This window comes from Eumetopias jubatus, unplaced genomic scaffold, assembly GCF_037043125.1.
Source record: "Eumetopias jubatus isolate StellerSeaLion01/CBP00866 unplaced genomic scaffold, mEumJub1_p1.0 scaffold_13, whole genome shotgun sequence".
NCBI lineage: Eukaryota > Metazoa > Chordata > Mammalia > Carnivora > Otariidae > Eumetopias > Eumetopias jubatus.
This window is the reverse complement of record NW_028274819.1, coordinates 44,470,159-44,614,337: the sequence shown is the minus strand read 5'-3', so window position 1 is coordinate 44,614,337 and position 144,179 is coordinate 44,470,159. Positions and strand designations below refer to the sequence as shown.

General features: G+C 43.1%; 1 long non-coding RNA gene across 1 annotated transcript; it reads left to right on the top strand.

Annotated features, from left to right (window-relative positions):
- The first annotated feature begins 36,743 nt into the window (after positions 1-36,743).
- Positions 36,744-135,608, top strand: LOC114219245 (uncharacterized). The gene is made up of 11 exons (XR_003611351.2): positions 36,744-36,801; positions 59,069-59,348; positions 60,456-60,684; positions 63,187-63,260; positions 64,863-64,978; positions 70,092-70,294; positions 80,807-80,935; positions 114,253-114,359; positions 118,360-118,486; positions 120,769-121,047; positions 135,043-135,608. It is a non-coding gene; the product is annotated as an uncharacterized LOC114219245 (long non-coding RNA).
- The last annotated feature ends 8,571 nt before the right edge of the window (positions 135,609-144,179 follow it).

Genomic DNA, 144,179 nt, shown 5'->3' with positions numbered 1-144,179 from the left:
CAATGACAATCATTCATGCCATGAATATTTACTGAGCACTGAACAATAGTAGTTGCTTGGGGCACCTGGATGGCTCAGTCAGTTAAGCATCTGCCTTCAGCTCAGGTCATGATCCTGGGGTTCTGGGATCGAGCCCCACGTCGGGCTCTCTGTTCAGTGGAGGCTTTGCTTCTCCCTCTGCCTCTGCCCCTCCGTACACATGCACACACTCTCTCTCTCAGAAAAACCCAAAAAATCTTTAAAAAAAATAGTAGTTGCTATTATCACTATGCTAGACTTTATTATTTGGATTAACGATTATTCTAATAAATAACTGGTGGTAACACTATCAACTATGATTAATTATGAGGTTAATGTTGAAGACTCTAATTTAGGTAATCAGAGATCTCTGTGATATGCAAAATAAATCCAGCTCGAAGCAGCAAAAATGAAAAAAGTGGAGTGGATCATGTAAGTTAGAAATTTAGAAGTTATTGACCTCACAAACTGTTTAATACAGAAACTGAGACAATATTTTTTCATCTTTTAGATTTTCCCCCCTGCTTTTCTTTGAGTGAGAAATCACAAGCTCTCTTGCTAGAAATAGCTTCTTCTGCCAAGCTAGGGAAGATGATGTCCAGTGATCCAAACTTATGTCTTTCCAGCAGTGTAACCAAAGGCAAGAGAGCATTGTTCTCACTAGTTTTGGCAGTAATGTTACTAGGACTCTGGTCTGAGTGACTCAGGTGCCCACCCTTTGGAGTTGGGGATTAGGGGAAGATAGGTGTGGCAAAATTGACTATATTCAAAACACAAAGATTGGGGGCAAGTTCCTTTGAGAATATTGGCAGAAATGGGATGGAGAAGCATGCCAAGAAGATGAAACCACAGTTACCACCATCCACTCACAGAAGAGGGTGTGACCAGTATTTCTTCCTTAAGGAATTCCTAACAACCTTTGTCAAATACCTCACTCAAGTCCAGATACGTTATGTATATTTAATTTTCCTAATAATCTTGGCTAGATATCTCTTATTTGCCCCTCCAGATATGCTCTCCACCCTGCCCTCCACCTGCTCTGTGCTCTAGGAGGCTGACTTATCTGGACTATATCAAGAGTTCCTTCGTCCTCTAGTTGGATTTCCGGTTGCAGTTGGCTAACGGAGACAGGAAAGCGGAGGGAAAGAGAAAGATGAGTTGCGATATTTACTTTCCAAACTCCCTTAATGCAAGATTACTTCAGGCTGCCCAGATCTCTCCACCAAAGGTGGTGTGGCTCTGCATACAGTAGCTCTGTCTTCAGGTTTCCACTCGCCTTCGGGCTCGGGTGGTGACATCCCCACTCTTCTAGCCCAGAGTACTGTACTTGTCCTTTAGTCTTCCTACTTCCTGCACATCTTTGTGCATAGTTCCTTTATTAAATTTTTCTTTTAAAGTCATTCTAATTTAAGTACACTGTTACCTGACATAAAACCTCTCTGCGAGGTAAATGAAATTAATTGGTTGTGATTGTCTTAAAGCCACATTGACTCCTTATGGTCTCTGCTTTCTTTTCTAAGCATTCACAGGTCTTTCTCTTTACCTATTCCTTCTAGACTCTAGTAGGGAGTAAATGTCAGGTTTGGCAGGCTGTAGTTTTGGGAACACTCTCGAAAAAATGTAGCTGCATTTGCTGGTGTCAGTTTTTTAATACCCTACCCTATGCTTTAACGTGCTCTAGAGATTTGGCCGCTTCACCCTTTTAGTTTTTCAGTAGGAATAACCCGGCCCACGGGGCACCTGGGTGGCTCAGTTGGTTAAGCGTCCGACTCTTGATTTTGACTCCGGTCATGATCTCAGAGTCTTGAGACTGAGCCCTGCATCGGGCCCCACCCTGGGCATGGAGCCTGTTTAAGATTCTCTCTCTCTGGGAACCCTCCTACACTGTTGGTGGGAATGCGAGCTGGTGTAGCCACTCTGGAAAACAGTATGGAGATTCCTCAAAAAGTTGAAATTAGAGCTACCCTACGACCCAGCAATTGCGCTACTGCATATTTACCCCAAAGACACAAATGTAGGGATCCAAAGGGGTATGTGCACCCCAATGTTTATAGCAGCAATGTCCACAATAACCAAACTGTGGAAAGAGCCAAGATGTCCATCAACAGATGAATGGATAAAGAAGATGTGGTATATATGTATATACAATGGAATATTATGCAGCCATCAAAAAACACGAAATCTTGCCATTTGCAACGATGTGGATGGAACTAGAGGGTGTTATGCTGAGTGAAATAAGTCAATCAGAGAAAGACAAGAATCATATGATCTCACTGATATGAGGAATTCTTAATCTCAGGAAACAAACAGGGTTGCTGGAGTGGTGGGGGGTGGGAGGGATGGGGTGGCTGGGTGATAGACACTAGGGAGGGTATGTGCTATGGTGAGCGCTGTGAATTGTGTAAGACTGTTGAACCACAGACCTGTACCTCTGAAACAAATAATACATTATATGTTTTTTTAAAAAAAGAAGATAGTAGGAAGGGAAAATGAAGGAGGGAAAATCAGAGGGGGAGACGAACCATGAGAGACAATGGACTCTGAAAAACAAACTGAGGGTTCTGGAGGGGAGGAGGGTGGGAGGATGGGTTAGCCTGGTGATGAGTATTAAGGAGGGCACGTATTGAATGGAGCACTGGGTGTTATACGCAAACAATGAATCATGGAACCCTACATCAAAAACTAATGATGGAATGTCTGGTGACTAACATAACATAATAAAATTAAATTAAATTAAACAAAAAAAGATTCTCTCTCTTCCTCTACCCCGCTCCCCCAGCTTATGCTCTGGTGTTCATTCTCTAAAAAAAAAAATAATAATAACCCGGGTCATGCTGTGGTAACAACCTCCAACACTGAGTGGCTTAAGATAAAAACAGGTTGATTTCTTGTTCCTGCCAAGTGTCCATCATGAGTTGACAGAGGACTCTGCTCATAGTGAACACTCAGGGACCCAAAATGACACCAACAGACGGTGTTGGTCATTGTGCCAGAGGGAAAAAGAGTTCTGGAGCATCTTGCACGGACAATTAAATGTTTGGCCTGAAACTGACACCAAACTTGTCACAAGGCCCCATACCTCCACATGCCTCCAAAGGGGCCAGGAAGGCTGTCCTACTGATTGCCCGGGAGGTGCCTGATTTCAGGGGTATCTCTTTATCTGTCCAACCGGGGTATAAAACCTCTTGGGACAGAGTTGTTTTTGCATGGCTTCTTTCTAGCCTATGTCTGGACCAAGATCATGCTCAGTAATACCCACCTGAGAGGCGGCTTGTCCAACCGTGATTTTAAGAGTGAATGAAATTTGAAAACAAAAAGGTGTGCTAGATATTATGATATTTCGTCAGCAGTTGCTAAGGGGTGTGTGTGTGTTTTAATGTCAATGGAAAATACGTGTTCTTCCAATAGTAAAATCTCATATGAAAAGTAAAAAACCATATAGAAGGGAAAGTGTATCTTCTAGATGTGCCCGTTTTGCCATTAGGTTTATTTCAAAGTAAGTATACAATTTGGTTTGGAACCCACAGGATACATGGCACATATGAAGCTAATTTTTGTGGAATGAGTGAATGCGTATCATCATCTCCACATATTTACCTCGCCTCCTGTACCGGCTTTTTCTCATGTTGCCAGGCAACAGAGAACATATGTTCACTTTAAGCATAGTGTAACATGGAGGAGCTGAGCTATGCACAATGCCAATAAGGTGAAATACTGTGGGTTCTTACTCTAGCACAAAAACAGTAGATTCTGGGCTAGACAGCCTTTTATTGTCAGAGGACAAAGGCATGGGTGGAGACGGGCCATATCCACTATCTGCTGGTCACTCTGACCTCACCTGTATAACCTCATATCTCCCTGGCTTCGCCAACCTGAGAGGGTAAGATATGCTTGAATTAACATCGAATCTCACATCTTGATTGCTGTGAGTCCCATCTGCTTACAAAAGAGCTCCTGGTGGTCTCAAAGTCACCCCCAGGTATTTCTGCTTACCTGGACTCAGGCTGATTCCATTCATGCTTTTCCATTCCTTGATGCAGATTGGTGCCTGCAAACCATTCTGTCTCTGCTAATGGTGCCCTTGGTTTGTGTATTACACAGCTCTGTCAGGCACAGCTGTCCTCTGTTGGTGGTGTCCTAAGCCCTCAGTGGGGAGTCAGGGGTGGTGTGACCACCCCCGCCAACTCTGAGTCACATTGGATCATCTGGCTCCTGAAACAGCACACAGGTCCTTCAAGAACAGAGTGTCCTCAGCTTCTGACTCTGTCTTCTTCCCTCTCCACCCTCACCCTGCTCCCCACCCTAAGCTGACTCTATTCCCCACTTCCCCATCCCTACCATTTCCTGTCCTCCATTCTCTACCCCTGGTGGGGGATTACTCAAAACTTGTCCCTCAAACTGGGCCAGGGATCTGTCAACATTTCCTTCCCCTCACCTTGGTCCTCATCATGGTCAAATAAGTAGTGGGTGGTAGAGCCAGGTTTTAAATCCTTACCCACCCTTGCACTCACTTTCCCCTAAAAGCATACACTGAGACCCTGAGATAAAAATGAGATACAGAAATTATCTGTTTCAAGTCAAAACTCTTTAGTTCTCCTCCTTTCCCCAAATTTGCCCCTCTCCATGCATTCATTGTTTTAGTAAATGGCATCACACCTCATCCAGCCTGCTCATGCTCCATCCTGCCCAGAAATCCTACCAGCGCTACTTACAACATGGAACTCAGATCCATCCAGTCACCACATTGCCACTGTCCTCACCCTGGTCCAAATCATTGTTATCCCTCTCCTGGTCGACCATCAAAGACCTCCTACCTGGTCCCATCACTTCCAGGCTTAGCCCACTTCATTCTCCCTAAAACGATTCCACTCAATTCTCCATGAAACAGATCCCTCATCATGGGATCTCCTATACCATGCTAGCTTCCTTTGTGTTTGTTGATCACAGTTCAAAACACTCATGTGCATATTTCTCCCCACTCCATCCTGCGCTCACTGACTTCCTTGACTTCCCCTGAAAGGCAGATAGAAGCCCCCTACTGTGGCACTGGGGACCAAAACCTGCAGATATTTAACCATAAGCAAAGAAGAAAATGTTGCTTTCTAAGCAGAAGACTGAATATTCCAGTGCAAACTTGCAGGGTGAGTGTTCTTTTTCTTCCCGGGTAGACGATGAGGGGCAGGAACAGATTAAGAAACCTGTCATCCCCTGTGGGCATGCCCCCTTTCTATGGCTCAGCACCCTCAGTAATGCCTAGAATGGAAGGTGAGGGGGTCTTGGTGACTTGAGGGATGCAGGAGGCAAGGAGCGAACCCTTTCCCTATCCACTGGAGAGCTGGATGGAACCAATCTGTGATTGCCACTGAACTCGGGCAGCAGCGAAACACAGCTCCACCGTCACGCTTGTGAGATTGTTTGATTAACATTTGTCTTCCCGGCGAGACTACAAGCTCTGTGGTGACAGGCGGGGACTAGTTTTTGCTCTTCGACCCAGTGGTGTCAGACACACGGTAGGTGCTCCGTACATACCTGTTGAATGAATACACGAACAAATTACAGGTGGATGTGCAGGTGGGTATTTACAAACATACGTGCAACATGTATGTGTATATGTACATGTGCACATGCTGATATGCACAGCACTGAGGCTGCAGATGGTCAGTGTCCTCACTTGTTTTTCAAGTGTAACAGTCAGTAGAATTTTATTAAAGTACGGAAAGGGCTTTAAAAAGGTGTTAAAACCCATAAAACCTCTGTGAAGTCCTTACTTCTTTACCCTGGCTGGGAGATGCTTCAAAGCAGTGCTTTTCCAGAGTTGGGGGAAGCATGTGCCCTCCTCCCAACCCTCTGGTTCAAAACTTTTTGGGGAAGCGCTTGTGAGCTAAAAGTATCATTGCTTCGATTTGATTTTTCATCAAAGTATTTGGTTTATAATTTCAAAGTACCCTAGAATAAGAAGGGATGGGATTTTTGCATTTAGCGAAAGAGGACAGAGGCTAAAAATGGTAAAAAATTCCTGTTTTAAAGCAAAGAAACCAGCATGTGCCACAGTGAAGGACTTGTCATATGCATTTTTCTTGTCTTTTTTTTTTTTTTTACTAGAGATAGATAGTGTTGGCTAGGGGGCCAATTCTCACTAAAATAAATGAAGATGCTTTTTGAAGGGCTGTAACTATCTCCTTTGTGCAGATTAGGATTAGAATGTGATTCACCAGGGCTGCGTGGTACACAGCTTTAAGACCCACTGTGGCCAGTGAGGTGTGGTGCCTGATGACAAAGGGGCCCAGGCCAAGGTTGACTTAGAGCAGATGAAAGAAGTAAGAGGAGAGTGGGGTGGAATACAGTTGTGCTCACTCAGAAACTGCAGGAAAGAGATCAGAGACAAAAAGTTTATATGATAAAAATGAATCTACCATGCTTTTTAGAAACCTCACAGTCCAAAAAATTTGGCTTAGTCCTTTGCCTGCCAGAATTAATAGGAAAGGCCAAGTCTATCATTGCATGTGCCTATATGTGTGTGTGTGTATGCCTGCATGCACACCTTTCCTGCCTAGTAATTGTGCAAGAGCCCTGGGGGCTTATGGGTAACCCCCAGTGAAGGCTCTTTGCAGGTGGATGCAGCTCTTGGTTCTTCTTACCTGTGTCCTGTTGGATCCATTCGGAAGCAGTGACCCCCTTGCATTTTATAACAAGCTTGAAACACAGAGATCTTTGCTAAGATTCCTAAGCCCTAGTGCCTGGTGGCCAGTGTTCTTCGCCATTTCTGTCTCAAGTATCTAGTAGCTTTTTGCTACTCAGCATCCATCCCCTGCTTCCTCTAGCTCTAGTACCCAATTTTCTAAGTTCCAGGGAGGAAGCATGTGACCAGCCAGTTAGAATGCTGTGTCTCATGGATTTAGTGATTGGCTCAGTAATTGGCATATATTCTAGTGAAAAGCCAATATGATTTTTTTAGAGACAGCTGCTGGGGAACATTACGTAGATCCTGCCAATGAAATCAACAGAGAGGGAAATGCAATATTGAGATGGAAAGAAACAATCCTCATGATATATTTTCCTGGATCAAGCCGTACCTGAAGTTAGTTACCCATGCACTATTTAGTAACCAACCAATAAATAACCCAACTTCCTTTATCTCCCCCTGCCCCCCGCCTTAAGCCTGGTTTGCCTCTGTTTCCCATCATTTGCAGTAGAAGGTTTCCTAATGAGATATTGAGTCCTCCTCCTGGGAACTTTAAGTGAAGCAAAGGTCATGGCTGTTTATGAATCCAGCATCTCTGCTCTATCCTCCAGATCTCCAAGAATATCATTCTTTTCTGGTTTGGGTGTTTTCTCTATTTTCAGCCCTTGGAAGATTTTCCATTCTGGAACAATCCAGCTCGAGGTTCTATTTGTGACGAGGCCCTTGAACAGAAAAAAGCCTGTTAATTCTCTCACAAGGCAAAAGGTACTTAGATCTCCTGAACACAAATGCTTCCTAATCTTCCAGAAATGGGGGTGAATGGTGGGGAATTTACCTTTTCATTTGCCTATAGGTGGGGGAACAAACTAGAATAGGTATCTCAATAAATTACCTGCTAGTTAACTTTAAAGGTATAATGCTAAGGCAGCAAAGTCCTAGTAATAGAGCACCTGACCACTGACTCACTTTCAGGTAGGTTTGAAATACCACAAGGATAAGACTACAGAGCAAGACACAAGGCACCTGACCCAGTGCTTCCTGACCAACTGCCATTGGAGAGGCTGGGTGGCCAGAGTTATACTCACACAGCTGACTGCAAATTCAATTCAGATGCCTCCTGGGGCCAGGTGGGTAACAAAACTAGTGACCTGGGGGAAGATGGAGCTGCACAGGCAGCAGTGGGGACCCTCCGGAACGGGAGAAGACTGTTCAAGAAACAGGCCGCCAATACTCAGCTCAGCCTATTGTCCCTATGTGGGGAGATAGGCACAGTGTGGCTCGAGTTTAAGAGAAGCCCTAAATTTTGTGAGTTCTAAATGTTTGCAGCTAATTATATTTTAAAAAAGCAAACAGAACTGTTCAGCCAAACAAAATACACAAGCTGGCAAGATACATCTTCTTCTGTTCCTTTGTTTAAGTCCAAGATAAATAGTGGGTCTCAGCATGTTCATCAGAAACCAGATTCTCCAAATGTTACAAGCTACTAGATGGGTGCCTGGCTTTGACCGCCAGGGGAGATGGGTGTCTGGGTTGACCTGTTCCCCCTTTGCAGGTACTGGGCCTGCCTCTCCCTCGGGGACTTCTGTCCCTCGATTCCACGTGGTTTGGGTGAGGCTGACTCAGTCCCTGAATGTGCGGGTCAGCCCACAAACCTGGCCCGGCCAGGGGCCTCAGCCTGGTTTTGGATTTCTTTTTCAAAAACTATTGGGAAAGAGAAGCTCTGCTTCCTCTGACATTGCTAGCTAGCTACAGGATTATGGATCTAGAGGGTTCCTGTGCCATCAATGGGGGAGGCCGGGAAAAGAACTGCACTATCACCGAGGAAAGCAGGACACGGGGAGGGCGAGGGTGGGAAAGAGAGAGAGAGATAGGGACCAAATGTGAGCTCCTGGCTCCAGCTGTACCTGAAGCCATACCTACATCTGGACTTTGAGGAGGTTAGCAAAATGTTCTCCTTTTCTTAACATAGTTTTAGTTTGCATTCTCTCACTAGTCACCAAAATACTTGTCAAGTATATAGTGTGTTACTGACTACCTGATAGCACCTCAAACCTATCTGAAGCCTGGGAGCCCAGAGCCTCGACAGGGGCCCTGTGGCTGGGAGATGGGGACATCTGTGAATCCAGCATTGAGGCTGTAGGGAGAAGGCCAGAAGAAGAAGCAGGGCTGACAGATCCACCCTTCCTGCAGGGGTTAGTGTCAAATGTGTGCTCGGGAAGCATCCCACGTTCAGCCTGTTTTGCTATCACAGTTATGCGCTGCGAGTGATTTCAACATAAAAAAATAGCTTAGATGCGGTTGATAAATGGGGGGATGATGTCAGGGGAATGTGGAAGTTGCATTCGTTCCCATAGGATGCTCCCAGGCTGCTGGAAGCTGAAGCCCAAGGGCAGGAACACACCTGATGACGGTGAGGTCCTCCTTTGCCTCCTGTCGCCTGAGTTGAGCCACAGTCTCCGTCTTCCCCGATCTTGGGCATGTTTCCTTATCTCCCTGACTCAGAAGACTACAGCTTCTCTTACATTGCCTTCTGCCAACTGACCCTTTCCTCCTTTTTCTCCTTTCCAAGTCAAAGTCCTTTGTTTTCTGCAGAAATTTTTTTTAATGTATTAAGAGTTGAGCATTCTTTTTTAGACTTTGCTGGTATTTTTTATTAAGATTGTTATTGCTTTGGTTAGTGCTCTGGTCACAAACTTGTGTATGTGTTGAATTGTCTGCCTCAATCCTATTTTCCCACAAGTCTTATTATTTTTAGTGTGCAATTTTACAGAAAGTATTTTCTCCCTCCCTCAGGAAAGCACAGATCTCATTATTGCAGAAACACCTGCACTTTTTTTTAAAAAAAGAGCAGAATGATAGATAGCCATAGATGTGCTGACCTTGAGCCATGTTCCTTCACTTCTCCTTCATTTGCTTGCTTTTATATGGTATTATCAAAGTTCAACCTGTCTTTTAATCATTTTGTTTGTTTAGTATTGAACTATAAAAAGACTTACACCTGAATCTCGGGTCCTAATAGGGTGAACCTGGAAGGCTTTCTGGATCCCTGAATTTAATTTTCAAACCTGGAAGACCTCGCTGTGCCCCTCAGCATCCAGGAGGGGCCTTTAAGCAAAACCATGTGCGCCAGCAATGCAGCATAAGCAGATGCTACACACTGTAAAGGACGTGAGATGCAGGCAACTGGAAAATTGTGCTACAAAAATAAACACCCACTTTCTGCAAATTGGGCAACTCTCATTAGCCCTGGGAAGCTCATTTTCATGGTTAAGTAGTTAAGCTGTTGATTAAAGGCACAGACCATTTAAGGCACCTGCTTCTTCTTTCATTTTCCTTCTGTTTTAAATTTTGGCCAGGAGATGGCGCTCTTGAATGTAATTTGGCTGAGGATCCCTAGGTGTTGGGTGCTGCAAGACCCACTCAGCACCTGCAAATACTTCCTTCTTAAACTGAGAAAATGGGATTTTCCGCTGGGGAGAGGACTGCAATTTTAAATCCAGCTAGAAGCCTGAGTGGCTAAGAACATAATAACACCAGCTGTCATGTTTTCATTTGGATCTAAAAATTCAATTAATGCTGATTAATGTTTGTGTGTGTGGGGGGGCAGGTGTACCCCCAGTGCTGTGATGTTAAACAAGGAAGTAATAATACTTTGTAGAAAAAAATAAGGCACTTGAGGAAGGACTAGTATTTGATCTTACCACATTAGATAAAGACAACTTGGTACACTGAGGTGTGCCAGACCTGACTTTATATCTTGGGCACAAATACTACATATAATGGCTTATAGCTTCCAAACCTACCTTTGCAACCCACCAGAGGCCTTCAAAGCCATTATTCCCAGGGCTGAGTAAAACAGGAGGTTTTGGAGCCAAAGAATTTATGTATCTTCAAACATTGCTTTTTAGGCAGCATATATATATATATATATATATATATATATATATATATATAGTTTTAAAGATTTTATTTAAAAGAGAGAGAGAGCATGTGAGCAGGGGGAAAGAACAGAGGGAGAAGGAGAGAATCATCAAGTAGACTCTCACTGAGCATGGAGCTGGACGCGGGGCTCGATCTCATGACCTGAGCTGAAAACAAGAGTCAGATGCTTAACCAAATGAACGACCCAGGTGCCCTGGCTTCCACCTATATTTGAAGAGCAAGTTCTAGAATGTGGCAGCTGGAGGTCTGATTGAATCTTACATTGAGATGTGGGTCCAAGAGATGTGCTGTCCTAAAAGAGAATCATAATGTGACTTGCCGGGTACGGGGTGCCCTGTGTGGGGGGCTCTGAAGGCAGTATCTCTTTTAATCCTTACAACATCAAGAGGTGGTGACTCTTATTATCCTCATTTACAGATGAGGAAACAGGGGCTTACGTAAGTGAAATAACTTGCCCAAGGTTAAACAGGTAGCAAGGATTACAGCTAGGAAATTATTCAGCTGGTTCCAGAATCCACACTCATTACTCTGCTGTTAATCTCCTCCCCCAAAACCCCCGAACTTCTACAGTCTCTTTCCTACTTCAGACTTTCTGAGGGTTTTCACGGTGCACAGAATGGACGCCAGATCCTCTAGCCTGACACTCACGGGTCTTTTATGAATCACTTTCAAGCAAGAGCAGGTTAGAGAAATGGCAGGGATATTATCTAAGGCCATGTCTAAAATAGCGACCACTGTTTGCACACACTTACTCTACATGAATATTTACTCGTAAATTACAGATTTTCTTGTCAATGCGTGCATTAAATATTAGACCTTTATTTCCAATTTTAAAGAAATTCTAAGTAATGTCTCATAGTTCCTTCCCACACTCCGATGGAAGGTCTTGTTCATCACTTGTTGTGCACACCCCCTGTACACTCAGGAAACCACCAGCTTCAAGTGAGGCCAGCCGGGGCTGGCTCTGCTCTGAGACAGAAATTCTCTCCTGTGCGTGTTCAAGAGAGCTCAGGCCTTCAGAGGTATTAGGGCTGGAGTACGTGTGCTGAACAGTCAGCCCGCCCTTTCCCTGGGATGGGGAGGAAAGGAGTATCAAAATTATCTCTAACTTGGTGAAGTTGGAAACAGAACTGAGGCAAATACAGGGACTGAACGATGCTCATGGCAGGATGTGCAAAGCCCATATCCCATGGCATTGTCTCCCCTAAAGAGTGCTTGGGTGGTGTATCCATTTGTCAGGGCTGCCATAACAAAGGACCATAGGTTGGGTGGCTTAGACATGAGAAATGTGTTCTCTCATGGTTCCGGAGGCTAGATGTCTACTCAAGGTATTGGCAGTGTTGGCTCTTGGTGAGGGCTTGAGAGAGATCTTGTTCCGTGCCTCTTCTCTAAGCTCCTGGTGGTTTGCTGCCAATCTTCGGTGTACCTTGGCTTGTAGAGGCTTCACTGGGAGCTGCCTTCATCTTCACTGGGCAGTGCATGCCTCTTCCACTGGTGTTCTTCTTATAAGGACGCCAGTCATGTGGGCTTGGGGCCCGTTCTAACTCCAGTATGACTTCATCTGAACTCATTACATCTGCAACCACTCTATTCCCACATAAGATCATATTCTGAGCTATTGGGGGTTTGGATTGCAACATATCTTCTTGGGGGAGACACAATTCAACCATAGCGGATGATCTGGGCTGAAGCTGGCTTCTCTAATCCCCCTTTTCTAAGCTTATCTATGGCTGACCGTTCCCCCGCCCACCAGTGTGTACGTGCCTTACGCCAGGGCTTCTGAACTTCCGGGCACTGTTGACATTCTGGACCAGATAATTCTTTGTTGTTCGGAGGCTGTCTTGTGCAGCGTCTCTAGCTGCCGGGAGCATTCCGCCCCGCTGAGTGGTTGCGGTCAAACACGTCTCCAGACATTGCCAAATGTCCCCTAGGGGGGCAGATTCCACTGCTAGAGAACCACTGCTGTGGGGATGGCAACAGGTTGCCATGAGCCCCACCCCCGCGCCGGGGGCTCCCCTTGGTACTGCGGCTGCTTCTGCCTCCGAGGGGGTGGCTCAGCGGCCCGTTCTTCCTCTTCAGTTCTCCCCACTTCCGTGGGGTCTGGTGCGGATCCCGCAGGCCAGAGTGGGGGGCTCGGGGGAGCAGAGGAGAAACCAGTGGCTTGTGTAAACTGACACAGAGAGTGTGAAGCGGTGACCTCCAGTGCTAGCGTGGGGAAAGTCACACGGGGCAGGAAGGCCCGAGGCCATCTTCAGCGACAGGTGCAGGTCTGCAGGGAATTCAGGCCCGGAGGTGTCCGCAGCGTCCCTGAACTGGTTTTAAGGTTATGCAATAGCATTCGATGCTGCCATGCTCAGTGCTACGCAATTTCAGACCGAATCTCATGTCATCCTCATGATAACTACAAGCAGTCGCTGCAATTAAGATCCTCATTCTAGACACGAGAAAATGACTCAGAGAGGTGAAGTAACTTGCCCCAGGTCACACAGCTATTGAGTAGCAGAGTCAGGATTTGGGCCGCAGCAGCCTGTTCTCCATTCCATGTCTTCTCAAACGCCCACCTGAAGCCCACAGAGAAAGTGCAAGTTCCCAGAGGCAGGTGGCGGAGCTAGGCTGCCTGAAGGGACCCTTGGGTGGGGACAGTTTCCCTGCCTGGATTGATAAAATACATTAAGAGAGACGAGGCAAGACCTTTGATCTGCTTCAGAGAGCCAAGTGTTTCCAAGCAGCCTCCCTCGTTCTCAGGACACTCCTGAAAGAGTTCCTCATTCATCACAAACCTGATCTCTTCATTGAAGCAGGTCCCTTGGGACCTGTGCTGTGGGTTCAGCTTACATCTAGTTGGCGGCCAATGTTTGCTCAAAAGTGTATTCTTTTCTTAATTTTACTTGAACTGTGTATGTATGTGCCTGTGTATGTGTGTGCACACGTGTGTGTGTGTGTGTGTGTGTGTGTGTGTGGCACTGGAATTGGCAAGGATGAGCGTGCAGGTGAGCAGAGGTTGGAGGAAGCGCAAGGCCCCTCACCTGTGGATAGGGCGGCAGCCTCCAGGTGTGTAGAAGGGAACTCCCTACAGCAATCCTGTGAGTGCAATGCCATCTCCATCTTCCCCTCAAAGGCCTTCTGCCCACAGTCACCCACTCCTCAACTCTCAAGTCGGCTTCAGTGTCAGAGACAGACAACGTGATAATAGAAGAGCAAGGGACTAGGAATCAGAAGGCGTGGAGGTGAATCCCAGCGCTGCCACCGAGTGATCTCGGAGAAGTGGCTTAATCTCTCTGAGCCTCAGTGCTCTGAACTAGGTCCTGAAAGGACAGTGTCTGGCATGTAGGAGGCACTTAATAAGTGGGTGAGATAGCAGATACAATGTCTACAACCTGTTTATCATAGGCACTGACATTCACAGCATATCCTTGCCGCATTCACCTGCTTATCAGCCTGGGCTGAAAGAAGAGACACCTGCTGGGTTGGGCGAGAGGACCTCCAGTGAGTAGAAAATGCAGTGACTTAGGCCTTACGAAGCTTCTGAGAGAAGCCAAAGGTGGGCTCTGCAAGGCGGGGATGCCTGGAGTCGGGTATTGTTCTGGAAATATAATTAGTAGGCCACGCACCCGTGCATCATTTCTTGGTCCAGACTCGGTGTTAGGCCCTGGGAGATGTGGAAGTGAGTGAGGTCAGCTTCCTCTGTCAAAGGGCTCACAGGCCAGTGGGGGAGGGGAGGAAGAGAGAGCATTAACCCGCTGGGTGATTAGAGCTCTAACAGGCCATTAGCAAAGAGTTGCAGAGAGTTTTACTGCTTCTTCTGGAATCTCCTTCTCAGACATGACATGTGAGTCGGGTGGCTATGTGTTTTCCAGACAGATAAGTGTCATTAAGAAACACTCCAGACAGGAGTGGCACTATGATGTTTGGATGCTATCAGGCAGACATACCAACCTCCACTGTCATATGGGTGTGATCCATGGCTCCCAGGCCGCACAACTCGGGGAGTCGGGATATGGACAACAGTTGCAAGTCACCTTTGCCTGCGTGCAGCGGCCCAGGCAGGCCCCTACCGGTGGACACACGCAGTGCTTGCGCTGCTGGGCTGGCCCCTTGCTCCTCAGTGCGCCCCGGGAACAATGGGCAGGAAGGCATGCGGGACATTTCAGCTTTTATTGCCCTTGCATGGTAGCACGTTGGCCTTAGGATTCAGGATGAGTCCGTTGGGACGAGGGGCCATCCACGCAACAGATCCCATGTTCGGCTTAGATGTGGGCTCATGTTTCCCCTTGGCTCACCGACTCAAACCTGCGCTCTTTCCCTCTAGGGCGAATTCCTTCTCAGAAGATTCCTGGGCTTCTCATGAAAATAGGTTCTCAGTAGACATACCTAGCCATACCTAGTTCCTAGGTTTGACTCCTAGAGCTCCTAGACTGACCACAGCTTGGCCTCCAGCCAGGCCCTTCCAGCTAGGTTTGTCTCTGTGTCTGGGTATGCCCTCTGAGAAATGGGTTCATTTCTCACATTGAGTGCATTTTCCATCGTTATTGTGAAGACTGATTCGATTTACTGTATGAATCATCTTTATTGTGTGAATCATCTTAAGGCCATGCATTCTCAACAGGGGCAATATCAGGTGAAAATTTGTTCTTGGGTATATAGAAAGCACTGACATACATAAGCAGATATACAGCATATCTGTGGCAATAAAGTTTCACTGGAGGGCATAAGTGGAAAAAATGCCTACAAGGCTACTTGGGGACGATAGGGAACAAAAGGTAGAGAAATACTCTTAAGACCCTAAGATGGGGGTCTAAAGATAAAAGGAATATTTATATCAATTACAAATACACTTTCTATGTGATTATCTTTCCGTCCATGCTTATTAATACATTTCTGTGTAACAAACATTAGTAAAACAAAACTAATGTTGAAGACTCTGGTAAAGACCATTTCAGAATGTGTCTACAGATGTGTCTACAGAATTATCGACAAACATTTCGAGGAAGCCCCTTATGTAGGCTAGGCTATATTTGGCATATTCCCTGTATTTGGAACTCTGTGTCCTTTTTAAATAAAAACATTGAAATTCCCCAAATGGTTTTATTGGCACTGGTTACCATCATGGAATTTGGGCCAAAAGCCCTTTAGACATCTGCGATCAATTAGTTTTTGATTATTGGCTAATTAAATGCATTTAAAATATATCCAAGAGACAGATATTACAGTTAAGTATCATAATTAAACTAATATTATGATTGAACATATTTTAATCTCTCATCAGTCCAGGGCACTCATGGAAGGAATATTTATTATTTAATTTTATATGTACAATTTACAAAGTTTTCATGTAAGCTCCATTTCCTGGTTGTGTACCTCATCTGACACTCCCAAGAGCCCTGTGAAGTAGGGATTATAATTATTTTTCTATTTTATCTTAGAGATAAGGAAAACGAGGCTCAGTCAGCTTAAATAATTTCTTCAAGAGATTTAGCTGCCGATGGTGTGTATGAGCCAACTCAGGCTGCCATAATAAGATACCATAGACTGGGTGGTGTAGGGAGAAAGAATTCTATTTCCTACTACCCTCTTAAGTTCTTTGATTGGGGCCTTGTAAATTGGGCCGACAAAAGGCAGATGCACAAGCAAAAAACAGAGATTTATTAGCATGTGCCTCACCCTTATACATGGGAGAACTCAGAAATGAGTAACTCAAAGGGTTCATTAGGATTTGGGCTCATAGAGCATCATAGCAGAAGAACGATACATTATTAGTGTCAAGACAAAGGAGAAGGACCTTGGGTCTCTAGGGGCAGCAAACTAGTGGTAGATAAAGGCTGGTTAGTAGGTTCCTCTCCATTGCCAGGCTATTCCTCTCCATTGCCGGCCAATAAAGTTGTATCCAGTGACTGACTTTTGTTTTTACTGGTAGAGAGGGGAGGAGATTTATATCCTATTTTTAGGCTTTTCTTGTATCTACTTCTTCTAAATTGCCTTCAGCTCAAAACAATCCTATGCCTAAGTGGCATATTTTGGGGTGGCATATTCTGTCCCCCTGCAGTGGCTTAAACAACAGGGATTTATATTCTCAGCTCTGGAGACATAAGTCAGGGAGCAAGGTGCCAGGAGGGTTTGTGTCTGGTGAGGCCGCTCGACCTGGTTTACAGATGGCCACCTTCTTGCTGTGACCTCATAGGGACTTTGTTTTATGCGTGTGAAGGGAGAGAAAAACGTCTCTGGTGGCTCTTCCCCTCCTTATAAGCTCAACAACTTCTCAATTAGGGTCCCACCCTTATGACCTCATTTAAGCTTAATTACCTCATTAAAGGTCCTTTCTCCAAATAGAGTCACATTGGGTATTAGGCGTCAGCACATAATTTGGTGGGGTGGGCGGGGGCACGATTTGGTCCATAACATGGTGGCATTGGGGTTGGATTATTCTCCTCTGACTCCCAAACCTGTCTCCTGGCCCAATCGCGTGATCCCTCCACGTGCTAGAATCTATGTCCTGAGCCAGACCATGGCAGCAAGCCTTGGGCAAGCAGGAAGCTGCTGACCCTGGTGAGAGCTAGAGGTCGGAGGAAGGCCTGCATCCTTGGCATCAGGGAGAGAAAACACAGGCAAAAAGGCAAGCTTCCTCTCGCTGTGGTCATTGCCCATCATTCAGGTGTTCTTTATCTCTTGCCTTGACTGTTGGAAGAGTCCCCTGTTTACCTTTTCTGCCTCCAGCCTTGGCCCACTCTATTCTACCCCCGCAACAGACAAGAGTCCTTTTCCTAAAATGCAACTCCTTACTGTGCTTAAAACTGTTCAGGGTTCGGGCACCTGGCTGGCTTAGATGGTAGAGCATGCAACTCTTGATCTCGGGGTTGTGAGTTTGAACCCCACCATTGAGTACAGAGATTACTTAAAAATTAAATCTTTAAAAATGTTCAGCGTTTCTCCATATCTAAAGTCTGATCCTTAACTCTGCGTTTAAGAGCTGTCCTGACCTTGGCCGGATCCACAGCTCTGACATTATCTCCTGCCACGGCTCTCCTCAAATTGAATATTCCAGCTACACAGAACTCCCTTGTGTTCTCTCCAATACACTGTTCGAGAAAATGTCTATTCTTATTTCAAAACTCAGCTCACAGAGCATCTCTTCTAGGAATGTTCCCCAGAAATCTTTCCTAAAGGAACCTGGCCATGCTTTTCTTCCTGAAGTATGATAATTTGGTTATAAGAAGCAGTTACCTTCCATGGGAATTGTCCCCATTTTGATCCGCCTTAATGGAATGTGGGCCTCACATAGAACAGGCTTCAGTGAGTACTTGCAGAACAAACAAGTGTTTCTGGTGGCAGGTCCCTCACCCAAGTGGGTCTCTTCATCTTCGTCATTCCCCAGCACCGAGAGAGCCAGCTTGTTCTCATGTGGACCTCCAGCCCTGGCTATTCTCTGATGGACAATCTCAAGGAACAAATTGACCCTTATGGATTTTCTGCAGTAATAGAAAATATCACCAGAAAAATGGGATTTCTCTTTAATCTTAGTAACCAGCACTTTATCCCCTCCCCTTTTTGGAAAATTTCCTATGCCCAATATGGCAGCCCAACTCCATGTCATTGCTAGAACTCTGGGGGTCTCTGAGGCTTATAAGAAATCAGTTCTCCAAGCTTTCCTACAGCAAGCCAAGGCTCCTAGAAGGTCAAACACCAAGCCCTGGCAAAATTCCTTCAGTCAGAGTCCAGACTTGGCTCTTAACTTACCACCTGCGGCCAATTGTCTCTTGAACTAATTGGTTGGCTACCTGTTAGGGCTTTTTTTCACTGACCAGCTGTTTAACTCAGTGGTTTATCACTTCCCTACTTGAGATATAGAGAATCTCCCACAGAAGACTTCTCTGTCTGACTCAGATTCTACCCTTCATTCTCTCTCCTTCCCCTTCTCCTGGAGCACAACCACCTTCAGTGCCAACCCAAGGAGAGAAAGAACTCAGAGTAACCTTAAAACTCTGCTGCTTGTTATAGAAGGGGAGAATTAAAGTCACAAAATTGTCTAATTCAGTCAAACACACATAAAATCCTGAAGATGATTAGGAGGGCTCTTCATTTTAGGATCAAGAGATCTATTCCAGCCTTTACAGAGTCCACAGGGGTGAAGGTTCATGCATGGCTTCTCAATCCTAACTCGCCCCGATCATTTCTTGTTGGCATGATGCCTTTATAAGATTCTCAGAATGCTCCATGTGCTCATCCCTGTGGTAACAAACAGTAACACTGCCGAAACTTTTTTCCTGTTCTCGTTTCTACACTCTCCTCTACATTTTATATCCTGATTTTATTCCACTTACTATCACACCACATTTTTCATGTTTGTTTTACATGATCATTGCAACTGTTATAATTTAATATTTCACCCAGTGCGTATAAATACATTTTAAATTATTCTCGTTTTGTTTACTAATTATATAATGTTATTTTTCACTCTTGCATGTAACACTTTGATGGATATCTTCACAAATACACATTTAAAAAAATTCTTTCAACTTACTTCCTTAGGGTTACTTTTCAGTAATGGAATGACTGGGTTGAATGGGATGCATATCATTATGACTCTTTTAAGCTATTATTCTCTCGCTTTATATACACTGTGACAACTTTGTGGAGGTATCAATTTTAGAGCAGGATCACCCACACTGAGGGCTATGATTTTCAATTTATCTTTAGTAATTAAATAAGTATAAGATATTATTTTCAGTTCCATTTCAATTTCCATTTAAGTCATGGCCAGTGCGTAAAGTACAACTCCTTAGTAAGGCATGGTCAACGTGGACTTTTTAAGCACCACTAACTAAACTGCGATTTCCAGGTTCTTTTAAATCCTATTCATTTTGACTTCGGTTCAAGGCTTCACTGACATCTGGAAATGTGACTTCCTGCACCTGCTTCCTGGGTGCCCTTCCCTGGCTCCCCTCACCTTCTTCCCATCCTGACCTGCACTGCTGTCTACCCAGGTCGGCATCTCTCTAAATTGTGCATCCGTTCTACCATGTGAGTTATGTCTAACTGCATTTCTTTCTCTAGAAACATGTTTTGACTCTTTGTTCCAAATGCTCAGGATTACTGTTCTATTCCAACAGTGCTGTCAGAGCCCAAAATAGTTTGGAAAATTTTCTTTGGAAATTGTTCTCAAAGCCATTGACATGTTCTTTTAAATATCCTTATTAGTGGCAAAACTTGGTATTTAGAAGGTAGATTTTTCAATTTGTTTTGGAAGGAAACTAGTATCTTTTACATAACTTTCCGTATCAGACGGGTCCTGTCAGAAGCCAAAACCACGCCATTATTTCAGCAGAGAGATATTAAGAGAAAGAAACTATTTCCCAGAGAGAAGAGAGCTGGGCAGGCAAAAGGGGAACACTGGGGTATCACAAAGGTAGTAGTTGGAGGAAGCAACTGTCTCGCTTAGAGATGGGAGAACAGAGGGAAAATGTTGGGATTACTAAAGCTGAGAAATTTCTAAAAGGAGCCTCAGAGCTGGGACTTGGTCCTCTATGGAGGAGGCATGCTCAAATGGAACTCGGTGCTCGGAACTTGGAGTCTGGAGAAGAGGCTCCTTGGAGCTGGGATACGGACCCTGCAGGAGGCAGTGCCAGGGGCTGGGGCTGGATTTCACAGAGGGCTCAATGTGCTTGGTTCTGGGTGTGGGACAACCACAAACTAGAGCCACCTGCACTGCTGAAACCAGTTGCCGCTGCAGGGGCGTGAAGAAATGTTGCTGGGCCAACACTGATAGGAACGGGAAGCAAACAAAGGAGAAAGTCTCCATCTTCCTCCAACCCTCACACTCCCTGTGGCATCCCTGACAGGCAGAGCCTAACCAGAAGCCAGCTGGAAAAGGAGAACATTGTGTGCAGAGGCTCAGCCCCAGTATCAGAAGTAGACTGTGGAGGAGGGGAGGAATGGGGCCGAGAGCAGTGGCTCAGTCACCAGCGAGCCACCAGGTACCAGGCTCTGTAAGTATTGTCAGCTACGAGACTTCCTTTAGTTCGTCTGGCAGTCTGGTTTCCCGGGACTTCCTGCCCATGGGTGGATGGGGGCCCGGAGGCCTGGAGAGAGGAGGTAATAGTGACACTAGCATGAGAACATACACTTGTCACTTTGTGTTCACTGCTTGGTCCGCTGCCTCTGCAGGTAAGCTTTCTTGGGGATAACAAGGGGGGCTGTGACAGGGAAGATGGGAGGAAAGAAAGGAAGGAGCCAGGGGCATGGCATAAGGCTATAGGATTCTTCCCTGTGACCCACGCTCTACATCTCTAGAAATTTCTACCCAACTCATGAAACTTTTGGAGTAAGTGGGTTCTTATGGAAACGGTGGAACGGTCTGAACTTTGCACTGTGAGAGACTCGCAGATGAACAAGGACAACACCTGCAGATACAGCACAGGACTTAGCAGAAATCTTACTGGTGGCAGAAATCTCAGGAAGCTTTATGACTTCACTAGGCTGTATAATTGGTCTGTATCTTAAGACTTGGGAGGCTCTAACTGACATTTAAGTTATACCCATTTTATAGGCAGAGAATTTGAGGCTGAGAAAGGTTAGGTAACATGACCAAGATCACATAGTTATTAAATTGTAAAATCTGGATTTGAACTCAGTTCTGATTCCCAAGAAATGGGAAATGGACAAAAGAAGCCGCATGGTACTATTACCTGCCATTTCCTCAACATAGAGCACATACCTGAAAACATGTTAAGTGCTTATTTTGTTTAATCCTTATAATTTCATGAGGTAGATACATTATGCCTATTTCACAGATAGAAAAACTGAGGCCGACAGACTAAGTAATATGCCTATTCACAGCCAGCAGTAAGTGGAGCTGAAACGTCCACTAGACTCCAAATTTTGGGCTCCCAACCAGTGCTCGTTAGACTCTAAAGCGCCTGAGAATCACCTGGGGGTCATGTTAAATGCAGATTCCTATTCAGTAGCTCCGGGGTGGGGCCCAAAATGGGGCATTTCTAATAAGCGTCCCAGTGATATTGATGCTACTGGTTCATGAACTTCACGTTGATTAGCAAGACTCCTAGCAATGGCATCATACTGCTTCCCTATCCTGCCAAAACTATCTCACTGTTTTCACTGTTGGTCTGCCACCAAGACCGCAGGAGGCCTCTTGGTCAAACTCAGCTGTGATATGACACACACAGCTCGTCCTTCTTTCCTTTTCCTTCCTCTGAAATTTTTCATAGTAAAGTAAGTAACCAAACAAATCCATCATCTGGCAGGTCATTAAGGAAAACATGATTTTTGCCCCCATGTGATTCCATTCAATTAATGAAGCTGTCATTAAAGTCCGTGAATGTGTCAAGAAAATTAGTTTCAGGTGTTAGATTGTTTGGTTCTTGAATAATTTCTATAGTTTTAATGAGGAATATTTGAAACATCGTCACCCTTTTTCCCATCAGGGGCTTACAGCTCAGGAAACCTAAGAAGTCTGCCATATTGGGGGTCAGCGGGATGTTTACAGGAAGCAATTCACAGCAGCTCATTGTTGTCTCCTTCTATTACCCTGAGATCTGCCCGTTGAGAGTTGAGAATGTTTTCAGAGCCTTAGCACTTCTTTAGGGATAGAGAAGCAAATGTAGCTTATGAAAAGTGCTGACAACTTCGTAAAGGGACCCAAAGAAGGCTAGCCAGGGATCTCCCACTGATGTTGTCTGCCCAGAAAATGGAAAACCTTCAGGAAGAGTCATTTCGCCTCTCTAACATAGAATATTTATATAGTAAACTCTGGGTTTAAAAAAACAAACACTATTCCAAGAGGCATGTGGGGTGGGTTAATATTTAAAAATAATGGACATGTTTTCCCCTCGCAGTCCCACATTTCCTAACATAGTTGATTAAACCTCAACATTTTCAGCAATTAGTGTTGAGTTGTAGCCAAAAGAATGATAATGAAAAGTATATCAATACATATATATATATATATGTATATATATATATGTTTTTGGCTTTGGAGCTTAAAAGCTGAGTCTGGACTGTAGCAAAAATATGGTAAGTTTGCTTCGCCTTCACACCAGGGAGCTAAGCTAGGAATATGTGAGCTGGAGCACTGAGGAAGCAATCAGGAAAGAGACAGTTAATTGCTGGTGGGGGTGTCTGAGAAGGAGTCCTGTTTTGTTCCCATCCATGGGCTTGACATCCTAGATAGGACAGGGAAACAATAGAAACTAAGATAATGGTCCTGCTTGGCATTCAGTGTATTCCTTCCTCTGAGAGCCTTCTGGGGACTTCTTTATCTTTTCTTTTCTTTTTTTTTTTTCTGCCTATATTTATTTTTATTATTTTTTAAAAATATTTTTTACTCAAATTCAATTAATTAACATATAATGTATTATTGGTTTCAGAGGTACAGGTCAGTGATTCATCAGTCTTATATAGCACCCAGTGCTCATTACATCACATGCCCTCCTTAATGTCCATCACCCAGTTACCCCATCCCTCTACCTCCCTCCCTCCAGCAACCCTCAGTTCTTTTCCTATGATTAAGAGTCTCTTATGATTTGTCTTCCTCTCTGGTTTCATCTTGTTTTATTTTTTCTCTCTTCCCCTATGATCCTCTGTTTTATTTCTTAAATTCCACATATCAGTGAGATCACATAATTGTCTTTCTCTGATTGACTCATTTCACTTCTATGTCTTTTCAAATATCACCTATTTTCCATGTTTTGTGTCAGTAGTTCAGTTTTTTTATTATGTTAATCACCATACATTACACCATTAGTTTTTGATGTAGTGTTCCATGATAGTAGTTCAGTTTTTTTTAAGTCATTTCTATTGTTGAATAACATGCTATGGTATGAATATGCCATAATATGTTTGTTCACTTGTCAATGGACCTTTGGGTTATTTCCACTTTTTGCTAATATGAATGAAACTGATAGGAATATTTACATACAGCTCTTTTTAAAATACACTTTTCTTTTTAGAATAATTTTAGATTTACAGAAAAGTTGCACAGCTAATGGAGAGTTCCTATATATCAATATCCAGTTTCTCCTATTATTAACTGCTTATATTAGAATCATGCACTTGTCACATTTAATGAACCAATATTGACATAGCATTATCAACCAAAGTCCATCCTTTATTTAGATTTCCTTCATTTGTGCCTAGTGTCCTTTTACTTTTCAGCATCCCATCCAGGAGACCGTGTCCATTAAGTCATCATGTCTCCTTAAGCTCCTCCTGGCTGTGACAGTCTCTGAGACTTAACCTTGTTCTTTAGGACTGACAGTTTTCAGGAGTACTGGTCAGACATTTTGTGAAATGTATCTCAATTAGGATGTGTCTGATATTTGTCTCATATTTAGACCAGGGTAGGGGTTTGGGAGATGAAGATCCTAGAGATAAAGTGCTGTCTCATCACATCATATCAAAATGTACATACTACCAACATGTGTTCGATTTTTCAATATATTTTCTGCATCTTTTGAGATTATCATAATTTTCCCCATATATTTTGTTAACATGGTGGCTTACATTAATCAAGTTTCAAATGTTGAATCAACCTTGAATTCCTGGGACAAACTGTACTTAGTCATAATGTATTATCCTTTTTCTGTGTTCCTGGATACAATTTGCTAATAATTAGTTGAAGATTTTGTGTCTGTGTTCATGAGTTTTATTGTCTTATTTTTCTTACAGTATTCTTTTGTTTTTGTTTGTTGGTTTTGTATCAGAGCAATGCTGTCCACATAAAATAAGTTGAAAATTGTTCTCTTCCATTTTCTGGAAAAATTTGTGTGAGGTTGATATCACATCTTCCTGAACCTTTGATAGGATTCACCAGTAAAGGCTCTGAGCTTAGAATTTTCCATGTTAGAAGCCTTTTAATTACAGATTCTATTTCATTAATAGATATATGATCATTCATTTCTTTTTCTTCTTGAGTCAGTTTAAGTATGTTGTGTTTTATAAGTAATTTGTCCATTTCTTCTAAGCTATCAAATTTATTGGCATAAATATGTTCATAATATTTCCTTATTATATTTTGAATGTCAGTAAGCTGTCTACTGATATCCCCACCTCCTATATTGGCAATTTGAATTCTCTCTCTTTCTCTTTCTTTCTTACCAGAGATTGATTAATTTTGATAATATTTCAAAGAATCAGCTTTCGGCTTTGTTAATTTTTCCTAATGTTTGTTCTCTATTTCATTTATTTCTGCTTTTATTATTTCTTCCCTTCTTTTCCTTTGGGTTTATTTTTTTTCTCTAGTTTCTTTAAGTAAAAATTCTGATTTTTTCAAATTTTAAGCCATTTTTTTCTACTTTAGCCATGAAAGCTATAAATTTCACTCTTAGTACTACTTTTGCTGCATCGTACACATTTTAATATGTTGTGTTTCCATTATTATTCATTTGAAACAATTTCCTAATTTCTCATGATTTCTTCTTTGACCAATGGATTATTTACAAATTTACAAATTTGTTGTTTAATTTCTAAATATTTAGGGGGATTTTCTAGATACTTTATTGTTAATGATTTCTACTTGGTTTTGTTGTCTCATGTGGCTACAGCCCATATGTTGTAAGATTCCAATCTCTTAAAGTTTATTGCAAGTTATGTTATGTTCTTGCCATGTGACCTTGCCATTTTTCCTGCAAAAGGGGTAGCCTTTGACTTTCAAGTTGACTGTGTGACTTGCTTCAGACAATGTAACAAGGAAGAAGTAATGGCATGCTAGTTCCAAGCCTAGGCAAAAGAGGCCTTGTGTATTTCCCATTGCCTTCGGGAAGTTTTACCATCTCCATGTAAAGAACATGCCAGGGCTAGCCTGCTGGCTCAAGAGGAGGATGAGAGACACCAGCAGTAGAGCCTGGTTTTAATCAGCCAAAGAAGTCAACCTCCAGATCTATGATCAAAAATAAATAATTGTCACTTTAAGCCACTGAGAGTTTTGAATGATTTGTTATATAAAAAGAGCTAACTGATGTAGCCATTCTCCATGACAGGTGATTAAAGGGATGCTCAAGGCCTAGCCAGCTGGTCTGTATCCATTCCAATAGGCTTCCCTGCTCATTTGGGCTAAAGCACTACCAGGCCTATGTTCCTTTCCTTCTAGCTGCTGCCATTACTTTTCTTCCCTTGGAACAATGACAGTGAACATCAGTTAGGGCATCAGCCTGATGAGTTTGCTCATAGAGTTGTCCCGACACAACCCCTATTGAAAAAGCTCAGGCATCCTGGGAGCACATCTGGGCCAGAGGGGCAGCATGAATGGGGTGTTGGGACAGAAACTGACCAGTCTCAGTTTTCTCCACCACCCGGGGGAATGTGGAATAGAGAGCACAATTAAAAACCTCTACTGGTCTGCAGCACCTCTATATTGGCTCCCAACATTCACCCATGCTTTTGGACTCCGCTAACTTCAAGATGTCATTCCCTTCCTCTGTTAAAACGTGACTACCTTCAATCTGGTAAGAATTAGGCTTCTGGGACTGGCTCTGCATTTGGTCTGTTTCCCTATATTTATTCTGGCAACTCTAGTTTGGTAGGGAGAAGGGGGGCCAGCGGCACCCGTTAAGTGTTCCATCTTGCCTAAAATTGGAAGCTCCAACTTTTCCTTTCTGCTAGTGTGTATGTATTTGTGAGTGTGCGCAATGTACAAATATTTGTGTGCTTATGTACCCCACAGGTTTATATTCTTTTTGCCTGACAGACAAATACACACATAAATAACTGCATACAACAGGTATATATACATATATATGCCTCATAGATATATTCCACTAATATATTTTCATGCTATATTTATTAGTCTGCTATTGTTTTGCACCTGCGCTAAGTCTGGAAGAGGTGGGCTGGCTCACTCTTTGTGGGGCCTGAGGCAAGAGTAAAAATAAAGGCTTACTTATCCTATGTCTGAATATTTAAAAGCTATAAGACGAGCTAATACATTGTTAAACAGACTATGTCCTATCCTCCTACCTTGACAGTTACATCTTCATAAGAACCTGGGAAGACCAGGTTCAAATTTAGAACTCTTGGATCCCTCAGAGTTCTATATCAGAAGTAATGGTATGGAAAAGCTATTCCCTGACCTATGTGCTCCCCCTTTATCTACCCCAGAGTGGGGTAAACACTGGTTCATGCACTCAAGCATCATTTACCCCCCTGCAAAAAGCCACCCCTTGGCTGCGCTTTGGGCATAGGCATTGCCATTCTAACAGCACAGATCATCCTTGGGAGAATTGACAGGGAAGAGGCCTGTGCAGGCCAGTTAAGTGGCTTTAGAGACATTTTGGCAGGGAGACCCAGGGTCTGATACACCCAGATTGTCATCTATAAAGAGTGGGGGCAAGACTCCAAGAAGGGACGCCTTGCTGGCCCTACAAACATTGCAACTGGTAGGGAAAAGCCTAGCCAGCAGAGGACAATAAATATACATTGTAACAATACTGTAATGCTAATAGTGCTTCACTGAGGAATAAATTCTCCTTGAACATGTGTATTATTGTTTAAAATACCAGCTGCAAATATTTTCTTTAGAATTTCTGCATATTTATTTTTAAGCAAGGTTGACTTTTTTGGTATGTTATTTATTAAGTTTTGGTATTAAGCTTATGCTAGACTTACAAAGTGATTTGGGAAACTTTCCACTTACTCTGAAACAGTTTCAGTCATTTAGGTGGTTTTATATTTTCCTTGATGGTTAGGTTAGTTAGATCTTGCCTGTAGAACACGCAGGGTCTAATGTTCTTATTTATTTTTACTTTTTAAAGTGGTGGATTTATGAGAAACCTTGCTAGTGTATTGTGTGGTTGTTAATGTGTTCAGATAATCTATGTTTTCTTGAATAAATTTTTGGTCATTTCTATTGTGCTGGAAAAATCAGCCGTTTCATCTAGATTTGAAAATTTATTGACAATATTTTCTATGATATTTTATAATGATTTTTACTATTTTTTGCAACTATGGTTTTATCTTCTTTCTCATTCCTGATGTACTTATTTGTCTTGCACTTTTTCTTCCTAGAGTATTGGGCTTATCGATCATTTCTGCTGACATTTGTTTTGAGATTCATTATTTTCAGCATTTTATCTTTATTAATTCCCTCATATTTCTTTTACTTTGTTTTGTTCTAATCTTCTCACTTGAATACTTGGCTCATTTATGTTCAAATTTTCAAATGCAAATCCCAAGGAAAGAGCAGGTGCAGGATTGTGAATAGGTAATGAAGCCAAGGGTCAGAAGGAGGACAGGACATGAGGTAGAGGGGGAAGAGCCACACGAGGAGGAGTTATGACAAGCAGCATAGAATGTGTGAGGCTTGGTTGTCAGGGTGACATGTTATAAAACACCGCCATCCGGACACCCTGCCTCCGCAGGCTCTGCATCCAACTCCTGTCTCCATTTTGGCCATGAGCACATCATGAAGAGCTTGCCAAATACCCAACAGAAATCCAGAGCCACAATGTCTACTGCATTTGTGATCCAAGACTTTTAGTTTCAGAGTCCAATAAGTGAAAAAGAAGAGCCAGTAGGGAGAAACATAGGGGTACTAAATTTTATTTTGTCATGGAAGGATATTAAACATACATATACACCATTTTTTATTTTTTATTTTTTATTTTTTTAAAGATTTTATTTATTTATTTGACAGAGGGAGAGACAGCGAGAGAGGGAACACAAGCAGGGGGAGTGGGAGAGGGAGAAGCAGGCTTCCCGCAGAGCAGGGAGCCCAATGCGAGGCTCGATCCCAGGACTCTGGGATCATGACCTGAGCCAAAGGCCAACGCTTAAAGACTGAGCCACCCAGGTGCCCCCAAAATGAGCTTTCTAATATGCATATGGGATGGGACCACTTGGCAGGTTACTCTTTCTTTTTTTTTCTTTAAATTTTTTTATTATTATGTTAATCACCATACATTACATCATTAGTTTTTTGATGTAGTGTTCCATGAGTCATTGTTTCATATACACCATTTTTTAAAAGATTTTTTTTATTTATTACTTATTTGATAGAGAGAGACAGCGAGAGAAGGAACACAAGCAGGGGGAGCGGGAGAGGGAGAAGCAGGCGTCCCGCGGAGCCCGGATCCTGGGATCATGACCTGAGCCGAAGGCAGACACTTAACGACTGAGCCACCCAGGCGCCCCACATATACAACATTTGTTATTAGCACAGTGATTATAATCAGATTTGGGATACTTTTACATATAAAAGTAATTAGCTCAAAATCACAGAATAACAGTTTTATTCAATTTGCAATGTGGTTCTTCACAGAATTCCAGCCCTAGCATCACAAAGCAGAGTATAGAAGGGTGGGTTTGAAGCTGAGTAGCAATAGCTTAATAACCAGCTCGTTTGTCGGGCATGGGGGAAACTTGGTGAGCCCTACTTGTTTTAGGTTTAGGTCCTTAAATTTTGGACCCTAGGAGTAAGTATGAAATGGAGTTTGAAGACTTATCACAGGGACTGTAACTCAGCTTTGTTGTATCCCAATCCTTAACGATTATCCTGCCAAACACCAGCAGTGGCAAATGTCAATCCTATCAGAAAGAAGATAGGATCAGGTAGGTCACAGTTTATTTCCACAAACAATTTTATAAAGACAGCATCCTGGACTGGATAAAAACTAGCCGGAAACACAAGGAGACAAACCAATAAGAATGAAAACCATCAGAGGCAGAACCAATAGGGCTTAATATGTTGGAATGATCAGATATAGACTTTAAAGTAGTGGAGATTACAGTATTCAAGGGGATAAAATACAACGTCTAGAATTTGAGAGAACTGAAAGCTGTTTTTTTTAAAGATTTTATTTATTTATTTGACAGAGAGACACAGCGAGAGAGGGAACACAAGCAGGGGGAGTGGGAGAGAAGCAGGCTCCTGACTGAGCAGGGAGCCCGATGCGGGGCTCGATCCCACGACTCTGGGACCATGACCTGAGCCGAAGGCAGACACTTAACAACTGAGCCACCCAGACGCCCCTGAAAGCTGTTTTTTAAAAAGAATCAAATGAATATCCTAGATATCAAACCAAAAGTGAGGACACAATTAATGGGTTTAACAGTTAATGAGAGAATTAATACATTAGAAGACAGAGTGAAAGAAAGCACCCAGACCGAAACACAGAGAGGCAGAGGTAGGAAAAACACAGAGTAGAAGAGACATAAGGAATATCCTAGATCAATTTAATTTTTGTATTAACATTCCAGTAAGCAGAGGATGGGGGGGGAGGGAAGAGAGAGAGTGATGGAGGGAGAGAGGGAGGGTGTGAGGGAGGGAGGGAAGGAGGGAGAGAGGAACAGAGAGAGAAAGACAGAAGGAATGGGGAGGAAGTCATACTTGAAGAGAGAGTGGCTAAGAATTTTCAAAACGGATAAGCAATGTGAATCTAGTCTTTTAAGACTAACTTCAAATGTCTTGCAGGACAAATAAAAAGAATTTCATCATCTTTACTATATCCATCAAAAACATCCTCAAGAATAAATAGGAAACAAAGACATTTTCAGATGAATCTAAATGGAGATAATTCATAACCAGTAGACTGAACTACAGGGAGTCCTCAAGGGCAGAAGGAAATGATACCAGTTGGTCATGTAGGAAGGAATAAAGAGTAATAAAAATAAGTAAGTATAGGTAATATTTACTGTATAAAACCATTTAAAATATTTACCATTTAAGTGTTTAAATTAAATTTATAAATAAATTATAAGATGAAGAACACATAAATCAGAGTTGAAATGTTGTAAGAGTTTTACATTGTCCAAGAAGGTAAAAAGTACCAATTAATATTGGATTGGATAAATTCATAAACCATGATGTAATCTCTAAGGCAGCCACTAAAAGAATTATAAAACAGCATTTGGCTTCCTAGCTAATAGAAAAGAAAAATTGAGCAATTAAAAATATTTCAGGAGAAAGTAGGAAAGGAGAACAAAGGGAGATAGAACATGTGGGACAAAGAGAAAATAAATAATAAAATGGTAAATTAAAACACCCTCCTATCGGTAATAAGAAAACAAAGGGACTAAGCCCTCTGATTAAAAATCAAAGATTACTAGAGTTGATTAAAAACTCAATTTCATGCTTTAGATGAGAGGTTCATAAAACGTAAGGGTACAGAAAACAAGAAAGGATTGAGGTCACATTTGCAGGTACCAGGGCTTAGGATTTCAGTATGTGTTTATGGGGGAGACAGTTCAACCCACAACAACAGCCAACAGAAAGACATGCACATTGTGTACCTTAAGACGTGTAAGAATTAGGTAAGAGTGGTATTTGTCGGAACCCCAAACTGTAGTGCTCTATTATCAATAAATTGCAGTGGTATAGTAATATAATAAGATACTATATGATAATGTTTTAAAAAAATTTTATTTATTAGAAAGAGAGTGAGCACAAGCAGCAGGGGGGTTGGGGCAGAGCGAGAGGGGGGAATCAGACTCCCTGCTGAGCAGGGAGCCTGTCATGGGGCTGATCCCAGGATTCCAGGGTCATGACCTGAGCCAGAAGACATCCTTAACTGACTGAGCCACATGGGCAACCCTTAATGCTATATGATAATTAAAATGTATAAGTTATAGCTATATACAACAATTTGTATCTCGCAAATATACCATTACGTTAAAGAAGCTAGATGTAGAGAATATATACTATATGGAATCCATTCACTGAAAGTTAAAAACAAGCATAACTACTTTACTATTTGGGTGATGTGTGTTAGATGATTGAACCAAAAAAAATTCAAGAAAGTAATTACCATAAAAGTCAGGATGGTGGTTATCTTTGGAGGTAGGGAAGTGGTTGCAATGGGGAAGGGGCATGAGCAAGGCTCTTGGGTGTTGGCAGTGTTCTGTTTCTTGAGGATGCTGGTTACAAAGTGTTGACTTTGTGATAAATCATTTGGTCATATACACTTATTTCATTTACTTTTCGGTGTGTGTGTGTGTGTGTGTGTGTGTGTGTGTGTGTGTGTGTGTTTTTAAAGACTTTATTTATTTATTTGACAGAGAGAGACACAGCGAGAGAGGGAACACAAGCAGGGGGAGCGGGAGAGGGAGAAGCAGGCTTCCCGCAGAGCAAGGAGCCCGATGTGGGGTTCGATCCCAGGACCCTGGGATCATGACCTGAGCCAAAGGCAGATGCTTAACGACTGAGACACCCAGGTGCCCCTGGGTATGTGTGTTTTATTTCTCATGTTTACACACACACACACACACACACACACACACACACATTTATAAAGAGAAAGAAAGAAAGAAAGAAAGAAAGAAAGAAAGAAAGAAAGAAAGAAAGAAAGAAAGAAAGAAAGAAAGAAAGAAAGAGAAAGAAAGAGAATCCAGAAGTTTAGTCAATTTGAGGCCATCTGGGTTACATTTACAATCAAATGAGCCAAACCAAAGAAGTATAATTAGGTTTATTAGAAACAATACATTGTCCTCAATTCTGCTTACTAACCTGGATAGGTGTGTCGCCCTGCCTGCAATATCTCCTGAATATGAAATTGTTAATTGAAATAATTGAAAATGTTAATTTATGCAATAATATGTTTTTGAGAACCCACAGTGTGCGGGACACTGATGTGCTTTCCCTCTGAGTTGAATTTTATGGAGTTCTGAGGAAATATGGACAATTTTGGTTTGAATAGCTGCTAGTCTCAGATTTCTTCACAGTGAGAATCTCTTCCCTCACACCACCCCCACCTTTGCCCACGCTCTAGTTGCAATGACTAAAACTTGTGAAATACTATGTATTAAAGCAGACAGGATGCACATATTCAAAAAATATCATGGCCATCTGAGATCAGGGTGAGAAAGTCTGTTGCAAATCTGTGGCAGCCTGAGTTGGGGAGTTGATGTGCATGTTCTCTGAATATTTAAGTTAGGTAAAGATTCTAAATCTCATTGCTTGAAAGTGATCCAAAACTCAAAGTGCCAGCCCCACTGGCCCCTCCTTTAGGAATACAGATGTCATTGAATCTCAATAATGACAGCTATTAAGACAGCACATGAGACTGAAAAGAAATTTAAGAAGACTTTTATTGTTTCTTAAACTTTTAGTGTCTTCCATGCCTGGCTTGAAATTCATTGCATATGATGTTGCTGTCTTGCTTAATCGTGTGTTTAAGAGTAATGGGCCTATAGAATATGCCCGAAGTGAATTTCCAGGAGCCTGGCTTGCCCAGTCATCAGTAAACCATGTTCAGGTAGTGATGTGCCAAGACTCCAATCAGCTCGTCTTCATAGCCTTCTCTCTTTCCAGAAGCCATGAGCTTCAGGAGGGCAGGGACGATGTTTCTGTCCCTTACCAATGTGTACTCAATATCTAGTACAGTATTAGGCGTGCAGCAAACACCAAATACTTATTGATTGACTTGCTGATTGAGAAAACAAATGAGCAAATACTTGACAAAACACATGTTTCCCTAAAAGGAGCAATGATATTCCAGAATGGTTCCATTTACGTTGTATTTAACGCCCCTAACCCACCAAAAAGGGCCTGACTTTGGGACTTTTATGTATTCAATCAACTAATTTTTATTGCATTCTTAGGTAGACCTTAGGGTACATAGTACTTTTGATGGTAGGAGATAGGGGGAAATTTTTTTAAGTGGTAGGAAGTATTGGGGGCTGATTTTAAATAGAGTGATCAAGGAAGGTCTCACTGAGTTGATGTTTGAGTAAGATCTGAAGGAAGTGAGGAAGTAAGAGGTGAAGCAAGAGGAAAGAAGAAGAAAAGGAGGTGAGAGCTAAGGGTACATCTCCCAGAACAGCATTTTAGGCAAAGAAAATAGCATGTACAATAGCCCTGAGGCAGAGAATCCTGGGAGAATTCAGGGAAAGCAAGAAGCTGTGTAGCTTGAGCAAAGCAAAAGGGGGAGAACAATGGGAGGTAAGGTCAGACGGATTCCTGGTCCAGACTCTGTAGGGTTGTATAAACTATTGGTTTTTACTAACAGTGAGATAGAATCCATTGGATTATCTTGAGCAGGGGATTGACATGGCCTGACTTGCTTTTTAACAAGATCACTTTGACGGTTCTATTGGAAAAAGACATAAAGACCAAGAGAAGAAACATATGGAGTCAGAGCTAGTCTATGGAAAATTCTAACCATCAGATAGATACAATTGTAAGCAGAGAATTTGTTTTTTACCAAGACCAAGTCAAAATAGTTCTCTCCTTTCAGGAATATATTTGATGATAGAGTGGATACTATAATTACACAATAGATGTTTTCTTCTTTTTTGATGAAAATATATATTTGGTAATACATGAATATGCTACTGTCATTGCAATTTAGAAAGAGGTTTTAGAATGTTTAAACAAAATGAGTGAGGAATTGTAGATTACTGTTTTGAATGTTTTTGAAGGGTACCATTTGGCATCTTTTAAGGTATTTTTTAAAAGAACTGACAGGAGAGTTAGATTAAAATTAATGGAATATGAAGCAAAAACAATAAAGATGAACAGTGAAATCAATAGAAGTTATTTTGATACTGAGAAGTGAATTGTAATATAATTTTCAGATAATACTGAAAGCAGCAATTCATTAAAAGGAAGAGATAAATTTAAAATAAGTTATAGGGGCACCTTGGTGGCTCAGTGGGTTGAGTATCTAACTCTTGGTTTTCCGTTCAGGTCATAATATCAGGGTCATGGGATCAAGCCTGTGTGGGGCTCCTTGATCAGTGGGGAGTCTGCTTGGGATTCATTCCCTCCCCTTCTGCTCCTCACTCTTGTGCACGTGCGCTCTCTCTCAAATAAATAAATAAATAAATAAATAAATAAATAAATAAATAAATATATAAATAAAATCTTTAAAAAAATAAAATAGAAGTTATAAAGTTGATCATCCCATAAATTTAAAAATCCAATAATGAGGAGAAGTGATTAAATAAGCACATTGCTAATTTGGCAAAAACCAAAACCAGTGACGTTAATGAAGATAACAGAAAAGTCAAGATATGCCAACACAATAAGATACCAATGAAAACTGGTTAAAGAGTATTGTCGATTCAAAAAAGTATTGGAAAGAAAAGCTTGAAATATTCTGAAATCTTACAGCTCATATCTGAAGGAAACTGGATGGAGATTTTCCCAAATTTGAAAACAACCCTGAAAACTTACATGACATTACCAATAACAAGTTGTAAAGCTGAAACTTTCTAAAATATCAGTATTAAAAATCTACTTTCACCAACCATGTTAGAGGAAAAACCTAATTGTCTTTTTACTCTTGGTGTAGATAAAAGAGTTGACCAAAGAGTCTACACCTCCAAAATTGTAGGAGAAAGTATGATAAAGGTGTGTCAGGTAGTTAATTAATCAAGATATTGTTTCTGGATATTGCTTCTGGAGTCACAGGTTTTGTTGACTTTTTAAAATTTGGATCTAGTTGTGATTTTTTGTCTCACTCTTGTTAAATTAATTAAACAAGGAAGCCATTAGACTGAAGTAGCTCTCATGAGGTGGCAGCCTACATAGCAACCCAAAATCTAAGCCTGTGTATATAAAATGCCTCAAAGTTATGAAATTGAAACCTAAGGATAATCGATCAAAAATGGCCAGCTAAGCTTTAAGCTATAGCCAGTCAAATAATTTCCTTTCTATGCTTCCACCTCTTCTCTATATATCGTTCTCCCAGCTCCTGTCAGTGGGGTGCCTCTAACTTCTGGTTTGGCATTGCCCGATTAAATTGATTTTTGCTCAAATAATCTCTTAAAATTTTTAATATGCCTCAGTTACCTTTTAATATGTTAAGTAAATATTTATGTTCTGCCTAAATCCTTAATGCATTTTTTAAGAGGGACCCCCAGGTGATAGAAGCTTCAGGCTCCCAAAATCTGGATTCACTCTGATCAATAGGTTGGTTTGTGTATTTTAAGATTGCAAAAAAAATAAAAAATAAAAATTAGATGTCCACAAAGAGAGACAGATATACAAATTTGGAGTTCAGGATAGAGGTTCAAGTTGGAGAAGTACATTTGTGAGTGGAATGTTGTCCATAGTCCAGTGGGTGACTCCTTACCATACCACTAATAATTAACTTGATTCTCTGCAGATGCTGACTGGGTGTCCCACAAATTTAGCTCAAGTGTGACACTACCTGGAAATAGTGTCAGATTCCACAGGTTAATGGCTCAGTCCCATAAGACTGCCCCCCCTTCTCACTTCAGATGCCAAGCTCAAATCCAGATGGTTGCCTGGGCTTCTGACCACCTTGCTGTAAATCAGAGGTTCCCACAACTGCCTCCTCAGGTTCCATTGATTTGCTAGAGTGGCTCACAGAACTCAAGAAACTAGTTTACTTACTAGATTACTGGTTTATTGCAAAGGATATTAAAGGATACAAATGAACAACTAGATGAAGAGATACATAGGAAGAGGTCCCAAACACAGGAGCTTCTGTCCTGTGGAGTTTGGTCCTTGGAGCATGGATGCATTCTGTTTCACCAACATGGAAGCTCTCTGAACACAGTTTTTGTGGAGGCTTCATGACTTAGACATGATTGATCAAGTCATCAGCCATTGACCATTGATTCAACCTCTAGTCCCTCTCCCCGCCCTGGAGGTAGAGGGGTAGGACTAGAAGTTCCAATCTTCTAATAATTAGGTTTGTTCCCTTGCCAACCAGCCTCATTAACATAACAGAGATATCTCTACAGCTCTTATTACTTAGGAAATTCCAAGTGTCCGGCCAGAAAGAGAACAAAGACCAAATATAGGCATACCTCATTTTATTGCATTTGGCTTTATTGTGATTCACAGATGTTGTAGTTTTTTTTTTTTACAAATTGAAGGCTTGAGGCAACCCTGCTTAAAGCACGTCTGTCAGGGCCATTTTTCCAACAGCATTTGCTCACTTCATGTCTCTGTGTCACAGTTGGGTCGTTTTCACAAAATTTTAAACTTTTTCATTATTATTGTATTTGTTGTGGTGATCTGTAATCAGTGATTAAAACTCTTTTACTGTAAAAGCTCAGATGATGGTAATTTTTAATTAAGTTATGTACATTGTTTTAGGCATAATGCTATCACACACTTAATAGACTATGGTATAGTGTCAAAATAACTTTTATATGCAGTAGAAACCAAAAAATTTATTTGACTTGTTTATTCTGATATTTGTTTTATTGCAGTGGTCTGGAACCCAACCTGAAATATCTCTACGGTAGGCCCATATATATTTCTTATTATAAAATCACAATATCACACATATCTAAATGGTATTTAAAAACTTAAGACTCAGGGCCATGTTATGACTTTTGTGGGCTCTAGGCAATTTTGCCTTTGTGAGCCTCTTCCTCCATTAAAAAAACATATAATTATATAAAATTATATAATTATTAATAATATAATAGTCAATATAATCACTAATTAACTAATATACTAATTAACATAACAACAACATACTAATTAACTAATTAACATAATAATCACATTATTGTATATTTATATATTATTGTTGTCGAAAACCGACCTCTGTGCTTCAGAGCCAAAACATAACACAAACACAGAGTTTGGGATTAAAAAAGAACAATAGCTTTATTGCTTTGCTGGGCAAAGGAGGCTGCAGTGGGTTATGGCCTTCAAAAAACTGCAAGCCTGGGGCGTCTGGGTGACTCAGTCGCTAAGCTCTGCCTTCGGCTCAGGTCATGATCCCAGGGTCCTGGGATCGAGCCCCGCATCGGGCTCCCTGCTCAGCGGGAAGCCTGCTTCTCCCTCTCCCACTCCGCCTGCTTGTGTTCCCTCTCTCGCTCTGTCTCTCTCTCTGTCAAATAAATAAATAAAATCTTAAAAAAAAAAAAAAACCCAAAAACAAAAACAAAACTGCAAGCCTGCCTGGAGGAAGGGGTTGGGGGGTTTTATAGGGAAGTCCAGGTTCTAGCTGGTTTGACAGGAATTGTGTACTTGCTGCCAGCCTCCATTGTCTTGTCTTGAGGGTGGTACCGGGTTCCTGAAACAAAAAGTTAAGAAGGGAGGAAAAAGGTTACTTTAAAATCAAACTTCACTGGAGCATTAGTACAGCTATTTTGATTTTTGTTCAACCTTATGCTTTTAAGAGGTTTCATTATGATTATATGTTGTGTATTATAAATATATAGTAGCAGCATATATTAAGATGACTAATATCTAGGCTGAATATATTATCGTATTTACTTTTTCTTCTAATTTTAAAATAAATTAAAATATTTTCATGGGCCCTGGAAAGTATCGCATAATTGTTAAATTAACCACATTAGACCCAAGACGGAGTCATCTTGTTAAACCCTATATCAGCAAACCAAAACGTTACTGAATTTCTATGTGGGCTATCCCAGGGAGGCCCAGGTCAACCCATCAGCAAATGCCTGCTCAGCACAAGTTACCTGACTTGGCTCCAAATAAGGAAAGTAATCAGCAAATGCCACTATAACTTCCGTGTTCCAGCTCACTTTGGTCTATAAAAATCTCTTGCCTTGTACAGCTTTTTGGAGATCCTTTCTAGCTGTTGGATTGATGCTGCCTGATTCATGAATGACGGCAAAAAAGTCTGCTAGAACAATAAATTGTCTGTGGAAAATTTTCTTTTAACACAGCCAATTTTGCATATCCTCTCCAGATCAGTCACACATGATGGCCCACTTCTGGTTAGCCTGCCTCCAGCTTCCCCACCAATGACCCCCATCAGGGCATACCTGAAGCCTTCCTTTCTTTTCATTGTAAAGATTTCTTGCTCCCCTGCCTGCCTGTGACTCACTTGCTGACTCCTTGAGTGACTCCCTTGCTCTATACTGAGTTCAAGCTTTGGTTCATTTCCACAAGGACAAGACCATTACAGGGGAGGAGGTCAACAAACTGGAGGTCAGGGTAGTAGAAGGATCAAATATGTGGAGGTTAAAATCATCTAGCATTATGACAGGAGGAGGGTTGGAGGGATAGACATTGATGGACGTTGGTCATGTGAGAGACGACCCCAAATAGAAGAAATAGTGGGAGTCACCCAGGGTTCACAGATGATGGCAACAGTGAAGTATGGTGGGTGATAAAGTCCGATGACCTGGGAGTCAGAGCTATGACTCTTACAGAGGTTAAGAGGAGATAATGGCAAGGGAGCAACAACGAGGAGTTGGAAGGACCCCTCTCCATCAGCTCCAGTGAAAGGAGGGATGTTGGAGCTCCTGCAATGGGAGCAGTGCCCTCAGGGAAGAGCCAGGTTTCAGTTAGAAGGTGAAGGTAACCCAGGCTTGAGTGTTTAGGGAACCTTGCTTATTATGACCATGAATTCCAGATAGTTGACTGTTTTAGAAGTTGGAGAGGGTTATGAGATGGGGTCAGAACATACAGAACATTTTGGAGATCTTGGGGATGAGGGATGAACTGGGGGATGTGAGCTTCCTGCAGTGACTAATAAAAATGGAGACAAAGATCTACAGATGGATGGTGAAGTTGTGGGTGTTGAGAGGGAAGGGATGGTTGGGGATCTTGTCAAGGAGGATTCTGAGCTCTGGTGCTTCTTTCAGACCTCATTGGGGTATGGGAGGCCTGTGGAAGATCAGTTGTCCAGTGAGCGTGTGGAGCTTTGTTTAGACCCCAAGGATGGAGGTGTAGAGGGTGTGAAAGGGAGTCTTACAAGTGGGAACGGTTTCCCATGTCGGCATAAAAATGTCTCTGTAAAGACTGCCTCAGCTGCTTCAAAAGTCCTGCCAAGCCCTCAACATGAGCTGGATACACAGGCACTGAAATATTTGTTGAATGAATGAATGAATGAATGAATGAATGAATGGATTTCCTTTAGTAACTGGAATATTTAACATCCACACCCTAAAGCATCTGCATTAGAATCACTTTCTGGGTAGATACCTACCAGACTTCTATACAATTAAAAGAAAAACAAAACAGGATAGGGTCTGCCTGCCCTAAGACCAAATTCCAGCCCCAGAATGGAGAAAATTCATATACTTTCTAAAATTACGGTTTTCTAGATCTAATCATTTAAAGATACAGATCGCATAGGCAAAGAATGGGTAATTACAGAATATGGGAAAGGAAAAAAGGAGCTAAACTTTATTGGTGATGTTGGGGGTGGTCAAAGAAAGAATATGATGAGTTTTGAACGTCAATTTGAAGAAGGGCAAGTATAATAGGTATTTCTTCTAAGTCATAAGAGCCTGGGGTGAAGTCAGGATTACTGGCCCCCAAATACTAAAAATAAAAGAAAATTAGTTATTTCACTTTTCTTCATTAGCCACCTTGCAGGATCACCCAGCATTTCCTAGGTCTCTCCTTGCACTAGCCATCAGGAGCCATTTCCTTGGACATGGGTGACGACCCCGGGAGAATGCCTCTTGGCTTCTGGTTCTAGGCTTGCTCCAGGTGCCTTCTCTGCAGCAGCTTCTAGAAGAATTCATATTCTGCTTCCCAGTTATAGACCCCTAAAGACCACACTCATAAAGTAACAGATTAAAGAGACCTTAAGGTATTTTTAGTCTAATTTGCTACCTGATTGCAGGGACTCTTCAGAAAATGGCATTCAACTTCAAAGTGACACAGCATTTACCACCCCAGAGGCAGCCCATTCCATTTTGGTCCTTTTCAATAAATAGAATGTTCAGGCTCATTGAACTGAAATCCCCATAGCTTCTTTAGCAGTATTCCTGCCAAGATTTTGTAATCAGTTTAATAAGATCAGTGGCCATAGGATTATATGCCATAGGTTGTCTTTCTGGTAGCCAGAATTCAGTCTCTGTAATGGAAACAGCGGATTCAACCCTGGTGCAGTCTTATTAATCAATTTCCTTTTCTGTATGCATTATTTATCAATGTTCTTCTAATGTCATCCTCTGATTACATTATTGATTAATTCTTTATTTTATGCAATCTAACAAGCATTAAATTAATTAAAGAATGCCTACTGTGTGTCAGGCACAGAGGTTATAGCCACATTGGTAAGTGAGTCAGATAAGATTCCACTCTCCAAGACTTTATTTGCTATAGGGATATAGAGCCAAGGAAACAGGCTTTAATTCAAAAGTGAGCTAAGTGCTATGTTATGGGAGTTATTAGAATATGTTGGGAGTTCACACTGGGCCACCTAATCTACTTTGAATTATAATGCCAGAAATCAAGTGGTTGGTTTTTTAAAGTACATGCTAGCCCTGAATGTAAACTCCACTCACCTTGGATAAATTTGTGTATGTCCCATGTTTCATCAAGCATTCATATGCAGACCATTCCCAGTGGTGAAGCCTATGGATAGGACAAACCCAGGGTTAAGCAGTCATGGGTGGGAAAAGTGGCTGGCAGGGGTGGAAGAGCGGGGAGGTGGGTCTTGGCCCTGGGTGCCTTTAATGGCTCTCAAATTCCAGACTCCCCAGTCTTTCCCTAGTGGGCAAGGTTACTTCTCAGAATGACACAAGTTCCTGGGCCTCTGATGATACAACGGGAGCACATTTTGTCCGTTGATTATTCAATGGAGCAAGGTCAGAAGCATTAAGCAAAAATATTCAAAAAAAATATATAGATATACAGGGATTCATCAGGTTCCTAATTGTGTGGGTATGTGTATGCGCACACACGCAGGTCCAATATGCCTAGGTGAAGATGGAAACCGTTGGGAAGAAGACATTTTGTTAGGACACTGTTACGTACTTGAGGACAAAAGTGGTCACTAAATATTTTCCCCAGACGTCAAATCACGTAAGTTAAGAGCTTCATTTCACTGATAGCATTCCTAGCCTCAGACTATCTTCATAATTTTTACATTTTCTTCAACTTAATGAAATCTGCTCTGATTAGAAAACAAGATCTCCATAATTATGCTCCAAATTATGGCAGAGGGGAGCAGATGGGTCTAATACAGAAATCTGGTGGGGAGGAGTGTAGGCCGGACTTTAATCCCAGATCCTCTCCCTCTCCTCCTGTGATTTCCAGCAAGTTCCTGAACCATTCCACAAATATACGTGCAAAACGTCCCCATGCCATGGGACTGGTGTGAGCCAACCATTCATTCACTTGACAGATGTTTATGAGCACCTGCTCCTGAGGTTCCAAATCCTCAGGACTGGGATACAGCTGTGAAAAATACGTGCAAAGAGCCCTGCTCTTGTGGAATGCATGTGGCACAGGGGATGATGGTAGACAATGAGTATAATTCACAAATGAATTATATAGAAGATGATAAGTTTTAGAAAAAATGAAAATATGGTAGAGCAAGGTGGGCTTGGGAGGGCAGGATGGGGCTGCACAGGTCCCATGGTTAAATGGAGTGGTGCAGTTGGGCCTTGCTGAGGAGGTGAGGTATAAGCTGAGACCTGGAGATGGTAGAGGAATTACCTAACTGGATGGCCAGGAGAAGACCCTCACAGGCAGAAGGGACAGCCAGTGCAAAGGCCCCAAGGTAGGAAGTTTCCTGGCATGTTTGAGGGTAAAGGAGGCCAGTTTGTCTAAAACAGAGTAAAAAAAAAAAAAGGGCGGGTGTGTTGGGGAATAGGGAGAAGTGGAGGTCTGGGATGTCACAGGATCACATAACACCTTGTAGGTTGTTATAAGGATCTAGGGTTTTATTCTGAGCAAAATGGAGATTTTGAACATTTGTTTTGAGCATACAAGGGTTTCCTGGACACTCTGTTGAAAGTAAATGTCTAGGAAGCCAGGGAAACTGGCTAGGAGGCAGTGATGGAGGTGAGAGATGATTATGACCCAGGGGTAATGGAAAGTGGTAAGAAGTGATGGGATTGAAGATAAATTCTGGAGGAGGGCCAGCATGATTTCTACTGGATTGGATATGTATGGATCATGAGCATGTTTGTGGAGGCGAATCAGGATCTCAGTTTGGATATGTTTAATCTGAGATGTCTATTAGCCGCCAACATAGACATGTCAAGAGGCAGTTGGGTATGACTCTGGAGTTTGAGAAGGGGTTCTGGCATAGAGATATAGATTTGGGAGTGTTTAGAAAGACTCAGTCCCTCTCCTGTTTCTTCCTTACTCTCCAGCACTGCTACACTTAGCATACTTCTGACACTAGAGGTAGGTGGGTTCTCTCACAACAAGCAATTCTCCACAACTCCAGCTGGGTGTCCTACAACTGAACCCAATTCTGCTACCATGTACCTGGACATAGCCTCAGATCCCACAAGTTAAGTGTTCAGTCCTATAAGACTGCCCCTGCCCCCATGCAATTCAGATGCTAATCATAAGCCTGGGTTGTCACCTGTGCTTCTGGTTGATCAGCTATAAATTGGAGGTTCTCATGATCCCCTCTTCAGGTTCCATTAATTTGCTAGAGTGGCTCACAGAACTCGGGAAAACAGTTTACTTACTGTTTATTATAAAAGGATATGATAAAGGACACAGATAAACAAACATCCAGATGGAAGAGATGGGTAGGACAAGGTATGTGGGAAGGGGCAAGGAGCTTCCATGCCCTCTGCAGGCACGTCTCTCTCCCTGCACCTCCATGTGTTTGCCCACCTGGAAGCTCTCCAAACCCCATACTTCTAGGATTTGTATGGAGGCTTCATCATGTAGGTGTGATCCATCATTACCTCTGTCTCCAGCCCCTGTCCCTTCTCTGGAGAGTGGGGTGTGGGATTGAACATTCCAAGCTTCTAATCATGGCTTGGTCTTTCTGGTGACCAGAGCCCATCCAGGAGCCCACCCAGAGTTGCCTCATTAGAACAAAAGACACTGCTATCACCGGGGAAATTCCAAAGGATTTAGGAACTCTGTGTCAGGAACTGGGGTCAAAGACCAAGTTTTAGAACAAAAAAATGTTCTTAGCACTGTAGTCACTTAGGCAATTACAAGAGTTTTAGGAGTTTCATGTCAGGAACTGGGGGCAGAGACCAATATATATATATTTTTTTTCTGTTATCTTACAGGGAGCCATCAGAGACCCACTAAAGTATGTGCCATGTTAATTCAGTGGGAGATGGTAATTTGTATTTTGCTGTCATTGTATTTCCCCTCCACACCCCCAATCCTGTGACAAAAGGGGAAGCCAGGCTTTTGTTTCCTTTTGTCTCCAGGGAAGTTTGTTTGGCAATAGAAATGTCTGTTGCAGGAAGGCAACCCCTTGTTGTTGCTTTTGTTTTCAAAAGCTTAGAGTTTCTGGAAGGGGCCTCCCAAAGAGATGTGTGTAGCAGGCAACTTTTTGGGAGTGGCTTGGCTGGGTGGTTCTGGTTCTCAGGGTCTTTTACGAGGTTGCAGTCAAGATGTCAGATGGGGCTGCACTCATCTGAAGGCTTGTCTGGAGCTGGAGGAGCTGATTCTAAGATGGTCCGTTCACAAAGACAGCAGGTTTGTGATTGCTGTAGTAGGACCCTCTTGTAGGGCTGCCTAAGTGTCCTACAACATGGTAACTGACTTCCTCCAGAGTAAGGAAACTTTAACTCCTTTTATAGTCTCAAAAGTCCCACACCAAAACTTCTGCCACATTCTACTCATTAGAAGCAAGCCACTAAGTCCAGTACACACTGAATGGGAGGGGAATGGGTCTTTACTTTTTGAAAAGAGAAGCATCAAAAAATACGTAGTCATATTTTAAGATCACCACACATGGTGCTAGAGATCTTATAACCATACCTGAAGACTTTCCTACCAGTAAATAAGCCAAAACTTCCCTTTATTTTTAAAGCCAAGTTGAGTTGAGATTTTTTTTTTATTACTTATAGTCAAAAGTACTGTAATTAATGCAGAGGGTATAAATTGAAGTAGCTGATCTGGGAGAGAATAGCAGTTCCCAAAGCTGAGGGGGGAGATAGTTTCTTGGGAGGTGATAGGCTCTCCAAAAGGTAAGGGAAATGGCAGCTCCCAGGGAGACTGGATCTTCCACACTGGAACTCCCAGTCGGTCCAAAAGTCCATGGGCCTTGCATAAACATCCTGGCACTGCATTACCCAGGTCTTTTATTTTCTGTATTCTGATACTTTGACATCTGGGGCTCTGCTCACTCTGGAGGGACTGTTCCTCCCATGGTTAGCCAATTCCTAGAGACAGTAGATAGCTCACCTTTGAGAGTATTTTTCAAATGCAAACTAACCAATCCAGAGCCCACACACCAACTACATCCTTTATCTGACTCTCATCCTCTGAACCACTATCCACCTGCACCAATCACCCTAGGGCCAGGTCCCAGACAACCAGGGACAATCTCTATGCTCTAGACCCCACAGAAATAATTCAAATTAGCCAATCCCAAACCTGTTTACCATGCCTTGTCTGTTCCTTTCTGAAGAAAACAGAATAAAGACTCTTGCACATAGCTCTGCCCCTATCCCTGTGCCTTCTAACCAACCCTGGTGCTTCTCTGTGTGGCCCCTGCCTGGCATGGCAGGACCTCCCTTTTTGGGAACTGTGAGTTACAAACTATCTATTCAATGGTAATCATCTCTTGATCTGTTGGCCTTACTAAACCTCAAATTTTCTACTAATACACTATATTTTAAATCAGGCACACAATACATAAAACTTTCTACCTTCAAAAGACCATGTGGGTATAGATAAGTGGTATAACAGCTATGACAAGTAGTGTTCCTTCCTGAATATTCGGGAATATGTAAGACTCTAGGGGAAAATGGGGAACAGGAACTGGCCAGTCAGAGGCTGGGTAGAGTCAGATTTAATATAATTTTAAGAAAATGCCAAGAAAATAGATAATGTAATGCTTCTTAACCTGAGCATGATGATTACAAATTAAGACCTCCTATATTTAAGTTTTGGTTTTTGAAGAATCTGTGATAGTTCTCATAAGCAGTTATTACTATTCATATGTTGATTTTAATTTTCAAAGTAACTTATAAAGATTTATTTTTAAAAATTTCTAGCCCCTACCATCTCCCTCTTTTGACCTCACGACACATTTAAACATCGGGATGTGTGAAAGCATTTGGTGACAATTTTTGTTACACAGATGGTGCATGCCTCACCTCGTCTACGAAAGTTGCTGAGTATGTTTACTTGAAAAAAAAAGTACAATTATTTTTATAAATTTAATCATGGAGTTACTTCATGGTCATTTCAATTTGGACTTTCTGGCAAATTATGGAATTTCTCTCGAATTCAAATCTCAGCCATTTCCAGTAGGTAAAAAGCTTTCATTTTTAAAATTTGTATCTTTTTATTTCTTCCTGGATAGAAAGGTGATCCTCCTTCTGAGAAGCTTCTATCAACAGCCTTTGCCTAAGACTGACATTCCTGTAATGTTTTCTCCTTTGTAGTCATTCTTTTTTTTTTTTTGTAATACCTGTCCCAACCCTTTTTCTGTGTCCCTATCTCAAATCTGTCCCATCATTGTCCTCAATATATGACTATACGTCCTTCATCACTGACGAGATGGAAGCTGTAAAGGGAAAACTCAGTTTAGGGAAAAACCCAGTTCTTCCCTACTAGGTGTTTCTTCCCTGTGTGTCTCATTTACTTTCACAGAGAACACTTCACTTTTTCTTTAAAAGATTTTATTATTTGAGAGAGAGAAAGCATGAGCAAGGTGAAGGGAAAAGGAGAAGCAGACTCCCCACTGAGCGAGGAGCCTAACGTGGGGCTTGATTCCAGGACTCCAGGATCATGACCTGAGCCAAAGGCAGATGCTTAATGACTGAGTCACCCAGACGCCCCGGGAACACTTCACTTCTGACACTTCTGATCACCAGATGTGTGGAGGTTTATCCCTATACCTAGTAATTCTACAGACACCAGTGGGGTGTTCTGCGATTTAACTCAATTCTAAAAGTATCTGCCCAGGTTAAGGACTCAGCCCCACAAGACTGTTCCACCCCACTTCAGGTGCCTATCACAACTAATAGATCCCTAGGTTACTCACAACTTCTGTCTGACTTGGCTACAAATTAAAGGTTCCCAGACCCCCTTCTCAGGTTCAGTTAATTTGCTAGAGTGGCTCACAAAACTCAAAGAAATATTTTCTTACATTTACCAGTTTATTAAAGGATATGATATGATAAAGTCTATAGATGAACATCCCCATGAAGAAATACATAGGGTGAGGTCTGGTAGGGTTCTGAGCACAGAAGCTTCTGTCCCTGTGGAGTTGGGGTGTGTCACCCTCCTGGTATGGATATGTTTGCCAGCCTGGAAGCTCCCTGAACCTCATTCTATTGGAATTTTATGGAGGCTTCTTCACATAGACATGATCAATTGTTAACTCCAGGGGCGCCTGGGTGACTCAGTCGTTAAGCGTCCGCCTTTGGCTCAGGTCATGATCCCAGGGTCCTGGAATCAAGCCCCTCATCGGGCTCCCTCCTTAGCGGGGAAGCCTGCTTCTCCCTCTCCCAATCCCCCTGCTTGCGTTCCCTCTCTCACTGTGTCTCTCTCTGTCAAATTAAAAAAAAAAAAAGATTTAAAAAAATTATTAACTCCATTTTAGTCCCTCTCCCCTCTCTAGAGAACGGGAGGGGTGGGGCTGAAAACTCCAAGCTTCTAATCATGGCTTGGTCTTTCTGGTGACCAGCCCCCATCCAGAAGACATCCAGAAGCCCACCCAGAGCTGCTTTGATAGAACAAAAGATGCTTCTAGTGCTCTTATCACTTAGGAAATCACAGGGATTTCAGGAACCATGTGAAAGTAACTGGAGGCAGAGACCAATATATATTTTCTATTACCTCATAGAAGCTGACTGATATGAAGCAGTTTCCTCATTCATCCTCAGATTCTAAATTCTCTGTATTTCTGTGTTAAATTCTCTCATTTTCCTTCAAATGTCAGAGGAAGGGGCTGTGGGAAAGTATTCTTCTCTTAAGCTAGATTAATACTTTTGGCTTCTTGAAGAAAAAGGGCCCCTGTATTTATCACCTCCCATGTATCCATCCATCTAGCCAGTCATCCACCCAACAACTAATTATTGAGCATCTGCTATTTGGGGGAATCAGAGATGCTTAAGACACTGTCCTCGTCTTTAAGGACTCTAAGAGAAGACTAACCAATTAGAAATCCAACAATTACAAAAGTGTGTACAAAAATACCTAGATGGCACAGAGGCGATGATGACTTACTGTGGCGTAGGGTGGTGGTTTAGTTTTTTATTACTGTGTAACAAGCCTCACCAAAATTTTGTGCTTAAAACAGTGTATGACTTCTCATGATTCTATAATCTCAGCTTGGCTTGGCTGCGACACTGTCCTACTTTATGTGTTGTCTGCTGGAGCAGAAAGTCCATGATGAATCCTTTACTTGCATGTCTATTTATTTATCTGAAAGGACTGGAACAGCTGGCTGCAGGCCACGCATCTCTCACCTTCCAAGTGGCATCTCCACCTGGCTTGTTTGAACTTACTCATAGCAGGGTAGTTGGCCTTCTTTTGGCAGATAGCTTCTAGGAGGGGTCATAGAAGCTGCTGGTTCTCTCCAGGTTTGGGCTTGGAAGTCCTAGAATGTCACTTTCACTATATTGTATTGTCAAAACAGGTCACAAGTCCAGACCAGATTCAAGAGGAGGAGACATAGATTTCACTTCTTGAAGAGTGGAACCATGCATGTACATGGTGGGAAGACATCTGTGGTAGCCATCTTTGGAAATTACAAAGGAGAAAGGGTCAGGGAAAGCATCATAAAAAAGTGATTAAATTGGCCAAGGAAAAATTGCATAAACTCCTTATTCTTTTGGCTTCTGTGAATAAGGACTTCTTTTTTTTTATTTTTTATTGTTATGTAAATCACCATACATTACATCATTAGTTTTTGATGTAGTGTTCCATGATTCATTGTTTGTGCATAACACCCAGTGCTCCACGCAGAATGTGCCCTCCTTAATACCCATCACCAGGCTAACCCATCCCCCCACCCCCCTCCCCTCTAGAACCCTCAGCTTGTTTTTCAGAGTCCATCGTCTCTCATGCTTTTTCTCCCCCTCCGACTTACTCCCCTTCATTCTTCCCTTCCTGCTATCTTCTTCTTTTTTTTTCTTAACATATATTGCATTATTTGTTTCAGAAATACAGATCTGTGATTCAACAGTCTTGCACAATTTACAGCGCTCACCATAGCACATACCCTCCCCAATGTCTATCACCCAGCCACCCCATCCCTCCCACCCCCCACCACTCCAGCAACCCTCAGTTTGTTTCCTGAGATTAAGAATTCCTCATATCAGTGAGGTCATATGATACATGTCTTTCTCTGATTGACTTATTTCACTCAGCATAACACCCTCCAGTTCCATCCACGTCGTTGCAAATGGCAAGATCTCATTCCTTTGGATGGCTGCATAATATTCCATTGTGTATATATACTACCTCTTCTTTATCCATTCATCTGTCGATGGACATCTTGGCTCTTTCCACAGTTTGGCTATTGTGGACATTGCTGCTATAGACATTGGGGTGCACGTATCCCTTCGGATCCCTACATTTGTATCTTTGGGGTAAATACCCAGTAGTGCAATTGCTGGATCATGTGGTAGCTCTATTTTCAACTGTTTGAGGAACCTCCATACTGTTTTCCAGAGTAGTTGCACCAGCTTGCATTCCCACCAACAGTGTCGGAGGGTTCCCCTTTCTCCACATCCCCGCCAACATCTGTCGTTTCCTGACTTGTGAATTTTAGCCATTCTGACTGGTGAGAGGTGGTATCTCACTGAGGTTTTGATTTGGATTTCCCTGATGCCGAGCGATGTTGAGCACTTTTTCATGTGTCTGTTGGCCATTTGGATGTCTTCTTTGGAAAAATGTCTGTTCCTGTCTTCTGCCCATTTCTTGATTGGATTATTTGTTCTTTGGGTGTTGAGTTTGATAAGTTCTTTATAGATTTTGGATACTAGCCCTTTATCTGATATGTCATTTGCAAATATTTTCTCCCATTCTGTTGGTTGTCTTTTGGTTTTGGGGACTGTTTCTTTTGCTGTGCAAAAGCTTTTTATCTTGATGAAATCCCAATAGTTCATTTTTGCCCTGGCTTCCCTTGCCTTTGACGATGTTTCTAGGAAGAAGTTGCTGCGGCTGAGGTCGAAGAGGTTGCTACCTGTGTTCTCCTTTAGGATTTTGATGGACTCCTGTCTCACGTTTAGGTCTTTCAACCATTTGGAGTCTATTTTTGTGTGTGGTGTAAGGAAATGGTCCAATTTCATTCTTCTGCATGTGGCTGTCCAATTTTCCCAACACCATTTGTTGAAGAGACTGTCTTTTTTCCATTGGACATTCTTTCCTGCTTTGTCAAAGACGAGTTGACCATAGAGTTGAGGGTCCATTTCTGGGCTCTCTATTCTGTTCCATTGATCTATGTGTCTGTTTTTGTGCCAGTACCATACTGTCTTGATGACAGCTTTGTAATAGAGCTGGAAGTCCGGAATTGTGATGCCGCCAGCTTTGCTTTTCTTTTTCAACACTCTTCTGGCTATTCGGGGTCTCTTCTGGTTCCATAGAAATTTTAGGATCATTTGTTCCATTTCTTTGAAAAAAGTGGATGATATTTTGATGGGGATTGCATTGAATGTGTAGATTGCTTTAGGTAGCATTGACACCTTCACAATGTTTGTTCTTCCAATCCATGAGCATGGAACGTTTTTCCATTTCTTTGTGTCTTCCTCAATTTGTTTCATGAGTATTTTATAGTTTTCTGAGTACAGATCCTTTGCCTCTTTGGTTAAATTTATTCCTAGGTATCTTATGGTTTTGGGTGCAATTGTAAATGGGATTGACTCCTTGATTTGTCTCTCTTCTGTCTTGTTGTTGGTGTATAGGAATGCCACTGATTTCTGTGCATTGATTTTATATCCTGCTATTTTACTGAATTCCTGTATGAGTTCTAGCAGTTTTGGGGTGGAGTCTTTTGGGTTTTCCACATAAAGTATCATATCATCTGCAAATAGTGAGAGTTTGACTTCCTCTTTGCTGATTTGGATGCCTTTGATTTCTTTTTGTTGTCTGATTGCTGTGGCTAGGACTTCTAATACTATGTTGAATAGCAGTGGTGATAGTGGACATCCCTGCCGCGTTCCTGACCTCAGGGGAAAAGCTCTCAGCTTTTCCCCATTGAGAATGATATTTGCTGTAGGTTTTTCATAGATGGCTTTTATGATATTGAGGTATGTACCCTCTATCCCTATACTCTGAAGAGTTTTGATCAAGAAAGGATGCTGTACTTTGTCAAATGCTTTTTCTGCATCTATTGAGAGGATCATATGATTCTTGTTCTTTCTTTTGTTAATATATTGTATCACGTTGATTGATTTGCGGATATTGAACCAATCTTGCAGCCCAGGGATAAATCCCACTTGGTCGTGGTGAATAATCCTTTTAATGGACTGTTGGATCCTATTGGCTAGTGGTTTGGTGAGAAATTTGGCATCCATGTTCATCAAGGATATTGGTCTGTAATTCTCCTTTTTGATGGGGTCTTTGTCTGGTTTTGGGATCAAGGTAATGGTGGCTTCATAAAATGAGTTTGGAAGTTTTCCTTCCATTTCTATTTTTTGGAAGTTTCAGGAGAATAGGTATTAATTCTTCTTTAAATGTTTGGTAGAATTCCCCTGGGAAGCCATCTGGCCCTGGGCTTTGGTTTGTTGGGAGAGTTTTGATGACTGCTTCAATTTCCTTAGTGGTTATAGGTCTGTTCAGGTTTTCTCTTTCTTCCTGGCTCAATTTTGGTAGTTGATACATCTCTAGGAATGCACCCATTTCTTCCAGGTTATCTAATTTGCTGGCATAGAGTTGCTCATAATATGTTCTTATAATTGTTTGTATTTCTTTGGTGTTGGTTGTGATCTCTCCTCTTTCATTCATGATTTTGTTGATTTGGGTCATTTCTCTTCTCTTTTTGATAAGTGTGGCCAGGGGTTTATCAATCTTGTTAACTCCTTCAAAGAACCAGCTCCTAGTTTCGTTGATCTGTTCTACTGTTCTTTTGGTTTCTAGTTCATTGATTTCTGCTCTGATCTTTATGATTTCTCTTCTCCTGCTGGGTTTAGGCTTTATTTGCTGTTCTTCCTCCAGCTCCTGTAGGTGTAGGGTTAGGTTGTGTATTTGAGACCTTTCTTGTTTCTTGAGAAAGGCTTGTATTGCTGTATACTTTCCTCTCAGGACTGCCTTTGCTGTATCCCAAAGATTTTGGACAGTTGTGTTTTCATTTTCATTGGTTTCCATGAATTTTTTTTAATTCTTCTTTAATTTCCTGGTTGACTCATTCATTCTTTAGTAGGATGCTCTTTAGCCTCCATGTATTTGAGTTCTTTCTGACTTTCCTCTTGTGATTGAGTTCTAGTTTCAAAGCACTGTGGTCTGAAAATATGCAGGGAATAATCCCAATCTTTTGGTACCGGTTGAGACCTGATTTGTGACCTAGGATGTGATCTATTCTGGAGAATGTTCCATGGGCACTAGAGAAGAATGTGTATTCTGTTGCTTTGGGATGGAATGTTCTGAATGTCTGTGAAGTCCATTTGGTCCAGTGTTTCATTTAAAGTCTTTATTTCCTTGTTGATCTTTTGCTTAGATGATCTGTCCATTTCAGTCAGGGGGTGTTAAAGTCCCCCACTATTACCATATTGTTGTCAATGTGTTTCTTTTCTTTTGTTATTAATTGCCTTATATAATTGGCTGCTCCCATGTTAGGGGCATAGATATTTACAGTTGTTAGATCTTCTTGTTGGATAGACCCTTTAAGCAGGATATAGTGTCCTTCTTCATCTCTTATTACAGTCTTTGTTTTAAAATCTAATTTGTCTGATATAAGGATTGCCACCCCAGCTTTCTTTTGGTGTCCATTAGCATGGTAAATGGTTTTCCACCCCCTCACTTTCAATGTGGGGGTGTCTTTGAGTCTAAAATGGGTCTCTTGCAGACAGCATATGGATGGGTCTTGTTTTTTAATCCAATCTGATAGCCTGTGTCTTTTGATTGGGGCATTGAGCCCATTTACATTCAGGGTAACTATTGAAAGGTATGAATTTAGTGCCATTGTATTGCCTGTAAGGTGACTGTTACTGTATATTGTCTGTGTTCCTTTCTGATCTATGCTGCTTTAGGCTCTCTCTTTGCTTAGAGGACCCCTTTCAATATTTCTTGGAGGGCTGGTTTCGTGTTTGCAAATTCCTTTAGTTTTTGTTTGTCCTGGAAGCTTTTTATCTCTCCTTCTATTTTCAGTGACAGTCTAGCTGGATATAGTATTCTTGGCTGCATATTTTCCTCGTTTAGTGTTCTGAGGATATCATGCCAGTCCTTTCTGGCCTGCCAGGTCTCTGTGGATAGGTCTGTTGCCAGTCTAATGTTTCTACCATTGTAGGTTACATATCTCTTCTCCCGAGCTGCTTTCAGGATTTTCTCTTTGTCTCTGAGACTCGTAAGTTTTACTATTAGATGTCAGGGTGTTGACCTATTTTTGTTGATTTTGAAAGGGGTTCTCTGTGCCTCCTGGATTTTGATGCCTGTTTCCTTCCCCACATTAGGGAAGTTCTCTGCTATAATTTGCTCCAGTATACCTTCTGCCCCTCTCTCTCTTTCTTCTTCTTCTGGAATCCCAATTATTCTAATGTTGTTTCGTCTTTTCGTATCGCTTATCTCTCAAATTCTGCCCTTGTGATCCTGTAGTTGTTTCTCCCTCTTTTTCTCAGCCTCTTTATTTTCCATCATTTGGTCTTCTATATTGCTGATTCTTTCTTCTGCCTCATTTATCCTAGCAGTTAGTGCCCCCATTTTTTATTGCACCTCATTAATAGCCTTTTTGATTTCGACTTGGTTAGATTTTAGTTCTTTTATTTCTCCAGAAAGGGTTTCTCTAATAACTTCCACGCTTTTTTCAAGTGCAGCTAGTATCTTTAAAGTCATGATTCTGAACTCTAGGTCCGACATCGTACTAATGTCCATATTGAGTAGGTCCCTGGCAGAAGGTACTATGTCTTGTTCTTTTTGCTGAGGTGATTTTTTTTGTCTTGTCATTTTGTCCAGAGAAAAGATGAATGAGAGAACAAAATGCTAACAGGTTAACAACATCCCCAGCAAATATACTCTATACAAATCAGAAAAGACCTGAAACCAGGGGAAAAGAAAGGGAAAGAAAGAAAAAAGAAAGAGAAAAAAAAAAAAAGAAAAAGAAAGAGATAAAAACAAACAAAAACAGATCAAAACAAAAAAAACAGAATATGATCAAATATGATCAGGCTAGTGCATAGATCAGTGCCACACACTAGATTTTGGGCGTATTTTGGTCTGTTAGAAGAAAGTGCCTCCTAAAATTTTAAAGGAAGAAAGACTTATATATGTACAAAATAAGGATTGATACAATGAAGGGATGGAAGATGACTGTAAAGATGAAAATTATAAAAGATTTTATAAAAGGAATTGATAAGATAAGTTGTTTGAAAAAAGAAAGAAGATTAAAAAAAAAAGAAAAAAAAAGGGAGAGAATGTGATCAGGCAGGAGACTAGAACAAAGCCATACACTAGTGATTTAGGGTATATTTTTATCTGTTAGAAGAAACTGTATCTCAAAATTTTAAGGAGAGAACAACTTATATATATATGCCAAAAATGAGGGTAACTACTATGAAGGGATAAAATATGACTCTAAAAATGAAAAATAAAAAATGTTTTTTTTAAAAAAAGGGACTCATAAGATGTTGGTTAAAAAAGGGAAAAAGAAAAATTAAAAAAAAAACAGTTAAAAAAATTAACTTTGAAAAACTAATGAATCATGGTAAAAAAGCCACGAATTCTATGTGCAGTATTCTCCCAGCGCTGGAGTTCTCCGGTTCTCCTTGATCGGTAAACTTGGTCTTGGCTTGCTGGCTGTTCGTGCTGATCTTCTGGGGGAGGGGCCTGTTGCCGTGGTTCCCAAATGTCTTTGCTGGAGGCGGAATTGCCCCACCCTTTTCAGTCCGGGCTAAGCAAACTGCTCGGGTTTGCTCTCAGGGAGCTTTTGTTCCCTGCAAGCTCTCGGCACAGCTTTGGAGGACCAGGGTGTAAATGGTGGCCTCCCAATCTCCGCCTGGAGGAGCTGAGAACTTGGGGCCCCGCTCCTCAGTGCGCCCCCAGAGAAAAGCAGTCACTCCCGTGTCCCCGGTCTCCGGCCGCACTCTGTGTTCACCCGGCCTGTGACCGAGCATTTCTATCTCTGGCACACGACCCCGTGTGGAGTCTCCAAACCCAGCAGATCCCTGCGGTGTGCTCCCGCGCCGCTCCTCCCGGGGGAGGAAGGGGAGTCTCCCCGGCTCTGCCGCTTGTTGGGTCCCTGCTGGAGGAGCAGTGGCACGACTGGGCCGCGGATCACAGTTTATAGCAACCCCGAGCTGAGAGCCCGCGCCTCGGCTCCGTCTCTGCAGCTGGCTTCCCTGCTCCAATACCTGGGAGCTCTGGCGCACTCAGGCACCCCCGGTCTTTCTGTGACCCCGAGGGTCCTGAGACCACACTGTCCCACGAGGTTTCCACCTCCCGCTTAGCCACTGGAGCGACGTCCCTCAGCGGAGCCGGCTTCTAAAAGTTCCAATTTTGGGCTCCGCGGCTCTATCACTTGCCAGAAGCGGCCGACGGAGGCCCCTCCCCCGCTGTCTATCCTCCCAAATATCGCCTCGGATTCACGTCTCCGCATGTCCTACCTTCCAGTAAGTGGTCGCTTTTCTCTTCAGAGAATTGTTGCTATTCTTTTCTTCGATCTCCTGTTGAGTTCGTAGGTGTTCAGAATGGTTTGATCCCTATTCAGCTGAATTCCTGAGACCAGACGACATCCAGGTCTCCTACCCCTCTGCCATCTTGCTCCACCCCCTGGGCTTTAAGGGTTTCAATGCAGATCTCTACAAGGACACGGGGGGGGGGGGGGGTGACAGAAATAAGAGCTCTGTAGACACTTTGCACTCCTGGCCTCAGGTATAGGGTACGTGACCCTTTTGTGAGATAGATAAGGAAGGCTTAGTGATCATCTAAACATCCGTTTTTATTTCAGGAAGTGGAGCCCACTAGCCCCCCTCTCTTCCCACTCTCCCCCAGCTTAGGGATGAAAATGCTTCTGTCCCTTAGGAAGCTTCTCTCCAGCCAAAAGACTGCAGCTTGGCTAGCCACTGGAGATTTCCTGGGCAGTTTGCCTCTCTGGAGTCTTCCGGACTGGGAATCACTCAATTTCCTGGCTCTGCCATTCCCAACTTTTCCTCTGGGGGCACTGTCTTTGTGACTTGGCCCCAGTCCTTTGAGGTCTCAAGAACCCTGATTAAGTGAATGGTCAGTGGCCCCTGGGAAATTTAGATACTGGTGTCAGAAGGCATCACAGGACACCGAAGTTTGAAGAAGTTGGTCCCATCCAGCCAGGTCACCAAGAGACTACATATTTTCTCAAAATTTAAAGCATTCAATTTCTTCCTGCCTAAGAAAAATCTCACAAGGGAGTCTGAGTCATGAACAAAGACGGGAACTGCTGTGGATTTGTTTTCCTTTTTCTTTCTTTTCAGTGGAGAGATGATACAATTAGGTTGGAATAGAATAGGTGATTGTCTCACCAGGTGATTCTTAGGGGAAAGCAGAGATGATGTAGCTTGAAAATAGTCTAGTATCAGCCACAGCTGTGGAGTGGGAGGGACAGTCAGCATTCTCAGCGGGCAATGAAAATCAGTTATTCATTACCACCAACACTTGACAGTACAGTGAACACACGGCATTATATTTATGCTACATAAAATAATGTGATACAATTTTTACGATCCAATTTAATGCAGTAGAGAGTATCGGTTTAATAAAGACAAGGACAATAGAATTAAAATTATCTATAGATCTACATAACAAAGGCTAGTAAAAAGCGAGAGCTGTGCTAATTTGACAGGAAATAGATAGCACTGTCATAAAATCTGTAAAATGGAGGAAAAGTGCTTCACTTTGAATTTGTGTGAGTTAAGTTGACAGGTGCTGACCTGGAAGAGGAAAAAAGCAAAAACCACACAGCCATCTCTTCTGAATTCCCAGGCTGAGCACAAGCTCCTTTCATTTATTCCTTCCTCTGACAGCAAAACAGACTATCTGCTGTGAAAAGCTTTAATGTTTTAACAACTATCTGACAAACAAGCAAACTTTCCTATGGTTGAGGAAGATTTTTTCAAAGTTGAATTTCACTCCACTTTGGTACCTTGCCTACCTTCTAGATACCCATGGCACCTGGCTGGAAATGGCTAATATAAATATAGAAATATCAGCACCAGTTGTTCCCTGGACCCATGGAGAGTCATGGGCTCAGAGATGAGGGTGATTTCTAAGGACAAAAAAAATGCATGTGGTGTGTGGGTGGATTTCAATTTTATACCACCCACCACATGTTTATGGAGCTTCCTCTGAGATTCCATGTCATGGCTGGGTTTGGTGGAGAGGCACAAAAGTCTATGACCTGGTCCATGCCCTCAAATAGCTCATAGTCTGTAGGAGATGCAAGTTACTCTGATATGTCGGCTTTCTTTTAAGGGTTGAGAGTAAATCCTAATGCTCTTTGTTCATTCTGCTTAAAGGTTTTTCTTAACCGTGTTCCTAGGACCAAGTTCATGGTGGTGTTGGCTCCTCATGGCTCTTTTTCCTTTGTCCATCAGTCAATTCCCTTGAACTAGCCCCCTTCCTTTCCAGGATAGGAGCAAACCAACCACAGGCTCCCGTTACTCCTCACGGCTACAGGAGTGGATTTGGGGGCATCAAATATCTAACCCATGTCAGGTCATTGTCAAATCCTGAGCACTCTGTAGAGTGGCACTCATTCTCTGCCTCTCAGAATTCTAGGGTCCCCCTAAGGTTTTTTGGAGTGAGCTGCAGGGAGGAGAGAGGAAGAAGGGAGGCTGAGAGGCTGGGCCAAGACTGGAACTATGCTGCCAGCATTCTGCAGATGGCAAGTTATGGGACTTTTCAGTCTCTCTAATCACATGAGCCAATTCCTTATAATAATTCTCTTTCTTCCTCTCTTTATATGTCCTATTGATTCTATTGCCCTGGAGAACCTTGACTGATACATGGACTTAGGTCAGTTTCAGAAGAGGGGAGGGTGCAGAAGCCAGGCTGAAATGAGTTGATGGGAAGTAAGGAAGTGGAGGTGGAAAGTATGAACTTATTTTTTCTGGAATGGATATAAGGAAGTACCTCGGGGGGAGGGGAGGAAAGGTTTTGAGAGAATTTGCTTTGAGAATTCATGACCTCGAGGGTAGAGAGGAAGCTGTCCACAAGTTGAGAAGGAGACACAAGAAGTATGTGTGGGAAGGGCAACTGGTGGCTTGTCATTCACAGGAAGTGGGTGGGGAAGGAGCCAAGCCACCACTGGGCTGTGTGAACTCAGACAAGTCATTTATCTTCTGGAGCCTCCGTGCCTCGACCAATAACTTGGACATCAAAGTGGCCACTCCACTGGCTTGTAAGGAAGAAATGAGATGGATTGTATGAAGGCAGGTAGGACAGGGCCTGGTACATAGGGGGCAGTCACTCCTCTCTCTCCTCCTCTCTCAGCTTCCTGACACCACCCGCTGTCTTCTGATTGCCACATCTCTGTCTGCACCTGTGGGCGGAGTCAGGTAGATCAAGGTTTAAACCATGACTATACCATGTACTGGCTGTTTGGGCAGGTTATACCATCTACCCAAGCCTCAGTATTGACATGTGGGAAATGGGAATAACATTTTTACTTCAGGGTTATTTGTGAAGGTTAAATGAGGCAGTATATATAAAGCACCTAACAAAGTGCCTAACTTACACAAGATATGGTGGAGAAAAACATAGTTTAAGTGACTCAGTAGAGGCTAAAGGCTTTATTCAGCTGATGTGCCTCAGGGAGCCCCTGACAATCAGATGACCCTCCAAGTCAAAGCAGGTTTTATGGGGTGAAGAGAAGAGAGGTGTGTGCGTCCTTGTGCCTTGGTGCAGGTAGTCCCTTTCATCACTTAGTTCTGGGAAGCCTATCCTTGGAACTCTGCCTCCGGTTCAGGGTCCTTCGTGCAACCCTGGGACAGTTCTCTCAAGCAGTTTTTTAAACCTTGCACCTTGTCTGCTAGTCAAGATTCGGGTGGGGAGGAGGTAGCAGAAAAAAAAAAAAAAAAAAGAGGAAAGAGGAAAGGAGCTAAGGCTGAAGCCAGGAAACCGTCATGTCTGTTTTAATTCCTTTATAACATTAAGTAAATGTATTGAAGGAATGAAAAATAAATGCATGTCTGGCCTAGGAGTTATCTTAGTGCTTTTAATGGGGACATGGAGTTATCCAAATGAAAATTCCTCTTACCCATGCTTGTTTTAAAAACTATACAAGACCATGTATATATATCTCTCAGGTTTCCCCCAAACTTTCTGTCCTACAGAATCACCCTTTAAACCAAAATTGGTCAAGATTCCCTCCTTGGTGATTGCAGGAATTCTGGTCTTCCATGGGGTTTTTCTCAAGAAGATCCCACCCACCCCCCAGTATTTTTGAGTTTTCTCCAAGAATGTTTGTGTGAGCCAGAAATGTGTCCTGATCATTGCTTGTCACCTCTGGCCTCTGGGTCACCCTTTGCCACCTTATAACCTTTCTGCAGGTTCTCCCTCCTCTTTCTCTAGGACACAGCTAAGCTCAAGTCATACATTTCAACAAAACTTAACAGTTTGATGGAAACAACTTCAACATACAGAAAAAAATCTCAGTCCCTAAGCCACCAAAAGACATGGCTCCCAAACGGAGGTCAGCCCTCTCCTTGGCTTCCTGCTGCCACCTGTTGCAGGCCTCAGTGGTGATCACCCCATGTAAAGAGAAATGCTCATGGTCATCCCCTGTGTCCAGATTCAGGCCTCCAACATCCTTTGGGTCCCGCCAGGAAGGTGAGTGAGAAAACCTGTACCTGCCCCACCTCCACTGTCTTCCCTTTCCTCATCAATAGCCCCTCCCTGCACATAAACAGCTATTACTAAACAATATACATTGACTATCTTAAAGTTCTGGAGGTCAGAAATCTGAGTCTCACTGGGCTAAAATTAAGATGTCAGCAGGGCTGCATTCCTTTTGGAGGCTTTAGGGCAGAATCTGTCTTCTTGCCTTTTCCAGCTTCTAGAGACCTCCAGCATTCATTCCTTGGCTTGATGTCTCCTTCCATCCTCAAAGCCAGCAAAGGCCATTTGGGTCTTCCCCACCTCTGACACTGACTTCCTTTTCTGACACGTCTCTTTTTTCCTTGCAAGATCTCTTGTGATTACATGGGCCCACCCAGACTATCTTGGGAAGGTCTCCCATTTCAAGATTTTTTAGCACACCTGCAGAGTCGCTTTTGCCACGTAAGGTCACATATGCTCAGGCTCTGGGGACTAGCCTGTGGACATCTTTGCTGGGGCTAGAGGATGGTGGAACATTAGCATGCCTGTCACAGATGAGTTCTCCTTTACTACTTGAGAAACGGAGACTACCTTTTGGTAACCTTAAAATAGTGATTTGTTCTGAGTACATGTATAAATAACTCGCAATAACATGGAGACATTTTTGTTGCTGAAATTCTTCATGGGAAGAGAGTTATATTTGTTTGGAAGAAATAGAGCAATAAGGAGTGAGGAGGCCTGAGAGTGTGGCGGGCACGGAAAGCAGGTCAGGGTTGGGTAGAGAAGCAAGACTCATAAGACATTACAAGTAACAAAAGAGAGTTACTATAGTGTGTTCTTTTTTGTTTTTTTTTGTTTTAAGATTTTATTTATTTATTGGAGAGAGAGAGTGAAAGAGAGAGCCAGAGAGGGGAGAGGAGAATCAGAGGGAGACACAGACTCCCCACTGAGCAGGAAGCCCGATGTGGGGCTCGATCCCAGGGCTCAATCCCGGGACTCCAGGATCATGACCTGAGCCGAAGGCAAGGCAGATGCTTAACCGACTGAGCCACCCAGATGCCCCACTATAGTGTGTTCTAAGAAGTAGAGCCTATTAACCTGAGGACACTTTGCTTCCAGGACGGGGTAGTGGAGTCAGCATGTCAACTGGAGAGCAGGAATGGAGCACAGCTTCGTAGTAGAAGAGACAGAAAATTGAGATCCTCCAAGGGAAACTGAAGATGAAAGGGCTACAGGAATCGCGTACTGGTGGAAAAGGGAGAGAGCAGGAAAGAAAACAAGCAAACAAACTAAACAAAAGAAACAAAAGACCAAACTGTGGCCAGAATGGACAATGGACCTGTGGGATGTGAGAGCCACCTCTTTCTTTTTGGGGATCTCCATTCAAGTCCTCCTTGCTCGCTGATGCCTTGGGGGAGCAGGAGGTGCAAGGAGACAAGAAAAGATGCTGAGTTCTACACCAGGGGTGATTCGTGGTAAAGGCAGGATATCAGGACAAGACAACCAAGGGGCCTGAAGGACTGGGGACGAGGGGGCAGCTACAAGTTATGGGACTTTTCAGTCTCTCTAATCACATGAGCCAATTCCTTATAATAATTCTCTTTCTTCCTCTCTTTATATGTCCTATTGATTCTATTGCCCTGGAGAACCTTGACTGATACATGGACTTAGGTCAGCCTGTCCTGGCCCCAGCGAGCTTCGAGCTTCCCTCCACATTGCCAGTCACCCAACCAAAGTTCTTGCGCTTCTCTCTCACAGAAGCTCTGGCAGGGATACCGGCCTTTCGATGCAACTCCAGCTCAAGATATATTCTTTGTTCTTCCACATCCTTCGTGTTTCCGAAAAGCAAAACTCTAGCCTTAAGTGCAGACCCAGAGGAGGGAAACTGTTTTCTAAAAGAAGACATACATTTGGCATGAAAAAAAAAATGTCTGGGCAAAGGAAGTATAGAAAATCTGGGTGTGGAAGTAGCTGGACTTTCTGTGAGAAGACACAGAGAGAGTCCTCTTTTATTTTTAGTTCTTAACTTGATAAAAAGGTTGAGGCTTGTGCTGTCAACGGGTAGGTAGGCCTGTGATATTTAAGTAGCTGATTCCGTGTCCTTGGACAGGTGCACCACAATTTTGGCAGTTAAAAGCGCATCTTCTTCCTCCTCTCGCACTGAATGTTGATGTTAGATTGGTGTGTTCTGGGAACATCCTGAAGCTACCCTCAGAGAGCTAAGGATTTTCAGAGTCTTTTTAGAATATAAAGCATACTTTGAATTGATTTATTTACAAAATGACATATTTCTGAGAGGACTGAACAGTCAACTAGAGATATTTCAAGTTGAGTTGTGGGAAAACCCACAGTCTTTTTCCTCATACATATTATTCTTGCCCAGTTCCTATCCGGCCCTCACTAGTCAAGCCACCGTATCTTTGCAGATACTGTTCCTTCTGCTTAGAATGCTTCCCATCCATGTACTGGTGGGGATAAGGTCGTCTTTGGCCAAGGTCAAATGTTATCTTTCTAATTGCCCCTAATTTTGTTCCCACATAATTTGACATATCTCTTTCTAGTGCTGCTTTTTACATTGCTACAATTATTTGCTTCTATGCCTGCCTCTTTTTCTATATTGTGAATCCTTCAGTGATGACAGAGATAATTTTCTTTTCTAACACTATTTTCCTGCTTCTCTTTGTATCCCATGACCTGATAGAAATTAAAACAAAACGCAATCTGCAGGTCAATCTCAAGGAACTGGCAGTTATGAATACAAACAGAACAGCTTAAAATTCTCTTCTACAGGGGTGCCTAGGCGGCCCAGTCGGTTAAGCGTCTGCGTTTGGCTCAGGTCATGAGCCTTGAGTCCTGGGATCGAGCCTCACATTGGGCTCCCTGCTTAGTGAGGAGTCTGCTTCTCCCTCTGCCTCTGCCCCTCCTAGCTGGTTCTCTCTCTCTCAAATAAATAAAATCTTTAAAAAATTACCATGATTAGAATCATAGAAAACTGTAAAAAAAAAAAAAAAAAGTAACATGGGTACTCTGGAAGATTATAATGGTGAAACACAAGGTGGATACAATCCAAACATACACAGTACCTGAACACAAAGTGCCGAAAGAGATGTCAAGAATGCTTCCTACCTCCCCCACCATCGCCTGATGGACTTTATAAAAACAAGAGATAAACACTGATAGTATTCCGTCATACCCTTCCCCTCCTCCGTTACTTACTCTTGGTTCTCTTAGAAACTACCCTTTTCCACTTACATTATTTCTACTCATCTCCAAAATAGGTGGTTGAGATAATAGTTATAGTTTATATGCAATAGCTGGTTTTTCTGCTCATTATTTATGTATTTCTATAGCCAAAATTTCTCCTTTTAACACTCATCTTAAGGCCCTCTGATGATTTCAACAGAATAACTATTTGAGTTATATAGTTCCTAAACATTTTCAAGTCTTAGAATATCTTCCATGAGAAAATAATAGGTTGAATGGACATAGCCATCTGGTATCACTTTCTTTCTTTCAAAATTCTGAAAATAGAATTCATTATCTTTTGATGCTACTATAAGTTATAATAGAAGAATATGAAATTATCCTAATTGGGGCCCAGTGGGATTTTTTTCTGTAGGTAGTACCTCTTGAAGAGATAAATGCGTAGCTGAGAGATGGGAGATTAATATTGTGAAATATCTCTATGTCCCCCAAATCCTATGTCCCATCTGCCCAATTCCCACCCCCACGTTACCACAAGAAGTGACTATTAAAATATCTAGCTAATAGACATAACACTGGAAGAAATGACTTATGCACCACCAAGGAAACATAAATATATATTCTTATTTCCTCTTTTTACAAACAGGTAGAAGGAGATGGAGTGAAGATATATTTCAATTTGCTTGGAATGAAGGCAGGGTACAGAAGACACAAAAAGAGGTATATTAGCTCTCAGATTAAGCTAATTCATGATCAATGAGAAAGCATGAAGGAAGTAAGAAAATTCAAAAAGGCTGTAATTCCTTATCTGCCACAAAAGAAAGTCTAAAGTTATGCTGGAATAGATACATATAAATTGATGGCGATAGTACACGGAATATTTATGGAAGTTCTGAAGTTAATGATGAGTAACGCAAAAACAGTGTTTACCTCCTAAATCATACTAGAATAAAACAACTAATATTGCTCGTACATCAAAAGTTCATAATATAAAAGGGATCTCAAGGAAAAATAATGTTTAAAAGCATGAACTAGGATGACAGACCTGGTATTGTGATGGTCATCATGCTATCTGCGTTGAAAGAGTGGTTTGATAAATTACAGTTTATTGGTCCCTTAGAAGGTGGTGAAGATAAAGGGAATGATCTTTGTAATGACCGAGGGGTGATGAGAAAAAGCAATTAAGATGTGAAGTTAAGTGAAAAGCTGATAAATGCACTGGGATTGCAGCTATGAAATAAGTCTGGACAGGTGGAGGGCCATGTGGCAGGGTGGCAGTGTTGAAATCACAGGATTTATTTTTGTTATTGTTTTTCTTAATGAAAACTCCTCTTCGTTTTTGCTTTTGTATTACCTTTCCATATGTTAAGTAAAAAATTATAGTATCAGTGGTTGTAATCTAGGAGACAGTCTTAAGATACATTTTTAGAAGGTTAAAAATCTCTTCCCTCTGCCCTCCATTCTAATCCTCCTGAGATGATCAACACTAACAAGCTGTTGTGTATTTTGCCACAATGTCCTTTATGCTCAAACAGAAACACATATTTAGGACTTTTCTGGTTGGTGTTGGTGTTTGTTTTCATAGAAATGGAACTGTACTATAAATGTAACTCTGCAAATTGCTTTTCGTACTTAACAATACACCATGGGCAACTAGAGATAGGTTGACTTCAGTCTTTTAAAGAGCCACATAATAACTTGTGCTATGAATACATTACAGTTGAGTCAGGAACATTCCTTATTTCTGGGCATTTAGGTTCTTCCCAGGTTTTTGCTTCTGTACACCATGCTGCAATAAATCTCTTGGTAGATGTACCCTTATATACTGGGGCTTTTGTTTCTGTTAGGCAGATTTTCCAAATGGCATTTCTGGACAGTTGGTTCTATTGTCTATTTAAAAAGAAGGAACTGAGAGAAAAGTGTGTTTCTGTTTGTAAATTCATGCATATTTACTTTTGTCCTGCTTTTCTGAGATGATCATTCTTTGTAGGACCAAAGATAAAAGTTTGAATGTGGCTTCTTCTAGGCCCCATCCTGGTCCATTCTGGATGGCATTTTAGTTCAGAAGATGGGTCCACCTGCATTTTGAGGGAGAAAAGAAGGGTAATAGGGGGAGTCAGAGAAGAATTGACCAGGGCCAAAGGAGAAGAGAATTTATAGAAAGACCGGTGGTCAACAGAGTTAAATGCTGCTGAGACACAGAGGAGAATCATTTTTTATTGACGGAGAGAAAGGCTGTTCGTGAAATTTCATATGTATCTTTCCTGGGCATGAGGTAAGATGGTACTTCTTTCATTCTTTTGATGTTTTTCCCTATCGCAGTGACTGGTGCCATTCTGGATATGGAGACTCTATAAGCCAGAGTCCTTGAGTGAGGACAACATATGGCAGAGCCCCCTTCCCTCCTAACCAATGTGGGATGGACGCATGTGGCACAGGTGAGTTAGAAGCCGGATTGTTTTAAGCCGCTAAGGTTTTAGGATTGTTTGTCGCTACAGCATAACTTAGCCTATCCTGACTGATACCTAGAAAAAAAAGGTTCATTTGAGAAATACTGAAGTCTGACCTCAAGGGGATAAAGAGTAATCAAATTGTAGCTCAGGGGGGCTAGAGAGTGGGTGTGTAGTAAGGAAGTGTAAGTAGCAAGTGTTAAATTCCTCTCAAGGTTGCTTAGGGGCTAGCAGAATGCAGTTTGGCCAGTTAGTTAAATAACTGCTCTTTGGGGAAATCTAGGAATAATTCTAGAACACTTTTAAAATAAACCTAGAAACATTAATTGCATAAATAATGACAAAACCCAAGACACACACTGTAGAATTCTTTACATATACGTTAAGATAACAGCAGCTTTTATGCATCTCAAAGCTTACTGAAGATCTAAGAATATCACCCAATAAATTCCTCTGTTTATTTCTAGGAAAAAAAATTTGTTTTTCTGGATGAAATACATTTCCTTTTATTAGTTAATGAGAATAATGTCAACATCCCTACAAAACCCTTGTTCCTGCTCTCTTCTTATCTTTACTTCCAGGGGGTTGAAAGATTATCCTTTACCTTGATGGTTTGGCACCGTCTCTGCTCTCAGGGACTAGCTTGTGGAACAGAGGAGCTTTAGGCCTGGGGCTGTGTTGGAAGATCTGGAGGACCTAGACAACTCAGGGGGGTGAATGCAGTAAAGGATCTTATTGATTATGGCCAAGACAACTTGGTACAGTCCATAATTGGAAAAGACCCATCAGAAATTCTACAGGAGCAACAGAATAGAGGAAGGGAGTGTGTGTGTGCATATGTGAGTGCATGTGTAACTATTTTACTGATGGTTCTTTTACGACTGGTAAAATCCAGCAATATCATGAGAATCATTCAGCTGTTAAATAGTCCAAAAGTAGAAAACAATGTTGGTAAGACCCTGGTTCCCAGCAGATAAGACCAGAACTGTCTACTACACAGGATGAGAGTTTTTGAAACCACAAGTCACATACCTTTAGGGGATTGTGAAATTGATTTAGAGCACCTTGATCAAGTTTTTTAAAAATAAGATAAAATGGAATACGAAAATCAACATGCATCCCATGTCTTAAAGGTAAGGTTTTGTTTTTGTTTGTTTTTAAATGAAACTTTTGTTTCTCTCTCTCTCTCTCTCTCTCTCTGTGTGTGTGTGTGTGTGTGTGTGTGTGTGTGTGTGTGTGTGTCCTTGGTTATGATCAACTCTGATCGACAAGGTATTTCTTACTGTGGGTTCTGGGTCAAAACAATTTGAAACCTCTGGTCTAGAGACTATAGGGAGCCTAAATTTATTCTCTGAGGACAGGGGTAGACCAGCGCGACACTGAAAAACCCAAAGGTGGTGATAGCAAAAGACGGGCAAAAACTGGACATTGTTGAGAAAAGAGCTCCTTAGAAAGCTAATGTCGGTGGTACCACTGAGTGAACCGGGGCTTCCCAAGCATGCAGACAAGAGGTTTAAATGAGTGTGCACTGGCATGGCTGAACACAGTATGTTAGAGTCAATAAATGCTTAATTTGGTATACCATGTCTGTAGCAATTTGTATTAAATCCCTCTCCTTGATCTTGGATCAATTTCTTCCTGCATAATAAACCAGAGGGATAATCTGAGAGAGCAGCTGAAGGTCAAACCAAAGGAGTGGTGCCAAACAGAAGGGCCTGAAGTGAGGTGGATGAGAAGCGAGAACGGGACTGACAGTGAGGTGGGAAGCCCAGACAATTCGTCAGGAGCAGGGGGTCCCTAGCAGAGACCCGGCGGTGTTGAAGACCTGTTTTTAGGTGATTCTGCTGCTCAGTGTGAGGGCAAATCTGAGAGATGAAAGTACCCAGGAGGGATCAAATATCTTTTCCTTTGTTACACGACTTTTTGGGTTTTTTTATTTTATTTTAGGATGAGAGTACCTTTGAATCTTTCATTAAAAGCCACGTTGAATTCTTTCCTAAACCAGTGGGATGTAAGTGATAAATAAATAAATGGAGATGGGTAAGACTGGTGCTCATTTTATTTTGTTTTAGGTCCTATCCTCTTGTTTATACTACCCTGTGGCAAGTTTATAGGCTGTGCCTTTTTTCCTATCCATAGAAGTTTTAGAGAGCATCCAACATGCCCAGTGATGACTGTACTTGGGATCCACAGATCCTTTAAGCTGTCATAACAGTTTTTATTAAATCGTTACCTTCCATCTTTTTAATTTTAGTTGCAAGCATAATTTTCTGACCTCTGAAGACTGTTGCAGCCATAGAACCAGAATCATCACAGTACTGAAATGTTTTTTGTTTTTTGTTTTTGTTTTTGTTTTTTGCCCTTCTATTTTCAACACTTTGGCTGTGACTGGCATGCTGCAAATATCATCTTGCCATCCAGACTGAAAGTGTAATTCTGGGTGTGGACAGTGTCCCCACCATTCAATTGCTGATATAGAATTCTTTTTAGGCTATTGTCAGTGATAGAGGGCAAAACATGCGTTTGTTTGAACATTTATCACTTTCTCCTTTGTTCCCAGGAAGATTATAAGGACGAAAAGATCTTCATTGGGAGAGTAGCATATTTCATTTAACCTAACACTGTTTAATAAATAGGAACACATTTAAAGCAAGTTATAACATAGAACAAGATTTTTTTTTTTAATGTGAACATAAATCCTTATTAAAAATGATTAACCTTTGTCACGATGTTAATGGCCTTCGGTCACTACTTAGCTACACTCTTTCATTTATTTCATTGTTTATTTATTTACTACGTGCGGAGAAGACCTGTCTGCAAAGATTCACCCTTTGGCCCACTGCAGCCTCTAACGAGATCGGGGGGCTGTTACTGCACTTGTCAGTTTGCATCGTAGTCACTTGTCCTCATGCATGCTTAGCTCAGATGAACTCTGAAACTCAGATTTTCCCCTACTATACCACACTGCTAATTTTTTAAAGGATCCATGCTCATCTTGCCTGATGAACGTTTAAAACCTGTAGGAAAAAAAATAAAATCAATTTTGAAATCCAAACAGATTCATCTTAAATGCTATTTTTCCATTTTGTTAACATTCACATATATATTTTGATAAAAGACAGAAAATAAGGAAAAGAAAAAGCTGTACGCCTGTCCTGCCTGTCCATGCCCCCGCCTCCTTCCCCCAAGGAGCCAATAGATATTTTCTTTAAGGGAGGTTGGTTTACATTTGGAGACAGTAGAAGCAAACTTGAAAGATAACACGGTTTACATGTGTGCTGGGATTCCTAATCACCCCTTCCTTGGCTGGCTTGAAAAATTAAACATGCCGTGTCCTATGTACAACCAGACGTGCATGGCTCCTCATTGCTTTGAACAGTTCCAGAACCTTAGTAATTTGAGTTTATCTCAAAAATTACTGAACTGCACGGCAAGAAATTAAACTAAAAATTATGTTCATCCATCACCTTTTATGAGCCATGGAAAACTACATAGGGAATAAATCTTTGCAAGCAAGACAGTTTCTGTTATAAGTGGTTCTTCTCACTTCAAATGCATTAATATTCAAAACCATAACCTGTCGCGTGCTCAGCTTTGTGTGAGAAGGGGAACAAATCAATCCCCTCCTTCTGTTTACTGTGTTGATTAACACTGTTCTCTCTGTGCCTGGGGTCTGGGAAGTTGCGCTCTTTCTCCCTTAAAGGGGCAGGCACCCAGGAAGCCCAGAAGAGAGGGAGGGAATCAGCACTTATCCTGAGCCTACTGTGGGTCCATGCTCAACGATCCTAACAGTTCCAAGAGGGTTTTGTGATCCTCACTTTCTGGCAGAGGAAAATAAAGCTCAGAGAGCCTGTGAAACTCTGGCAAGCTGACATGGCTAGTCAGTGTGAGCCAGGTCTGACTCGGGCTCAGTCTAACTCAACACACTTCTTGGATGCCTCCATGACACTCCTCAAAAAGCAATCGAAGGAAGCAAGAAAATGATGCCTCAAGCAACTGGAGCCTTTCAAGTGTCTCCAGGGTGGAGAATGGAGAGCCCTGCCTACGGCCAATTCCTAAAGACCGCTCCTTCACTCCACTCACAGGTGGCCCAGAAGTCACAGCAAACTGTTCACGCTCTGTGTGATCGTCTGGCTTGTGGGTGGAAGGTGCCACGAGTGACTTGGGCCATGGGTCCCCACACAGCCCTCGTGAGGGTATGGGAAGCTCTCATCTCAAATCATTCTGAAGCAATGCATTCCTGCCCGGATGACATCGTTATTCCCTCGGTGTCTGGCAGTCGGTCCCCACTCCCCAACCTCCAGAGAGTTATCAGAGTCAGAATAAATGTCTTTCAAGCAGAAGCCCACTCTCTTGACCCTTTGCAGAAAGTCATCTTGCAGTCTCCCCAGTTGGCGACCGACCGAAGGGCCCTGCTACCTCTTGCCCGCTCTCTGCTTGGCCCCTAGGCACTGACTGGTGCTCATGGGATGAAACCAGGGGGCAATTCTCCGCAGCTGTCCCGAGTTGAAGGTTGTTTACGCAGCAGCCTTAGTTGGTGTCCGTGTCTCACCGCAGAGAACAGTGTCAAACCTTCTCCACGATCAAGCTGCCCTCTTTGTAAACGACCAAAACAGTAACTGTGTTCCTGGCCCATTACAGAGGGCCTCGGATGCCTGGTCACCTACTGACCCCGCAGAACAGCAGGTCCCCACCATACGATGCCCCGTGACAGCTTTTGTAGAAAGTGTCCCATTGTGAACGACACAGCCCAGCATCCCCTGTTGGGTTCACAGTGCCCACTCCATAGACTCCCTAACATCCCATAGCTCCCCAGCCCCTGGTGCATCCACCGCACCCACTTAGCCAATCAGCTTCCCTGCCTCTGCCAATCAGCAGCTCAGCCTTCCTGGAGAAAAAGCACACCGCCTCGCCAAATGGTGCCATAGACGATGCATCTCGAGCTACGCTTAGCAGCACCTCAGTCATGGCTGGGTGATTCCCCATCACAGTCCCACCCCTCCCAGACCATCCTCAAGCTCTTTCACTGGCCCTGGGGTTGGTGATCATTCCTATCCTCTCTCCCTAAATCCAGTTCTTTTTTTTTTCCCCCTTTTTAAAGATTTTTTCTTTCATTCATGAGAGAGGCAGAGGGAGAAGCAGGCTCCCCGAGGATCAGGGAGCCCGACGTGGGACTCGATCCCGAGACCCCGGGATCACAACCTGAGCTGAAGGCAGACGCCCAACCAACTGAGCCACCAGGGCACCCCCTAACTCCAGTTCTTGCAGCAGGCTTCTGAATTAATGATTCAGAGCTCCTGGAAGGTAAGGGCTGGGATTTGTTTACATTCGTGGTAATGATATGTTGAATAAATGATGTAAATAAGCAAACAGGATCATGTTTAACCTGGGGAACATGGCACAGTCGGTTAAGTGGCCAACTCCTGGTTTCAGCTGAGGTCAAGATCTCAAGGCCGTCAGATCGAGCCCCGTGTCTGGCTCCACACTCAGCGGGGAGTCTGCTTGAGATTCCCTCTCTCCCTCTTCCTCTGCTCCTCCCACTCATGCTCTCTCTCTCTCTCTCCCTCTCTCTTTCTCCCTCAAATAAATAAATACATCTTTAACAAAACTGTTTAACCTGGGTCTCCACAAACCGAGTCCTCTCTCCTGAGAATCTTAAGGAGAAGGGAGGGAGACAAAGTTAAATTGGACACTAACTGATTTTTTTTCTAAGCCCCGAGATCAGCACAGCCCCGTATATTATCTCATGTAATGCTCACTCAAGTCTGCGAGGTAGATACCATTCTTTCCACTTTTCAGGTACAAAAAAGTGAGTGGTCCAGGTTTGCCTAACTCTGCAGCTCAAGTGTTTCTGCTATCTGACTTCCCACCTGCCCTTCCACCTTCTGCCTTTCTCTCTTCAAATTCTCTAATAACCCAGGGAGCTTACGAACCACTGGTGTCGTGGAAGCTCCTTGGGAGGAGGCACCGTTCGAGTTGGTCTCCGCAGACAGCGAGATGAAGAGATCCCTCAAGCTTTCACACTCTCTGATAATTGGGCAAAGAAGACAGGAGGGGGCTGAGCTGCGTATTAGTTTGAACATATTTGATTTTGATTGCAAGTGACAGATACCCAACTTCAAACAGAGAAAGGAAATTGTGTGTTAAGTACCTAGGACATCTGAGGCACGTTTGTGGGATGTTGGGGTACGGAGCTCCAACAGCGTCACTAGCAGGTGGCCCTCCTCCTCTCCCTGTCTAGATTTTCCTCCCCTCCCCATCCATGTTGGCTTTATCATGGCAAACTGTCTCTACATGGCGGCCACCTCTACATCTCTAGGCTACACTGTCCTCTGGACTCTTACTGCATTGCACCCCCATCCCCCAAACACTGGTCTCTGTCTGAGCTGCTTCAGAGCACAGTCCATAACTTCATCTGTATTCCCCTGGCCAGGCCCAGTGATCACTCACTGAATAGATGAACGACTACAACCCACTGGTGCTCTTCAAGTCCGGACTGGCCAAGTTCACTGCTGGGGGTAAGGGGAGGCAGTAAGAACAGACCTGAGAGGAAGTTTCTCTTTGTGTATCTTTCCACTTAGTTTTTAATTCTAGCACTGCTTGCCTCTGTTCTCCAGTGATTTTTGACAGATCTCTTCCTTCCTTAACCTCCAATCAAGAGTTGGCAAGAGTGGGGCCGGGGGACAGGTAGGGATGGGCCAAGGGGGAGGGGCTGCTGATATTTGCAGCCGTTTTTAGAGGAGAAGCAAATGTTCTAAGATTAGATTGTGGTGATGATTGCACAACTCTGTGGATTGACTAAAAAGCAGTGAATTGTATGCTTTAAATGGGCAAATTGTATGGTATGTGAATTATGTCTCAATAAAGTGGTTTTTAAAAAAATATTTCAAGGGGAAAAAAATCCAGAAAAGGGTAACATTACAACATAGAATAAACAGAAAACCCACTATATATTACCTTTCCCCACATTTACTCTAACTATATTATTTTATTAATAAGACTATCTATGGTTACCATATATTGCTATAATTATGTAAAGGAAAGAAAAGGCAGGGACTTGTGTCTGTTTTCTACATGGTGATCTCAGTACCTAGAACAGTGCCTGGTATATAGTAGGTGTGGTGAGCTGCAGAAAATGGGCACAAATTCTTTGTAGCTCCTCTCCTACCCTGAGTTTGGCCACATGACTTGATTTGGTCAAAGGGACATTAGTGTACATGATGTAAGTATGGCTTTAAAAGTATTAGAACAACAAGGGTGCAGTAGGGACACAGCCTTGAGATAATGATGTGGTGCTAAGACCATCTGGATGGTATATGCAACTGAACCCACTTAAAGCCTCCTGTAAACATTTAAGATTTGGTGACAGGTGTGGAATCCACACGTCTTGCTGACTCTCAAGACAAGCCCCATATGTAAGTTCCTTGCCTGTTTAACCTGCTGCCCACCAGTCTGGAGTGGCCCGCCTCTTCCTCTGGTCTCTTTGGGTCCTCTGTCTCTGAAGGTGCGGCTGGGGGGGGGGGTGTTCAGATTATACTTGGGACGTGCCCCAGGAGCTTAGAAACACCATGTGGATGACTCTGAATCTGACACAGGCAGCCTGACAACTTTCTCCATTCCACTGGGAAGATGAGAATGAGGCTGATCTCCATATGCTCCCAGGCAACAGGAATTAAGCTGCCAGTCTTGCCACTGCTCTTCCTAAGAGGTTCTGAGAGTTGCGATTAAGCGGTGGGACTTAGGATGGCATCAGATGGTTCTAGAACACAATGCACTACCGGCATTTCTGGAAAGGCTCAGGACCACCTACCCAAGGGAAACGGACAGGAGAAGAGCAGAGATATATACTTCGTATCTGGTCCTTTAAATATGGCTGACACACCGTGAACCATGCTGTAGCTGACAAGCTGAGGCCACTTTTTGTCATTGTCCCAGACCACAACAAAGTTTTCAAACCTGATGTTCTCACGTTCATTTTCCCGACCCCTGTGCCACAGCTTTGGGTTGCTTCTTGTCTCTTAAATGAACCATTTGGACTCCCTCCTTGGGTCATAGGCCTTGGGTCACAGGCCTTGACTTTCCACTCAGAACTTGAAACTATTCTTTCTTTGGATTTTGGTGTCTCCCCCCCTGCCCCTGCCAACAAAAAAAACCTCATATAGGAGGAGGGATGAGTTGGTCATCTCATCCCAATTTTCCCAGTTTTAAAATGGGAAGTCTTGATTCCCAGAAAATCCTTCAGTCCTGGACAAACAATCCTGGTTTGTCCTCCTATGTAGGAGCTCTCCAGAAAACCCAGTTGGCCCAGCTGATCCCCCCATAGCCCACAGGCAGCTAGGGAAGCCTACAACGATGCACAGTTCATCTGTAAGATGAGGGATAACAGTAGCATATGTCACTTAGGGTGGCTACAAGAAGTCAGGAAGATGGAACATGCAGGATGCTTACTGCTATATAGTAAGTTGCCAGTAAATATTTATTATTCTTAATGTTAATTGTTGTTATTCTTAATATTAATATTATTATTTAGAAACATATTTGAGAAAAGCTACATTAGCATAATCCTGCAGGAGCATTTAGGAAGTGGTGCTGAAGAACCAATGAAAACTAATGCTAGTTAGAAAACATAGAATGAATAAGATGAGAACTTTGGAGCCATGGAGGTGCCTCGTCTTTACAGCAATAACCAAATTAATAGTATTTGACATGAATTAAATATTGTTCACGTAGCTTTTGGAAAGAGTGCCTGTCCCATATTTAAGATCCTCTAAGGAGTGCTCAAGAAAGGGGGCTGATGACAACACAACACGATTGCATGCAGTAAACTACTGGAGGAAATTTATGAAAAATGTCTTACATATATCTTGCCTTTGGCAGCTAACGACTATTGAGTGCCAACTGATTCAGAATCTCTGAGAGCAGATTCCCAGAAAGCCACATTTTTAACACACTGCCCGGGTGATTCTTACATGCCCTGAAGCTTGAGAAGTCCCCACTAGGACTTTGGCTCCCCGCAGGTGGGAACCATACCTTGTGCCCTCCTTTACTTCCACCCCCAGCCCCCACACGGGTCCTGTGCCCAAAAGGTGCTCCCCAGATCTGTCTTATTTATCAATCTGCCTTTTTGTTTTTGAGGTTAAGGATTTGGTTTGCCACGAGGGTGTTTCTCCAGAATGAGACACCAACACATGTTCTAGTCACTGAGGCGTTTATTTAAACTAGTTTCTCACCCTGGTGGTAATGAGCAGGGCTGAAAATGCTCTGAAAATCAACACATTTCATGAGGAAAGAAACCCATGAAGTCTATGCGGCTAGAGGCTTTGACTAGACGGAAAGAGCACTTTAAAAATAATTGCCTCGCCTGCCATGGAAGGTACACTCTCCTCTCCAACTAATGCCATCTGGTTATCCATGGCGAGACAAAGCCCCTCCCAAGGAATGCCCATGCTGGAAGGAGGACAAGTAATCTAATTCCCCATGACATTTCCATCTCCATTTTAATATGGAAAATCTCGATGAGATGGATTCTACAAGAACAGATTTTCATTATTGAAAAGCCATGTCAGAATAAATTAGCATGAAGAGGAAGTAGGAAAACACTAGATTGGATTATTCAGAACAATTTGATTATCTGCCCATTTAGGAGGTGTTAGAGACTCTAAGTATTGCTCTTTCTGCTAGTGAAAAAGTTACATTATCAGTCTTGCCTGGGTTGTTTATTTGAATGCTTTCCCTGCTCTTTCCAGGTCATTCGGTTATTTTGTATCTTGGATGGATAATGACAGTTAGCAGAGCAGTGGTTAGAAGAGGGATTTACCCTTTGCAGCTTCTGCTCAGCCTCAGAGCCATCACACCTGAACATACATGTGGCAGGACTCTACCTGGAGAATATTGTCAAAGGAGAGGGAGGAGCAAAATGAATAGGCGGACCGGGGCCTTGGGAACTTGTGGGCCAGCCCTGAGCTGTTTCTTTTGTGGGTGAGCCAGGGGGATGGCTCCAGAGACTGCTGGGGGCCTGGGAAGACAGCTGGGGAGGGGGAGATGGCTCCAAGCTAATGTCAGTGTGGCCAGGGCTCACGGATAAACACAGGACTCCAAGGCCTTTCCCCTAAGGCTGCGCAGGCAAGGTCTCCCTTCCCTCTCTCCCCCTCCCCACTAACTTCCATGCCTCCCTCAGGCTGCCTGTGTCAGATTCAGAGTCATCCACTTGGTGTTTCTAAGCATCTGGGGGGCTTCCCAAGTGTAATCTGAAGGCCCCCCTCCCCGTTCTGTAAGCAGAGGACCCACAGAGACCAGAGAAAGTGGCAGGCCACCCCAGACTGGTGGGCAGCAGGTTAAACAGACAAGGGAACATGTATACAGGTCTTAAGAGGCAGCAAAACACATGGATTCCACACCTGCCACCAAATCTAAAAGTTTATATGGAGGCTTTAAGTGGATTCAGTCACATATACTGTCCAGATGGTCTCAGCATCCCATCACTATCTCTGAGCTGTGTCCCTTGGGCCGCCTCTGGGAGTGGGGAAGGCAAGCGGAATGCACATTCCAAGGACAGGCAGGGGGTGGGGAGCCTCCGATGGCCGGGTTCCACCGCACAGGTCAACGGCGGTCACGTCTTCTCCATGACCCCCCCCCCCAACACCAGTATTTCTCGAATACCTGCTATATTCCGGGCTGGGCGTTAGTCCACTCTATGGTCATTGTCTATGTGTAACTGGGTATTAGGAATATACGTGTGAAATGGGAAAAGCAGCCAAGCATTTCCTCTTTGCTTTATGACTCTGTTTTTGCGTCTGAATTCTTGGCTCAAGCTCAGGGACTATGTCTTGTTCCTCCAGCAACTACCTCGGTGCTTGGCACTTGGCGGGCACATAATAAACGTGCAACGAGTGAATAAGCAAGTGGACAGCAGCCTGGTGGCATTGGTCTTCCTGTTCCCATTTTATAGACGAGGAAACTGAAGCTCAGAGTTTAAAGGATGTGCTTGTGGGTCACACAGCTAAGATGGGGACTGCAGAGCCTCACCCTACCTTTGTCTTTCAGCTAAATCCCATGATGGGTGGGACTGAGGGCCAAGCCTCCATGCCCTGTTCTATATCACAAGTCTATGGGCCCCATGCCCCTCTATCAGGGGCCCTACTCGGGGAAATACCTGTTTCTTACTTTCCTTCACCAAGGAGACTCAATTTAGCCCCATCCCTAACTGGTGGCTTTTCTCAAATGACAATCTGGGCTTCCTCATTGTCCTGAGGTTCTTCTGGTCTGAGGGCTTTGCTGGGGCTCGGCTGAACATGGCATGAACACCCCTGCTGCCGCTGCTCCCCGCTGTGGGACCCACAGCTCCAAACACCTGGGCCTCCAGCATCAACAGTGTGGTGCTGGGGCCTCTGCTCTATCCGGTCTCGGAAGGACTGGAGCTCCAATGTTCTCTGGCTTGGGTTTTCTGGCTGCCTAAGACTGTGTTCAGAGAACCATGATGGGTTTATAAAGTGAAAGATGGGGGGACACAATGCTAGAGCAGCTACTAGGCCCATATCATGAAGAATTTTATGTATCATGTTAAGTTAGTCTACTGTCTCCAAAGGCAATGAACTCCCTGGATATCAGCCCCAAATTTCCTAACTCACCATCTATTGGATGGAGGTAAAGCTTCTTCTCCAAACGGAATCATGCTATATGACTACTAATCAATCACAATACCTTTTCCTCCCGGGAGCCCAGGCAGAGAATTGAAATTCTTCTCAATACAGTCTTCTAGGCAGTTACCAACACACCAGATGAAATCGATTTGCCATCCTGATTCCAGGCTCGCCCACCATTTCCGTAAGTGGAGAAAGATTCTGTCATCCAGGCAACCCCAATCCACCCTCCCTACTCCCCTCCATCCCTTGCTCCAGGGATCTCTATACAAACAACCCTTGGGTTAGTCATTCATTCCCCCCTGCTCCCATTGCCCCAGGCTCACCCCAGAGGACAGACCCGCACCCACTCTAAGAACAACAGCATCTGTGGCTTTCTCAGCAGCCCCCAGCAATGGCAAAGCTCTGGGTGGGACACAAGCTTTCCTGCTAAGCTCTCCCAGACTTCCACTAATCAGGGGTCTCATTTTGCTTCCTCCATCAATATCAAAGGGGAATGCCCGTTTTCTGAAGTTGTGGACCGGCAGCACCGAGTCCGTGGCACTACACAGTCACCAACGAGAACAGCTCTCCATTAAATGAAAGCCTATCATTTTGCCCCCAAATTCTGTCGGGGTTCCCTGGTAGTTCCGGTTTCCTTTGTTAGGAGAGAGAGAGAGAGAGAGAGAGAAAATGAGAGAGAGAGAGAAGACGCGGGGCTTGGCGCCTAGCCCAGGGCGGCCAGGGGCTGAGCAGCCCGATGACTGACAGCCTGGAAAGGTGGCGCGGGCTGCCCATTGCTGTCTCTCTCTCCCGGGGCGTGGGGCTGTGGGACCCAGGCTCTGTTACAAATCAGACCAAATGCAGACTGTTGTCACCCATGAGCAGAGGCCGCTGTGTGAGGAATTTTAAAGCAGAGTTTATTCAGTCCCAATTAAATCCCATTTTACAAATTCCGTCCGAGTCCCCAGCAGGAGGAAGCCCATTAAATGTTTTCACACTAAGCCGGCCTAGGCGGCAGTGCTGGGCCATGTGGGTGCGGCCCGGCTCCCCCGCAAGGCCATCGGAGCAGACTTCTGGGCTTTCTCAGCAATGGCAGAAGGATTTATGTGGTATAACTAAGTACCAGGAAGACAAGGTTATTTCTAAGCAGGTATCAGAAAATAAAACGACAGGCATGAAATGGGAAAAATAATCTTTGAAGAGAAGCATTCGAGCGAACCAGGGACTCACAAATCAAAAGAGAAAAGGTTTTTTGCTTTGTCTCTGGTTCTTTAAAGAAGGCCAATTTGCTCCAGTCAGGGGTACCCCGTGAACATTATGGGCTTTCTAATGGCTCGAGATTAAAACAATTTTTAAAAGAACATTACAGATAGAGCTTCCTGGGGTGTCTTTTAGCTACTGAATGGGCCACCAAGAGAATGAGTCCGTTCTTCACTCAACACGTAGCCTAGAACTGGAAATCAGTAGGATATCCTAATGTTAGGATGTCTTCCCTCGAGTCACCTTTTTACCCCCTCAGGCATCCTGGAAGCCCAACATCGGAGCACAGAAACAAATTCTTACTCTTTATTCTTGATTTGGAGTCAGTCCTAAATGCACCCCTGCATTGCTGCCCTGATTTTCTGCCCTCTTAAGGGCATGGCCTCCTTCACATCCCCGCTGAGGCCTCAGGCAGCTTTAAATCTGAGAAACCAGTTCCTGCGCCTCCTCCTTGGGCCTTGCCAGACCTCCAACAGCTCTCTGGAGCCAAAGGGACCTCCTGTGCCCCGGGCCTCATCAGGCTCCAGTCTACCATTGGGGATGCACCATAAGGGCTGAAGAATAGGGTGGGGTGGGGAGACAATTACCACCTCAAGGTTGGTCTATGACACCCCTTTGGCGGGGGGAGGGTCACAGAGGCTGAGTACGGATGGGGGGGCGGGCAGAGGGAGGAGGGGTGCTGACCTTCTGCTCTCTCCCTCCCTTTCATCCTCTCTTCCTTTTTCCTTTCCTTCTTTGTACTTACTTTAAAAGTCTAATTAGGTGAGAGTAAAATAAATGAATTTTGATGCTTTCCATGGCTTTGCAATTAGAGTTTGCAAATTAAGTATTTCAGACTGTTCTTTGCTCTTCTTCCTCCTCCTTTGCCTTGAGAACTTTTCCTGCAAGTTAGACCTCTGACCCCTGGCTGGTGATAGGATCCTTGGACTTGAACCACAGGCCGGTGCTTTATCTCATACTTTGATTGCTAACATAATTTTCCACATATTTTATAGAAACAGAAGTCTTATTGAAACAGGGAAGCAAGTGATGGCTTCTCACCCCACTTCAGAAACAACTATGCTTTGATTACTCATTCAGTTCCCATAGATTTACCATTGGCAAAAGGACACTTTCATTATAAAGAAAAAAATAGAAAAACCGTCTTTTCTGCAACATTGTTTTTTAAAGATTTTATTTATTTGACAGAGAGAGATAGTGAGAGCAGGAACACAAGCAGGGGGAGTGGGAGAGGGAGAAGCAGACTTCCCGCAGAGCAGGGAGCCCGATGTGGGGCTTGATCCCAGGACCCTGGGATCATGACCTGAGCCAAAGGCAGACACTTAACAACTGAGCCACCCAGGTGCCCCTGCAACATCTCTTTCTGGAACCAGTGAAGCCCCGGGTAGAACTCTTGAAAGTTAAATGAGAACAATGTAGCAGCCTTTCATCCTTATGTAGATTTAAAAGACAAGGGAATAAAAAGTGCATTTATTAGAGGAAAGCTGAACACCTGTCTTCTCTACATTTATGTTTTGTGCTCAAACAGGAGATCTGGGGTTCCCTCAGCTGGCAGACTTCCTGGAGACCTTCCAGCCCAGGTACATGAATACAGAAATTCTCAACAGCACTGAGCCAGCAAGATTGAGTCTGAGGGCAAAGCCTAGGATGGTTGGAAGCCAGGGGCTGGCCCAGGTTGAGAAAGGCAGGCATGCCAAGACCAGTGGCAGAAATAAACTATCCAAGGAAAGAATGAAAGTCAGGGAGCGATCAGAAACTGGGAAAGGGGGAGGAATTAGTAGGCCTATAGAATAAGACCATGCAGTGAAAGGCCTGTAAGGGTCCAGCTGGTAACTAAAATGAGGTCAGAGAGTAAGGTGTAATAGGGAGTGGTGGCAACTGTGTCAAACTAGAAGCTAAGTGCCTCTGTCTGAAGGATCCTCAGATCCAGTGACTTGTGGCCATGAAGGCATGCAGGCCCAGTATTACCAGATCTTCCCATTTTTAAAGAAAAGCACACAATCTTGATTTTTACTTGAAACATCCCATTTTAAAACATTAGACAAGCCAACAAAATATGGGTGGGTTGGGAATTATATGACAACTTCTATGGCCTGTATAAAATCACATGTCAAGGCAAAATTTAGTTGGAGAAATGAGAGAAGCAGACACAGAGCGGGCACAGATGGGCATAGCTAGGGCTCCGGGAAGGGGTGAGGTCAGAGGGAAAAGGGCTAGCTTTATGGGAGGCACACAGAGCATGGCCACAGGCTCTCTGCACTGCCAGGGGGCTTCATGGCGCCGATCCCTCTCTGCTTCTGAAGGACAGAGCAGCAACCCCAGCACCAGTGTGAAAGCTAGGCCGTCACACCAGCCTAAAATCTCCTATGGGATCTGGACCCCTAGACTCTGGCACCATCTCCTGTTGCTCTCTCTTCCTTTCTCCTATTCCAGCCACCAGGGCCTCTGTGTTCCTTGGAGGCACCAGGGACACCCTTCCTGTAGGGCCTCTGCATGGCTGTTCCTTCTGCTTAGAACATTCTTCCTTCCCATCTCCACATGGCAGATTCCCCACCTCCTTCCAGTCTTTGCTCAGTGTCATCTTCTGACCTCTCTATGCTAAAATTCAACCTACAACTGCACCTGGTTAGCTTCTCAGTGCTTATTTTCTTTTTTCCAAATCAATTACCACCTTCCAAATACTATGCAATTTACTTGTTATTTCTTGTGTCTCATGCAACTAGAATGTAAGCTCCTCCAAGGTGAAGATTTTTGTTTGTTTTGTTCATTGATGTATTGCTGGAACATAGTTGTTCACATTAGGAGGCACCCAATAAATATTTACAAAAAGCAAATATGAATTCATATTTCTTCCTGCTGTCACATAGCTCTGGAGATGTGATTTCAAGGAGCTTCTCTTCCCTTCCATATTTCATTCCTCCTCTGTCTTTCCCAGAATTCAAGTCAACAAATGTTTGTTGAGCAACCATGCTGCGCCAAGCCTCAGACCGAGCTCTGAGAGCACAGGAACAAGGAGAAACAGTGTCTACCCTCGAGGAGCTTATCATCTAAGAGGAGATGCATGGTAAGAATTTTTTTTTAAGATTTTATTTATTTATTTGAGAGAGAGTGCACACGAGAGAGCTCGAGAGAGAGAGCATGAGAGAGCTCGAGAGAGCATGAGAGCGAGAGAGAACATGAGCTGGGCAGGGAGGGGGAAGGGCAGAGGGAGAGGGAGAAGAAGAAGGGAGAAGAAGACTCCCCACTGAACGGGGAGCCTGACAATCCCAGGACCCTGGGATCATGACCTGTAAGGATTATTACAGGGGATGTCCAAGGTGCTGTGGGGATACAGAGGAGGGCCACTTGCACTGGCCTTAAAAGATGTGTAGGGTTTAGTGGAAGAAGAGGGCATCACAGCATCAAGGGAGGTGGGGCCAGGCAAGGAGTAAGAGCAAGTCAATAGGAAAGATGGAAGGATGGTATGAACTTAATTTGGTGGGGTATTTAAAATGAAGTACTTATAGGACATTGGCTGATGCCCCCGTGGAAATATGTTCACTGATATTTTGATGCTTCTATGACTTTGCAATTAAAGTTAGCAAATTAAATATTTCAGACTCTTCTTTGCTCTTCCTCCTCCTCCTCTGCCTTGAGAACTGTTCCTGCAAGTTAGACCTCTGACCCCTGGCTGGCGATAGGATCCTCAGATTTGAACTGCAAGGCCTGTGCCAAAGCACAAATCTCCTACTTTGATTGCCAACATAATTTTCCACTTATTTTATAGAAACAGAAGTTTTATTGAAACAGGGAAGCAAGTGATGTGAACAAAACATTATTTCTATATGTTATTTGTACTGTGACACCTTAAAAACAAAACAAAATGAACCCTTATATACACACTAAGTATGTACTTTTGCCACAGTTATCAAGGATTCTGACCTCATTGCATCAAAACCCTGAAGGTCTTTTTTTTTTTTTTTCTTGAAATTAACTTCACCATACAGCAGCTGCTCTCAATCCTTTTCAATGGAATATGTGAGTTCGCCTTTCTACAGTTTCCTGGGTTGTTTTTCCTATATGGCAGGAATGAAAAATTAAACTATCACGTGGAGTGGGGATGCTTCTGGAAGTGGGAGGGTCCCTCTGACTTCTAATCTCTCAAACTCCCTGTATAAATGGAAATGATTATCCCCTTGACTCCTGAAGCAGAGTGAGGCATGTTCCCTTGCAAGAGGGATATCAAATGTTCTAAATGTGACTTGAACCAATGTAAGAATAGTACTTCTCAGGAACAACTTGAGCTCTTAAAATGGCATCTTTAAAAAAGCCTCCTGTTACAAATTCAGACTTATGCTGAGTATAGCCTTTTAACCCAAAACCTTAAATACAGATCTAAAAATGGATTCATTTTTTTCACCCATAAGAAGCAAATATTTAATGAGTGCCTCATTATATAGGCATGCGTTCTACTAGGTGCTAGATATACAGAATGAATAAGATATAGCCCTTTTAAAATAAGTGTTTAGTTTATAAATCAGGTAGCTACAGATTCATATATAATGTATATTTCTATATACACAGTATATATATATTTATATATGATCAAAATTGTTGCATTATAGATACAAAGAAAATCATGTGGACATAGATGAAAGTACAAAGCTTAAAAACAAACTTTTACAATTTTTCTAATTAAAACAGGAAACATTTTATATATACACAGAACTTCTGAGAAAATATCTGAAGTGAACCATATTTTTGTAAACATGGGGTAAATATGAATTTTTAACCCCACATTCTACAGAAAGACATGTGAAAGCAGGATATAGAAAATAAATATAAACAAAAAAAAAGCCTTCTAAGGAGGAAAACTCATGCTAGTTATAATTAACACAGAAATTATTGTTTTTCCTCCTCAATCCAATACTGAAGCCATAGTACTCCCGGGGAAAAAGTTATTTTATAGTTGGAGTTTTTATACTGGATATTCACATGATGTACAGATAAGTAAAATAGCCGAGAGGTACCTCAAAAGCTAGAATTAATCTGCAGTTGGTGGCAACTTTAATTCTTTGAAGAATTAAACTTTAAGCAATTGAACTGAACTTTAAGCAATTGCAGAGAGTGAGCCAGCAAGCAGTGGATTGACTGTGGTACCAGGCTGTGGCTGGCGTCCTTGAAAGTGTGTAGAATCAGCATGGGGTCAGTGAACTGGACAGAGGCAGGAGTGACAAAGGCGGTTCTGGACCCACACCAGAAAATATCAGATTTCTCAGACTCTAAAACATCTTCAATTATAAAATACCACCAATTTACAAACAGCTCAGGGAAAACAAACACTACATTAAAGAATACACATTTTTACATTTCTACTCATCTTTAGCTGTATAATTATGCACTACTTTCCTTTTTTAGTAAAATAATCAAATCTTGAGTCTAAGCTGTCTTCAAACATCAGAGTTCAAATTTTTTTCTGATTTTTTTTTTTTGGCCAATAGCAGCTATGCTTACCATCACATGATATGTTGATTTTTCACAAATTGTGTGTTTGACTTCTTTGGCAACTTTATTACTTTCAGGATTGGCAATATAATTTTGAATCATATATAAAAAAAGAAAACTCCATCTGCATTTCCTACTTGGCTACCACAGTCTTTCCCACCACCCCCCCCAACTGGATTGCCAAAAATTAAACTGGTATTGTTGAGTAGAGAGATTTAAATCAGGTTGACTGAAAGTTTTTTTCCTGTACTGAAAATATACAGCTTAAATAAAGCTCCCTCATGACTAAGCAGTAACTGAAAACCCCTTTTCTGAGCATGCATGTGGGATACCACTAAGACGTGCTTAAATACGCATTATTTGTTATTCAAGACAAAGCACAACTTGACATCTGATTTCTATGAGCCACTCTACTGCATTCTTCCTTCTAAAGTAGATGAAAACTATTTTGCATCTCCTGTGTGCCAGGCATTGGGCTGATCCACCCTAATCACCAATTTCATTTATTCTTTACAATGTTGCTGAAAGGTATCATTATACTCTTTCTGCAGTTGGAGAAATGGAGGGTCAAGCAGTTATATAATTTCTTTGAAGTCATATAGACAGTAAGAGTGGAAACATGGATTTGACTGATTCTGAAGTCCATGAGGTCAAAGAAATCTTCAGCTGTGGTTTTCTCCCTCTGCAATCAAATGAAGAATGGGTCCTGGGAACTTTCCAAATCAGTACCATGCCATTGACAACCATTCTATACTTCTTCTCTACCCTAATGTATCTTGATCAGTCCACCCACCTGGTGCCCTGACATAGGAACCATCTGACCCAATGCCTTGTCCCTCTACTTTTCGTTGGCCTCAGGCGTGGATTTTCCATCCGTAAAGGTCCTTGAAGTCTTTCCTGACTGCACCTTCTAGCAATCATTCATTTTTTTCTTCTTTATAACCAAATACATTTTTGATCCACTCTTATGGCATTTATATTCTAGCTTGCATCATAGAATTGTCTTATTTTCTTCCCATAGTTTGGCCATGAGACCAGTGCACATGGCTTTGTAGACCCTTCAAAGAGGGTCAGAAGTACCGACGGCATGACCAGTCTTTCTTCCTAGACACAACATTCAAGTCACACGAGTGACTGGATGATTAGTCTGCTCACAACACCTCCTTCCAGAGCTGCTATGGCTTATTAATTTGTGTACTTCCAGCTAACACTACCCCAGTTAATACCCAGAACTATGGGCCATTCAAAAGAATTTTTAGGAAATCCTTCTGTGTAACAATAAATAATACAAGATATATTCCACAGATGTACTATACTTTATATGTGTAACTTATACTTGTAACTTATATTTTGTGACTCCAAGCTGGTGCTTTACCCTGCCTCTCTGAACATCTTGGTTCTAGAATTACATGAAGGGAAAGGAAAATGATCTTTTCTAGCTAAATTTACACTAATCAAAAGAGAAGCAGTATTAAGCCTCAAACCAAAGGGGAAAGCAAAAAATGACTCCAGACCTTAGATAAGGAAATGCTTGTGTTACAGATGACTTCTAGCCAAATGAATTAAAGGGAGCAGAGGAAGGCTTAAAAGCTTCTGTCAGGTGGGTTGGCTTAACTAGCATGAAATCTTCTTAAAATCCCAACCCTTCCCACATTTCTACCTCAAGCATTTCAGCCTGTGCCCTTCAAGGTGACAGAACATCAAAGCTGTGTCTTTGCTGTTTACTATCCTTTTTCTGTGTATCTTGACCCATCTTTTATCACTTCCACAAACCACTGTTCAGTCCTGATGCTCCAATCTGTTGAAGCCAACTTTATCATCAAAAAATCATACAACTACCATTGATACCAAGACCCATGTTAGTAGCTATTTCTTGGGAAGTGTTAAGGTCAAAAGAATGGATATGATAGGTCACCTCAAAGCTTAGGAACATCTCCAAATGCATGGAAGTTGGCAGTAAAGAAGCCTGTTTAAATTAGTTTTAATACCTACATGACCAGATTTATTTTGACACAATACTACCCTGCCCCACACCCACCCAGCTTTTGTTGCTCTTGTTCTAGTTAAGGGAATTAGCCTTCTCTAGAACACACTTAGAAAACGTTATGTCCCCTTCTGGTCCATGGCTCTAGCCCTTCTCACGTTCTTAATTTTCTGGGAAGTCTTACTCCGGAGATCTCACTGCACTACCCTCTCCTAAACAAGTTCTATTTTAAGAAATACAGTTTTTCAACAAAAATATAGTCAGGATATGGACTCCAAGAGTCTCTGCCAAGTGCAGTCATCTCATTAAGCCTTGACAGTGCTGGAGAAAGTGGCACTCTAAAATTTCCATTTAAAATTAAAACTCCAAAAATATTTCAGGTAAGAGTAGGTGGCTTTTTGTTTTGTGCAATAGCTCCTTATGAAAAACTATTTATAGGTGGACCATTTTGCCACGGACCAAACATAGACCTGTTTGCCATATTTTATTTAAGTAGATTTTTGTTTTTTTCTCTCACCAGCAAACTTTGCTCTTTTGGAAATGTTATATGATATTTAGAATAATTTACATCAGAGAAAAATGTCTTGTTTGAAGAACCTTAAGTGGATTCTCGTTTCACAATATGTCTGCCTATCTATTCCTAAAAGCTCAAAGGAATCTGGCCACAGCTCCATCCAGAGCCTACAGAGGAGGTTGTAACCTTAAATATTCATTTATTCAGTCAGTAAATATTTATGGAGCACGTACTTTGTGCCAGACTCTGTTCATGATGCTGGGGATAACGGGTGAACAATGACAGAAAAGGTCTATGACCTCTTGGATCTTATACTTTGGTGGAAAGGAATAGAAATTAAATAAATAAATGAAAGCATCTCAGAGAGTCATAAGTTCTCTGAAGGAAATAAAGCAGGTTAACAGAAAGAAGGTGACTTGTGGAAGCAGGAGAAGAGAGGTCTCTCTGAGGAGGTGATGCTCGAACCGAAACCTGAATGAACTGAACAAACTGGATTTGAGTAAGGGGAGAAGATTATAGACAGAAGGAACAGCAGGTGCAAGAGCCCTGAGGTGGGAGCAAGCTTGGCACTTTCCAGGTACAGAAAGAATATGTAGATGGAACAAGGTGGGGAGTGCCTGGGTGGGAAGTTAGAGAGGTGGTCAGGGACCAAACCAGGTAGGGTCTTGAAGGCTAGGGAAGTACTGCATTTTACTCCGGGGGCATTGAGAAGCCATTGGTCGGCTGCCTCTGGGGAGTGATATTAGCTGGTTTATATACCACCAGTCTACACCAGCACTGAAGCAACTTTTTGCAGCATTTTATTTAGAACCTTGAGATCACCTCTCCAGACCACGTCCACATCCCTATCAACCTTGGTTGAGTCCCTAAGTTCAAACCCCTGCAGTCACTAATCCTTTTCTGGGGCTTTATCTCCCAATAGCCTACCATGTTCCTTTAAAATGTTTCTACCCCGTCTCCTAGAACCTTCCATTCCAGAATAAATATTCCATCCTCATTATTTATTCCCTTCGCCTTTTTGTCTTAACTATAAGACAGGACAGTCCTTGAAGGTGCTGCTTTGCTGTGTTCCTCCTGAGCATTACTAGCTTGTTCTCCTGAGGCATGAGGCGGAAAGTGGGCATCCTCTTTCCCCCTACACAGCTGCTTCCACCCACTGCTGCCTCATTCTTGTCTTCCTTGATGATGCTCTATTCTGGTTTACAACATATCTCTCTGGTAATTTCTTCCAAGTCATCTTTGTTAAGTTCATTTTCTTCTGCCTGCCCCTTAGGTTTTGGGGTTCTTGGCACTCTTTCCTTTACACACTTTTCCTGGGTTGTCTAATTTTCCCTCCATGGAGTCAGTCCTCATCTATAACCTGACTCTCCAAGCCTTGTTTCTGGTTCAGAGTTCTTCCTCAAGTTCTAGACTCTTAAATTTAACTGCCTCCTGGAGCCCTCCACTTGAGTGTACCACAGGCACTTTAAGTTCACAATGTCAAAACTGAACTTATTAGCCTCTCCTACCATCCAAACTGCTCCTCTTCCAACAGTTTCTATCTCTGTTGAATGGTGTTACCTAGTTGTCTAAGCGAGAAATCTGGGAGTTACCTTGACTCCTCACTTTCTCTTGACTCGCAGCCATTCTCAAAATTCTATCGCTGTTCCCTAAAAACTTCTCATATTTCCATTGCCTTGTTCAGGTCCTCATCACCTCTTCTCTGATCGTACTGACTGACAAGTATTCTTGCCTCTAGGCTTTCAAATTTTCTACACAGTCACCAAGAGTGATCTTTCTTAAAACTGGGGCACACATTTGTTGTTCTTACGTGCTCAACATCCATTCACCCTTACTGTGGTGACAATATACTTATGTGGAGGAACCCCCTTCCCTCATCCCCTCTAGGGCCCTAATTCAGGTTCAAGGGGGTGGAGCATGAAAGCAGCTTGGCCAATCAGCGCACTGAGCCCCTGCCACAGTGATTGGTTCAGAGAGGGCATGTGACTGGTCTAAGCGGAAGAAGTCCTGGGTCTTGCTTGAGTGAGAATGGCCGGGAAGAAAAGCGCTGGTTCTATTAGGTTTAACTCTGGATAAACATATGCTCGGAACAGCCTCCTCAAAGAGCTAGAGAATGAAAACAACACTTACGAGAGTAGAACCAAAAGATGGAAAAGGAAGCCCATGTCAGGATTTGATGGCAGCCACATTTACCCGTGCGCTTTTTAGTTATGTGACTAATAAATTCATGTTTTTGCTTAAGCTTGTTTGAGTTGGGTTTTATTTTTCCCTAAATAATTTGCTACTAATAATCCAGAGAGACTCATGTCATTCATTACTCTACTTCATGGTTTCCTAGTAGTCTTCAGGATGATGTTCAAAGTTCTCAGCCTGTCCTAAAAATAATTATGATCTAGCACCTGCTTACCTTTCCAGGTTCATCTTCTGCCACTGTCCACCTCTCCCCTTAGGCTCCCATCACACGGAGCTTCTTGCGGATCTCAGAATGTGCCATCCTTTCATTCACCATCAAGCATTGCACTCATGATTTCCTCTCTCTAGAACCATCTCCAATCTGCCTCTCCACTTCCCCTTATTCTTTCTTCAACATTGAAATCAGACATATTCTCTTGTTAGAAATTTTCACTGATTCCCTTTCCTTAGTCTAGATTAAGAAACTTCCTCACGCCCGCCTGACATTATGGGTAAACCTCAGTATTAGCATTTATCCATTCGGGTTGCAATTTTCTATGTTGCTGTTTGTGTCTCCCCCATATAATTAACTCCTTGAAGGCAAGACCCATGAGTCTTTATATCCTTAAGGGCCTGGTATTATGCTTGACACACATTAAGACCATCAATAACACTTGAACCAAGAAATGCCTTTCAATGTTACTTACATTTATAGGCAGTAAATTATAAGCTCCTTGAAGGAGGGGCAATATTTCACTCTTATTTGTATCACTCATAACATGAATTGGGCTTCATCAGGCACTTAGTAAATATTTGTTTTAAAAAATGGATGGAGGAGTGCCTGGATGGCTCAGTTGGTTAAGTGGCTGCCTTTGGCTCAGGTCATGATCTCGGGGTCCTGGGATTGAGCCCCACATCGAGCTCTCCACTCCGTGGGGAGTCTGCTTCTCCTTCTCCCTCTGACCCTCCTCCCTGCTTGTGCTCTTTCTGTCTCAAATACATAGATAAAATCTTAAAAAAAAAAAAACAATGGATGGGCAAAACATATGCCATCAGACTATGCTGCTGCTCTCTCCTTCCTGTTGTCATCCACCAACTTCTCTGTCTCCCCAGCATGTCCTGTGGGCTCAGGTCTTCATATCATTCCTGACATTAACAATCATTTTGTTAATGGTAACATTTTCTTAATGGAAACATCATTTGTTAATGAAGAAGATATAGTCAACAGCTGGCCTCAGACATTGAGGTGAGGACAGCTCCTCCTCTGTCATAAATTTCTCCATCCCACCTTAGCTACCAACTCCTATGTGATACCCTGGTCTAGGTCTTGTCATCACCAATAGCTACTTAAGTCTCAATTCCGTTCCTCCCATAACTTCTGTCCAACCTTCTAGAACTCACACTGTAAAATTCGCCATCCTCTTTTAGCTTTTCAGTTCATTTTTCACTCTTTATTACCCCTCATGTCCTCATATTCCTCCTTACCCCCACTGTGCAGTACATCATTATCAGTCCCTGTGAGTTTAGATTAGGTCCCAGGCAAGTGCTAGGTGCTGGGGATAGAGCAGGGGAAAAACACAATCCGGTTCTGTACTCCTAGAATTTATAGTCTAATGGGGGGAATAGATATTAAATACATGAGGAAACATACAGATGTGTGATTTAGAATTATGAGAAGTCCTTGGCAGGGAAAGTACAGAAGGCAATGAGTTTGCATAATAGGACCATCTAATCTAATCTCTGGGGACAGGGAAAGCCTCTCTGGAAAATGCTGAAAGAATTTCCTCTTTTAAAAAGGGGGAAAATTATTTCTGCAGTTTAAATGTTAATTTTTAATTATCAAAAAAAAAAAATCCACTCAACTTTTACCTGGAAAAAGCACTGACAGTTGCCTTCCAATAAATCCCAATACTTTCAATCTTTCCCCACACCATTCCGGGCATGTCACCCTTCCTAAGCATCTTTCCTATTGTCTATACTTTCTCTCCTCCTGTCTTAGGATGTTTCCGGAGATGCCAGCAAAATGATGAAAACAGAAGTCCATCGGAAATCCTGGAATAGTTGTTACCTTTCCTGCCATGTGCCACACACAAGCATAATGTCTCATATTTGGTAATTAAAATAAAAGCAAACATCTTAGATTTCGCATTACTAGTGGTACATTGGCTTCCTGGTTCTCTACCTTCAAAGCTCTCTGGAAGCTGTCTTCTTTATCCTTCACCAGTAGGTGGCTCAGGCCTTCCCCAGAATCCGGGAACCTGGCCTTATTGCAAGGGTTATCTTCATTTGACCTGTCCAGTCATACTGTGATGGTTTAATATCTGAGTCACTAAGTTTTCCTTCCCCCAGGGCAAGGGCATCTGCTGGGTTTATTACATAATTCCGTGTTCCTCTCCCCTGGTTATGAAGCCCATCCTACCGCTCCAGGGAAATAAATCATCTCCCTGTAGTGGGTTGAAACAAATTACAACGGCTCCCTCTTCATCAGGGCAGACCCTCTGCTGAGAGCTGACTCTCTAAGAATTTCCTGAGCCCTAGGAGGCGCCCTGTTTTGCTTCCCACTCATTGGCCAGTAGCCATCCATATTTTGCCTCAAACTTTCCTCTAGGCACTCAGCTCCACTGGAAACAGGAGCAAAATGACCAGAACAGATAAGAAGGCCATTGGAAGAATAGGAGAAAATTCTTCGCTTTCCTAGACTTCAGAGGTTGAAGAATGAAGATCTTTGAACTGGTTGATGCACATACTTGAATAAGGATGCTTTGGAAGTCACTCAGGAGATCAGTTAACAAGGTGACTGGGAGAGAGAAAATGCAAGAACAGGGCAGGGAGCAAGAAAACTAGGAATTATATCTCAAATTTGAGGCACTGGGAGTGCAAGGAGTTACAACCAGCCTGTCACAATCCCAGATAGCTCTTCCCCCATTGGAAGAGCTCACCCTCTCTGTGTTGAAGTATTGTCGCCTGTAATTCTTGACGTAAACTTTCCTAGGGTCACTCTTGTGGTGGATGTGACGGGTGGACGATGAACAGGATGGGAAGCGGTCCAGGTCAGAGAGAGCTGTCGGAAGGGCTCTGCACTACTAAGGTGAGGGATGAGCTAAGACACATGCCACATGGTGCAGGAAGGGAGGAGGATGGGTTACAAAGGTCTTCAGAGAGTCGAACTGGAAGGACTTGTAAACCGCCCATATGGAGGGAAATGGAAAAGGAGAAGTTCATGATAAGACCCAGGTTTCTGACTTGAACAGAATATATTTTCACTGGTGGGGACAGAGGTAGACAAAGTTGGACAGTAGTCAGCTCTGGAGGAGGGTCCGGGGAAGGGAGAGACCCTGACAGCCATGTGTGGAATTGGGGCGGGGATGGCAGAGAGGGGCGCACCTTCTGGCAGCTCCAAGCCTTCACAATCGGAACTTCTGGCAGATATCATTAAGCCATGTGCCCCTCTTTCCCACGGTGCTTGAACCCAGCGCCAGCCCGCGTTGCCATATAATGGCTCCTGGAAGCCATTAGCAATTCGTTAAATTTAGTTCCGAAGATGAAACCTAGAGGTTTAGGAGCGCCGTTGACGGGTAAGAGAGCTGTGGTCTTCGCTCAGTGCCCCCTTAGCAAACTCACTGCCATCTAGGCCATTTTCCTCACTCCCGCCTTGAGACTCTGTCTTTTCTCGGCCCCTCCGGGGGCTCCAGGCCCACCGGTCTCAGCAACCCCTGATCTAAAGGTGAGCGTTGCACCTCCTGACCTGGGCTCTCCCCCTGCCCGTGGTCTTCCCATGAGCCAAGCAGCCCCAAGCTTCCCCTAAGCAAAGTGAAGTGTGTCCCTTTGCCCTCCCCCTCCCACCCCTTACGAAACTGTGTGGACAGCGGCCCTGCCCCCTGAAACCTCGAGCCTGAATCTTGGGAGGCTGAGTGACAAGCCCCGCTCATGAAGACAATAGCGGTATTGACCTGCTGGCGGGAGGCAGGCTGGTCCACACGCTGCAAGGAGAGCTCGCAGACAGGCTTTTCCTCTCACACAATTGCTGCCTGTTTCCCATGTTTCACAAGAGAAGGGGTGCACATTCCAGGCAAAGGGACTATTTATTTTCCCACCGAAGATGACACGTGGCATCGAAAGGTCATGCCCAGGCCGGGGCCATGTTTGCTGGAGTAAGCCTTGCCTTTTCCCAGAGGCCCTGATTGTTCTGACGGCCTCCCCAGCTGTGTCCTCTGAGCTGGGAATGTTTCCTCAACTGCCCTGTACAAACACCCATACTGGCTGCTCAGTTTCCCAGGTTTGTTTATCAACCAAAGTCAGGGAACGAGCACCCGCTCCAAAGGGTAGTGGGCTCTTGGTGGCTCTGTCACCAACAGGTAGGGAGGGGGGACAAAGGTGGGTTGCCCAGTCTTCTCTTTCTCCACAAATCTGCAAGACAAGCAGAATTTGGACTATACAGAGTTCTTCAAACCACGGTTCAATCCCTTCAAAAGAAATTTGGCATGACTGCACCTCCTTCGCTTTTCCAATGGTGCGAAAAAAATTTTTTATAAGATTTTATTTATTTATTTGACACAGAGAGAGTGGGAACACAAGCAGGCAGAGGGAGAGGGAGAAGCAAGCTTCTTGCTGAGCAGGGAGCCCGATGCGGGACTCGATCCCAGGACCCTGGGACCATGACCTGAGTCAAAGGCAGGCGTTTAACTGACTGAGCCACTCAGGTGCCCCAATACAAAAAATTTTCAATAGCCTCCCAGATAGTTGGAATTCTTTTAGAGACAATAATAATAATAATAATAATAATAACTTTTATTTGAAAAACACTTAACATCTTATAAGACACTTCTGCAAATATTATTTCATGAAATTCTCAGTATAACCTGGAGGGATCAGTATGAACAATACCATGGGTGCAAAACATGCACCGAGTGAGGCATTGTGCTAATTAAGAGAGTAAGGGAGGTATAAAGATGGACGAACCCACTGTGATGTGTGTGTATTAGGTTGGGGAAGATAGTGGGGCCCTTAGGGTGTCTCCTGGCTCAAGGGCCTCTCAAGTTTTGGCTGCCCTTTAGGGGAAAACTTGTGCAGGGGAGTAGGGGACACCTTTGCACAAATATAGATCCTATCCAAAATCCAGTCCCAGGGAGTAACCAAACCCAGCTATGTTGCCTCAAAATCTGCCTGCCCCTCTCTTGAAGTATGTGCTCACAGTCTCATGCAAGGACAGCAACTTAGTTCATCTTGAGTGACTTTTTCTTTTGAGAGAGAGAGAGAGAGAGAGTATGCGTGTGTGTGCGTGTGTGTGTGTGTGTGTGCATGTGCTCATGAGCAGGGGGAGGGGCAGTGAGAGGGGCAGAGGGAGAGGGAGAGAGAACCTTAAGCAGGTTCCACCTCAGGCTCAGCGTGGAGCCCGACAGGGGGCTCAATCTCATGACCCTGAGCTCCTGACCTGAGCCGAAATCAAGAGTCGGACACTTAACTGACGGAGCCACCAGGCGCCCTCTGAGTGACTGTTCGGATGGGAATCTTGGCTCTGCTACTTTACTGGTGGTGCAGCCTTGGTCACGGTGCTCAAGCGGGCATGTCCGCTTCTTCATCTTTAAAATGAAGCTGCTATTCATGGCTCCATTACATGTGGGCAGTGAGGATTAAATGAATTAATGCAAGTGAAGTGCTTTGAATTATATTTGTCATGTATGTAACACACGACTAATACCTGCTGGTTGTTGTTGTGGTTGTTATTTCAGTGACCATACGATTGATGAATTGGATGAAAACAAGGTTAGAAGCAGCAATACCAGCTCAGAGAGGAGCTGGGAGGGGCTAACTGAAGGGTTTTCATTTTCCTTGTTTTTCTCCCTTCTTCCTCCTTGCATCCCACCTGCCCTCATATCTTCCTTCTTTCTCTTTCATGGTAGGGTGAGTGTGAATAGGAAATGGGAAGAGTTAGGGCAAATTTGGTGGCCATCAGTTGGAGCCAGGGCAGGGTCAGACCCCAGGCTCTGGGAAGAACCAAAAGGACCCATCCAAGCCCAAGACCACACAGGGGCATCCACAAGCCAAACACTAGAAACCAAACACAAAATCCATGTGCCAGGGGAATCAGAAAGCTGGCGACAGAGACCAGAGATGATGACTAGGGCATGGGGTCAGGATTGGAACCGGGTGGAAACAATCAGAAAGGCCCAAAGGAATTGCCCTAACAGGCCAAGGAGGCTTGGGTAGCTATGCTGGATGGTCTTAAAGTGTCAGAGACAGGCAGGATCACTCACCACCACCACCACCACCACCACCAATAATAATAATGGCCAACATCTATTTAGCACTTTCTCTGCTATGGCAGTATGCTGATCCCTTTATGTGCATTTCTCATATAATACTGAGTGTGTACTATTATTCTTTCATTTTGAAAGCTGAAGTTCAGAAGGGTGAGTTTCTTGGTCAAGGTCACAGAGCTGGACATGATGGAGTAGAATCAGACCTGGGACAATTTGAATATGATCCCATACTCTGTACTCTGCTGCCAACATTTACTCAGAAACACCACCTGAATGTCCCTAGCGCCCCAGGCTCTGGATAAAGCACTGTGAAGGTTACACAGATGAATCAGACTTGGTTCCTGTTCTCCTAGCTCATCATGGGCCAGTGGAGGCAGATACAGAATCAAAGTGCAGTTTGTTAAGGACCATCACACACTTATTTTACATTTTAATAATAAGAGCAGGGGTTTTGCAACTGAAGAGAACTGCTGCTCTCTCGTCTTGGGGCCTTGAACAAGCCTTATGTAAAATGGGGGTATTGGTACCCATCTCAGAGGTGGTGGTGAGGATTAACCAAGCTAAGTTATTCACAGAACCTACTACAGTGCCTGGCATTGTAGCAAATACAAATAAATGATGAACGGATGGAGGGGGTCTGAAGCGGGGCAGGAAGAGAAGAAGATGTTGGAGAAGAGAAGGCAAATGGGGGCATGGGTCCTCAGCATCCCCTGGAAGGGGCAGCTTACAGATGTAAAGAGTAGGATGGCTTTCTGGTCCCTAAATCCATGCAAAGCTTTGGAGAAAGCTAATAGCACTTGTGAGGTCTCCTCAAGAGATCTTGTAAGAGCTCTTGGCTCTCCCGTGTTGGCATACTTTACTTCTACACTTAAATATGAGTTTGACATTAGAGAGCACCTGCTTCTGAAAGGAGAGAGAGAGAGAGAGTGTGTGTGTGTGTGTGTGTGTGTGCAGGGAGAGGTGGGGAGTACAAGGAACTATTTACTTAATAAGCATTTATGGTGCACCTGTTGGCTTGTGCCCAAGCCTTGAAGGGAAGTCTGAGACCTAACCCAGGGAGAGGATGGTGTATCAGGCCCTGTGGCCTCAAGGCCCAGGAGGAATAAGCAAAGGAAGGAACATTAGGAAGAAAAAGAGGTAATCAGCTATTTGGGAAGTAGGATCTACAGAATTTAGGAGCGAACTGAAGGTGGGGAGTGAGGGACATTGTTACCTGGGTTTCCACCTGTAGCGGTTCTGTCCGGAACCGGGCTTTGCTGAAGGGCCAGGGGCCCCAGGGTTATAGAACACAGCCAGGCATTTGCTCCATCAGCTGGATGGGAGCAAAGTGAAACTCGACCTGGCTTAGCCCCAAGACCAGATGCAGAGAAGCTGGTTGTACGTTCCCACCACGTCTCTCCCCACCACTCCCACCTTTGGCACCTCGGGCTCATTCATCCTGGATGAACTCTCCTTGTCCCACTTTCTTAGCACAGACACAGATCTGTCTTCTTTCGCTTATCTCCAGTGCACATCTATAACCTCACAGGATTGGCTCAGTTCTCTGGCTGGGGTTCTGGGAACCTGCTTTCTTCTCTATTTTGTGGGCCAGTGCCAGTAACAGCCCCTGACCTGCTCCCTCCTCTAGCCACAGATACCTAATTTACAAAAAAAAAAAAAAAAAATCTCCACCAGCTCAAGTTCCCTGTAGTTCTCTCTGCTTCACACCTTCCTGTTCTGGTCAATAATCTCATGTTAGATGTCAGCCACCTGGGTGTTCCCAGTCTTCCCAGCTGGGGACGCCATTTCCATCTTTCAGTGGGTATAGACAAATGAGTCCCATCCCGTCCCTTAGATGGGGAGAGGAGCACAGCATCTACTATCATCTCCAGTTTCCCACCTTGCCTCGATTCTTGATTCACTGCTCCGTAACTTACTTCCTCTGTCCCATCCTTGCTCCATTTCATGCATCACCTGGTAGCCTTCATAACTCCCCAGGTTCCTATGAAGACTTACAGAAGCTACTAAGGCCTCTTCCAGAGTAGACGTTCCTGGAGGTTTTGGGGTAGCAGGTAGATTGGAGGACACCACATTGGAGATCACAACCTATGATCATGTCTTACTTGTTGGCATCTAGATGACTAAGGAGATTTCCTGCCCTGGGAAGCCTCTTGCTGACCGCTTTCCATCAGGCCTTGCTGTCATCTCTGCTCCCAGCCTCAAGGACCTTCTCATCCCCTCCTGTGCTGCCGGCTCCCCACCCAAACCACCAAATTCCGACTGATTTCATGCTCAGGACACTTGGGCACCCTCTGCCCACAAACCCTGGACTCCCTTTGCATATCTCAAACTCATTGCTGAACATTGCCATCTTTCACCAAGCCATCGGGTAGGCAGCTCAAAGGCACCCAAAGAAGCTCTGCAATAGCATTTTCCCCTTTAACATGCCAAATTCAATCCTTTGTCAGAGGGACCCCAGGGGTGCTAGGTTTTGTTTGGTTGTTTTCCTCTTTCATCTGCTTTCCCAGTTTCCTCCTTCTTACCTTCTGGAGGATTTCTCTACACCACCCAACCCCTGGGTTGATCAGTAGGCTGTCTGGATTTGATTTCATTTTCTTGCCTCCCTGCCCTGAATCACACAAGCCACAGCCCAGGCTAGAAACCACACCTGGCCTGGGCCCTGTGTCACACACTCGCTCTCTGGAGGGGGCCAGTGGCAGTTCTTTGGAAGGTTCCAGGCAGCGAAGCTGTTTGTTCGGTGAGGGACCCCATGCCATCCTGTGCAGGGGGGCTGGAGGCAGAGAACCTGGGACTGTCTTCTAATAGTAGAATGTCACATCAAGGGGTCACAGGGAGGACCAGGAAATCCGTAACAGGGGGGTGGAGTCCAGGCAACTTGAGGCTTGGGGGCCTGCTGCCTGAAGGTGACATTGACGGAAACACAAGCAAAGCAGATTTGGGGACGAAAGGTCCCTTTCAGGTGCAGTAAGGCTGAGAAGCCTGGGGATCAACCAAGGGCAAAAGGCCTTAAGGTAGGCAGCTGGGAAAGTGGGGAGGGGGGAGGGTGAGTGGAGGGCAAGAAAGAAGAGCTGCCTACCCGATGGCTTTGCTGTGACGGAGCTGGGGGGTGCTGGGCCTGGCGAAGCCTGGAGATCTGCGATCTGCCCGCAGAGTCCCCCAGCGCCCCAGCTGGCAGTCATGCAGCCCTCGCGCTCAGCTGGCGCGGGCGGGCAGATAACGTGCTCTGGCGTTCAAGGGCAATCAGACTCAGCAAAGCGTGAAATCAGTTTTTTCCAACTAACTCACTCTGGGCTGAAGGAACAGTTTCTATCTTCAGAGAGAGAAGAGTAACCTGTCATTCCCCGAAGCGATTTACCTGTTCCAGGGGAAGCGGACATTCTTTTAAAGATCAGGGGCATCTGTGCCCAACCAGGAACTGCCCACGTGGTGGGGTGCGTGGGCCCGGTGGGGCCAGAGGCCGCTGACTCTGTTCCTGGCTTTTGGTCTGAGGCCACATCAGGAGCCAAGAACTAGGTTTCATTCATTTGTTCACTCAGTTTACATTTATTAGGCACATTCTAAGCATCAGGCCCTGGGTCCCGCTGTTTTCTAAAAGAGACGGAAAAATAGGGGGTGGTGTTGGGTGTGTAGGCTTTGGAGTCAAACTGCCTGGGTTTAAGTCCTGGCTCCTGACTTAGGGGCTGTTGACCTTGAAAAACTTGCCTCCCTTCTTGTGCCTTGGCTTCCTAATTTGTAAAATGGGAATATAAGAATTATGTCTACTTCATGAGAGCGTTGTCCAGACTGTTACCATACATGTAGAAGCTCTTAGAATCATCCCTGGAACCCTGTAACTGCTCTGTAAATGTTCGTAGATAATATGTCTGAACTTGTGCCTCCTCAAAATTCCTGGGCTGGAAGCCTAAGGCCCAAGGCAGTGGTATTGGGAGGCGGGGCCTTTAGGAGGTAATGACATCATGAGAGTGGAGCCATCTGGAATGGAATTAGTGCCCTTATAAAAGAGGCTCAAGAAAACTCCCTTGCTCCTTCTGCTGTGTGAGGTTGTAACGCAAAGACGGCCACCTATGAAGAAGCGGGCCCTCATCAGACATGGAAACTGCCAACACCACAAGCTTGGACTTCCCAGCCTCCAGAATTGTGAGAAATCGATGTTTGTTGTTGTGAGTCATCCACTCTATGATATTTTGTTTTGGCAGCTGAAACGAACGAAGACAGCATAGAAAAGTAAAATCATTTCATGACCCTGGCACATGCCATGTGGAGGGACTGAGGTACTGGGTTCTGTGACAGCACTGAAAGAGTGTCTGGAATAGCACATGGATAGGGCGGAGGCTGTTTGGAGTCTTGAAGAATGATCAAGAAAGCGTATGTGTTCAGAGAATTAGAAATGGTTCAACAGTGCTACAGCCAAGGTTCATGCCTGGAAAGAGGCAGGTAGTAATGGAGGAAAGGGTGGCAGAAGCAGACTGCAGGGGGCCTTGAATGCCATGCCAAGACACATTTGTTTTTCAGTAATGTGTTGTAAAGATGATTCTGGAATTGTTTCTGGAAACTAAAATGCCATTTGCCTTGGCAATGTCCTTTCGTCAGGAAGGTAGAATTATAGTTTGTTTATTTTTAACAAAATTGATTTGTTTCAAACCTCCTATCTTGTTGCCAATAAACTGTTGTGCTATGGATGCTGTTCAGAAACCTGTTCCTGTGGGAGCTAGTGTGTAATCATTGCTTTTCCTCATGGACAGACTGAAGTACTGGTCTGTGAGGCAGGAGTTCAGGGTCAGATTAAAAGGCATTTGTCCTTATTAGGCCCACCTGTTCTGAATATTTACAAAGCTGGGGGAAAACCAAGTGACCAGTGGGCCAGTGAACCACTGGACCACCCGTGATGGTCTTAGGTTGGGGGAGAAATCCTCGAGTCTAAATATGCACCCCTCCCAGGAGCTTCCCAGATGTAGAGGTGTCTTGAAGGGGCACTGCTAAGTGTCCTGATCAGGATCCTTTCCATTTTCACCTGGCATTTCCTCCTTGCCCAGGGGGCGTATTCCAAAAACAATACAATTTGGAGAATCACATGCCGTGCATTAGGAAATACGTAGGCTTTTAGTTGCAAAACACCTGGGCTCCATCTCAGCTCTGAGCCCTTGTCTCCTCATTCATAAAATGACCATCATGGTGCTGCTCATCTCTCAGGAGTGGCTGAAGAAGAGAGAGTTAGGTGAGGTCACGTGTGAAGGCTCTAAGAACTAGTCACAGCACAGAGTGGGCAATTAGTATGGTCATTCGCTCTGATCCCTCCCTCCCACAACTGTCACACCTTCTAAGTGCCCATGACCCACAGGGTCAGGCTCACAGAATTCATACTTGCACAAAACCGAGGCACCACACCAGGGGCACAGGCTCCGTTAGGAATGTGGATAACAGCTCTGATTTGGATCTGAACCTGACCCTGGGCAGTGGAGAGAGGATGGTGCCTCTTCCAAGTTCTTGTGAAGATTAAGCAAAGTGATTCCTCTAGCGTGTTTTTCTTGGATCTCAGCAGGTAGTGAACACCCAATAAATGGCGGGTACTGGGCCAGCAGGAAGGGCATTGAAGGGGGGAGCACAGTGGTGCTGAGAGCTAATAAAGATGTGGAAGGGTTGAGCCTAAGAGAAAGCGTGAAGACAAAAACACAGGGAAAAGCCCTGGTGTGTTGCCTCATAAGGTAGCAACTCCCTCTACCTCCCTCCACCCCCAGAGAACAGGAGCTGATGTCCCGGAGGCCGTATCATTCATCCTCCAACCTGGGTCACTTTTTTTTTTTTGGTAAAGATTTTATTTATTTATTTGACAGAGGTGGGGGCGGGGAGAGCACAAGCAGGGGGAGTGGCAGGCAGGAGAGGGAGAAGCAGGCTTCCAGCTGAGCAGAGAGCCTAACGCGGGGCTCGATCCCGGGACCCCAGGATCATGACCTGAGCCAAAGGCAGATGCTTAACCGACTGAGCCACCCAGGTGCCCCCCCACCCGGGTCACTTCTGAGAGTGGAAAAGGGCGCTCTTACATGTTATCGAATTATACCAGAACAGCAGGCCAAACTGGGGTTGTCCAGGTCAGGCTGCTTTGTGTGGTCCCCAACATGTAGTAATTTCTCAAATATATTGTCACTACCCCTAGGATTCATTAATGGGAATCACATAGTTAGAAAAGGCACTTACCAATTCTTTTTTCTTCTGAAAAGTTTTTTTAGATCCAAATGTCTGATACTTACAGACAGAAGGCGCGGATTGATGAGAAGGGGATGGTCAAGATGGATGATTGCCAGATGAAATGTGGGAAGTTCAGTGACGGGTGAATTTTAGATGAGCAACAAATAATTTTTAGTGGACATATGTAGTGGACATACTTACTGTTCAAATTGTTGTTTGTTTCTGAAATTCAAACATAGCTGGGTGTCCTGTATTTTTATTTGCTACATCTGGCATCCCTACCAAGATGGACCATGTGATCCTATGGTTGTATTATTAAATTAAAAACAAGACTATCTGGTGAAAACATTCTGTCTGCCAGGTGAAGTGCTGGATGTCAGAGTGGCATCCAAGTGAACAAGACACAGTTTCTGCCACCAATTCACGGCCCATGGAGTGAGGAGTTCAGGGAGGTCATGTTTGAAGGCTCTGAGAGCTGGTCACAGCACAGGGTGAACAAAGGAATAAAGTGGACATTGAACGGAGCACCTATTGGGATCTGAGCGCATTCACCAATATTTCATGTGCCATCTCAGTAAATCCTCACGATCAGGGTTATTCCCATTTTGCCGATGAGAGAATGAAGGCCCAGAAAGAAGTCACGAGCCCAAGGTTTCAGAGGTCAGAAGTGATGAATCAAGGTTAAAACCCAGGTCCATCTGACTCCAGAGTCAGCTCTTTCCAATGAAAATACATTTTTTGTAAATGCATATACAAATTGCAATTTCAATAGGCTGTTACAGCACAAAAGAGAGAAATGAACTCTGCTTTGGGTAATCAGGGAAGTTGCTATCATCAATTTCCTGTAGTTATAAATCCAATTCCTTATAAAAGGAGGAGGTGGTTACTGTAAGGAAAAGCCAAGAGAGATTAAGTCTCTCTTGGCACCTCCCTTTCTCTCTCTCTCTCTCTCTCTCTCTCGTCTGATTCATTCTTTCACTCCTGGCTGACTCCCTCTGCTCAGGCATGGATTCTGCTCATCAGAACTGTGGCCTGTGTGTGGTCAGCATGCTTTCTCAGAGTCTACACCTACCTCAGGCTTTTAACATCAATTCTCATTAGCAGAAGCCTCAATATTTCAAAATTCTTGGTTTTTTTTAATTATTACAGTATAGTTGACACGTAATGTTGCATTAGTTTCAGGAGTTTGGTTTAATTTTTTAAAACAGTTTTATTGAGATATAATTTACATGCCATAAAATTCTCCCATTTTCTAATTGAAATTTTACAATAGATTATAGGCTAGTTTATGAATGAGTTGCCCTCGGTGGGGTGTTTCTCCCGATGTCATGTAGCCATCCCTCACCCAATAGCTGTGACCAGAGGACAGGGCGTTGAGCAGGTGCTGAGGGCTGAGAAATTTCTCTTAGGATTGTGGACTTCCAGCACTGTGATTAACATGTCTGACAGAAAAGGGTTCTCAGAGGAGATGACATTTGATAGGAATCTTAATGAACAGGTTAGTATTCACCAGGAAGAAAAAAAGGGAAGAAAGACATTTTAAGCAAGGAATAGCATGTGCAAATGTCAAGGTTCACAAAACAGGAATGAGCAGGGAATAGTGTGAAATTTGGAGAGCCCAGAGTACCAGGTCCTAGATTGGAAGGCAGGGGAGTATAGGTGAGCATAGACTTCCAGGTTGCTGGCTTGGCTACTTGGGTGGATACATACTGGAAGTACAGTGATGGTTGGACACATGGCTTGGAAGCTGTAACAATCTTCACAAATTTATTAGAAAGTTCACCCACGATCTAGCCCTTGGAAGACATTGATACTGAGCTATACGACAGTGTAGCAGGAAGATGAAGCCATTCCTCCAAAGACAGCTGCTCAAACTATCCTGAAGGTGGGTTCACCTGAAATTCTACATTGTTGATTCAGCCCAAATCCAACCTTCTGGGTGCCTTATGAGAAAGTAGAGAGCAGCAGAAATATGGCATGCTTTATGGGAAATCTCTGCTTAGCCAGCATGTTTAGATATTAAATGTTGAGAAGAAAAATATGACCTGCCATAAATTCTCATTAAACACATTATTGCCTTAATAGTGCAAGTAAAGATAGGCCCCTAAAGAATTTTCTGATTTGTCATCAATATTTAGTTTTTGCTTTTGATTTATTAATTTGTTCTTTTTCCAAGTGTGCTTACAGTAAACATTTTTAAAAAGAGATAATTTTTTAAAAAAAGGAAGAAGAGTAAAATCACCATAAATCCCAACACCCAAAGAGAAACCACGGTAAACAGTTTTGAGTATATGCTTCAAACTTTCTTTTTTTTTTAAATTATGTTTTAGTATCTATTAGCGCACAGAGAAAGTTACACATTAAATGGTACAGAAAAGTTTATGATAAAAAGCAGCTAGGCTCCATCTCACCCTCCTCATATTGTCCCCCTTCGCAGAGAGAACATATTTTAGTGGATTCCACTTTCCATAGTGGTTGCTCTCAAAGCTCGGGGTCTGTGCTCTTTAATATACTCGCCACTGGTCACATGGAGCTCTTTAAATTAAAACTAATTAAAATGAAAATTCAGTTTCTCAGCCTCACTGGCTGCATTCAAGTGCTCAATAGCCACACGTGTCTAGAAGCTCCCACTCTGGATAGAACAGATATAGAACATTTCCATCATTACAGAAATGTGTATTAACCAGTGATGCTCTAGATAAAAATATGCTTTTACCTTTATCTCTTGATTTATCAATTTTAGACAGTATCAGTTGCCTTCCTTCTGTTTCTATTCAGATACATTTTTATAAGCTTCTGGAAAAACTAACATATACATACAGAAAAGCATATCTGTTATAAACCTAAATCTTAACAACTTACCATGAAGTGAGTAATTCATGTAACTGCCCCACAGAGCAATAAGCAGAATATTATGAGGGACTCAAACTCCCTCTTTTATTTGCCCCAACTACCAATTCCTCTCTCCGGAGGAATGAATTGGTTTTGCCTGTTGACAATCTTTAGTATCTGGCTGCTTTCATGCAAATTATGAATGTGGGGTTCATCCAAATCATGTGAGGGGGAAGTCACTCATGGGAACAGAATTGCTGGATAGTCTGCATCATAGGATTATAGTACAGTTTATTGATCCATTCTACTATTTGGAGACATTTGAGCTGGTTCCAGTGTGAGGCTATTTTGAATGATGTAGCTGTGAGCATTTTTGTACATGTCTTTTGGCATGTGTGCATTTCTTTTGGGTGTGAACCTAGGAGTGGAATCGCTGGGTCACAGGTACAGATGTGCTCAGCATTAGTCCAGTGGTGCTCCATATCCTCATTAGTTCTTGATATTCTAACAATTATATCACTAGGTTTTAGATTTGCATTTCCCTGATAACTAGTGGTTTAACATCTTTCTGGTATCTGTGGACTATTTGGATATTCTCTTTTTGTGAAGTGTCTGAGTCTCTTAGCTATTTGACTACTGGATTTTCTGTCTCTTTTCTAAAAAATTGATTTGTAGTCATTTAAAATATTTTTGGATATGCACCCTCTTTCACTAACATGTTGGCTAATCTCTTCTCTCGGACTGTAACTTGCCAATATCGTTTGATAAAGAGCAAGTTCAAATTTTTAATATAGCCCAATGTACCAATCTTTTCCTTCACAGTTAGTACATTTGGTGTCATACCTAAGAAACCTTTCTCTACCATAAGGTCATGAATATACATATCTCCTATATTATTGTCTAGAAGCTCTATTATTTGATTTTTCATGTTTATGTCTATAATTGAGCTGGAATTTATTTTTATGTAGGATGTGAGGTAGGAATCAAATCTCATTTTTTTTTTTTTAAATATCGGAGCCAATTGGATTGTGTCCTTTATTTAAAAAAAATCCTTTGATGGGGCCCCTGGGTGGCTCAGTCATTAAGCGTCTGCCTTCGGCTCAGGTCATGATCCCAGGGTCCTGGGATCGGGCCCCGCGTCGGGCTCCCTGCTCCGCGGGAAGCCTGCTTCTCCCTCTCCCACTCCCCCTGCTTGTGTTCCTGCTCTCGCTATCTCTCTCTGTCAAATAAATAAATAAAATCTTTAAAAAAAATCCTTTGTCATTTTGTTTAAGCACCACCTTTGCCATAGTTCTCCCCGCCTCTCTTTCTCTGTCTCTCTGTCTGTCTGTCTGTCTCTCTCTCTCTCTCTCTCTCTCTCTCTCTCTCTCTCTCACACACACACACACACACACACACACAGCTCTCTTTCTGAATTCTCTGTCCCAGAGATAGGCAAACTAAGGCCAGCTGCCTACTTTTACAAATGAAGTTGTCTTGGCAGAGCCATGCCCGTTCATTTGCATACTATCCATGGTTGCTTTCAAAATGAAGTCATAGTGACAGGCCATGTGACTTACAAAGCCTGAGTATTTACTATCTTGCCCTTTTCAGATTTTTGGTAAAGTAAACTGTCTAATTCTGTTCTCCAAGATTGTCTTGACTATTCTTGGGCCTTTGTATTTCCACATAAATTCTATTCAGATATACTGTGATTATAAACATTTGTTATACAAATTACGTAGAAAGTTTTGTAACTTGTTTTATAAGTTACTTAATGTCTAGTGGAAATCTGCATGATATTACATGTTCTTCTACAACATAATTTTTAATGGCTTCATAGTATTCAATTCCAAGATAAACTATCATTTATTTAACCAAAGACATTGCTTGGCTATATGTCTTTCTTATTTTCCTATCATTAAATTGTAAATTGCTCCTTTAGCTTGTTCATACTCTTGCAACTAAGTAATTTCATTTATGGGAATTAAACCAAAGTAAATTATCTTAAATGAAAAAATATGCAAGAAGATGTTTATCGCAGCATTATTTATAACCATGAAAAATTATAAATGACCACTTCACTGATACTGGTAATGGCTAATTATAGTACTTCCATTTATTATAATATTATCCAAATGTCTAAAACAGTGGTCAGGGAGACTGGAAAATTATTACAGAATATTTTATGCAATAAAGTGTGTGTACTCCCTAATTATGAGTATTGAAATATAGCCCTTAGGAAATATCTAGAAATGCATACACCAAATTAAAGTTAGTTAATACTAGGGAGTGGTATTTGTAAGGGGAGGGGAAGCACTGTATTTGCTCTGTCTTGCTTGAATATTTTATAGAACTTATGCTATTACACTGAAAACATTTGAAAATCATTTTCTAAAATAGACTGCATGATACATGCTATGATAAAATGGCAATACCCTAAGGGAAGATAAGCCTGTTGTACAAAAGCAATACTGAAGACTTAGTTTTAAGCAAGTGCATAAACAGAGCGTACAATTTAAAGGGAGCCTAACATCCCAGCAGTCATAGAGCAGCGAACCCACAAACGACGACCCCAGCTAGACCAGAATTATTCCCTTAGTCACACTGGATACGTAAATGCGAGCTCCTCAGTGAACACGGACTGGAGGCTGTGGATCCTTGGAGATGAGTGGATACAGAGTAACCCATATATGATTCTCATTTCAGAGTGTGGGATCAAAGTGACCCACAACTGGGGGCTCTCCTGTGCGTATCGTGTGGGGGCCATAGAAGCGGACCACAATCTGGTGGGTGGGATGGGAGTTTTCTCTGGAGACCGTACATATCCCAATAAGCAATCACCTTGGAAATGTCTATGAGGTGGGTCATTTGGACGGGTGGAGGGAGGAACATCGGCTTTCCCTCCCGCCAGTGTACCAGCCAGGTGCAACTGAGCCCCAGACACCAAGGGACTTCTGGAGAAATGGTGGTGGTGGACGTGACCCATCTCTGGCCGTGCAGAGGCAGGGGGTATGGAGCGCAAGGGGACATAGTTAGCCGTGGCAGAAGCAGCAGCAACAACAGAGTGTGAAGGCTGCTCCAAAGGCAGCCCACATCCACATCTGGAGGCAGAATTTGTAGAACCAGACCTCTGACCTCAGAGGGCTCATATCTGATTGCCAGCACCACTGTAAAAAATATGGATGCCTGGACCTCACTCCAGCCTGGCTCCATCAGAATGCCTCGGGAGCAACCTGAGCATCTGATCGTTTCAAAAATCCCCAGGGGATTATAACACACAGCCTAGTTTGAGGACCACTGCTCTGGGATCAACACTTCCCCCGCACCCTTGGGTGTTGAAATCTCATAATTGCATCCGATTTGGATTGCAATGCCCTGCGGAGTAATGGTGGGTAAGGGTTTCATTCATGAACAATAAGCCACGGAGTCCTACAAAAAAGATTCCATTAGCCCTGGGAAGCTGCCAGCCCTTCTCTCTTCTCTTTGCCAGAAAATTAATGAGACCATTTATTGGAAGGTAGAAAACTAACAATTGCATTTTGTAGTGTTGGGGGTCAAATGGTACACATCCCGCAGTGCTTATGCTTCCATCGGGAAGGAATAAAGCAGGACTCTGGTTATGTGCCAGGCATTCTTTCCATATGCTGTGTCTCTTAGTCTTCACAAAACACTCTGGAGAGTATGTATTACTATTAGTTCCCTTTTACAGATAAGGAAACTGAGACATAAAATGGTTGAGAAATCTGACCAAACTTACATAGTGTAAGTGGCAGAGTGGGGATGTGAGCCCGTTTTATTTAGCTCCAAAGTTTGTCTCTTGTCATGCTCTTCATTATAACACCCTCTTTATTGTTGCACCCAAAATGCTGTCTGGCAAATAGCAAGTGCTCTATAAATACTTAGCAATGCCCCCTGGGATTTTACTGTGAGGATGGCGTTGGGCACCAAATCCTGAGCCTGAATTGCAGTAATTCAGCTTTGTTGGAGAAAAATATAGGAGCCTAGAAGTTGTGGCTGAGTGAAGAAAATTTCTCAATCTGTGGCTGAAATCTTATTCGGAGAACTTAGTGTCCCATTATATACATTTGTACAAAATAAAATGTTAAGACTCAAGTTTGCAAAAACAGAGTGCATGTGGTAGGTTAAGTGCTTTAAGAAGGCAGAGCAGGTTCTAGAACTTATGGAACTATTTCCTTAATTAAGCAAATCCTTTATCCAGCAAAGGACAGGAAGGTCTAGGAGTTGCAGGTGATCTCAGTGATTTCCACTATTGGTGGCTCAGGGAGCAAGGGGACCACTTGTTGGCAGGCACGTGGGTTTGTTTGGGGTTCTGGAAGGGACGGAAACAGTAGTCGGGAGCAAGCCTGCAATATGGTGCGGAATGACAACTCCACCTAAGAACCAATTCAGGACTGATGCCGCATTAAAAGCAAAGCACAGCTTCCTCCAGGGTAGGGCAGTGAGGGTCTCCGGTGAGTGAGTGCCTCTCTCATCACTCCTAAATTCTCTCTCCTTTAGAGAGGCTCCCTCTTGGCTCCAGCTGTCACCACTGTCTAGCCTCCTGGGGAAGCCACTCACCATCTTTGAAAACTGCTCTTGCAGAAATGGAAATATATTTTAAGACAGCCTAACTTCCTAAAGAAACTTTACTGAATAACGAGAACATAAAAAGGAAAAATGATATGAAGTAGAAGTGGTATACAGTTAGACTAGCAAAATGATGTTTTATATTCGTTTCTTTTTTTCTATCGCAACTGGCTTCTGGTTCCAAAGCATTTCATTTCACACGTCCTACGAGTCTCCTGTCCTTCGCAACCCCAGACTCTCTCCACCATAGCCAAACCTGTCTCCTGGATGTCCTTGATCCTTGGAGAAAATGACCCCCCCCCCCTGCAGTGCTCCCTTTCGTGGAGTCTCTGGTCTGAGGGGCATGGCCTCACTCTCTCCCCAGCTGATGAGCAGGCCTCTGGTGGTCGACACACACACACACACACACACACACACACACACACACACACACACACACAAGAAACTTACTCCTCAGGTGACAATCCTGTTTCCTACCCACAAAGGTAGGCTTTGTCCATTTAGGTTGCTATAGAATAATATCTCAAACACTAAACAATAATCTCTTCATTAGACATGGAGTCACAGAAATACCATTTCCTAAATAGAAGCATCATGAGCATAGCAAAGTTTTTTCCTGACTCAGTACTTGGTGGTACTTAATCATACTCTCATTTCCTATAAAGTACCTTCTAATAATAAGGTAATAATATAAAACCCATTGATGGGCCTAGTTATAACATCAGAGTGTCAACATTTAGCTAGGCAGCTGGGGAGGGGGGGGTTGTCCTTTATTTGTGATTGATAACGTTATTCAGAAGATACAAGTTTTCTGGGGTTTTGATCAAGAATTCCTAACTCTCAGGAAAGCAATCTCTATAAGCAACTATCACAGGCCGCTCCAGAGACAGTATGAGTTCTATACTCACTCACACTATGAGTGTGTTTTCTCGTGCTCCATAAGCTCAGAGCAAAGGACTAGTCATTAAGGGTAACAAGAAAGCACACCTGCTGATGTCTTGCAAAGTCCCCTTAGATGGACGTCTGGCTTCTGTGAAACAATAGCATCAAGTGACATTGGAAGGTAGTCTGTGATTAAAATATAGCCAGGGCGGGGTGTCTGGGTGGCTCAGTCAGTTAAGCGTCTGCCATCGGCTCAGTCATGATCCCAGGGTCATGGGATCGAGTCCCGCATCATGCTACCTGCTCAGTGGGGAACCTGCTTCTCCCTCTCCCTCTGCCCCTCCTCTCCCCTTGTACTCTCTCTATGAAATAAATAACTTTTTAAAAACCTTAAAATATATATATAGCCGGGGCCCATGTAAAAATGATGACTGACATAGAAATGAATTCCAAAGAAACTAAAAGAGTAGTAGCCGAATGTCTGCACTGGGGGACGTGCAAGCAGGAGCAACATTGTAGAAAGTCAGATCCTTGAGGTGGAGGATGAAGAGCAAACAGTCTCTCAGAATTCAGAGAAGAGGAACAGAGATTAAAAACAAAAATAGAGGAGAAAAGATCCAATCTAAGAATTATAGATACTTCTTATTAAAAAACAGTTAGAATGGAAACAATACTCAAAGGCATATTGAAGAAAACTTTCCTGAGCTAAATAACAGATAGGTCTTTATATTTTTTAACTGACTTTTCTTCTACACCGACATATTTTCATAAGTATCTCTACCAGATAGGGAATTTTTAAAATGGAACCCACGAGGCCATTACCTCACCTAATTAGATCTTTCTAAGGCCGAATCCAAAACAAATAGACCTTTCTGTTTTTTAAATAACCTTTTTATTTTGAATAATTTTAGCTTTATAGAAAAGTTGCTAACACAGCATTCCTGTGTGCCCTTTACCCAGCTTCCTCTAATGTCAACACCTTCTGTAAACATGGTACATCTGTCAAAACTAAGAAATTAGCATTGCTACAATGACCATTAACTAAACTGCAGACTTTATGCGAATTTCAGCAGGTTTTTCGCAAATGTCCTTTTACTGTTCTAGGATCCAATCCAGGACACCGCACTGCATTGGCTTTCATATTTTTATAAAAAATGGAACTGCAGTGGGAGACTGTAACACTGAGTTAGCCATGTGAGCTGCCCAAAAGTCACTCCTTGGACCTTACCCTGTCTCATTCCCAACTGCCCTGGCCTCTGACTTTCTAATTCCTCCTGGTTTGTCTCCTTGCCCCTCGGATCTGATACACACTAAGACCTTGGAACTTCTAGCAATAATGCGTTTGTTCTCCATATGCACCGCACTGCCCCCAAGGGCCTTGGGTAATGTCCCTTTCAGTTCCCCTCCTCTATTCCTGGCACTGCTCACCCAACGCTACCTCCTTGGGGCACTATCACCCCAGCCTCCCCTGATATGTGGTCAGAAACGAATCATCGTGAATTGCTCTATAGCTCTGCTCTGTATTCTGGTTGAAAGACAACATCAGTCTAGAGAAGTCTGAGGAAAAGTGAAAAGTCAAAACCATTTCTGTTTGCACACAACTCAATATGCCTCCCTTCTCCCTTGATAAAGGTGATACCTTTTGAAAATGTTATTATTTCAGTTTTTCAAAAGAAAAAATGTTTTTCATGGCTGGGTTTGTGGGATTCCTCTGTTAGGTATTGTCCTGTGGGTTCACCACAGCCTGGGATCAGCCCCTCAAACTTGCAGGGTGAAGAGCCTATACTTAATCAGCTTCCCAGGGGGGATCGCACTTCAGAATGCTCACCATGCTAACAAAATCTCTAAGAAGTGGAAATAAAATCAGAACACCAACTCATTAATTTATAATGAGCAATACACCTGACAAGCGAATCCATCACTGTGTGGGCCTGACCAACCGGCTCTGTAGGAGCTTGGTGAGTGTGGAAGCAGAACAAAGGAGTTCTAGAATCTGAAAATTGAAAGGCCTCAGGCCCTGAAAAGCTGAGGCTCCCATTTCCCCAGTAAGGACAGGCCTGGCTGGTGGCTTGGCACTTCCCTGACCTGGCTGGGCACTCCCTCCCCTGGGCACACTTTGCACAGCACTTCTCTCTGTGCTTCTGCATCTGACCAGTCCTTTGGCTCAGGTACACTTTCGATTCTTGTCTGGGGCTGGGGGTCCTACTGGCTTTTTAAGCTGATGATGGTTCTGATCAGTTGTGTTGGAATCTGTATTTTAACCCCCAAAGACTCACTTACTTCTAAGTCCCTAGTGTTTGTGTGAGTCTGTGTGTGTCTGTGTCTATGTGTGTGTGTGGTACTGTCATGGATGCCGTCTGTGTCCTGGAGTGTGGTTTTCCCTGACCCCCACAAAGTGAGGAGATTGTCCGGGGAAGTGGACTCTGAGGTGGAGATCTGTGTGCAGGAAGGGCACGGAGCACAATCTTGGCAGTAAGACCTGTGGGGGAGAAAAGAAGCAGAGCTGGGTAGAGCCAGAAGGTGAACTGCAGTGCAATCACAATGAAAAATATCAGCCGATTCTTGGAGAGCTGTGAATCCTAGGTGGCCTTTCCAAGTTGTCTTGAACTGGGGCAAGACGCTGGGCCTTTGGTGGCTGGATGGGTGGTGTAACTCCGGTGAGACACGACACTCCCCTCAGCTGGGGAAAAGAGTGTGTCAGTCCTGGGCGTGCGAGATCTGAGCAGCACGTCACAGCACTCGTCACAGGGAGGAATATACCTCCTGGTAAATTGCTTATACCCCGGATTCAGACTCTCTTGAGTTTGAATTCTGCTCCAGCCATCTCTTGCCTGAATGATTTTTTTGATGGGTTCCATAATTTCCTCATCTACAAAATGATAATGTGATTTACCTCATAAGTTTTTTTGCAAGGATTCATTGAATAATCTGTGTCAAGTGTTTAGGTTAGGAGCAGACACACAGTAAACACTCATTAAATGTTAGCTGCTAACATTAAGCTAGTTCCTATATTTTTTTGGCCCAAACTTTAAATTCATTACTTATATGCTTTTATTGTATAAAATGTTCTCCGTTTCTTCTAAGCCTCTAAGCACTGAAGGGGTTGATTGTAAGTCCAAGATCTGGTCTGCAGTAGAAAGGACATGGGGCTCAGTTATAACCCGACTAACTCCCTCTTTTGAGCCTCATCAGATGGAGGGTTGATTATCTACCGCCTGCCTCACAACCGGGCCGTGCTGGCACCTGGGGTGGGGCAGAAGCAAGGCAAGGTTGATGGGTACTGTTGGACAAGTGATAGTAGCCTACTCACATACCTTGCTTCCAGAGTATGGTTTCTGAGCAAGGCCAAGGGTATGATATTATCTATCATAAGGAGATTTTCCATTTCCCTTGTCGAACCCTGCCAGGCGGTTAAATGACATAGAGAACAGCCGACAGCTTGCTGTGTTCCTGACCCCATTATGCAGCCAGTGTACCAAATACGCCTCCTCTGAAAATAAACAGTTATTCATCAACTTGTCTCTCACTGGCATGGTGTAATTATCTTCCCAAAGTTATGAATGGAATGATAGGTTCCCAACAAAAAGAGCATGATGGAAAGATGGGTTTCGGCAGCATCAGTTTGTCCCTGGGCCTGACTCTCCCTGGGCTGCTTCTGCCACTGCACACACACGTCTCGAGCCGGCCAACTTCGTGAAGTACATCAGAGAGGGAGGGGCCCTTCTTGGGGACAGTCAGAGCTCTCCGGTGCCCCAAGGGTTTTTGTGTCGCACGGGGGGTGGCTGTGGTTTGGGAAGGAGTTATGATAGACCCTGGTTTTCTGATGTAATACTAAATAATAGCACCTCAAATCCCAGTACTATTTCTTTTTTTTTTTTTTAAGATTTATTTTAGAGGGAGAGAGAAAGAGGGCAGGGGAGGGTCATAGGGAGAGGGAGGAGACTCTCCACTGAGCGCAGAGCCCAACTCAGGACTTGATCCTGCGACCATGAGATCATGACCTGAGGTAAAATCAAGAGTCAGATGCTTAACCGACTGAGCCACCCAGGTGACCCTCCCAGTATTATTTCTAACAAATATCACCATCCTTCCAGTAGCCAAGCTAGAAAATGTAAATCACCCTGGACTATTTCCTAATCTGTTATCACCATACCTAACCAATTTCGAATTGCTACAGTCACTGTTGTTACCTTGTGTCTTAAGGTTGATCTACTCTTATCTTCTACTCTTGATGCCTACTTGTAACATACATTCAAAAGGGCATGGAATGATTTTTTTAAATTGCAGTGGAGAGGGGGTGAGAATTCCATGGTGATTATATGGCACCAGAATTAACCAGAGATTTAAATTTGTGTAGAGCAATGGCAAACAAAATAATTATGGAGGAAAATAAAGTGGTAGCTATGAGCAGACACTCTTGGCTGTGAGCAGACACAACCTCTCTTCAGAAGGAGGGATTGGCACCAGAAAGTAACAGAGGTGCTTTATTGTTTGGAATCCTGTGTGTTCTAGGGATGTGTTAGAGACTTTCAACGAATTAATGATACCAGCACCTGCTACAAACTAGTGGCAACTCTGCAGAGAGCAATGGAGAGGCTCCCAGGATCTGAAAAGTGCTTTTCTCTTCCCTTTTCTTTGATCAAACATTGGATTTATGAATATACTCACCCCACCCTGCCCCAATTAGAGCAGACTTGTTAGCCTTGATTAGAAGATTTAATATCTATGATATATTTTCTGTGTTAATGAACTTCCTCTCCATGACCTTGTATTTGAAGTACTTGCAAAGAACAGGGAAGACACAACTCTATTTCAGACGACAAGTATTCCCAAATCTGTAGGTTTCGGAAGTGCCACTCCAGACAAGTTTTCCTTGGAGAGGTTGCCTCAAAGTCTTGGGGAAGTGGGTGCTCACCTGTATGTGCTACCATCCTGTCTCCTGTCCGCTGCCATCTTCACTCTGCCCACCCCCTAATCCATCCTCAGCAGAGTTATCTTTTTAAAGGACACACCTGAGCAAGCCAGTCACTGGGAGGATTTCCCCCACTGCCTACAAATCAAACTCTTAAATAAGGTCTTGAAGTCTCTTCCTTTGAGCTGGCTCCCGCAAGCTTGCCAGCCCCATCTCTGACTGTGCCCCTTCTGGCCTCCCTGAAGGTTCAGATACCTCTGGAGTTCAGGTACCGGACCTCCATGATGCAGACTGTTCAGATTGACTTCACACCAAACAAACTATATGCACTTTTGTATTTGTGCTATTACACAGCTCCCTTTATTAGAAATGTTCTTGTCTCTAGTCTCTGCCTACTAAAACCCTAGTTCACTTTCAAGGTTAAATCCTATCTTCTCCATGAGAATTTCCCACATACTCTCAGTCAGTACCCCACAGGACACTCCCACTGTCTTTGTTAGACACTAGTTCATTCTGACTTCTGTTATGTTAGTTTGATCATGTGTTTGCTCATTCCATAAATATTTACTATTGACCTTCTATGTCTCAGGCTTTGCATCAGGCACAGGAGATAAAACGGAGAGCAAGATCGAAATCAGACACTCTTCCAAACAGCATGGCATGACGAGGACCACCAATCCTGGACCCTAATAGCAGGTACTGTGGGATGAACCAAGGAGTTCCTGGGCAGTGTGACTTGGGGAAGAATAGGTAGAGGTCAGTCAAGCTATCTCACCTTGGTTTCACTGTGAGTGTGTGAGACTTGATGGGAAAACCGAATTGCTTGGGACAATGGAGGGAATATTTGGTGCCTTGACAAAGAAGAGGGCAGAAGAAGGAAAATCCTCAGAAAGTAGTTCTTTCTCTAAAGCGAAGAGGCTATACAGAAAAATTAAAATATCCAAGAGCAAGTTGGCTTAAAGTTGCTTTATGTATGGAATTAAATTAGATCATCCATGGAAAGTATTCAGCGCCGTTCCTAAAACATACTAAGAATCAATAAAATTTAGTTGCCTAAAATTTTAGTTATTGTTTCTCTAGCCCTTCCTCTGAACCTCTACGAAATCTTCATTCCCATCAAGATTGTCAATCCTCTGGAGCTGGACGTGTTAGGGGAAGGGAGGATTTCAGGAGAATGGGACAAACTACTAAGTCTGGCCTCAGGATGGGCTTCGGGGAAAAAATGAAAGGCTGCCCAGAGAGAACCAGTCACATTTGGGGCATATACCATTTATTGTAAGCCTACCTTGTGCCAGGAACTGGGCCAAGAGCTTGATGTACATTATTTCACCTCATCCTCAAAACACCCTATGATGTAGGTACTATTATCATGCCCATTTTAAAGATGAGGAAACCAAGGCACCAAGAACACAAATGATTTGCTCCAAGTCACACAGGTAATAAGTGGGTGGAGCTGGCATTCAAATCCCAAATCTCCAAAGTTCACCCACTCTACTACTCTGTCCCACGGTCCCTCCACTAACCACAAGCCCCTTGAGGGCAGGAAAAGACAGTGTCGAGAAGAGGCATGGCCTCGGACATTATCCTCATTCTATAAATACGAGAATTAAGACTCTGAAAGTCAATTAACATAACCCATATGTTTTTTTTTTTAAAGATTTTATTTATTTATTTTGAGAGAGAGAATGAGATAGATAGAGAGAGCACGAGAGGGGGGAGTCAGAGGGAGGAGCAGACTCCCTGCTGAGCAGGGAGCCCGATGCGGGACTCGATCCCAGGACTCCAGGATCATGACCTGAGCCGAAGGCAGTTGCTTAACCAACTGAGCCACCCAGGCTCCCACATAACCCATATGTTTTGAAATTAGTTTAGCACTACAACCTTTATCTTCTGACTCCTACTCAAGTGCTCTTTCCATTATAGAAGGCTGACTTCTGTGAGAACAATTCACATGTCATGCTTGATTGCTGTTTCCACTCCTGAGTTGATAGGATCACCAAGCCCCAGCCAGGATTAGAGTCTTCTTCGATTTATGGCCTTTTCTTTTCCGGTTTGGGTTATTCAAAGGTCAGTTGGACTAATGGATGAAGGCTGCTTTGCAGGCTATGTTCAATTTAAAATGTGTGATGCCTGTTAGACTTATTTTTTAAAAGAGAGCACTCATTGGAGCAGAGATGCTATTTTAGAGATGATTCTGTGATTGGTTTTAGAGAGTAGATCAGATATGATTCAGAAAGATAGTGTTGAAATTCATGACATGTGAAAAAATGGGACTTAAATTCTCAAATGAACTCCTGATAAGAACAAAAAGATTCTCTGAAATAGTTCACAGTCTTTTGAGGCTACTGAGAAAGTGCCCAGCCAGGACTGAAAAGTGCATTAATGGTTATTTCTTTATGGCAATTGAATTATAGCATCAATCTCCACCTAGCTTGAATCACACTGAAAGAGGTTATTTTAAAAATTAGATACAAGTGTTCTGGTTTAAAAGGTGGTTGGCTAGTAACCCTTGACCCAACCTCTTCCAACCTCCCAATAAAAGTCTATGAAGAAAGAGAAAATGTCAAAAATGCATTTAAAAACCTGCAGACTAGCACTGACAAACTGCTAGAATCTGGTACTAATTAACACCAACTTGAACGCCAGTGGGATCGGCTTGAGAATGTAGCTTCTGTCCTACCTTTGCTCTGATATTAAAAACAAAGTAAGCCAGCTAGGCTGAAAACAGTAAGAATAATAATAGTATTTACACTATTAAAAGATGAAAAGACATGTTAAAATTTTTAAAAGTTTATTTTAGCTAAAGCCAGTTTGAATCAGGAAGTGCCAAACTGGACCTGGTGTGGAGCACTCCATGGTCAGGAGCTCTGGGCAGGACTTCTCAGAGAAGAGGCAGAAGCAAAACAAGGAAATTATTTGATTGGATGTAGCTTAAGCAGTTGCATTATTTGGGAAAGTCTAGTTGGCTGTTTGTGATTGGGTGTTCTTCTTACCCCTGAGGCATTTACAGGAATTGGCTCTGGTTTAGGTTTTGGATTGCTTACTAGGCTACCCATGACCTTAGACCACCTCAGTCCAATGGCCTCCTTGTTTGATTCCTTCAACAACACTTACTGAGTGCTGACTATGCGTGAAGTAGTGCTCTAAGCATTTTGCATGAATTACATCATGCAACCCTCTCAACCACCCTATCAAGTAAGGACTATTACTTTTCCCATTTTACAGATGAGGAAACTAAGGCACAACGAGGCTAAGTGTCTTGTTTAGGGCCACAAAGCTACTAAGTAAGTGAGCCAAGCTTAAAATCTACATGTTTTATCTAGTCCCTCTTTCATTGTGTGTCTAGTTCAGAAAGACAAGGTCTTTATATCAGCAGTCCAGGCAGCCATAACTCCACAATGTCCGGTGATAACAAAGTGTATTGTCGTGAAATGTAAGTGCCAAATTGCAAAGCATCAAACCAGATATAGAAAAAAAATGATTACAAACATAAGAAGAAACTGATAGTTTTACAATTATCTGGGTGATTTCTGTAGACAAATTAGGAGCAAAAAATAAAACTCCACAAAACTGGGTTTATAGAGAATTTGAACAATACATACATATTATAAATGTTATAAACCAAATTATCCCTTTTATTAAAATGCTTAAGAAATATTTACAGAAACAGACCTTACAATCAAAGAAAGACAATTATCATATGATCTCACCGATATGCAGAATTTAAGAAACAAAACAGAGGATCATAGGGGAAGAGAGGAAAAAATGAAACAAGATGAAACCAGAGAGGGAGACAAGCCATAAGAGACTCTTAATCATAGAAAACAAACTGAAGGTTGCTGGAGGGGTGGGGGGATGGGGCAACTGGGTGATGGACATTGGGAAGGGTATGTGTTGTAATAAACACTGGGTATTATGTGAGACTGATGAATCACAGACCTGTAGCCCTGAAACAAATAATACATTATATGTTAATTAATTTAAATTAAAAAGGGGGAAAAAAACCCAGACCTTATACTAGACCACAAAGGACAGTTCAATAAATCTCAAAAAAGTAGAGTATGTTCTCTGCCTAAAATAAAGTAAATCTAGAAATCAAGAAAGTTCAAGGGTAAGGCCCTCAATCTCATGGAAATGAAAAATGCTGTCCTAAAAAACTATCATTAAGAGAGGAAATCAGTGGCACAATTGAAGATTATTTAGAAAATTGCAGTAAGAATATAGTACATCATAAGACTATAGTACATCAAAACTCATGGGATATTGTCAAAGCTATCCTCATAGGAAAATTCATAGCATAAAGTGATTTTATTATTTAACAACAAAATAAAGCAAATAAACTTTCTTCTTGAACTCAATAACTTATAAAATAAACAGCAAGGTAAATAAACATGAGGCAGAACAAACACTGTGCAATTGATAGATGTAGAGACTATAGAATGATTTTCTTCGTGTTCCAGTCCGAGGCTCATTTTCTGTCATCTTCTTCCATAGAAGCTGGAAAGTAAAATAACTAACTTCCTGGGGTCCTCTGTAGTTAGAAGTGGCCATGTGAAAAACGTCTTAACCCTGAGATATCAGTGGAGGATGATTGACGGGGCTTCTGGGACCCCCTCTTGCTTTAATGGTCAAAGGGGTACAGACAGAGATGATTTAGTGCTTTACCCTTCCCCAACCACATTTTCTGTCTTGACAGTGCTTCTGATATCTGAGGTCATAATAACCATCTTGTGACCAGGAAGCCACCAACATGAGGAGAAAAGCTAAAGGGTTGGGGATGGTGAATCTGAAGAACAGAATGAGACTAGATCCCAGAGACCCTGGTGAGTAGCTGAACAACGCCAGCAACTACCCACTCTGAACTCATGATTATGTTAGAAAAATAAATGTTTATTTGAAGCCACTATTAGTTTCATTTTGTGATGCAAGCAGCCAAATACATTTTTAACTTGTATACAAATCAAAGAGCTGATTCTGAAAATAAAAATAAAACTTCTGGCAAATCTAAGTTTTAAAAAGAGTGACAAGAAAATAAATAAGATTAAGACTTATACCAGTGTATCATAATGAGAGAAAGAATTTTACAATTTTAAGAAAACATCAGGCCAATGAAGTCAGCAATCTCAAAATGGATCTTTTGCTATAGAAAAGAGAATTGAAAAAGAATCATTGTATATTTGGGTTTTTTATTCCCTTCTAATTATTTGTCAGGAGTTGGTCAGGAAAATGAAGCACTCTGGGTATTTTGAGGAGAATGTGATTTAGGACAGGAAACCATATGCTTAAAAAACTATTGGAAAAACAAAAACACACAAAACCACTGGAAGAGGCAGAGAAACAAAGGCTAGGGAAGCTTGCCGATAGCACTCAGGTTCTTGTTGGCTTTCAGAGAATCAATAAGTTGCTACTGTCTCCCCATTCTGCAACTGCAGGAAACCAACCCCTGCCAATGATCACAGTTGCCTTCCCCATCAAGTGGGTATCTCTGGCGGGAGAGGCCCTGAGGCCACTGCACTGCAGGAGGAGAAATAACAGCATACGTTTCCTTCTGCCTTTTAAATCTCATAGTGAGTGCCTCTCATTAATAGACTGTGAGTCAGAACCCTGCCTGCAAAGGATCTGGGGAAATGCAATTCTCAGGTTTCTACCCCCCTATAATGCAGAGAGCATAGAAAGGGGACGAGGAGAATGGTACTGAGTATCAGCAGCCATCCTGGCACATTTATTTATTTTATTATTAAATATTTAGGAAAACATGAAAAGCTCATATTCATTCTCCCTCTGTGTGTGTGTGTGTGTGTGTGTGTGGTGATTATATATTTTATATACTTATAGAACAATTATATAATATATAGAATAATTATATATGATATATAAATACATACATATATATGCCCATGAAATTCCCATGCTATATAACTGTGCACACCCCCCAATATATTGTATTAACATTCTAGAAACAGAATTATGTTCAAACAGGTTTATGTACAGATAATTTAATGAACAGATTGTTTATGGAAGTGTGATTGAGCATTTAGGAAGTTCACATAAAGAGAGGTATTCCAGACTAGCAACGATGGGAAGCCATTACCATCCCAGTCCTGAAAGGGATGAAGGGAGTGTGGAAGTTTTTAAGGACATCCACAGATTTTTTGCTACTTCTCTCTAGAAGAAATAGCATTTAATTCCCCTCCACTTGAGTGTGGGCTGGACTTAGTGACCCACTTCAAATGAACAGAATGTGGCAGAAGTGAGGGTGTATGACTTACAGACTAAAAGGCATGTGGCTTCCTCCTTGTTCTCTCTCTGGATCACTTATTCTGGGGGACACCAGCTGCCATGTTGTAAGACATTCAAGCAACCCTTTGGAGAGACCCACAGGATCGGGACCCGAGGCCTCCTGCCAACAACCACATGTGAGAACTTGGAATCAGATCCTCTAGCCCCAGTTAAGCCTTCGGATGAGTGCAGCCCAGCCAGCATCTTGGCTGTAACCTCAAGTGAGACTCTGAGCTAGAACTACCCAGCTGAGCTACTCCTAGACTTCTGACTATCACACATTATGAGACATAATAGTGTTTGTTGTGAAATTTGGGGGCAATTTGTTATACTGCAATAGAGAACTATGCATGGAAAAAAATAACGTCCTTGGAGAAGATTTGAATGGTGGCAGAGGGCTCCTGAGCGGAAACTAGCCATAGAGGATATGGCTGTTGTCACAGCCACTGGGCCCAGGCTCAGGGGAGAGGCAGAAGAAAGCCCTCTGTCCTCTCTCCTCCTGCCCTTCAAACTTCTCCAGTGCAGACGCTGACCAAGCCCAACAGAAGCCAGAGGGCAGGTGAGCCCCAGTCTGTAAAAATTAGCCACAGGGCACAGAGCAGGGCTGAGCTGGTCAGAGGATGAATCTTATGGTGTCAACAAAGAATGATCAAGACCTGTTTAGACCAAGCTTACTCATGAACAGTATTTTGATCAAGTCAGAGAAGGACAACCACTAGGAAATACAGGACATAAGGGATATATCATATGGGTTGGACCTTATGCAATCGTGGGACGTGGGAGCTGGTTACCCAAATTCTTTATGGCTGCTATGTTTGTGTCTCAGGCTGGAGCCTGAAGTCAGCAAAGCAGGCAGTGAGGAAAGAAAGATGGATGTTAAGTGTGGGCAGCAAGAACTAAAGCCTGCAAAGATGGACTGGAATCAACATCAGTCTCTCACTGCCCCCAAGTCTCCAATTTTAGTGATCGAGCGATCTGCGTGAGAAATTTGTCCCCTTCCGGTGGAGCCGAAATGTATCCAGGCCAGGGGTCAGTGAAACTGAAGGTGCGGGCCCACCAGCAGATGGAGTTGCTGTGCACCAGGCTGCTGTCCCATCCCAATCAGGTGAGCCAGCGGAGCAGTGACAAACTCTGAGTGCCACTGATGCCTTGTGCCCTGCACTGACTTGTGAGTGTAATGAGAATAGGGCTCGGGCTTCACTTCTGCCTTCCCAGTCTTACACCATTGACTCTTGTGGCCCACCTAACCCAGAACTATGCAGGGAAGGCAATTCTGGGAACAGCACCAGCTACACTAAGTTGATACAACACAAATCTGCCACAAAGTTGCAAAAGGGCAAAAATATAATAACAGCAAAATGAAGTACTAGGAGAACTATCTATCCCAGTGAAATCGGGTGTGCTCCGGGGAAGCAAGGATAGTTTCATGTTAGAAAAATCTAATAATACATTAACAGCAGTTCAGTAATCTCAATGAGAAAAACCACATAATAATCTCAATAGGTGACAAAAAGATGCTCAGATAAAATTCAACATCCATGTCCGATTTTTAAAAATGCCCATAGAAATCTAGGAAAAAGAAGAAACTCCCTTTAACGTACAACATTGGATATTGAAAGCCTGTCCCATTCCTAATGTTGACCAGAAACATTTCCATTAAAACCAGGAAGAGGCAGAGATGCTGCATGTCTGTATTGTTATATAGCACTGTTCTAGAAATTCTATCTGATGCAGTGAGACATCAGGCAGAAATAAAAGGTAAAATTATTGGAAAGGAAGAGTCAAAATTACTGTTATTTGCAGACAATATGATGATACATCTTCAAAAAAAAACTGCAAGAGGATCAGCAGGAAGCTCTTAACATTAATTCAGAACAAGTCAAGTGGTGGCATACAAGAAAAATGTACAAAATCCAGTAGTTTCTTCTGTGCCAGCAATACCACTCAGATAATATAATGAACAGAATTCAATCATAATAGAAACTAGAACACATTAAATGCCCCATGACGTTGGCATTTTTGAAAAATACAGATCATTGATTTTGTTGAATGTCTCTTAATTTGGACTTGTCTGATGTCTCCCCATAATTAGATTCAGGTTATGCATTTTTGGCAGGAAGATCTCAGAAGTGATGTTGCGTCCTTCTCTGTGCATCCTGTTACGAGGAACATGATGTCAGCTTGTCCCATTAATTGATGATACTAACTTTGATCTCTGTTAACGTCGTGTCTGCAAGGTTTCACTTCTGTGAAGTTATTATTTTTCCCTTTGTAGTTATTAAGCACCTTGTGGGAATTGATTTTGAGACCACATAAATATCCTTTTTCTCATTAAACTTTCACTCTTTGTCAACTATTTTCTATGACAATGCTGGCAAGGATGTGGTGAGATGTATATGTATACAGTGCTGGTACGAGGATAAATAGGTCACATTCTCTGAAGAGCACTTGAGTATGCTTAGGAGGAGCATTAAAAGATGTCATAGTCTTTGGCACGCCTGGGTGGCTCAGTCAGTTAAGCATCTTGCCTTCGGCTCAGGTCATGATCCCAGAGCCCTAGGATCCAATTCTGCATCGGGCTCTTTGCTCAGCGGGGAGCCTGCTTCTCCCTCTCCCTCTGCCTCTCCCCCTGCTCATGCTCTCTCTCTTTGATTAAAAAAAAAAAAAATGTCACAGTCTTTGAGCTCATATTCCAACTTCTAGGGAATCTATTCTGGGAAGGATGAGTATCTGAAATGTGGCCAAAGAAGGACTGTTTTCATTTCAGAAATATTTATAATATGGAAAATTTGCTAACATGATAAATGGCCAACATAGGCAAGTGGATAAAGAAGTTATGATAGTTCTATATAAAGAAATAATATACAATCAATTGCAGTATTCTTAAAGATTAATGGGAAAAAATAGTCACTGAACACTGTTTGAAGTTAGGGGTTTTGATCTGCACACACACGATGTTCTTATGGGGTAGTAGTTTTTTGTAAATATCTTTTTCAAAATTGTAATAGTATCTGTTTCCAAATGCAGGTAATTTTCAGTTTCTTTTCTATTTTGCTGTATTTCCTCAGTGTACTAAATACAACATCTTTGCATTCTTTTTATAATTGAAAAAAATCTTAATAAAAAGCACTAGGTACAAATTAACTTTTCTGCACATTTTCCTTGTACACATTTGCCATCAGTATGTTACCTCCCCTGGAGTCAGCAACAAAGAGTCAATGGAACAGCTGACAAAGCAGGTAAAACCACTTTGCTGTGTTTGGTTGCTGTTAAACTATGACGTGTAATCCTGTATGAGTATATCCATCTGGTCAGACCATTTTCTTTATTAATCTCACACATTTAATCAGCAATTCACCCAATAGTTTGGCAATATTTTATAATGGACAATGTACTTTTGTATGCATTATCTCATTTATTAGATGCTAAGCTTATTTAGGTCATTTTAATCCAACTGTGAAGAAAACCTTAAAAATTTCATTGAAAACTCAAGTCACTTAGCCTCTTTAGAACTCTCTTCCCTTGCTCTAAGCACCCTGCAGTAGGAAGGGCATGGGCCTGAGATGCCACAGACCAGGGTTTGAGTTGTCTTTCTGCTCCTTATCAGCAGTGTGACCCTTGTCCAGTCACTTCGTCTCTCTGTGCTTCATTTTTCTGGTCTTCGAAACAAAGGGCTCCTAAGGTTCCATTTTAGGTGTGTTAGTCTGTGATTCTGATAGGATGTGTCAGTTCCCTCCATGTCCAATTTGCTTGGTTCCTGTGGGTCACTGCAATGTCAACAAACATCAGTGTGTCTGCAAACATCATCCCACAGATGCATCTTAACAAGGTCACCCTGGAAGGGGACTGTGCTCTGTTCTGTCCTCACAATCCTGAGCACCAGGCAAAACTGCATTTTCACTTCATTTCTCCAGAAACTTGGGACCTCTCCCTAGCACGGCCCAGTTCTTCAGCCCCTTGGAAGACTGGGGGCCACACTGCAGCAAACAGAACTTATAAATAATTGCACGGCTATTAGGCATTAAGCAGGAGGGCAAAGCACAGTCTTCCAAGCTCAATAAACAATGTCTCAAATAAACACTTCCCAGTGAGTTGGGAGAAATAGTTGGTGAGGGGAGTTCATGCCCCCAATTCCTCTCAAGGAGACCATGCCTTGAGCAACTGTTTACAAGAATATGCTTTTCAATTGACCCTCACACTAAACCCCGTTCCACCCAAGGAGACCTATCGCACTTTTAATAAAATGAGCTCCTTATAGAACAAAGTTTGATTAATTCTCAAGTTGCCTCATCTGAGGTCTGCTTTGGAAAGGGCTTCCTAACCTTGCCAAGTTTTTAAAGCCTCCAGTAGTCTTTGTCAGAAGAGGATTTGGGAATAGAATATATTTATTTAGGACCAAGCACAGTGTGGTTAAAGCCAATTATATCAATTAGCCCACAACCATCTTGTGAGCCATCTTATCTTCATTTTGCCAACTGAGAAAAATGTCTAAGATTAAATGAGTTCCCCTAGGTCACACAACCAGACAGATCTGCCCAACAGAATCTATGATCCTTCTGCTGCACTGTGGCTATCCAGATCTGAGGAATTCTGGGTAAGTTTCAATCTGCCTTCATTCTATTGCTATAGGGCCATTTATTCATTCAACAAACATTTATCAAGTGCCCCCTATATGTCAATATCTTCGTCCATTCTGGCTGCTGTAACAAAATACCACACACTTAATGGCTTGTATACAACAGAAATTTATTTCTAACAGTTCTGGAGGCTAGAAGTTCGAGATCAGGGTGTGGGCACAGTCAGGTTCTGTGGAGGCCACTCTTCCAGGCTGCAGACTGCCAAGTTCTCAAGGCACCCTCACCTGGCAAAGAACCAAGCAGAGGAAGCCTGTTCCCTTGTGACTCTTGCATTGATCCCATTGTGGGGCTCTACCCTCATGACCTCATCTAATGCTCCCAAAGGCCTCTCCTCCTAATAACATCATAGCAGCTGGGGGTGGGGGAGGTAGAGTTTCGACATGCGAATTTGGGGGGCACAGACTTTCAGTCCACAACAGTCGGGAACCATACTAGGCCCTGGGAATTCATTTTTGAACAAAATAGAAAAAGTTGCCCCCTCTGTTGGAGTTTACCTGCCATGAGGAAGACATATGGTGAACAGAATGAACAAATAAAGTGCCTAGTGTGTGAGGGGTAATGTGTGTTATGGAGAGTGGTGGCGTCAGTGGACAAAGAAGATGGGTTGGGACATGGTTGATTCTGAGATGTCTGTTAAACATCCAAGGGGAGGATGAGCTGGAAGACATTTGGAAATATGGCCTGGAGTTCAAGGGAGAGGTGAATGAAGGCACTTCCCTATGAAAAAGAGTCAGAGGAGAAATCCTAGGATTTTTTTCTATTTGTAGTTTAATAACTCCCAGTCAGCCAAGTCTGAGCAAGTGCAAAGGCCTGGAGGTAAGAGAAACACTGGGCGTTGGAAGAAATAAAAGGCACTTGGTACCGCTGGAGAGTGGGATGTTAGGAAAATGGGAAAGAAAGAGGGGAAAGGTGACCAGAGAAAAGATTCAGAGGATCATGAAGCGCTTGGCTTCGCTGTGAGGAGAAGAGGACTGTGAAAGGGAGAAAGGAAGGAAGGTGAGGACTCTGGCTGCAGTGAAGGGTGAGACTGGGAGGCAGGGGTCCCCCAGAACCTGCTGCAGGAGCCTGGGGGCGGGGGAGAGAGATCGGCAGCCTTAGGCAAGATGGAGGCACGGGATGGAGACAAGTGAGGAGTCCACTCAGGCTTGGTCACAGAATGACAGGGCTTGGTGATGGATCGGAAGTGAAGACTGCACAAGAGTGAGAAGGGGGTGCGTGACAGTGCACTCACCAATGTGGAGGTTCAGGAAGGGAAGCCAGTTTGGAAAGACCAAAGGTAAGTTCAGTGTTATATATATATCGTGTTAGAGGTGACTGGAAAATCCAGGTAAACAGTTGGGTGTGTAGGTTCGGAACTCATGGGCAAAATCTGAAGTACACAAATCCAGCGGGGCGTGGGCGGAAGCACACACACACCCCAGAATGGATGGGGGGTCACCCAGGCTAGTAAAGAGCAAGTTGAGGGAAGAGGACAGAACCCCATCAAACCCTACATTCTCCATAGGCACCCTCTCAGTGTATCCTCTTAAAAACCCAATGAGTTCGGTTTTATCTTTTGTCAAGTCAGCTTACATGTGAATTACACATCTATTACACGAGGGGCACCTACTGCCTGAAAGCATGTAGAGAAAGTTTGAATACTATCATACAGTCTTTCCTCAATGCTAGAATTATGTAATATCCTATACAGGTGAAAATGAGAAGAAACTACCCCCCCCTTTTTTTTTTTACAATTTTTAAGGCAAGGATATTGGGGCTGATACTACAGTTTAGATTGAGAGTCAGGAAATTTATCGATATGGTAAAAGTCAAGTTAGAGAACCCCAGAAATCGGATAGGACATGGAGGTTTTGATATGTGAAAATGGGCTTTTGGTCAATTAAGGTGAAAAGAGTAAGAAGATTTTCTTCATGTTCCTTCAGGAACAGTAGTAATCAGTCAGGAGACATGGTGGTTGGACAAAGAATCATCCCACAAGGGGAAATATCACAAAATGCATAGTATTTTGTTATTTTTAAGATCCCTTCTTGTAGGAGTTCATGGCGGGAGAGGGACAATATTTCTATAGAATCTCAAGAAAGCCTTTCCATGTGGGCTGATCCCAAATACATAAGACAGAATAGAGGCTTTCGAAAGGAACCTTTAAAAATAATGGGTAAGTGTGGTTTCTTTTCTCTCTCTCAAAAAAATTGTTACACAGTGTGATTTTAAAACATCTTAAATCCCCAAACAGAAACCAACTAAAATGCAATAATTTCATTGTAGGATGCCCCTGAAAATAATATTTAACCCAGTAACTGCTCATCAAAGTGAGAATGATTATATGCTAGAATGGCACCTGGAGCGCATTCCATGGTCCGCGCACAGCTGGCTACTGCAGAGCGTCCCAGGAGCAAGCTCCAGGCTTTCAATGCCATTGTGTAAGTGTTCACGTTCAGCTTAGCCATGAGATACAGCTCCTACATTTTTACACAGTAGAAAAGAAAGCTATTTTCCAAGTTTGTTTCCACAGCAACAACATTCCATATTGTCTTCTTCTGTATCTAAACATGATTGAGCTTCAACCACAGGGAGTGGAATAAAATCCTTGCAAAATAACCAGTTGAGACCGACTGTGAGGGTGAAATCTCCAGTGGTCATATTCATTCAACAAGCAGTGATTACTAGCCTACCCTAGGAACTGTGCAAGGCCCTGGACATGTGGGGTTGGAGAAGACCCAAGGCCAGCCCTCTGGGTCGCCTGAGACTGGTGAGCTAGGTGTCCAGGCAAAAGGGTGGACACAATGCACACATAGTATCACATGTCCTGTAACAGAGGCACAGTTGGAGTATTAGGAGGGAACCACTAACAGCCCAAGGAATTCACGGGTATTTTACCTAGATACTGAATAACTGACGAACTTTCCCCGGAAGAGTGAGAGAGGAGAGAGAGAGAGAACAGTTAAAGCAAAGGGAAATGTATGTGAAAAGCACGCAGATAGTAGGAGAGCGATGTCACAGAGGAAGGCAGTGTGGGATGGCAGGAAGAGAAGCAGAGTGGAGGAAATGGGGAGCAGCATATGAGACTGGGAAAGCAGCAGGGGTTGTCTGGGAAGGACCCTATGCTCCTTACTAAAGTGTGATGTAGATGATGAGGACCCATGGAACCCACTAAAGCAGAGGTGTGACCCTATCTCTGCTAGAATAGTCACGTGAGCTGCAGAATAATCACTGGGGATATTTGGAAGAGCTGGGGGGAGGGGGGCAGAGGTAGAGAGATGCAGCCAAGATCTCCTAGTTTGTATGAAGATTTGGGAATTTACCAAGATGTAAAAATACCTGTGTAGGCTTTGGCTCCTAATAGATCGATCACTCAGTAAAGGTTGGTCCGCTTTCTTTGACCTCTTCTCCCTTTCCCTCCCAGTCCTGTTTAACCCCAGATTGGGCAGATGAGCTGGAGTTAATCCTTTGCTGGGGTTGTGCAGACAAGAAATTTAGGCATGACAAGAAAGATCACTAGCCCAAGATTCTACCAGTGGGGGGTGGCAGGATTGGAATTTGGAGCCAGGGCCTCGGACTCTAGAGGTTGGGTGTGTAATTACCACCCTGTGCCACCTCTAACTGTGTGGGAGGTTTGTTGTCAGAATGAAATGAGAGAATTAAATGTCTCTGGCTGAGATGATGATAGAGTTAACCCTTTGATTGATTCCTTACTCCTCTCCCAGTATCTGTCCTCCTGGTCTGTGACCATAATCTGGTCACTTCCCATTTTTCAGAGGCTCACGTCGGCTCCTGCGTTCTGTACTTACCCTCACCCCAAGGCTAGAATCGCTCCCTACAGTCTTTAGATTTTCTAATCCCAGACTAAGCACACACTCTCCCAGCCCTTTTCATGAAATACACCTCCTATTGGCCCTTTGTGAAATATCTGAACCTCTTTATACAGCCCCTGGTACTCTCTCCCCACCAAGTAAGTACCAAAAGTGGGAAGCCACAAAGCTCCTCTTGACCAGAGATCTTGCTTGTTACAGCGACATCAGGTCATTGTTGCTAAGAGGCCACTCTATCTAAAACTGTCCCACCCCGAGTTCTGAGCCACTTGGCCCAGGAGGGTCCAGTCGAGGGGCTGGCCAGTGGCCGACTCAATTCTCTTTCTCTCTCTTGCTTGAACTGAAATGAGCTGGACCAAACAGGGAACAGCTGAGGGACCACGCAGTCCCTACCCTTAGATCCTGCCTTTCGTTTATACTGGCCCTTTGGCTACACTCTCTGCCCTTGGGACCCAAGAGATATCCCCTGTCTGCTTCCAATATGCTCTCTCCTGGGGTTTGTGTCATTTTGAATGGGTTTTTATTTCTTACCATCAAATAAATATTCCCTGACTCTGCTATACAACCATGGGCAGTGTTTTCAGGTATGAATTTTATGTGTGCTCAATTGTAAACCCCATCAGAGCCAGATTTTTAAAAAATGTTAGGGGGAGTGATCCAATCCATACTGAAACTCAGCACTGAAAGTACCTTTCTTTGTTCATAGCTTGTAATGATGTAAAACAGGCTGTTTCCGTTGCCTCCTGGCTTTGTTTTTCTTTTTGTTTTAAACCTCCAGCTAGCTCATAACAAAGATCTCTACAGAATCTTCTCCCACTTCTAGTAGCCTTAAAATATTTGACCAGCCTCAGTCTGACCATATTGCTACGTATGAGAACTCATTGTGATGGCTAATTTTTTTTGGTAATGTGCTACGAATTTTTTTATAAGTGCTACGAAAAATGGTACTGGAGAACATACATGTGGGGTAGGGGGCCACCAATAAATTTCAGGATTCAGATACAGCATCTGTTTATAATTGTCGTAAGGCTGCATGTGCACGTGCACCCCCCCACACACACACGTGCATAGCAGGATTTTACAGCACAAAAGGCAATATCTGACTTTTGAAAATCTGTCCTTTTTGATTTTGACAGTGAGCTCTGCCAGGTGGTCAATTTGAATGACCATTAATCAGTGCGATGGGTTGTCAAAGGAGTCAAGAATCATTAGGAAAGAATTGTCCCTGAAAGGTTTTGCAATTTTCTAAATTTATTTTTATCTAAAGAAACTCCTGAGACTCCACGGTGGCATATGTGTCCTATTTACTCCATCAGAACCAGGGTGGTCTAGCACAGATGCACCAGTGAGGGAAGAACTCAGTAGGGCTGGAGGCAGCCGCATTCTCAGGGGTCAGGGCTGATTACAGCAAATGGTTGGCACAAAGACATCATCTCATCTAAGGGGGGGTGCAAGAAGTAGGGGTACCCGAGCAAAGTGGAGGCTCGGAAAATTGCCAGGTCTCTGGCGATTGGCACCACCAGAGGGGGGGCGAGCAATTCTGTCTGGGGCAGGTTGGCCAGGTGCTAAAAAGGTGCAAGGCTTGGCAGTGAGATGGGTCTGTATCCTCAACAAGGGACCACTTTCTATAAAAAGAAAAATACCCAGATTTAAAGGGACATAGCCACTCTCAGATATGTGGACATTGCTATTAAACTGTAAAGCTGTCATAAAGGGAAGCATGAAGATTAATAGATAATATTCTTTAGCACTTTAATTTTGTAGAATTCAAAATAGAGAAAAATGAATTTCCTGACTTCTTGCCAAAGAAGATATAAATAAGTAGCTATCAAGGTTCTAATTTCCTGAGAATTTTAATAAAGAGAAATATTTATGGTTTGAAATTACCTCCAAAATTATGCAGCAAAGAATAGATAGTTTATGACTTCGGAGAACAAAAAGAAACTTGCAAATACTTGATGTTGGCAGATCAATTAAGTGGTAATACATGCTACATTATAATTTTAATCACCATGAAATTAAAATATGGTAATGAGTGTTAACATGACTTTATCCTTTCAAACTATGATTTAATTTATGGAACTTTTCTTGACTACTTCCTTATTTCCATGGTTATTTTTCTTATTCTGTGTGCTACTTTAGATTACACACTTTCAATGCATATTATTCAGTACAGCCACCAATTAAATGAGTTCTTTATCCCTATCAATTAAGGATCTTGTAGGCTATTCTTGCTCATTTTAATCTAGTTCTTTCCGCCTCCCTGCATAAAATATATGGAAAATGAAAGTAACTCTTTTTTTTTTTTTTTTAGGTCTCTTTCTGGTTTTCAAATTGTTTCTTTTTTCCCGTGATACAAAGACAACCCGCATGTCAGCTTGTCCTTTTCAAGGGCAGCCTTCCTCTAACAGATTTGGGGCAAAGGGAAGAGTTTGTTCTTGGCATCCGTGTGGCAGCTCTGGGGGCCTGGTGCATACCTCCTGCCTCTCCTGTCTCTGCTGGAGCTCTGGGTGCCCTCCCTCTCTCTTGGGGTGCCGCCAGCCCACACTGGTCCCAATGGATGGGTCACGTTGCAAAGACTAAAGTGTTTCCCTTTAGTGCTCAAATCTTTAGCTCCCAACCCCTCATTTTCAAAGCTCCCTGCTGGGATGTCCAAAAGTTATCTCAATAAAGGAGAAGAAAATGTTGAATAGTACACCAAAAGTGACTCAGATGGTCTACGGGAAAAGAACAACTAAAAATGGTAGACCCTTCACAGAGGATCCCACTGTGTCCCCTGAAGGTACCAGATTACAACTTTTGTCTTGAGGTCAGCACTTCTCTCTGTCCTTCCATCTGGACCCCTCTTCTTTAGCTCCCTACGTGTAAAAGCTCACCCCTCCCCTACACGGTGGGGGATCTCCACCCCTTTACCCATAGTTGTTGGTCTAACTCTGGAATCCGTTTGTTCCTCCCAGTAGGCAATCCCAGGGTCACTGTAATCCCATTTCCCAAATGCTTTTTTTTTTTCTTAAATATGGTCTGTTCACCCAAAACTTCATGCAGGGATAGGGTTGGCTTGGGGTGGGGTGCTGAAGCCAGGCAGTCTTAGGTAAGGTGCTTGTGCTAAAACCAACGCAATTTCCTGTCCCCTCGTTAAACACCTCTCCAACTGGTTACACTTTCCGGTGCCTGTGATAAGCTGTGCTCAGATCAAGCAAGCACAGCTTAGTTGCCCACTCAGAGGAAACACCAACTCTTGCAAGGTGAGGCTGTGAATCACCTAACAGTTATCCAAACTAAGGGTGTGCTCATCAAAACTCACTTCCAAGTCCTAACCTCACTGTATTCACCAATCTAAAGCTATCATGCCATACACTCTACCCAATCCTACCTCCTTCCTTGTCTTGCAAGATTTGCCTTTGCCTTCCCTGTCCAGGCCCTTGTTCCGGGCTTCAGTGGCTCCCCATCAGCATCCCGGTTTACCTGTCCAGCTTTGTCTCCCTCACTCCCAACACTGCCCATTCAGAACCCTAAAGAAGTTGTCACCAACCCCAGTGCACACCTACAGACCAAGATGTTTCACGTTTCCGTGCCTTTGGTCACTGTCCTCACTATTTTAAGTCCCCCCCCTTCTCTTCCCCTTGTCGCCTTGGGTAAATTCTCCTCAGCTTTGATGGGTCTGAGGCCTCTTCGGGGGAAGCCTACCCTGAACCTTGGGCCACACGAGGTGCCCATCGTTCTCTTTTGTCAGAGCCCCTGTGCCCTCCCAACATCGCCGTGGAACGGTCCATCTATACATCCTGCCCTCTCAGCAGAACCCCATGAGAACGGAAACTGGCTTACTGAGCTCAGGGTGCCCCAGGCCGCCCAGTTCTAGTTCCTCCGGAATGCATGGCTGGGAGGTGTTGAACGGAACTGGCCTGCACTGGTTTTGTCATCACAGCCGTGGGGAATATTTTTCTTGGTGTATTGTTTGTCTTTCATTTAGGTTGTGTGAGTTTTTGACATAGAGCAATTTTAAAATTTTTTTTGGAGTTAAATCTATTGATCTCTGTGTGATTTCTTCTATTGATTTTGAGCTTAAAAAGTGATGAACTGATTTTTAAGTGACTGCTCCTGACTTGGCTGAGAAATTCTGCCACCTCATCCTCCTCACGGGGAATAGGAAAACTGTATGAGGCAGAGGAGAGAAAAGGAGACGTCTTCCGCATCTGTTCTCAGAAATCCAGGGCTCTTTTCTTTTTCTTCTCAGTGAGGGATGGTGCATGGGTTAAAGGCACGAGTTATATTTTATATCTTGGCTTTTATAATTTTCATCAATACGTGAAGACAGCTGTCTTCAGGCTAAGCAATTCCATTTGTCTTTAGGCCACAAAAGGCAGCCTATTCCTAAGTGCTTTCAAGTGACAGAAAAACAACAGTTGCTGTTTTACTCTTTTCTCACCTTATTTTCTAAATAAGTATGAATACACCACAGCAATTTACTCAGCAGGCTGTGCTTGCCTAGCTTCATGCTTGGCTCTTGGATGTTCTCCATCTAGAATGTTGGCTCATTGTCCCAGGACCAGCTCAAATGTCATAGCTTTGATAAGCCCCTTCTCTGAGGAGCTCCTTCTCCTTCTAAACTCATTTCCCCCTTTAGATATGTGCTCGCATACAACACGACTGAAATGTAAGCAACACAAGGGCACAACTGATGTCTCGTGCATTCCTTTATGCATTTCCTGCTTACACATCAGCAAAACATAGCAGATTCTCTGCAAAGCACAGGAGAGAGTCGTGAGCCAGACAGGCCCTGGCTCTGTCCTCATGGAACTTGTGTTCTAGAAGGGGAGAGAGCTAGCCATTAAACAACTAGTTCCACATTTGATTACAAGCTTAGAAAGTGCTACAAAGGCAAAGTGTAGGAGGGTAAGTGAACAGAGGGGTGAGCAAAGGGGAGGTCAAGGAAAGCTTGTCTGGGACGTTTTCTATATATATATAGTTAGTTAGTTAGGGTTAGTTAGTTTCAAGAGTAGAATTCAGTGGTTCATCACTTACAACACCTGGTGCTCATCGCAACAAGTGCCTCCTTAATCCCCATCACCTATTTAACCCATCTCCCCACCCACCTCCCCTCCAACAACCCTCAGTTTGTTCTCCATAGTGAAGAGTCTCTCTTACGGTTTACCTCTCTCTCTCTCTCTTTTCCCCACTATGTTCATCTGTTTTGTTTCTTAAATTCCCCATGTGAGTGAAATTGTATGTCATTTGTCTTTCTCTGACTTATTTTGCTTAGCATAATATACTCTAGCTCCATCCACATGGTTGCAAATGGCAAGATTTCATTCCTTTTTGATGGTTGAGTAATATTCCAGTGTGTGTGTGTGTGTGTGTGTGTGTGTACACAACATCTTCTTTATCCATTCATCTGTCAATGGACATCTGGGCTCTTTCCATAGTTTGGCTATTGTTGATAATGCTGCTATAAACTCTGGAAAACAGTATAGAAGTTCCTCAAAAGTTAAAAATAGAACTACCCTACAACCCAGTAATTGTACTACCAGGTATTTACCCAAAGGATACAACAATACCGATTCGATGGTAAGCGGTATTTTAAGTTGACATCTGAAGATTGGTAGACGTTAGCTAGGTAATGCAGAGAAGAGGGAGGGCAGAGCGTGCCGGGGAAGGGAATAGCATATGCGAAGTTTCTTAAGCACGTTCTACCGCATGGTGGGTTAAAGTCGCCACTTGCATGCAGATGGTAACGAAAACACATGTATTATGTAAAGAAAATGGCAACATATAGTAAATGAAACAATATAATTGTGTACATTAATTCTTTCCAATGTTCTAACATGTTAAACTCTTCAGAGTGGAAGCATCAAAAGTAAAATTAAGGGGCGCCTGGGTGGCTCAGTTGGTTAAGCCTCTGCCTTTGGCTCAGGTCATGATCTCAGGGTCCTGGGATTGAGTCCCACATCAGGCTCCTTCCTCAGCGGGGAGAGCCTGCTTCTCCCTCTGCCTGCCACTCCCCCTGCTTGTGCTCTCTCTCTGGCAAATAAATAAATAAAATCTTTAAAAAAAAGTAAAATTAAGAACTGTCAATTTACTGGAGAGACAGAATATGATAGTGGTTAAGAACCTGATTCTGTAGTCTGATAGGATTAAACCTCAGTTCTATTATTTATAGTAGCTGTGCAACCTGGGGCAAGTTACTTAACTTCTCTGTGCCTTTCTTCATCTGCAAAATAGGATAATGATGATAATAGTAATAATAATGATACCTACCTCATAGGGTAGCTACAGGAATTAAATGAGATAAAACATGAGAGGATCTGAGAACAGGCAATAAAGATCAGCTTTCCTCATTTAGTGAAACCAACACATCATTTGAAAGTCTTCTCAATATCACCACCTAAGTAAATATTTATTTGAGTTTGAATTAACAGTACTAACAGTTCTCAAGAAAAGGGAAAGTATAATTTTTCTTTTTTTGCCTCTGCCTAAGGAATTTCCCTGGTGAGTATGTCTATATATAGCATCGACTGGTGAAAAGTAGAGCAAAGAACAAAATCTCCAAGTGATAAGATTATATTTCAGTCTCAGTCATAATTACACACCTTCATAGCTGCTCTCATGAATTGCAAGCCTCATTTCTTGTCTGTTTTTACTTTTAAATACCTGCAGGTTTCGGAATCCTGTTGGCAATCTTCTGCAACTTTTCAAACTGGGGCAGCTGAATTAGATCCTGCCTTTGCTCTTTTCCATCAGCAATTTGCTTAAGTTTTGAAAAACATCATTAAAACAAAGGATGCAGTGAGTATGCCCAAACATCGAGCTTTTGTTTGTTTCTGAGACAAGATCCATGAGGAGGGAAGTGACTTGCAAATGATTAATAGACTTGGTATTTAGACTTTCCAGCCTTGATGTCCAGCCTTGGAGCTTGCATTTAATTTTAAGAAAGACCAGCCTATTGCTACAGCTTCATTTCACACCTTGCATTTCTGCATCGGATTGACAAGCCCACTGGCCTTCTGTTTTGCCCAGCAGAGCTAGACAGGAGGCAAAATTAAAAAGAAGCATTTGAAGGGCAACTGGACTAGAACAGAAGAATAATCATTAATTTTTTCCCACCTCATCTTTTTTTTTACTTTAAATTTTTATGTTAATCACCATACATTACATGGTTAGTTTTTGGTGTAGTGTTCCATGATTCATTGTTTGTGCATAACACCCAGTGCTCCATGCAGAACGTGCCCTCTTTAATACCCATCACCAGGCTAACCCATCCCCCCACCCCCTCCCCTCTAGAACCCTCAGTTTGTTTTTCAGAGTCCATCATCTCTCATGGTTCGTCTCCCCCTCCGATTTACTCCCCTTCATTCTTCCCCTCCTGCTATCTTCTTCTTCTTTTTCTTTTTTCTTAACATATCTTGCATTATTTGTTTCAGAAGTACAGATCCGTGATTCAACAGTCTTGCACAATTCACAGCGCTCACCATAGCACATACCCTCCCCAATGTCTATCACCCAGCCACCCCATCCCTCCCACCCCCCACCACTCCAGCAACCCTCAGTTTGTTTCCTGAGATTAAGAATTCCTCATATCAGTGAGGTCATATGATACATGTCTTTCTCTGATTGACTTATTTCACTCAGCATAACACCCTCCAGTTCCATCCACGTCGTTGCAAATGGCAAGATCTCATTCCTTTTGATGGCTGCATGATATTCCATTGTGTATATATACCACATCTTCTTTTTCCATTCATCTGTCGATGGACATCTTGGCTCTTTCCACAGTTTGGCTATTGTCCCGCCTCATCTTGAACAATGACAGGCAGTTGTTCTTTTCACCCCCTACCCTCTTGGTAAGCCTTTTCCAGGATGTGTGTTGTGCAGGTGGCCAAGGCTGCCTGAGTCAGTGTGGGGGCAGAACAGGAAGTCTGCTAAGATCATGAACTCACTGCTGTTTAGCTTCTGATTTGGAGATACATCAGTTTATTGACTTTTTTTTCCTAACAGCTTTATTTATTGAGATAGAATTCACATACTCTGTATTTCACCCATTGGAAGTGTACAACTCAATGGTTTTGTCTCTTTACAAGAGTTGTGCAACCATCACCCCCCCTCAATACCCTCATCTTCTTATCCTTATTTTCTGTCTCTACAGATACGCCTTTTCTAGACATTTCATATAATTGGAATTTTATAGTATGTGGCCTTTGGTGACCAGTTCTTTTACCTCGCATGATGTTTTATTTATCAGTACTTCAGTCCTTTTTATGGCCAAATAATATTCCATCTTGTGGCTACACCACCTTTTGCTTATCCATTCATCCATTGATATGGACAGTTGGGTTGTTTCCACCTTTTGGCTGTTATGAATAGTGCTGGTACAAACAATCATGCACAAGTTTTTGTGTGGACATACGTTTTCCTTTATCTTGAGTTTATACCTAGGAATCAAATTTGCTGAGTCAAATTTTCTTGCTATTTTAACTCAAACACAAACCTTACAGCAGATTAAACTAAATGATAGCATTTTGCAAATAATGAAGCACTTATAAATTTTAATCATAACTGTCTTCTAGAATATTTAATCCCCTAATTTATCCCGATAACATTGAATCGGTTTCTAGTAGGTGCTTTGTGCTGTGCTGTGTATCAGCGATTCAAAGGGGACTAAGGTAAGGCCCATAACTTTAGAAGGACTTATTGTTTATAAAAATAACTAATGTGTACTGGATCCTTACCTTGTGCCAAGCACGATCCTAAATGTTTTATCAGTATTAAATCCCTGACTACCACTGTTACTGAATGAGGTATGTACTATTACCCTCATTTTATAGAGAACTTAAGTAATCTGCCCAAGATCATGCAGGTGCTAAGTAGCAAAGCGCAGTGGTCTTTATTAACTTGTCACTCTCCCAGGCTGCTTCTCTAACAACAATACCATGTAAGAGTTAAGTCTGAGTCATCTGAAGTTTGACATCCTGGGTTTGAATGCTGCCTTCGCCACTTACGACGTGACTTTGGGCAAAAGAATTGCACTTTTTAAACCTCAAATGCCTACCCTGTAAAGAGAAGCTAATCCAGTGACCTACTTCATAGAGTTGCTGTAAGCATTAAAAGAGATAAACATATACCAGGTGCTTGACATGTAATTATTCAATAAATATTAGCTGTTATTATTCATAATAAACTATAAGCAAAACATTACAAGGGCATGTGATATATAAGGGCTGCCAAATGTTGCAATTTGTCCTCACAAAAAAGGAAAAAAATCAGACTAACCTGCAGAGTACCTAAGCCTGTTTGCCTCCTTATACCCCAATTCTATCCATCGATAGTAACAACTAAAGTCTTAAAAGCTAGCTTCAGTTTATCTCTTCTCCTTCCATCTCTGTGCTGCTGGGGAGCCTAATGCAGGATAAGCTATTTGTATTCTGTAAGTGTCTCTTGTCTCATCAAGAAAGGGGCCCATCCAGGCTTGTTTTTGGGTGGGTTTGGAACCTGACACCCAGGAAATGGGGGTAGCAGCAAAGGAATCAACCCAGGCATCTATGAAGGTGTCAGCCAGGCAAGATCCATTCCTCTGCAGGCACTTGCTAGGAAACAAAAGGCCATACCGTTATGCAAGGGAAGATCTCATAGAAATGTGTGATGCATTTAAACAGAAATGCATTCTATCCTCCGTAACTTGGGGGAGTTGCTGTTGCACTGGGATCGGGCTGACATGGGATTGGGGAGGCTCGGGGTGTGGTGTGACTTGTCACACTAAGTACACTTGTCTCCCACGGCAACGGGTTACTGGGCAGCAGGCGACGGCAGCGCTGGGAAAAGCATTCAGGGGAATGGTCAACAGGGAGCCCTTCTTTGCATATTTATCCGGCCCCATATTTGGCTGATGGCTTCAGAATGTTTTAAACAGTCATCAGCATTCCCTGCTGTTCTTGCGGACAAGGTTGCTCCGGATGAAAGAAGAATCAAGATTGGCTTCCTGATTCTTGTTACAGGAAAGTCAGACGTCCAGGGAATCTGGCCATGGAGAAGGCAAAGTCCAGAATGTGTATGAATTTATGGATACACACAAATACACACCACACTGACTCTCCTGAGGGTCCTCACACTCACATAGTTGATGCTTAATAAATATTTACTCCCTCTCTCTTCACTGTCTTAGAGATCTCTACGTATCATCACTACTTGCTGACACCTGTCTTTGCCCATCAGATTGGATTTTGTGGGGAACAGAGACTGTGTGTTCTTCTCTTGGTAGGTCACAAGACCTAGCAAGGAATCTGGACCTTGGTATGTGCCAAAAAAAAAAAAAAAAAAAAAGGAAAGAAAGAAAGAAAGAAAAGAAAATTTCTAACTAAATAGCATATTAAGGTTGTATATAACCTTTTGGCTGGAATTCTATTTAATTAAATGATCACATCAAGCTTGTGTGGGCGGTTTTATTGTTCCTATTTCACCAGACGAGGAAACTGATGTTGAGAAAGGTTAAGCAACCTGCCCAGGGTCATATGGTTGGTGGAGCTGGAATTGAATTTCAAGTTGAGCATCTGATGAGTGATTAAGACTCACATAAAAATCAATCAACCTATTATCACATTAAGACACTAACTAGGATGACTGAAAGAAAATGCCTGAAGCTTCCAGGAAATTCAATATCATCAAAGAGCTTACATTAATTGCCTTCAGACCCATGACACTGAGCTAAGTGCTATAAGAGATAATCCACGCAGGTGGCATGGCTCTCCAGTGGATTTTTTTTTAAATAAAACCTATACATAGAATATAATTATGCGTAAGAGGAAGATTAGCAACACCATGAACTTGAACCATTCTGAATGTGGACCAGATGGACGAGAGCTCCCTGAGAACAAGGACTGGGTCTTTCTCGTCACTGTGGTCCCAGTGCCCGGCAGAAGCTGGGCACAAAGCTAGTACCCATTAAGTGCTGCAGAGATGGATTCCATTTTCAGTATGAAGGCTAGGTAACCGTTGGATATGAAATACAAAATGTCCATCAGTAGGATCAGCGTCAAAGTGAATGCACCCCTCCCCGCTGGCCTCCCCACTTCTGCATCAGGTCTCATCTACAAGACTTACAGGGTGTTCACTTCACTGGGCTTGAAATGAAAGCCGTGAAAATGTCATCTTCACTGGAATGTTCTCGACATTAGCGTTGCAGCTCTGACCACAGGCATAGATGGGGGTACCTAAGGGCCAGAGGAGTGGGAGAGTAGTTCATCACAGCATTGAAACCATGTCTTCCCCTCCACCCTGGAAGCAGGTTAGGGGTGCCAAGAAATCACCAGAGAGGTGAGCAGAAGATAGGCTTGGAGGCTATTTTAGCAGAGTCGGGGTGGGGGGCAACTTAGAGTCCAAGGAATAGCACTAGGAGGCTGATGATGAGCCCCCGAACACGGGGCTGCCACTGGGCCAAGCACTGCTGCATGTGGGATTGGTGGTGCATGCAAAGCAGGAACAGAGCATGCCCCAGAGGGGAGCCTGGGTCCCAGGCTGTGCAGAGGAGGACTGGTACACCAAGACATTGCCTGGTGGGTGGGGGTGGGAGTGACAGGGGAGGTGGGCTACAAGGCACGCACATTCTATAAGGTGTACCATGTGCTTGGAGGTGGGCCTGGCAGGGCAGTGGAGAGGGTGGGGAGAGGCGAGCTAGGGAATGTGGGAAAGTGCTGTGGGAATAGAGGCAAGCGTAAGCTCCCGGATTTCACAGTAGAGAGAGGAAGGCAATAGTAATTTAGGTGTCAAGTGGGAAAAATAAAGACGGAATAAAGTATTACAATAATTTTTAAAAGGCGGATGAAGAAGGTTACTGAAAGCTAGTATGTGCCAATAGTTGAAGAGATTTGGGCTCAAATTCTAACTCTTTCACTTACAAGGTTTGTGACCTAGCATAAGTCAATGAGCCCTATTTAAGCTTCTATAAAATGGGTACAATACCTCATGTTGCCTCATCTGTAACACGGGTAGAACACCTACCTCACAAGGTTGTGTAAGGATTAAATGAGATACATGTAAAGTACTTAGCACATGGCCTGGCACAGCAATCCTCACTGAGTATTAGTTATTACAGCTATAGTGCTACTGCATCTCCCACTTGCCAAGCACTGGGCCAAGGGCTTTTGTCTATGCTATTTAAGTTTTTAAGAAGATTTTGTTTATTTATTTATTTGAGAGAGTGTGTGAGCAGGGGGAGGGATGGAAGGAGAGAGAGAATCTCAAGCAGACTCTGCGCTAAGCAGGGATCCCAACGTTGGGGCTCGATCTCTCAACCCTGAGACCATGACCTGAGCTGAAACTAACAGATGCCTAACCAACTGAGCCACCCAGGTGCCCCTATGCTATTTAATTTTTAGATACTTTCTGCTAATGAATTATTTTTATTCTGACTTAATAAATGATAAGATTAAATCTCAAAGTATTCAACTACCATGGGTAGTATATAGCAGATTTAGGACTCATCCCCCAGCATGTCCAGTTTTAGACACACTACTCCATTCACTATCCTGCTGCTTTATTATTATAAATATATTAATACATACCTATGGAAACTGCCTAGGATAGTGCTTGGATAATAATTGTAATAATAAGAATTATAAATATACTCTTATTTCATATATTATTAAACATAATTATATTCATAGCAATCATGTGTTTTAATTATTATGTTTAGAGCAATTATTATGTATTTGTAATAATTATTATTGTAATGGTTAGTCTCTAAAGTAGGTACTTTTCATACATTAGCTCATTTAATCTTTATAATAATCCCATGAATCAGGAACTAGTAATATCTCCAGGTGACATAAAGTGGCTTGCCCAAGGTTACATATCTAGGGGCACCTGGGTGGCTCAGTCAGTTAAGCATCTGCCTTCAGCTCAGGTCATGATCCGGGGGTCCTGGGATCCAGCCCCGCGTGGGGCTCCCTGCTCAGCGGGGAGCCTGCTCTCCCTCTGCTTGCCGCTCCCCCTGCTTGTGCGCTCTCTCTCTCCGTCAAATAAATAAACAAAATCTTTTTTAAAAAAAGATTACATGTCTATTAAGTGGTAGAGTTGTGTTGTGAATGGGGGAGGGGAGACGCGGGCATAGGGGGTGGGGCTTGACTCCAGATTCTGCTTATGTTATACTTGTGGGACTTGCGTCAGTTCAGTGCAGAAATTTTTCTATTTCTTTCTCTGATTTTTCCTTTTTCTTATTTCTCACCCTTCTTTTTCTTCCCGCTGGTGTCTCAAGAGCACTTCTCCCCTATTTCCATAAGCAGGTTACGGAAGTCACCCAAACCTCCAAAAGGGAGCACAGATCTGAGAAAATAGCACTTAACCTTACTAATAAGCAAAGGAGTGCAAATTAAAAGTGAAAATAGCATTAAGGAAGTCAAAAAATTTTTTAACGAGGAAACCCAAGTCCACAGGGAAGCAGGTCCCGTTTCCTGTGACAATGTAAGTCGGTGCAGCCCTTTTGGCAGGAATTTGCATTAGATAGTGAAAGCCACAAAAGGGCAATTTCATTTAACAGTCATTTACTCATTTAACATACAGCAACACAGCAGCTTGGGAATTTACTATAACACCATGAAGGAAATTACTTTTTTTCTCATAGGAATTCCACTTAAGAAGGGGTTGAATGTTACTATTTACTTTTCCCCCAACCATCTGTCATTTGGGGGACTCCGCTGGGGCCAGCTGGGAGAGGCCAGCTTCAGGGTTACGTTCATTACCCCAGGCCCCAGGATACTGTCTACTCAGGGGACTCAGGTGGAGCAAGGGGCTTATTTGTCTACCACGGATGCTACTTAAGTGAAAGGTAGTCCCTTCCTGATGTGGGCAGGCAGCAGAGGGAAACTCCAGCTCCTTTATTTTTTTTTAACTGAGCTATAATTTTTAAAAGTTATTTGTTTTCAACTTCATTGCGATATAATTGACATATAACATTGTGTGAGTTTAAGGTGTACAATACGTTGATTGGATACACTCAGATATTGCAAAATGATTGCCACTGGCTTCCTCTGTAAAGGACTTCAGAGCTCTCCCAGGCAGAAGAGGCTGACTTTGTCACAATGACTCACATCCCATCATTGCTTCTTGCTGACCTGGCCCATCCCCCCACCTGCCTGGGGAATACTGGTTTCTCCTTAACCTTACTCCATTCTGAGTGTCGCCGCTGGAGGGAGGGACCACGACACTATGCCGACCATTTAGATCCAAAGAGTCTTCCATCACCCCAGCTGGATCCCACCCCTTCCCAGCAGCCTGGAGGTTCCAAGCAAATGAATCTGTGGTCATGACCTTTCTCTGGAGCCTCCCTGGATCTCGCCAGCTCCACTAGGATGCTCTCCAGGTCTGGGCAGCACACTTTTAAATCTGAGTAGTGTTAGCTCTGCCTGGGGCCAGGGCTGGGGCCACCGAAGGGGGTGGAGGGCATTGAAGGTGTCAGGGAGCATAGGTGAGGCGCTTAGCATTCTCTCGCATCCTCCATTGCCCGCTATTGATTTTCTCCTGCCCTCACTCTTCACTGCCCCATAAAGAAGCCAAAGTAGTAAAGCTGTCTGGACATTTTCTAAAAGAAAGATGTGCTAAATGGAAATGTTGTTAGTGTGTCTTAAACAAAGAGGGACAGAGTGGCTCAAGTGGGAGCCTCTGGTACTGCCATAGGCTGCAAGTGGAGGTGGGGCTGGAGAGAGAGCCGCACTGTCAGGGGTGTGCCTGTCGATGTTTCTAGAGTCGAGGGGAGCATCACAGGCTCATCCTCTCCCCCAGGGAAGAAGCGCAGCTCACATGGGAGCTGCTGTGCCACTTCGGTTTCCCAAGAGGAGGCTGAGCATTTAAACATCAGGGAGTCCCACAAATCAATGTAATTCAAAGTCTCTGTCCCTCCTTGGATTGCATCCCCCATCCAGAAAAGAGAGAAGGCTCAGAGAACTGGAGGTATTTATAACGTACAGAATCTGTGCATCGTGAGAAACCTCCATCATCCACCTACATCAATTGCAGGATGTTTGCTACGACAGTCTCAGATCAAGATTCATCTCAGCCATTTACTGGCTCTGTGATCTCAGCCGAGGTACACAAGCTTCTGAGCCTCAGTTTCCTCATCTTTCAAAATGCAGATGCTGATACCTGCTTGCCGGGCTATTGGAAACTTGGAAACATGAAAGTTGAATCCTATTTAAAAAAATCTAGTCTGGGGCACCTGGGGGGCTGTTGGTTAAGTGTCCAACTCTTGGTTTTGGCTCAGGGCATGATCTCAGAGTTGTGAGATACAGCCCCACGTTGGGCTTCAAGCTCAGCAGAAAGTCTGCTTGAGGATTCTCACTCTCTCCCTCTCCTCCTGCCCCTCCCCCCAATAAATAAATAAATCTTTAAAAAAAATCTAGTCTAGGGACGTCTGGGTGGCTCAGTCGGTTAAGCGTCTGCCTTCGGCTCAGGTCATGATCCCAGGGTCCTGGGATCGAGTCCCACATCGGGCTCCTTGCTCAGCAAGGAGACTGCTTCTCCCTCTGCCTGCCTCTGTCTCTCTCTCTCTCTCTGATAAATAAAATCTTAAAAAAAAAATCTAGTCTAATGTCTTGCACATATGTGCTCAATAAATGCTTCCTTTGACTCTTTTTCAATCATTGGCCAGAGCCCTTAACCCAGTCTCTGCATGGCCTTTTATGTTTTGACAAGGTGTGATGGATCTCTTCTAGGACTTGGTGTCTGCCTGGTTTAACAAAGCTCCTTTAATGGCTACAAAAGGATTCTTGTACCAGAGTATAAGGCAATATACCACATGGATTAAAGGAGGA